This window comes from Henckelia pumila, chromosome 3 (assembly GCF_033568475.1).
Source record: "Henckelia pumila isolate YLH828 chromosome 3, ASM3356847v2, whole genome shotgun sequence".
Lineage (NCBI taxonomy): Eukaryota > Viridiplantae > Streptophyta > Magnoliopsida > Lamiales > Gesneriaceae > Henckelia > Henckelia pumila.
In genome coordinates, this window is record NC_133122.1 from 196,755,695 (window position 1) to 196,899,873 (window position 144,179).

At 35.5% G+C, this 144,179-nt stretch overlaps 7 protein-coding genes, 1 long non-coding RNA gene and 2 pseudogenes across 11 annotated transcripts; 5 read left to right on the plus strand and 5 right to left on the minus strand.

The window, feature by feature from the left end:
• The first annotated feature begins 47,860 nt into the window (after positions 1–47,860).
• On the plus strand, positions 47,861–54,160 carry LOC140893086 (S-linalool synthase-like; annotated as a pseudogene).
• Positions 54,161–58,065: 3,905 nt separating this feature from the next.
• LOC140886653 (serine carboxypeptidase-like 31) lies at positions 58,066–61,602 on the minus strand. Its single transcript, XM_073293358.1, has 10 exons — positions 60,552–61,602; positions 60,022–60,129; positions 59,843–59,938; positions 59,664–59,756; positions 59,504–59,589; positions 59,165–59,434; positions 58,947–59,077; positions 58,760–58,855; positions 58,579–58,684; positions 58,066–58,375 (listed from the first exon to the last, which is right to left on the minus strand). Exons 1-10 carry the CDS (start codon positions 60,832–60,834, stop codon positions 58,229–58,231), a joined length of 1,416 nt encoding a protein of 471 aa, XP_073149459.1. The 5' UTR covers positions 60,835–61,602; the 3' UTR covers positions 58,066–58,228.
• A 2,804-nt stretch (positions 61,603–64,406) lies between these two features.
• On the minus strand, positions 64,407–73,633 carry LOC140886652 (helicase-like transcription factor CHR28). 3 transcript variants are annotated; one of them, XM_073293356.1, is made up of 13 exons: positions 73,446–73,633; positions 73,196–73,358; positions 73,025–73,064; positions 72,442–72,747; positions 71,021–72,201; positions 69,944–70,015; positions 69,070–69,147; positions 68,095–68,971; positions 66,790–66,920; positions 66,458–66,679; positions 65,333–65,935; positions 65,043–65,252; positions 64,407–64,872 (listed from the first exon to the last, which is right to left on the minus strand). In XM_073293356.1, exons 2-13 carry the CDS (start codon positions 73,334–73,336, stop codon positions 64,768–64,770), a joined length of 3,966 nt encoding a protein of 1,321 aa, XP_073149457.1. In that variant the 5' UTR covers positions 73,337–73,358; positions 73,446–73,633; the 3' UTR covers positions 64,407–64,767. The 3 variants fall into 3 exon arrangements, with proteins under 3 accessions (XP_073149457.1, XP_073149456.1, XP_073149458.1); XM_073293355.1 differs by having other exon boundaries at positions 73,196–73,633; XM_073293357.1 differs by lacking the exon at positions 72,442–72,747 and having other exon boundaries at positions 73,196–73,633.
• Positions 73,634–79,110: 5,477 nt separating this feature from the next.
• LOC140890567 (uncharacterized) lies at positions 79,111–83,825 on the plus strand. Of its 2 annotated transcripts, none has more exons than XM_073298443.1 (11): positions 79,111–79,392; positions 79,836–80,033; positions 80,141–80,225; positions 80,332–80,407; positions 80,785–80,961; positions 81,056–81,158; positions 81,591–81,700; positions 81,868–81,957; positions 82,058–82,138; positions 82,244–83,089; positions 83,307–83,530. In XM_073298443.1, exons 1-11 carry the CDS (start codon positions 79,176–79,178, stop codon positions 83,319–83,321), a joined length of 1,998 nt encoding a protein of 665 aa, XP_073154544.1. In that variant the 5' UTR covers positions 79,111–79,175; the 3' UTR covers positions 83,322–83,530. The 2 variants fall into 2 exon arrangements, with proteins under 2 accessions (XP_073154544.1, XP_073154542.1); XM_073298441.1 differs by lacking the exon at positions 83,307–83,530 and adding an exon at positions 83,539–83,825 and having other exon boundaries at positions 79,112–79,392.
• Positions 83,826–93,994: 10,169 nt separating this feature from the next.
• On the minus strand, positions 93,995–94,642 carry LOC140886841 (uncharacterized). Its single transcript, XR_012151709.1, has 3 exons — positions 94,606–94,642; positions 94,293–94,517; positions 93,995–94,039 (listed from the first exon to the last, which is right to left on the minus strand). It is a non-coding gene; the product is annotated as an uncharacterized lncRNA (long non-coding RNA).
• Positions 94,643–95,617: 975 nt separating this feature from the next.
• On the minus strand, positions 95,618–98,398 carry LOC140893233 (putative glutamine amidotransferase GAT1_2.1; annotated as a pseudogene).
• Positions 98,399–98,856: 458 nt separating this feature from the next.
• LOC140890306 (uncharacterized) lies at positions 98,857–102,380 on the plus strand. Its single transcript, XM_073298067.1, has 7 exons — positions 98,857–98,929; positions 99,404–99,765; positions 99,850–99,982; positions 100,052–100,125; positions 100,318–100,824; positions 100,999–102,159; positions 102,249–102,380. The coding sequence occupies exons 1-7, from the start codon at positions 98,857–98,859 to the stop codon at positions 102,378–102,380; spliced, it is 2,442 nt and encodes an 813-aa protein (XP_073154168.1).
• Positions 102,381–102,549: 169 nt separating this feature from the next.
• Positions 102,550–103,026, plus strand: LOC140890307 (uncharacterized). Its single transcript, XM_073298069.1, has one exon. The coding sequence runs from the start codon at positions 102,550–102,552 to the stop codon at positions 103,024–103,026; it is 477 nt and encodes a 158-aa protein (XP_073154170.1).
• A 32,333-nt stretch (positions 103,027–135,359) lies between these two features.
• Positions 135,360–138,060, plus strand: LOC140893253 (uncharacterized). Its single transcript, XM_073302321.1, has 2 exons — positions 135,360–135,977; positions 137,608–138,060. Exons 1-2 carry the CDS (start codon positions 135,678–135,680, stop codon positions 137,764–137,766), a joined length of 459 nt encoding a protein of 152 aa, XP_073158422.1. The 5' UTR covers positions 135,360–135,677; the 3' UTR covers positions 137,767–138,060.
• A 1,600-nt stretch (positions 138,061–139,660) lies between these two features.
• Positions 139,661–140,515, minus strand: LOC140890308 (uncharacterized). Its single transcript, XM_073298070.1, has one exon. It carries the CDS (start codon positions 140,513–140,515, stop codon positions 139,661–139,663), a length of 855 nt encoding a protein of 284 aa, XP_073154171.1.
• Positions 140,516–144,179: the final 3,664 nt, after the last annotated feature.

Genomic DNA, 144,179 nt, shown 5'->3' on the forward strand with positions numbered 1-144,179 from the left:
ACTAGATGCAAAAATTGATACTATGCAAGCCTGCCTTGGCACTCAACTCACTGAGATCATCCTTCGACTCAACCAAGGTGATGCCAAAAAGGGGGAAGAAGAGCAACGAAGAGCAGCAGAGGCAAGAAGACATGAAGAAGAATCCAGAAGAAAGGAAGAAGCCGACAGAAGAAGAAAAGAAGGCGATAGGTCAGGAGGAGCCAGTTGGTTCAAAAGATGAATAACTTGTCTCTTCTTTACTTATCATAACTGTATCTCATTCTGTTTTTCTTCGGTAGGTGTAATAAGAATGCTTATTGTAATTAATGAAATTCATTCTCTCAATGAAGATCATTTTAATGCTTTCATATTGTTTTTGGAGCACTTAAGTTTTGTCATCACCAAAAAGGGAGAAATTGTTGAATCCGACATTTTGGTGATAACAAACAACAACTCATTGTATAGGAATGTGCTGCCAATCTTTTGTATTTCAGGAATCTACTACAACTCCTACCGCAACCATCTAAACCCTTCAAGTTATCTACCGGAAGCTTGTCAACTGCCTTTGTCTCTCGACCGGTTGCAGTCACAAGCCTATCGACTGGTTATTCAAACCAGCAGAGGATAAAATCTATCTACCGGTAGAATGCCAACTGCTTATCAAGATATCTCAAGACAAGTACTTGTGACAAGACGTTCATTGCAAAATCTTTTATCAAAAGCAGAACCGGCGTATCAGAAGATCTGTTGACTCTTGCATCGAGACAACAGGTTGCACTAAAATGGCAAAAACGCAGAATGGCTACAGATAAAGCATTCGACTGTTTATACCAGTTTTGGACCCTGGAAGTTGTCTGCATTTAAAGAAGTGTACGATCTTCATGCAGAATCATCAATGCATTTATGAAGCATTAAATGCGCATTCAATGCAGCATCAGAACGTTCAAAATAAAGACGTTGATGATTGACCTATATAAAGGGAAGATTGCTCAAGAAGTGAGAAGAAGACAAGCAACACGAAAAATCTCAATCAACTCAATCACTTGAATACTATAAGAATTCCTCATCTAATATACTAAAGCAATACTTGAGCACACTTACAAGATCATTCACTTGCTGCTCAAATAAACCCTCGCCTACAGTTTACATATCTGATCTTCAAAGATCATCCTAGGGTTTCCAAGCCTCTCGACCGCTCTACAGTTTGAGAAGCTCAACCGGACTGTACTCATTATTGAAGAGACTTGAAGCTACTCTGAAAGCTTCCACCAGTCTGATAAGAACTGAGAATCTTATCTGTGTAAATCTAGGAGTTTCGGATTAGGCAGTGGATAAGTCCTAAGTCTGAAGTGGGTGTATTGCAAGACGTTGTAATAACCAAAGTCTTCTAGTGAATTCCTTCCTGAGTGGAAGAAGGGGAGACGTAGAAGGATTAAGCCTTCGAACTTCCATAAATCGTGCCTTAGTCTTTACTGTTATTTATCTTACATATTGCTCATACATCGTGTTATAAACTTTGCATCACTAAAACCTCTGAACTATTTCCGCACTATTTAAGTTGTTCAAACCGTTTTAGAAGTTGAGAAAACAGATTAAGTGAACTAAACTTCACTTGATCATTTTGAAAAGAAAGAAGAAAAGTTTCAGAGTGTATTCACCCCCCCTCTACCCTCTGAACCGATCCCAACAATATATCGCTTGCAACATCATCGTTTTTTGAATATTTGTTGCTTATATCTATATATTAAACCAATCATCCTATTAAAAATAAATATTAAATTTTACTTGATAAAAAAAGACTATTTAAATTTTTTACAATCTTATTTTTATGTATATTTAAAATTTCTAAATTAAATAGCATATCACTAATAATATTATTATTTTTTAAAATATTTTTGTACTGTTATATATATATATTAAACTCTTGTATTTATTTTTTGGCTTGTAAAATTTGATCTACAAATTTTGTTGTATTATGCAAAACAACCAAAGATAAAAGCAAAAATTAAATAGTATTTTTATATATATTTTAAAATTTTAGATCAAATATTTTATCTTTTATAATATCATCTTATTTTTTGAATATTCAATATTATCTCTATCTATAATTTTAAATTAAATAATATATTATTTGTATTTTTTAATTTTATTATATCTTTATTATTTTTGGAAATGTTTGGGCGAGAAAAATTGTTTTATTTCTAGTTATGAGACTTTTTGTTTATATATATATATATATATATATATATATATATATATATATATATAGATTTTTATCTGCATTTTAAAAATTTTAGATTTAATAAATCTATTATGCATAATATCATTTTTTTAAATATGTGACACATATATGTATATATGCAAAACAATCACCCTATTAACCAAAAAACTAAAATTTTGTATCATGAGAATATTATTTTAATTTTTGTTTAAATTCAACCCATATTTTTGTATATATTTTAAATAAAAATTAATTTTGCATCATAAAAAAGTTATTTTAAATTTTTATAAATTAAATCGTATTTTTAGATGTGTTTTAAAATATTTAGATAAAAATTTATATCACTTACTCATAATATAATCTTTTTTTTTGAATCAATCTTTATCTGTGAATTTAAATTCAATATTATCTTTATTTGTATTTTTTATGCATTTACTATTTTTAGAATGAAACTTTAGGCGGGAAAAGTTTTTTTTTCTTATTTTAGCATACTTTCTTGTTTTTATATATATATAGATATAGATATAGATATAGATTACGCGAGTCGATTAGATCGATCCCACTTTTCATAAAAATCAACATCGTTCAGAATTTTGTTTTCAGTAATATAAGTAATAATAATAATGTTAAAAAATACTTTTAAAAACTTTAAAAAAAATCTTTAAAAAATGTGTCGTGCGATGCACATGATGTTATTTTATACAATTAATGATAAAAAAAATAGTAAGATTAAACATTTGAACGAACATAGATAGAACATAAAAATAAATCAAAAAAATTTATGTATACATCAACATCTTAAAATATGGTTTTATCGTGTGAGATCTAGTAGATCTTAACAACATACTAACTTTGTTTCAACGATCAATGCTAGTCTGAAGGGCATAGTTCACGAATAACATTAAGCAAATGTGTCATTTGGTTTGCAATTGATTGGTGACTGTTTTATTGAAGTAGTTGATCATGTTAAATAATATTTTTTGCACATAAATATATTTATGCATTAAGTTTATTCAAACCAATATTGGAAATGCTCTGTCAGTTTTGTTAAATTTTAAAATTTTTAATTGTGTGCAAAAAAATCTAGGGATGCGATATCGAACCAAAATATCGACTTTTCGAGATACCGTACCAAAATTTTTAAGATATATAAATATTTTTTTGATATATCAAATTTTTTTCGTTATCTCTACGGTATTAGTATGGATTTTTTTCATACCAAAATTTTAGAATTTCGATATCTGTACCGATATGAATTTTTTTATACAAATATTTTTATACGATATACCGAAACTCCACCCCTAGGAAAATCATGATTGTTTTTTTTAAAAAAAAAATTAGAGGTGGAATTTTCAATTTTTTGGAAAGAAAATATTGTATGTGCATATAAATATATGAATGTATTAAATGTGATTTTTTTTCGAATCTTAAAATATGATTTTAATTTTTTAAAAAAAGAAATCAATTATCGTATACGGAATGCTGAAATCTTGGTTAAGATGTATACATATATGATAAATTAACAACATTGTGTAATCTATATATACATGTATATTTAATATTTATCGGGTATTTTAAATGTTTTATTAATATTATGATATATATTTTATATATAAATATATTTATTCATATATGGTAAATATGAAACATTCTGTATTTTTTAGTATTGTTTTTTCACATTAGAACCATTATCTAATTCATATATCCATGTATATTTAACATTTATCTGGTATTTTAAATGTTTATTGATATTATGATACATATGTTTATAAATATATTCACACATACATGGTAAATTAGCAATATTATGTAATATATATTTTAAAAGTGCACTTTAATTGTAATTATAAGTGTTTTCAAATTGAAATATTATATATTTATTATAAATGTGGTATTGTAATTGTTTGTAAATATTTTTCGTATTTAAAATGAATATATATGTATATAAATAAATGTAAATATTACAAATTTTTAATTTTGTACATGAATATTGTGATTAGATGAAGAATTGTTGATGTTTTAGAAAGCAAATATTACGGGATGATATTTATGTATATTAATTTATGCAAATATTAAGAAATTACATTTATATTTAATAATAACATTTATAGATCTTAAAGGTGTATGTATATAAATTATATTACCGAATTCTGTGTGTGTATATATATATATATATATATATATATATATTTCTATGTATAAATTTATATTAAATATTTTTCGAATCTAATGTTGGATTTTTTAAAAAATTTAATTGATGAATTTTATATATTTTGGAAAGCAAATATTATGAATGAAATGTTGAAATAATGAAATATTTTAAATATTTCTGTGTAATTTAAATGAATATATATGTATATAAATATATGTAAATATTATAAAATTTTTAATTACATGAATAATACGATTCAATTTAGAAATATAATAGTTTGTAAATATTTTTCCGTAATCCAAATATGCCAAATATGAAGAATTATAATTTGAAAAGATATAATTTTTTAAAACAATTTATTTTCCGATTTTCACAAAATTTTTGTTTAGAAACCAAGTTTTGGCGGGATTTTACTAAAAATGACAAAAATAAAATTAAATAAATATTAGAAAGAAAATTCTGAAATCAAAGAATAATGAAAATAATCATGTGTAATTATACATGTATATATATATGTATATAAATAGTTGCAAATATTATGGAATTTTTAATTACATGAATATTGCAATTTAATTATGAAATTTTTTGTCAAAATTTTGCCAAAATGACAAAAATTCTACTTATATTTATGTATGTTTAATTATATGAATATTTTGATTTAATTTCGTAATCAAGATATGAAATGCTTTATATTTTTGTTAAACCTAAGTTATTCTATATTTTTCTTAATTTTTAGATTTTGTTGTATTTAAGAATGACCGAGAAGTTAGTAGTGATTTTTTATAGTTTTAATTAAGGTAATGATTTTGTATGCTTCTAATTCGCAATTATAGATAGTGATTTTTTATAGTTTTAATTATAGTTATGATTTTGTATAGTTTTTTTATACAAAATTAAAAATTAAAATATTATGCAATTTTTCATTACGTAATATTTTGATTAAGCCTGAAATTTAAATTTTTGAAAATCCTCCATAATCAAAATATGCTTAATATAAAATAATTGATTTAATATAATTTTAAAAAGTATGATTTTTTAAAACTATTTTTTCCCATTTTTGTTCTGAAAATTTTTATTTCCGAATCTTATGTTGGATTTTATTTTAAATATTTATTTTTTATTTTTAAATTTTTTTTAAAAGCAAATATTATAAAAAAGAATGCTGAAATTAGGGAATAATGTAAATAATTTTGTGTAATTTTAATTGGATATATATATATATATATATATATATATATATATATGCAAATATTATGGAATGTTTAGTTATATTAATATTGTGATTTAATTTAGTAATTAAAATCTGAAATTTTTTCTATTTTTACGGGTTTAGAAATAATTAGTGATTTTTTTTATAGTTTTTATTTTATTTACAAATTATATATATAGACAAAGATTACGTAAATATACATAAATATTGTTTGGAAAAAAAATATTGTAAATATATGTATATGTATATGTATATAAAAGATGCAAAGATTATGGAAGTTTTAATTTATATATATGTATATATAAATATGCAAAGATTATGCAATTTTTAATTAAGTTAATATTGCAATTTAAGTATGGAATTTTTTATTTCCGTTTTTGGCAATATAGTTTTGGCGGGAATTTGCTAAAAATGACAAAAACTCAGTTATTATATATATATATAGATATAGAAGATAATTGGGATCAAACAAAATTGGAAATATTATTTATTTTGGTTATTTTATTGTTTTTAATTTCCGGCCGAAAGATTTAGTTATTTTGTACATTTTTTTTCATAATTTACTTTTAACATTTAAAATGAATCAAATTATTTATATATATATATATATATATATATATAATGAATCAAATTTGAACCTAATAAATATGGTAAATATGCAAAGGAATAAATTTTTTTTGTTAATAATGCTCTATTTCAATCTGTGCTCAATCTTTCATATTATTAATTATAATATTGTATTCTATTTAAGAAAATTCAATCTCCGAAATTGAAAGACTTTTTAAATGTTAAAATTAAATTAGGTAATTATTTCATTTCGTATATTAAATCTTCTATTGTAATTCATTTTAAAAATTCAACGACAAAAATTTTAAATATTTTATATATTAAAGCATTTATTTGATAAATACAGATTCATAAAATTAATAAATTTGTATAGAGTGATTAAGAAAATTTTTAAATGATAATTTATTTATTATTATACTTGTATTTATTTATCCACTTTTTAATGTGCAAATTTTTTAGCAAATAAAAATATTTTAAACTATGTAAATTTGAGTCAATTATATCTGTGAAATATTTTTATCTATTATATATATATATATATATATATATGTATGGTATGAAAAAATTTGAAATATGTTTCTTTGCATTTAAAATATAAATAGAAATAAGTAGTGTTTTTTTCCTTTTTTAGCTAAAAATTTTTGGCGGGATTTTACTATGTTTGGCAAAAACTCAGTTATTATATATACTAGTATTTCACCCGTGCGATGCACGGAAATTTGTGTTTGAAAATTTATAAAATTATTGATTTGATATAATGAATATATTTAAATTTTAAATATTATTGTAAAAATTGTTATATCAAAAATGTTTGTCTCATTTGAGATAATTCTTAAATGGAGATATCAATCTTGTGTGGATAGATTGACTTCTTTATCATAATTGTATGGAACTCTTACTTAAATATAATACAAAAAAATATCTATAAAAATATATATATTATTTTTTTTATCAACATTATCAAAAATTAATAGTTTTCAAAAAATTCAATTTTTTTTGTCATTGTCGATGAATAAATTTGACTAAAAATATTTATTATTTTTAGAATATGTTAAATAAATATATATCAAGGTTATAATATTGAAGATATATATAACAACGATTTATGAAATGTCAGTACACCTATGGGTGAGCAAAATTTCGGTTACACCGAATTAACCGACCGAACCGAATGAATTTAGAAATTTGGTTCGGTTAATTCAGAAATTCGGTTTTTATGTTAGAAAATTTTGGTTAAAACGGTTCGTTTTTCGGTTATCTTAAAAAAAAAAATTGGTCAATTCGGTTAACCGAATTATAAATAATTAAATTTTGAATTTTTTATTAGGCCTTATATATAATTTATAATATATTTTTAATGTGTTTATATTTAATATTTTACTTAGTTTTTCTTATTTTAATTTTTTAATCTTAATATATTTTCATAATGATAAAAATATCATATTTAAATTATTAATTTAATAAAAATTTTAATTATTTAATTTTTTCTTTAAAAAATAGGTTAATTCGATCGGTTAAATTAGTTTTAGCATAAATTCGATTTGGTTAACCAAAACGCAATTCGGTTAATTCGGTTCAGTTTTTGACCGAATTAACCGAATGCTCACCCCTAAGTAAACCAAATATTTACAACGATACTCTTTAAAAATTTAGAAAAACGTAACATTATATTAAAACAATTATATTTATTTAATATAATAAATAGTAATGACTAAATATAAAAAAGCAATACAGAAACACAAAATTATGATCGAAATTAAATAAAATAATATAATTAACATAGATATTTAATTATAGTTTATATTTTTAGTAAGTCGAGCCATAATATCGGTTATGTTTGCAAAAAATAATATTATCATACATATATATGAACACACAAAAATTTAGTGAAATTAAACAAAAATGATAACATTCGAACAAATTTTAAATTTTGAGCTGAAAATTGATATATCATCATTTATAGATTTATAAAAATTTTACATAATCGCCCCACCTTTAATCATCTTAGCCATGAGAATATCATGTCCCTGAGGCATCACCAGAACAAAACAAATTTTTTGCGAATATAAACATGCTTGAAATCTTTAAAAGATATCGTTCACAAATTGATAACACAGAAAAACATATCATATTTCAAATAATAGCCACACGAAACGTTATCGGGCAATCGACGAAAGAAACGTGCCTAAGAAATTTCATCTTGCGGTTCTCAAAACCAGGCACATCTCACATTGGATTGTCTTCTTTCCCACTTCCATACGCCCTGTAATGAAACACACATTAACAACAATAAAGACTAAATAATTAACATCAAGAAAATAAAATGACTTTGAAGGACTCACTTGTAGCACATGGGTCGAGGGCATCGGTCATCTTTGCACTTGTATATTTTTGCATTGGCATATCCATGCTTGATGATAATATTACATACGTTTCAATTTTTTTTAAAGTGAAGGCAGAAATCATTTTAAATTTCAAAAACTTTGATTTATGAATGAACACATCAACTAAAGAGATTCTCACAACATCTATACTCTCACAAATTAAAGGAATGACTTTTATACCTGGACACCAGAGATATATTTCACAACTGTTGACTTCACGTGAGCCACATGAAAATCGTGTCTGAAACAGTAAAATAAAAATATGGGATAAGTAAATAGGCTAATAGAAAAATGTAACGTATTACAATCATACTGTGTGCATAGAGATGTTCAAAGTACAATACACAAGCTAACCTATGTTTATTGTAGCCTGACATGAAATAACCTCAGGCGAGAGAGGATGGAGCTTCGTCACATCCAGCTAGCATAAATCCTGCTCCATCAATCTGTTCTTAGACATTTTTTCAAGCATTGATTGTTCAACAAATGGCAAGATGAAAAATTTGTGCAGAGATCTAGGGAAGGAAACGCTAAGAAAGCTCATAGTTGCGGTTTATTTCAACATACCTTAAGGGTATTACCATAATAGAAGATCTAACAACCCATGATTTATCATGTCAACCCTATAATATTAAGAGTAATGCTACATGTATAACAAATTTTGTACAACAAATCTTACAACACAATTCAAAAATTAAATATATCAAAATCTCACTTTACATTGAATGCAAAATCTCGCGATAAAATAAAAAATAAAATTTCATGATATAATTGTTGTACATATCGTTGTACACGATATTTATTGTACTTTTAGCATTATATTAACCCATAGTAAAGAAATTCCGCCAACAACATGAAGAAAGAACTACATTATTCAAGAACCCATCAACAAATTTCAATACAATTACATAACCCGTTTACGTGCGCACACAAAAATCTCTATGCCGAAAAAAGATTTTTGTATAGATGTAACCAATCTATGGATATATTTATGTATAGTTACGTACGCTAATATGGCAAAGATTTTATAAGATTTTGTATATATATCTTAAACCCTCCAAATCTTTACAGTTTACATACTAAAATAAATATATATTTGAACTCGTGCCTTTGCCTTTAGTTGATCTGTCGTCTGTTAGTTCGAAAGTTATGCAACAATGTTGAACCTTATTTATACATCGGTACCGTTTGAAGTTAAGTATGAGATAAATAATGTAAAGATAAGTAATATATTGTAATAAAAATTAAATAAAAAATGATAGTTAATATAATATTTGATTTGATTGATAGATTATACTATGTTTGATTTGATTGATTAAATTTTATATAAAAATAGTAAATTACCATTTTAACCTTTTAATAATAAATAAAATATGAATATTATTATTTATAAAGGGTAATGTAGTAATTTAAATTTAATGATTTGATTGATGTAGAATAAATAATTAATAATTTGATTGATATAAGATATATAATTAATGAATGGATATATAATATGACAAAAAAAATGTGAGATGAGATAAGATAAGTTATACATAGATTAATAATATGTCAAAACAAATGGTACCTTCTTAAAATCAATATTGGAAATGTTTTGTGTGTTTGTTAAGTTTTAGAATTAGAATTTTTAATTGTGCAGGAAAATCACCATTGTTTTTTGAATAGTGGTGAAATTTTCAATTTTTTGGAAAGCACGTATTATAAAATGATATATACGTATATAAATTTTTTGGAAAGCAAATCATGGATGAAATGCTAAAATCATGGAGTTGTCTATAAATGTTCCGGTCTAAATTTAAATGGTTATATAATATCCTTAAATATCGTGCTAAATATTCTAATCTTAGTAATCCAAATATGATACATATTGTATATAAATGTAGTCATACATATATGGTAAATTAGCAATATTCTGTAATATATATATAGAGGTGTCAAAACGGGCTGGCGGGGCGGGGCGGGGCGGCCCACAACCTGTCACAACCCACCATTAGGCGGGGCGGGGCGGGCCAGCCCACCTTTAAGGCGGGTTGGGAAAACCCCAACCCAACCCAACCCACCTATTTTAAGTGGCGGGCGGGCCAACCCGGCGGACTTACGTGTAATTTGGCGGGTTTTGGCGGGCCAACCCGCAACCCATCCCAACCCATCATTAGGCATGGCGGTGCGGGCCGGCCCACCTTTAAGGCGGGTTGGAAAATTACCAACCCAACCCACCTATTTTTTATGGCGGGGCGGGCCAACCCGACGGGCCTAGCCCATTTTGACACCTCTATATATATATATACATGTATATTTAACATTTATCGGGTATTTTTGTTGGGATCGGTTCAGAGGGTAGAGGGGGGGTGAATACACTCTGAAACTTATTTTCTTTCTTTTCAAAATGATCAAGTGAAGTTTAGTTCACTTAATCTGTTTTCTCAACTTCTAAAACGGTTTGAACAACTTAAATAGTGCGAAAATAGTTCAGAGGTTTTAGTGATGCAAAGGCAAGTTATAACACGATGTATGAGCAATATATAAGATAAATATGCAGTAAAGACTAAGGCACGATTTATGGAAGTTCGAAGGCTTAATCCTTCTACGTCTCCCCTTCTTCCACTTAGGAAGGAATTCACTAGAAGACTTTGGTTATTACAACGTCTTGCAATACACCCACTTCAGACTTAGGACTTATCCAATGCCTAATCCGAAACTCCTAGATTTACACAGATAAGATTCTCAGTTCTTATCAAACTGGTGGAAGCTTTCAGAGTAGCTTCAATTCTCTTCAATAATGAATACAGTCCGGTTGAGCTTCTCAAACTGCAGAGCGGTCGAGAGGCTTGAAAACCCTAGGATGATCCTTGAAGATCAGATATGTAAACTGTAGGCGAGGGTTTATTTGAGCAGCAAGTGAATGATCTTGTAAGTGTGCTCAAGTATTGCCTCAGTATATCAGATGAGGACTTCTGATAGTATTCAAGTAATTGAGTTGATTGAGATTTTTCGTGTTGCTTGTCTTCTTGTCACTTCTTGAGCAATCTTTCCTTTATATAGGTCAATCATCAACGTCTTTATTTTGAACGTTCTGATGCTGCATTGAATGCACATTTAATGCTTCATAAATGCATTGATGATTCTGCATGAAGATCGTACACTTCTTTAAATGCAGACAACTTCCAGGGTCCAAAACTGGTATAAACGGTCGAATGCTTTATCTGTAGCCATTCTGCGTTTTTGCCATTTTAGTGCAACATGTTGTCTCGATGCAAGAGTCATTAGATCTTCTGATACGCCGGTTTATCTCTCGATGCAAGAGTCAACAGATCTTCTGATACGTCGGTTCTGCTTTTGATAAAAGATTTTGCAATGAACATCTTGTCTCAAGTATTTGTCTTGAGATATCTTGATAAGCAGTTGGCATTCTACCGGTAGATAGATTTATCCTCTGCTGGTTTGAATAACCAGTCGATAGGCTTGTGACTGCAACCGGTCGAGAGACAAAGGCGGTTGACAAGCTTCCGGTAGATAACTTGAAGGGTTTAGACGGTTGCGGTAGGAGTTGTAGTAGATTCCTGAAATACAAAAGATTGGCAGCACATTCCTATACAATGAGTTGTTGTTTGTTATCACCAAAATGTCGGATTCAACAATTTCCCCCTTTTTGGTGATGACAAAACTTAAGTGCTCCGAAAACAATATGAAAGCATTAAAATGAACTTCATTGAGAGAATGAATTTCATTAATTACAATAAGCATTCTTATTACACCTACTGAAGAAAAAACAAAATGAGATACAGCTGCGATAAGTAAAGAAGAGACAAGTTGTTCATCTTTTGAACCAACTGGCTCCTCCTGACCTATCGCTTTCTCTTCTTCTTCTGTCGGCTTCTTCTTTTCTTCTGGATTCTTCTTCACGTCTTCTTGCCTCTGCTGCTCTTCGTTGCTCTTCTTCCCCCTTTTTGGCATCACCTTGGTTGAGTCGAAGGATGATCTCAGTGAGTTGAGTGCCAAGGCAGGCTTGCATAGTATCAATTTTTGCATCTAGTTGAGCAATTAGAGTAGCTTGCATAGTGTCCATCCGATCATTCAACTGCCTATGAAGGCGGTTTTCGGATCTGACAACTTGTTCGGAGATGGTAGAGAGCGTTTGGATTTGAGTGCGATGATGGGCAGTGATCTCTTTGGACAGATGAGCAAGGTCTCTAGACACGGTCTCAAAATGCCGAATCATCGTCGTGCGTGAATTGTCAACCCATGAGGATGTGTTTGTGATTTCTTGTGAAAAGGATCGAACTGTTTGCAGGAGTTCATGAAGCCTATTCATCAATGTGTGATCCAGAGCTGCTGCCATGGCTTCAATATATGAGTCATCAGTCTGAAGCATTTGACTCTGTGTGTCATTCCTTGGTGAAGCCGGGCCAGACTCAAGATGATGTGGTACTGGTGATCTGGCTGGTGAGCTAGCTGATGTACCTTCCAATAGTGGTACAGTTGGAGATGTAGGGGTCTCGACTGCAGCCAAGATGGTTGGTGGAGTAGCAGGATCAGCACTCGGTTCATCCATTAGGAGATCTTCCACAAACTTTTCAGTAGATGGAGACGGTTGAAGTGCTGGGTCAGCATCAGTCACTGGCTGTTCTGGAGGTGCAAGTGATTCAATAGTGCTTGATATCTCTGTTGGTGGCACTACTGCTTCACTGCTGCAAGAAGCCTCTGTCACAGAGGTGACAGGAATTTCTTGTTCAATCACTTCTAAAAAATCTTGTAGACGACTGGGAGAGGTGTGAGCGGTCGCCGCTTGAGATGAGTGAGCAGTCACAGCTGCTTCCGGTTGAATTACTGCTTGGACTGCGGTTGAGGCGGGGTCGACCGATGAAGATGCTGCCACACTCGATCTTAGAGTGGATGATTGAAACAGGTCAGCAGTGATGAGACCGGTCAGAATCCCATCTGAAAGAGTAATAGCAGAGACGTCTTCTTCACCCTGATCTTGGGTAAGAAAAGTCTTCATCATCACCTGTGCTTCCAGTCCATAAGCCTGTATACAAGCTGCTGAAGCTGTCGTCTGTACGTTGTTAAGAGCTTGGAAGTGCTGAAGTAGTTGAGTGATTTGACGTAGACTATTCTGTAGTCCAGTCAAAATCACAAAGTCATCGGTGGCGGTAGGACTCTTGGATTTGAAGTTATTGACACGCTCAGTAATCAACAGAGATAACAGGCTTCCTCGAAGCTTCAAGTCGATGAGCTGTCTTCTTCCCAGAGCCTCCACGATGTCTTCAGTGTCAGCAAAAAGAAGCATCTTCTGCTCAATAACGTTCAGAGCTTTCCACTTAGGAAATATTTGAGCAAGCGTCAGGTGAGTACGGGAATGATGCCATCTGTCAAAGCGCTGTAGGTGACGCTTGACAGTGCGGAGAACGTGAGAGATGATCAAGTTGAGCTCTACAGTAGCTGCTGGTTGAGCCTTAAGTGAGTAGATCATCACACCTTTCCCTTTGTCCTTGGGATCAGCGAGAGTGACCTTTGGAGTTGATGAGGTACCTTCCATGATTATCACACCCTTGGTAGGACGTGGAGCAGTAGTAGCAGTAGTAGTAGTAGTCTCGAACATTGGCAGAATTGGTGTTGGAACGGTAGAAGCAAGTCCAGAAAGGGACTTTAACTTCTTGTGCTGCCTCTTCTTCTCGCCTGCAGGCGTGGATGGCACAGCTGCTTTGGAGACAGAAGGAGATGACTTGCTGAAGGCTTGAATCAGTGGAACGTTCTCACGTGATTCTTCTTCAGAGTCAGACTCTATGTGAGTTGACGCTTGGCAGATTTCTTGGTATGGGCTAGTTTGGCCGCTACCGGGACTGTTGAAAGCGGTTGAGTGACAGCAACAACACTTGCGGTTGAAGGCAGAGTGTCGACCGCAACCTCTTTCTTGTTCAGAAACTTGAAGATTGTAGACTTGTTGAGCCATTTGGTAGGATGCAGAGGCTCAGTCTTGGAGAAGTCTACTCCAAGGACGCTCAAGGTGTGGCAAATTTGCAGAGCAAATCCCTCGGATTGCCCTTTGCCCCTGATCATTTCACATAAAGTAGTGAACAATATGTCTGACCAGTTGATGTTGATTTTGGAGGCAATACAAGCCATGTATTGGAATTTCTCCATCGTCACCTTGTCGTACGATCCAGCCTTGGCAAGAAGATTCTTGGCCACGATGTTGGTCAATAGCCTGAATGGAGCTTTAAGAGATGTCTTCTGAGCCGGCAGTTTGATCGGAGCATCAGTGGTTGAGAATTCCTTCAACCAGTATGAACAGTTACCATCGGGAAGATCCGCGCATTTTGTCAAACCCCTGGAGGGCAGATCAAATGTGTTGGCGAAGAACTTTTGATTGAAGGAGTAGGACTCTGTCCGGATCAAGCATTTGACAGTCCCATGCTCGATTTGAGCGGTTGCAAAGAACTCCTTCAAGACAGGCAGATCGCAGATGGCGCTGCTTCCCAAAAACTTCTTCAGTCCAGAGGCTTCAAGCATGGTGAAGACCTCAGTGATTCCTGCATTGTTTGCCTCAATAACAGAATCAAAGTTGATTGCAAGGCAAGTCTTCTGGATCGACATGATAGCTGTAGATAAGAACTCGAGCAGAGAGTAAGCAAAAGCTTGATAGTAATACGATAGAACTTTTAATGCAATATGAAAGCTTTAAGAATCGGTGAAAGGTTGATATACGAGTGTAAAGAAGTATATATAGGAACCTATGGGCCATAGGGTGACGTCATGAAAAGTATTTTTGAAATTCAAAAAATTTTGAAGAGTATAATCACCGCGCCCAATTAATGTCATTTGGTTCAAAGCACAAAGCTGCTAGTACGAAGCCTGTCAGAGACTACCTAAAGGCGGATGATATGCCAACATTTATGGCGATGTAACAGCTAAGCTATTAACGTCATACTGGCAATCATTCCCCCTAAAAACATGCATACTAACTTAGATCTACTAAGCCAAGAATATTTCGAAAATATGAAAACTTAGCGTCCGGTAAAGGCTTGGTGAATATGTCTGCTGCTTGCTGATCGGTAGAGATGTATTCCAGCCTGATTTCCTTCTTTAAGACATGATCTCGGATAAAGTGATGCCTGACATCAATGTGCTTTGTCCTAGAGTGCATCACTGGATTGTGAGTGATGGCTATTGCACTTGTATTGTCACAGTAGATTGGAGCTTCACTCGACCGGATTTCATAATCATTAAGCTACTGTTGAATCCAGAGTATTTGAGCACAACAGCTGCCAGCAGCAAGGTATTCTGCTTCGGCGGTCGAGGTAGCAATTGATGTCTGCTTCTTACTTGACCACGAAATTAGTCTATCTCCAAGGAATTGACATGTGCCACTTGTACTTTTGCGATCAATTCTACAACCTGCATAATCTGCATCTGAATAGCCAATAAGATTAAGATTTGAATCTTTGGGATACCAAAGACCCACATTAGTAGTTCCTTTAATATATTTAATTATTCGTTTGGCGGCAATGAAATGAGATTGCTTAGGTGCTGCTTGAAATCTAGCACATAAACAGACTGAATACATGATATCCGGTCGACTGGCAGTCAAATAAAGCAATGAGCCAATAAGGCCTCGATACATTGTTACCTCGACCGGGATTCCCCCTTCATCTTTATCAAGCTTGATTGATGTACTCATGGGGGTAGATACAGTTGAGCACTGTTCCATTCCAAACTTCTTTACCAATTCCTTGGCATATTTGGATTGATTGATAAATATTCCAGTTTCAAGTTGCTTCACTTGCAATCCAAGAAAGAAGTTTAGCTCGCCCATCATGCTCATTTCAAATTTCTCCTGCATCATCTTAGAGAACTTTGAGCACAACTTGGGGTTAGTTGACCCAAATATAATGTCATCAACATAAATTTGTACTAGTAACACATGATCACCTTTTACAAATTTAAACAAGGTCTTATCGACCGTTCCAATTTGGAAATCATGTTCCAGTAAAAATTTTAGTAATGTATCATACCATGCACGCGGTGCTTGTTTTAATCCATAGAGGGCTTTGTCAAGTTTATAGATATATTGAGGATGAGTAGGATTGACAAAACCTGGTGGTTTTTCAACGTACACCTCTTCTTGAAGTAGACCATTGAGGAATGCAGACTTGACATCCATTTGATAAACTTTAAAGTCCTTGAAAGCTGCATAGGCAAGAAAGATGCGGATTGCTTCTAGTCTTGCAACTGGCGCGAAGGATTCCTCAAAGTCTATGCCTTCTTCTTGTCTGAATCCTTGGGCAACAAGTCGAGCTTTGTTACGCACAACAGTGCCATGTTCATCGAGCTTGTTACGAAACACCCATCTAGTTCCAATCACATTTTGATTTTCCGGTCGAGGAACTAGATGCCAAACATTGTTGCGGGTGAATTGATTCAACTCTTCTTGCATAGCTTCAATCCAGCTGGCATCTGATAGAGCTTTATCTATCTTCTTGGGCTCTACCTGAGATATGAAAGCTGCATGCAAGAATTCATTAATCATTTGACCACGTGTTTTTCGAGGAGCAGAAGGGTCACCTATGACCAACCCAGGTGGATGATCTTTGTTCCACCTAAAATAATTCCCTAAAGGGTTGTCATCAATTGGTTGACGAACGTCCTCGTTTACTGGATCATTATTGGCAGGAGGATCGTTATCAACCGGTGGATCCTCTTCTGGCCTTGTTTGATCACACACGGTAGAGGGAACTGGATCATCCTTCTTTGGAGGATATGGATCACTGTCACTTTCTTCCTGTAGATTTGTGTTTTCCAGTATATGACTCAGATCATTTATGCTCCCTTGAGTTTGTTCTGTACAAAGAGTAGATTCATCAAAAACAACATGAATGGTTTCCTCGACCGTTAGTGATCTTTGATTGAACACTCGATAAGCTCTGCTAACGGCTGAGTAACCAATAAACGTTCCTTCGTCTGCTTTGGCATCGAAGGCTGTCAAATGATTTTTGCCATTGTTGTGGATAAAGCATTTGCACCCAAAAATTTTGAAGTAAGAAATATCAGGTTTTGTGCCATTCCAGATCTCATATGGAGTTTTGTTAAATAGTTTATTAATCATAGATCTGTTTTGAGTATAACAAGCTGTGTTAACTGCTTCTGCCCAAAGCCTTTGAGAAACATTTGAATCAGCAATCATAGTTCTGGCTGCTTCTTTTAAAGTACGGTTCCTTCTTTCAGCCACCCCATTTTGCTGTGGGGATCTAGCAGCTGACAGCTCATGCTTGATTCCCTGATCATCTAGATAAGTCATAAGAGTGGTGTTTAAAAACTCAGTCCCTCTATCACTCCTGATTCTATCTATCACAGTAGATTGTTCATTTTTCAAGCGTTTAAAAAGTTTAATCAGGTGAGGTGCAGTTTGATCTTTTGAGGAGAGAAAGATGACCCAGGTAAATCGAGAAAAGTCATCTAAAACAACAAGAGCATATCTCATTCCCCCTATGCTTCTTACTTGTATAGGACCAAATAGGTCCATGTGAAGTAAATCTAAACATTTGGAAGAAGACATATACCCTTTATTTTTAAAGGTTGCTCTCACCTGCTTTCCTAGTTGACAAGCAGGACAAACTTTGTCTTTTATAAAATCTCCTTCGGGCAGACCAGAAACCAAATCATTCTTCCTCAAGTTAGAAATGGACTTAAAATTTAGATGATTTAATCGCTTATGCCACAACCAATGTTTATCATGATGAGCAGTAAGACAAGTAGGTGAAGAAATATGTGAGCAAGACCAGTTTACCTTGTAGGTGTTTAGGTCTCTTACACCGGTCATAAGAGTCTCACCTTTGTCATTTTTGATGATGCAAGTGTGTTTGTGAAACTCGACCGAATGATCATTGTCACATAGTTGACTAATACTTATCAAATTATAGCACAGTTTGTCAACAAGCAACACATCTTTAATAATGATGTTACCATGGATAATCTTACCCTTACCCACGGTTTTACCTTTGGAGTTGTCTCCAAAGCTGATCTTTGGTCCTTTGCACAACACCACTTCTGTTAGAAGTTCTGGATTCCCTGTCATGTGCCGTGAGCAACCACTATCTAAGTACTAGGTAGTGTCCTTGATAGAAGTGGTCTTCTCGCCCGTTTGGACTTTTAGTACCTGCAAAAAGTGAAGAACTTTTGGTACCCATATCTAGTAGGGTCCAGGTCGGATTAGCCCTTTCGGGACCCACACCTGAAACACCCTTACAGGTTTGCCCGTGTGTGTGTCCAGAAATCTGTGCGGTCGATAAGCAGTAAATGTGTGTGCTTGTGAGGTTGCTGTGTGCTGCTTGCCTTTTTGATCTTTATCAGTTAGCCTGTACCTCTTTTGAACTGGCCTGCAATTAAAGTACTGGTAAGGCTTCTCCTTTGACCATCTTTTCTTAGAGTAGTTAGACTCATTCCATGGCCTTTTGAAATTAGATTGGTTTCCCTTTCTTCTTTCATTAGGTTTTGGTTTGACCCAAGTTCCTCTTTGATTGGAGATCTGGGGATCCACATATCCCAGCCCTCTATGCTTAGAGCTTCGTTCGTTAGATACTTTCTGATTTTTGTCAAAGCTGCACTCATCATGTTCATATATCGTGCTGGACCTGACAAATCTTATTTTGTTAAGATTGCCTTTGTCCAGTCTTGACTGAATACAAGATTCCATAGACTGTTCATTTGTTCCAAACCCTAGACCGGTTTTTTCATGTGCCGGTCTTTGGATTTCTTGAATCTTGTCAATGGTTACAGAAGATTTATTTCAAGCCTTAATTATTTCAAGTAGTTTTTTGTTCTCAGTCAAGGTTGCTTGGAACACTCTTTTCAAGGTGTCATTCTCAGTAGCCAGCAGACTTAGCTTGACCTTAAGACCATCAAGCTCTTTTCGCTGCATGCAGCTTGATTCGCTTGACTTATCTTTTAGGTCAGCTCTTTCTGCCTTTACCTCCTCGAATTCCTTGGATAATGCTTTGTATTCATTAGCCATTTCGTGTAAAGCAGTAACTAGATCACTGTGAGTAAATTCAGGTGAACCAAAGTCAAATACCTCCTCAGCTTCTTCTTCGATGTCAGCCATGAGGCATTCCACCTTTTCATCTTCGCTGTCATCTGAAGAGCTTCCGGTATCGGGGTTGTCAGAGTCAGATTCAGCCCACTTGCTTTTGCTTTCTTCTGCTACTAGAACCCTTTGGTCTCTACCTTTTCTAAACGTCCTCTTGTCCTCCTTGCCCCTTCTTCTTTCGAAGACTTGCTTCTGATCATTGATCTTAGGCTTGGTGCAATCTGCAATGAAATGGCCTGGCTTGCCACAGTTAAAACAAGTAGGACCATCATCTGTATGGTCCGATTTATGATAATTTTTAAATTTAGAATTGTTTTTATGCATAAATCTACCAAATTTCTTGACAAAGAGTGTCATGACTTCGTTGCTGATTTGCTCAGCTGATCTCTTTGGAGCTTCTTCGACCGGTGGACGCATCACCGTTGAGGTTAAGGCCTTGGTTGATTGAGAGTTAGATGGTTCATCCTCTGTCCTCATGTTGAGCTCGAACTCGTAGGCTTTGAGATCTGCAAAGAGATCATGCAGTTCAAATCTCCTTCACACAGCTGAGTGAGCTTCTCCCAAATCTCCTTTGCTGTGGAGCATGACTTGATTTTGCTGAACATGTTCTTGTCCAGTGTTTTGTATAGGATGTCCCGGGCCACATTGTCAAGATTGGCCTTCTTTTTGTCCTCAGTAGTCCACTCAGCTCTTGGTTTCTCAATCATTTGTCCTGCACCATCGGTTAGAGCTGGGTTGACCTTCATGATTTTGATGGGACCGTCTGTTATGACATATAGCATGTCATCGTCCTGTGCTGCAAGATGTGCCTGCATGCGAATTTTCCAGTCATCATAATCTTCTTTAGAAAACATAGGAATTTTGTTGAAAGAAGTCATGATTTTAAAACTTTAGATCAGCAGTTGAGAAAGGAACCCGCTCTGATACCACTTGTTGGGATCGGTTCAGAGGGTAGAGGGGGGGTGAATACACTCTGAAACTTTTCTTCTTCCTTTTCAAAATGATCAAGTGAAGTTTAGTTCACTTAATCTGTTTTCTCAACTTCTAAAACGGTTTGAACAACTTAAATAGTGCGGAAATAGTTCAGAGGTTTTAGTGATGCAAAAGTTTATAACACAATGTATGAGCAATATGTAAGATAAATAGCAGTAAAGACTGAGGCACGATTTATGGAAGTTCGAAGGCTTAATCCTTCTACGTCTCCCCTTCTTCCACTTAGGAAGGAATTCACTAGAAGACTTTGGTTATTACAACGTCTTGCAATACACCCACTTCAGACTTAAGACTTATCCAATGCCTAATCCGAAACTCCTAGATTTACACAGATAAGATTCTCAGTTCTTATCAGACTGGTGGAAGCTTTCAGAGTAGCTTCAAGTCTCTTCAATAATGAGTACAGTCCGGTTGAGCTTCTCAAACTGCAGAGCGGTCGAGAGGCTTGGAAACCCTAGGATGATCCTTGAAGATCAGATATGTAAACTGTAGGCGAGGGTTTATTTGAGCAGCAAGTGAATGATCTTGTAAGTGTGCTCAAGTATTGCTTCAGTATATCAGATGAGGACTTCTGATAGTATTCAAGTGATTGAGTTGATTGAGATTTTTCGAGTTGCTTATCTTCTCTTCACTTCTTGAGCAATCTTCCCTTTATATAGGTCAATCATCAGCGTCTTTATTTTGAACGTTCTGATGCTGCATTGAATGCACATTTAATGCTTCATAAATGCATTGATGATTCTGCATGAAGATCGTACACTTCTTTAAATGCAGACAACTTCTAGGGTCCAAAACTGGTATAAACGGTCGAATGCTTTATCTGTAGCCATTCTGCATTTTTGCCATTTTAGTGCAACATGTTTTCTCGATGCAAGAGTCAACAGATCTTCTGATATGCCGGTTCTGCTTTTAATAAAAGATCTTGCAAAGAACGTCTTGTCTCAAGTATTTGTCTTGAGATATCTTGATAAGCAGTTGACTTTCTTCCGGTAGAGAAATTTATCCTCTGCTGGTTTGAATAACCAGTCGATAGGCTTGTGACTGCAACCGATCGAGAGACAAAGGCGGTTGACAAGCTTTCGGTAGATAACTTGAAGGGTTTAGACGGTTGCGGTAGGAGTTGTAGTAGATTCCTGAAATACAAAAGATTGACAGCACATTCCTATACAATGAGTTGTTGTTTGTTATCATCAAAATGTCGGATTCAACAGTATTTATATTCTATTAAAATTCCAATATTTCTGCTTTTACTAATTTTTTTGATATTTATTTAATTATTTTTATCTTCAACCTCACTTAGACTTTTTTTTCTTCAAAACTTCAAGGAACACGCATTCATGCAACTATAAAAGATAATATCATATCTTCAACCTCACTTAGACTTTTTTTTTCTCTAATCCATATTTCGATTGTTTGTTTAAATGTTTATTCTTAATATTATTTTTCATCATTAACTATATGAAATAATATCACGTGCATCGCATAACATATTTTTGTTTAAAGATTTTTGGTCGTTTTTAAAAATATTTTTTTAACATTAATCTTATTACTCACTGTAAAATTAAATTTGTTAAAATTTTAATTTTAAAGTCAATATTTTAATTTAATCCAATTTAATTATATTATACACAAAATATAGTATGTGCATCGCACGGGTGAAATACTAGTATATATATTATTATAGTAATATCAGGTCAGATCCATTATTGTGTTTTATTAGAAATTCTATGCTGCTCTTGGGGTTACTGTCCTAAGGACAGATCAACGGTCCAAATTGATCTGCAAATCATTTGGGAGCAGTTGATTTGAGAAGATGGACAACTAATAACTTCTCATGTTGGTAAGTTAGATCCTACCTATACAGACACTGTCTTCACATACATCTAATGGTTCACATTTATCAATAAATGTGGGGTCCATTATTTTTTAGTGTACCCCGTATATATTGATAAATGAGGACTCTTAGATATATCATGGGATAATGTCTATAACGGTAGGTTGAAATGAACCATGTTTTAGATGTGAAAAAGCCAACAAAAATGTAATAAGCTTCTGGTCAACTTGGTTGACCCGAGATTATCCAAAAAATTTTAAATATAAATTGAGAATGGTTGCCTACATTATTTTATATTGTGTATTTGAAAAAAAAAAAAAAAAGTTTGTTGTCTATTGATATAATATATTTTTATAATTTAATATTTGTTTTTAAAATTTTTGAATTTTTAAATAATTTTTATTTTTTGTAGTAAATATACTTTAAATTTTTTATAATGAGATTTTCAAATTTAAATTATATATACTATGTGTTTAAATTAAAATATTACAATTATTATTGTGTGTCTCATTTGACTTTTCATTTAATTATTTTGTTAAAAAAATGACATTATAAAATAAAATATATATGTTTAATTCGGGGTTGATTGAGAAATTTTTTAGTCGTATCTTACATCAATGCGATTTGAACTTATCGAACCCACTCAAACTGACATCCATAGATATTGCTTAGATGACAAATCAAAATTGTCAAAAAAAATTACTAAAATTGCAAAATATCAAAGGTAGTGGACTAGTATTAAAATTTAAGGTAACTACTTTGAAGGACCACATCACAATTAAGACAATTTAATTAGATTACCTATTTTACAATTTCCAAAAATAAATGGGAAATTACGATTTTTATCTTGTAATTTTTTTCTATTCTAGTCTCTAAAGGCAACACATATTTATTGCATATGTAATGGAATTTTGTTACAAAATTATGCGTTGTGCATATAATATACACTACAAGAAAAAAGGCTAAAGACAACGGTGAAAAACCGTTGTCATAGGCCTTTTAAAACTGTTGTTAAAGAACGTGTTGTTAAAGGGGGTGCTTAAAGAACGTGTAGCTTATAACTCAAAATTTACATTTTATTCACTTTAATATACATATGTATAATAATAATAATAATAATAATAATAATAATAATAATAATAATCATAATCATAATCATAATATGTATATATATATATATAATTGATATATATTGACTTGACATATTGACATAGTTTTAAAAATTTATTAACACGAATGTATATATATATAGAAATATAAATATAAGTTATTGATACTCGATTAACAATTCCAATAAATATTTCAAAATTAAAATCATGAATTACAAAACATATATGGTTTTACATGCAAAAAGTATACAAATGCCAATAAAAGTCATGAAAAAAGTTTACAAATGTCAATAAAAGTCTGTGAGATTATATAAAAGTATGCAGAAATCTATCAACTCCACAAAAGTCTGTCATTTTTAAAAAGTCACTAAATCTTTGCAACGAATACACAAGTGTAAACCTTAATTACTTAAAACTATACGGTTCACTTGACAAAAATTTTGGCTTTACTTAATATTTTATAATAATCACAAAAAAAAATTAGTGTGTGTATAAATATATATATATATATATATATATTGGTTTTGTTTGGTATTTTTTAAAATAATTTTTAATGGGTTGTTCCCCATTTTTTTTAATATATAATACATTGGCTTCTCAAATAAAATACGGTAATTTATTTTAAGTGGCGATCAAACTCTCTATTTTATGGGATATTTTGATTCATTTTTTTTCTTCGACTCTTCCGAGTGGCCGACCAACACAGTGACACACAACATACAATTAAGATTTAAGGTCGTTGTGCCTTTAAAAAAATATTTAAGGGCATTTCGTAATTGATTTCAGGTTTTTTGTGTATTTTTTTCTTCATATCGTGTATTTTAAATCATTTTTTTCTCAAAAAAAATAGGTTTTGGTTTCTTGAGAGCATATATTTCTTAATACTTCTCTTTATTTTTTTTTGTTTTAAATTTTTGTTTCATTTAATGATGGGACAACACATTTGATATCAATGTTAGAAATGCTAAACTTTATTGTAAAAAATGAAATTAGCATTGTTAATTTTTGCGTCTTTGATTATTTTTGTTTGACTATTTCTATTTGTTGAATAATTGGTCGAAAATATTTGTGGATAACAATGTATTTTTACTATATTCATGAATAATGATGTAATTTAATTGATAAAGATAGAGTAGATAGTGTTAAATAAACTAGCAGAAAATTAAATGCAATGAATCTCGTTTTATCTACTAAGTTTTATCCAAAAAACTTTGAAGAACATGAAATGCTGCAATTAAAAATCCAATTTGAGCATTTTGATCATGTTCGACAACTTCCTTATATCATAACTCACTCGAAACTTATTTAATTGTTTAGATCTTGAGAGAGGTTTGAGCTTAGTCCCTCTCTCTTGTCTTTATTTTTTATTTCTAATATCTCTCTTTTTAAAAAAAAAATAAAAAATCTATCCGTCTGTGTTTACGCTTTCAGTTGCTTCTTCGTTGCCACCCCCCCCCCCCCCCCCTCTTGCGTGATCCAGTCGACATTTTTCAAGAGTGCTCCTAGGAAAGGTAGATAAGGCTAAGACTTCTTTAAAAACCTCTCTCCTAGACAGAGCAACGTTCTCAAGAAAGATCAGTAGCAAGTCAAGACATTTTAAATCGGTTTGTGAAGAACTTCCTAAGATCACGTTTTAATGTCACGTTAATTATTATTCAACTTTCTGTTATTCACAATGTGAATCTTTATAAGACAAAATCTTATGAAATACTTTTATTATTCACATCTTAACATGCATAAATTATTCATATAAATTATAAATAAAATAATAATTTAATATGAACATAGTGTGATGACCAACTATTTTCCAATATAATTGCATTTAAAAATTTCAAGAATAAAAATGCAAGGCATAATATTAAATTTGCATGTAATCAAAGAAATAAATATCCATAATATTTGACATATAACATGAAAAATTAACTTTTAAACACGTAATGGAAAATGTCATAACTACAAGAGTGAGAGCTAATTCTCAAATTATTTAACTTTTTAATTTGAAAGAGATTTTCAAAATAAAACTCCTATCCAGCGTACGCCCCCAGCACACAAAACCTACAGATTTTCCAATAATATATACTAGCAACTGTGGCATACGCGATGCGTGTACACAAAATATAAAAGATGGACGATTTTTTTAATAAAAAATATGATTATATAATGTTGAAACATGCTCTGGTTAACAGTAGGTCGATCTCTATATTGAAACATGCTCTGGTTAACAGTAGGTCGATCGATAATATTACTGATTTCAACTGCATCTGAAAAAAATGATATTTTGTTCATTCGGAAGATGAAAGCTCAAACGCTCAACGGGTGGATCTCTATATTGAATATCAAATCCAAAAATTCTCCATGCAGCCACACATGGAGAAATATATCCGATAGAATGATGTCGTCACACGATCGTGGCCTTTATTTATATAATTGAACAAATATTTGATAGCCCGAGATTGGTTGCACCATTCAACATTCATATGAGCTCCATATCTAATCAACAAATAACGATTATGGGAACAACAAATTCATTGTCTAGCGCCCAATGCCAGTCTGAAAGATTAATATCACGAATAACTCGAAACAATGATGTCATTTTGTATGTATTGAACGACGACTGATTGGTGATTCTCGGTGATTTGAAGAAGAATTTAAAGTCTGCACTTGATGCTAAATATATGTTTATTTATACAATAATAATTAAGATCTAAACATAATTGGAAATGTATACTATTTTTTTTATTATTTTTGATTTTTTTTGTTTTAATTGCAGGTTGAAATATAAATAGTTATTTTGTTCCTTTTATTAATTATGGAGATTACATAAATAAATATATTTATATTGTAGATAAATATTTGTAAATATTTATATGGTTTATACATGTTTATAAACCTATAAATATAAATTTTTGAATATCTAGAATACAATATTTTGTTATAAATATGGTTAATAATAATTCAAACGAAATTTTTGAAACTCTGTCTATGTCTAATTTCAGTAAATAATATTTTATTTTTTTTTTTGAAATCTTTAATGTTATTTATGTATAGATTATCGCAAATTAAATATTTGATGCTTTATATATGGAATTATTATGTAAAATCGTTTTAATATATTTTTTTAAAATTTGAATCTTCATAAATATAGTAAATATTACAAACTAAAAATGAATTGAACGGTGATTATGTAATCTAATTGATAAATATATGTAATCTAATTAAACTTTTCACAATTTAGATGTTAATTTTGTATTTATTTATCATTATATAATAATAATTAGGATCTAATCAGAATTGAAAACGCATTCTATTATTGTTATTATTTTTTATTTTATTCTTTTATTTAGGTTAAAATGATATTAGTTATTTTGTTCCGCTTTTTTATTATGAAGATTGCATAAATAAATCTATTTTTGTTATGGATAAATATATGTAAATATTATTACCATTTATATTATATATATAGATTATCTTTTATTTTATCATAACAAATTGTATGTTTAGAGCTTTATATATGCAATGATTATGGAATGTTTTTTTCATATCTTTTTTTAAAATTTCAACCTTAATAAATATGGTAAATATTACAAACTAAAAATGAATTGAACTGTGATTATGTATGTTATTTGATAATTCTGCATGAAAATTTGAAGAAGTTTAATTCAGCATGGAAATAATTCTATTTTTGTTATTATTTTTTATTTTCTTATTTTATTGACCCGTTGAAATATCATTAATTATTTTTTCCCTTTTTTATTATGAAAATTATTTTGTAGCTCTTTGTATGCTATGATTATGAAAAATCGTTTTAATATATATTTTTTAAAAATTGGCGCCTTCAAAAATCTGATAATTATTGGAAACTAAAAAATTTTCTGTTAATAATGTTCAATTTTCATCTGTGTTCAAACTTACATATTTTTAAATTTAATCTTTATATTTTAATAAAGAAAAATAAACCTCGAAAATTAAAAAATTTTAAATGTTAAATAAATTAAGTGATTTTTTCATTTATGGTACATTTTATATGTAAAATTTGAAGAAGTTTAATTCAGCATGGAAATAATTCTATTTTTGTTATTATTTTTTATTTTCTTATTTTATTGACCCGTTGAAATATCATTAATTATTTTGTTCCTTTTTTATTATGAAAATTATTTTGTAGCTCTTTGTATTCTATGATTATGAAAAATCATTTTAATATATTTTTTTAAAAATTGGCGCCTTCAAAAATCTGATAATTATTGGAAACTAAAAAATTTTATGTTAATAATGTTCAATTTTCATCTGTGTTCAAACTTCCATATTTTTAAATATAATCTTTGTATTTTAATAAAAAAAAAATCAACCTCGGAAATTAAAGATTTTTTAAATGTTAAACAAATTAAGTGATTTTTTCATTTATGGTACATTTTATATGTAATAATAATTATTATTAAATATTCTAATTTTATTGTATTGTTAAAGCAATATCTTAATTATTACAAATTTTATATATTAAAGCATTTATTTAATAAGTAATGATTCCTAAAATTATTGAATTTGTGTAGAGTAATTAACCAAATTTAAAATAATAATTTATTTATTATTATATTTTTTGTATTTATTTATCTACATTTCAAAGTGAAAATTTCTAGCAAAATAAAACGTTATAAGATATGTAATTTTCGTGAATTATGAGTTATGTTCCTGAATTATATATTTGTATATATATATATATATATATATATATATATATATATATATATATATATATATAATAAGATATATATAATGTATGAAAAGAATGGAAAATTTTGTTGTATATAGAACATAAATAGAAATAAGTTTTATTTGTTTTCCTTTTTTAGCTAATTTGTTTTGGCGGGATTTTACTATTTTTGGCAAAAACTCAATTATTATATATACTAGTATTTCACCCGTGCGATGCACGGACTATATATTATGTATAATATGGTTAAATTGGATAATATAAAAATTTTGAATGTGAAATTAAAATGTAAAAAAATTAATTCTACAATAAGTAATAAGACAAATGTTAAAAAAATACTTTTAAAAACAAAAAAAAAAAACTCTTTAACAACGCGATATTATTTTGTATAATTAATGGTAAAAAATAGTATGATTGAACATTTAAACGAACATATATAGAACATAAAAATAAATCACAAAAAAATTATGTATACCTCAACATCTTATCGTTTGAGATCTTGTTTGTTTTGATATAGAGGTAGAACTTAACAACGTACTAACCGTAGTTTCAGCGCTCAATGCTAGTTTGGAGGGTTTAGTTCACTAATAACATTAAACAAATATGTCATTAATTTGATTTGCAATTGATTGGTGACTTTTTTTTTTTTATTTAAGTTGATCATGTTAAATAATATTTTTTGCACGTAAACTATATTTATACATTAAGTTTATTCAAACCAATGTTGGAAATGCTCAGTCAGTTTTGTTAAATTTTAAAATTTTAAATGTGTGCAGGAAAATCAATATTGTTTTTTTGAATTTTAGAGGTGGAATTTTCAATTTGTTGGAAAGAAAATATTATATATGTGATTTTTTTTTTTGAATCTTAAAATATGTTTTTAAATTTTTTTGAAAATCAGTGATCATAGACGAAATGCTGAAATCTTGGTTAAGATTTACACATACATGGTAAATCAACAACATTGTATAATCTATATATACATGTATATTTAATATTAATTAGATATTTTAAATGTTTTATTGATATTATGATATATATATATATATATATATTGTATATAAATATATTTATATTATGTATTTTTTAGGATTGTTTTTTTTACATTAGACTCATTATCTAATCTATATATCCATGTATATTTAACATTTATCAGGTATTTTAAATTTTTATTGATATTATGATGCATATGTGTATAAATATATTCACAAATATATGATAAATTGGCAATATTATGTATATATATTTTTAAAGTGCACTTTAATTCTAATTATAAGTGTGTTCAAATTGAAAATATTATATATTTCTCATACATGTTGAATTGGAATTGTTTATAAATATTTTTTGTAATTTAAAATGAATATATATGTATATAAATATATTTCAATACTACATAATTTTTAATTTTGTATAGAAATATTGCGATTAGACAATGAATTGTTGATGCTTTAGAAAAAAAATATCACGAAATTATAAATATGTATATAAATTTATGCAAATATTACCGAATTACATTTATATTTAATAATAATATTTCTAGATCATAAAGGTGTATGCATATAAATTATATTACGGAATTGTGTATATATCTATATATATGTATATGTATAAATTTATATTAAACATTTTTTTAATCTTAGATTGGATTTTAAAAAAAATCTTAATTGATGTTTTAAATATTTTGGAAAGCAAATATTATGAATGGAATGTTGAAATCCTGAAATATTATAAATATTCATGTGTAATTTTAAATGAATATATATATTTATATAAATAGATGCAAATTTTTATTATTTTTAATTACATGAATATTGCGATTAAATTTAGAAATGAAATTGTTTGTAAATAATCCTCCGTAATCCAAATATGTCAAATATGAAGTAATTGAATTAATAATTTGAAAAAAATATAATTTTTTATAACAATTTATTTTTTCGGTTTTGTTCACAAAATTTTTGTTTTTAGAAACAAAGTTTTTTGGCAAAATTTTACTGAAAAATGACCAAAAAAATTGTTTATATATATAATATAGATGTCTTTTCATGATTTGAAAAGTAAATAAATATTAAAAAGGGAATGATAAAATCAAAGAATAATTGAAGTAATCATGTGTAATTTTACATGTATATATATGTATATAAATAGATGTAAATATTATGAAATTTTTAATTACATGAATATTATGATTTAATTATGAATTTTTTTTATTTCTGTTTTTAGCACCACATTTTTTTACAGGATTTTTCCAAAAATGACAAAAAAAAATCCATATATATATATATATATATATATATATATATATATATATATATATATATATATATATATATATATGTTTGTGTGTGTTTGTGTTTAATTATATGAATATTGTGATTTAATTCCCTAATCAAGATATGAATAAATGCTTTATATTATTGTTAAAACTATAAGTTATTCTATATTTTTCTTAATTTTTAGATTTAGTTGTATTTAAGAAGGGCCGAGAAGTTAGTAGTGATTTTGTATAGTTTTAATTAAAGTACTGATTTTGCATGCTTTTAATTTGCAGTTATAGATAGTGATTTTGTATAGTTTTAATTACGGTTGTGATTTCGTATAGTTTTTTTATACAAAATTAAGAATTCAAATATTATGCAATTTTTAATTACGTAATATTGTGATTAAGTTTGGAATTTAAATTATTTGAAAATCATCCATAATCAAAATATGTCAAATATAAAATAATTAATTTAATAATTTGAAAAAGTATGATTTTTTAAAATTATTTTTTCCCTTTTTCTTCAGAAAATTTTCATTTACGAATCTTAGGTTGAATTTTTTTAAAATGTTTATTTATGATTTTTAAAATTTTTTAAAGGCGATATTATCAAAAGAATGCTAAAATTAGAAAATTTAGTTATTTTGTACATTTTTTTATCCTAATTTCCTTTTAACATTTAAAATGAATCAAATTATTTATATATATATATATATAATTAATCAAACTTGAACCTAATAAATATGGTAAAATTGCAAAGGAATAAAAATTCTTACTAATATATATTTAGTTTAAGCATTATATATATATATATATATATATATATATATATATATAATGAATCAAATTTGAACCTAATAAATATGGTAAATATTGCAAAGGAGTAAAAATTTTCTGTTAATAATGTTCTATTTTCAATATTCGTGTTCAGTCTTTCATATTATTAATTATAATATTGCATTCTATTTAAGAAAATTCAATCTCCAAAATTGAAAGAATTTTTAAATTTTAAAATAAAATTAGGTAATTATTTCATTTCGTATATTAAATATTCTATTGTAATTTATTTTAAAAATTCAACGACAAAAATTTTAACAATTTTATATATTAAAGCATTTATTTGATAAATACAAATTCATAAAATTAATAAATCTGTATAGAATGATTAAGAAAATTTTAAAATGATAATTTATTTATTATTTTTACTTTTAGTATTTATTTATCTACTTTTTAATGTGTAATTTTTTAGCAAATAAAAATATTATAAACTATGTAAATTTTAGTCAATTATATCTGTGAAATATCTTTATCTATTATATATATGTATATATATGGTATGAAAAGATTTGAATGTGTTTCTTTGCATTTAAAATATAAATAGAAATAAGTAGTGTTTTCTTCCTTTTTTAGCTAAAAATTTTTGGCGGGATTTTACTATATTTGGCAAAAACTCAGTTATTATATATATTTAGATATAGATATATATATATTTGATATACTTGGATCCTCGATATATATATATATATATATATATATGTATATATAGCATTTGTATATATACAATTACTTATATTACCTTCATAGTATTATATTTTTTTGGTAATTTTTACAATAACAAGATCTTGTAATATTATTTAAAAATAGATTATAATGTTTGAAAAATGTGAACTTAACATTATCTTGTAAAAGAATTCTGTTGTTTTTTAAATATGCTAATATTTTTTTGTCTTATTGCGTGACATTGTTTTAAAGTATATAATCTAAAATTGACTTATATTGTTAAAAAAAAATTAATTCAACATTATCTCGTAAATGGATTTTGCTGTTTTTAAATATTCAGTAATATTTTTTGGGTTTTAATACGTAACATTTTTTTTATATGTGCATCTAAAAAGATATTGTATTTTTCTGTTTTTTAATTATGTTATATATTTTTCAGTCTTATTGGTGTAACATTTTTTTAAATATGTGGTTAGATATATTATCTAAAAAAAATATATACCATTTATAAAATTTAAATTTAACATTATCTTTGCGTAATATTATTAAATATGTCGTTGAATATATAATCTAAAAAATGAGTATACAATTTAAATTTAGTATTATATCGTGAAAAGGATTTTGTTGTTTTTAAAATATGATGTTATATACATCCCATAATTTATAATATTTTATTAAGATAGTTGCACAGAAATCGAAGACACTGTTGAATCCGACATTTTGGTGATAACAAACAACAACTCATTGTATAGGATTGTGCTGCCAATCTTTTGTATTTCAGGAATCTACTACAACTCCTACCGCAACCATCTAAACCCTTCAAGTTATCTACCGGAAGCTTGTCAACCGCCTTTATCTCTCGACCGGTTGCAGTCACAAGCTTATCGACTGGTTATTCAAACCAGCAGAGAATAAATCTATCTATCGGTAGAATGCCAACTGCTTATCAAGATATCTCAAGACAAGTACTTGTGACAAGACGTTCATTGCAAAATCTTTTATCAAAAGCAGAACCGGCGTATCAGAAGATCTGTTGACTCTTGCATCGAGACAACAGGTTGCACTAAAATGGCAAAAACGCAGAATGACTACAGATAAAGCATTCGACCGTTTATACCAGTTTTGGACCCTGGAAGTTGTCTGCATTTAAAGAAGTGTACGATCTTCATGCAGAATCATCAATGCATTTATGAAGCATTAAATGCGCATTCAATACAGCATCAGAACGTTCAAAATAAAGACGTTGATGATTGACCTATATAAAGGAAAGATTGCTCAAGAAGTGAAAAGAAGACAAGCAACACGAAAAATCTCAATCAACTCAATCACTTGAATACTATCAGAAGTCCTCATCTGATATACTGAAGCAATACTTGAACACACTTACAAGATCATTCACTTGCTGCTCAAATAAACCCTCGCCTACAGTTTACATATCTGATCTTCAAGGATCATCCTAGGGTTTCCAAGCCTCTCGACCGCTCTACAGTTTGAGAAGCTCAATCGGACTGTGCTCATTATTGAAGAGACTTGAAGCTACTCTGAAAGCTTCCACCAGTCTGATAAGAACTGAGAATCTTATCTGTGTAAATCTAGGAGTTTCGGATTAGGCAGTGGATAAGTCCTAAGTCTGAAGTGGGTGTATTGCAAGACGTTTTAATAATCAAAGTCTTCTAGTGAATTCCTTTCTGAGTGGAAGAAGGGGAGACGTAGAAGGATTAAGCCTTCGAACTTCCATAAATCGTGCCTTAGTCTTTACTGTTATTTATCTTACATATTGCTCATACATCGTGTTATAAACTTTGCATCACTAAAACCTCTGAACTATTTTCGCACTATTTAAGTTGTTCAAACCGTTTTAGAAGTTGAGAAAACAGATTAAGTGAACTAAAATTCACTTGATCATTTTGAAAAGAAAGAAGAAAAGTTTCAGAGTGTATTCACCCCCCCTCTACCCTCTGAACCGATCCCAACAAGTGGTATCAAAGCGGGTTCCTTTCTCAACTGCTGATCTAAAGTTTTAAAATCATGACTTCTTTCAACAAAATCCCTATGTTCTCTAAAGAAGATTATGATGACTGAAAAATTCGCATGCAGGCACATCTTGCAGCACAGGACGATGACATGCTATATGTCATAACATACGGTCCTATCAAAATCATGAAGGTCAACCCAGCTCTAACCGATGGTGCAGGACAAATGATTGAGAAACCAAGAGCTGAGTGGACTACTGAGGACAAAAAGAAGGCCAATCTTGACAATGTGGCCCGGGACATCCTATACAAAACACTGGACAAGAACATGTTCAGCAAAATCAAGTCATGCTCCACAGCAATGGAGATTTGGGAGAAGCTCACTCAGCTGTGTGAAGGAAATGACCAGACCAAGGAAAACAAGCTCACCATGGCCATTCAAAAATATGACAATGCCAAAATGAAGCCAGGAGAAACCATGGCTGAATTTGATGAACGGTTCAGTAGTATCATTTGTGATCTTATTGCTTTAGGAAAAATTTATACTAATCGTGAAATTGCTGTGAAGGTTATGAGAGTCTTGCCCAAAGAATGGGAGATCAAGACAGTGGCCATGAGGGAGTCAAAAGACTTAAGCAAGGTTGAACTGCATGATCTCTTTGCAGATCTCAAAGCCTACGAGTTCGAGCTCAACATGAGGACAGAAGATGAACCATCTACCTCTCAACCAACCAAGGCCCTAACCTCAACGGTGATGCGTCCATCGGTCGAGGAAGCTCCAAAGAGATCAGCTGAGCAAATCAGCAACGAAGCCATGACACTCTTTGTCAAGAAATTTGGTAGATTTATGCGTAAAAACAATTCTAAATTTAAAAATTATCATAAATCGGACCATACAGACGATGGTCCTACTTGTTTTAACTGTGGCAAGCCAGGCCACTTCATTGCAGATTGCACCAAGCCTAAGAGTAATGATCAGAAGCAATTCTTCGAAAGAAGAAGGGGCAAGGAGGACAAGAGGACGTTTAGAAAAGGAAGAGACCAAAGGGTTCTAGTAGCAGACGAAAGCAAAAGCAAGTGGGCTGAGTCTGACTCTGACAACCCCAATACCGGAAGCTCTTCAGATGACAGCGATGATGAAAAGGTGGAATGCCTTATGGCTGACATCGAAGAAGAAGCTGAGGAGGTATTTGACTTTGGTTCACCTGAATTTACTCACAGTGATCTAGTTACTGCCTTACACGAAATGGCTAATGAATACAAAGCATTATCCAAGGAATTCGAGGAGGTAAAGGCAGAAAGAGCTGACCTAAAAGATAAGTCAAGCGAATCAAGCTGCATGCAGCGAAAAGAGCTTGATGGTCTTAAGGTCAAGCTAAGTCTGCTGGCTACTGAGAATGACACCTTGAAAAGAGTGTTCCAAGCAACCTTGACTGAGAACAAAAAACTACTTGAAACAATTAAGGCTTGGAATAAATCTTCTGTAATCATTGACAAGATTCAAGAAATCCAAAGACCGGTACATGACAAAACCGGTCTAGGGTTTGGAACAAATGAACAGTCTATGGAATCTTGTATTCAGTCAAGCCTGGACAAAGGCAATCTTAACAAAATAAGATTTGTCAGGTCCAGCACGATATATGAACATGAAAAGTGCAGCTTTGACAAAAATCAGAAAGTATCTAACGAACTAAGCTCTAAGCATAGAGGGCTGGGATATGTGGATCCCCAGATCTCTAATCAAAGAGGAACTTGGATCAAACCAAAACCTAATGAAAGAAGAAAGGGAAACCAATCTAATTTCAAAAGACCATGGAATGAGTCTAACTACTCTAAGAGAAGATGGTCAAAGGAGAAGCCTTACCAGTACTTTAATTGCAGGCCAGTTCAAAAGAGGTACAGGCTAACTGATAAAGATAAAAAAGGCAAGCAGCACACAACAACCTCACAAGCACACACATTTACTGCTTATCGACCGCATAGATTTCTGGACACACACACGGGCAAACCTGTAAGGGTGTTCCAGGTGTGGGTCCCAAAAGGGCTAATCCGACCTGGACCCTACTAGATATGGGTACCAAAAATTCTTCACTTTTTGCAGGTACTAAAAGTCCAAACGAGCGAGAAGACCACTTCTATCAAGGACACTACCTGGTACTTAGATAGTGGTTGCTCACGACACATGACAGGAAATCCAGAACTTCTAACAGAAGTTGTGCTGTGCAAAGGACCAAAGATTAGCTTTGGAGACAACTCCAAAGGTAAAACTGTGGGTAAGGGTAAGATTATCCATGGTAACATCATTATTAAAGATGTATTGCTTGTTGACAAACTGTGCTATAATTTGATAAGTATTAGTCAACTATGTGACAATGATCATTCGGTCGAGTTTCACAAACACACTTGCATCATCAAAAATGACAAAGGTGAGACTCTTATGACCGGTGTAAGAGACCTAAACACCTACAAGGTAAACTGGTCTTGCTCACATACCTCTTCACCTACTTGTCTTACTGCTCATCATGATAAACATTGGTTGTGGCATAAGCGGTTAAATCATCTAAATTTTAAGTCCATCTCTAACTTGAGGAAGCATGATTTGGTTTCTGGTCTGCCTGAAGGAGATTTTATAAAGGACAAAGTCTGTCCTGCTTGTCAATTAGGAAAGCAGGTGAGAGCAACTTTTAAAAATAAAGGGTGTATGTCTTCTTCCAAATGCTTAGATTTACTTCACATGGACCTATTTGGTCCTATACCAGTAAGAAGCATAGGGGGAATGAGATATGCTCTTGTTGTTATAGATGACTTTTCTCGATTTACTTGGGTCATCTTTCTCTCTTCAAAAGATCAAACTGCACCTCACCTGATTAAGCTTTTTAAACGCTTGAAAAATGAACAATCTACTATGATAGATAGAATCAGGAGTGATAGAGGGACTGAATTTTTAAACACCACTCTTATGACTTATCTAGATGATCAGGGAATCAAGCATGAGTTGTCAGCTGCTAGATCCCCACAGCAAAATGGGGTGGCTGAAAGAAGGAACCGTACTTTAAAAGAAGCAGCCAGAACTATGATTGCTGATTCAAATGTTTCTCAAAGGCTTTGGGCAGAAGCAGTTAACACAGCTTGCTACACTCAAAACAGATCTATGATTAATAAACGATTTAACAAAACTCCATATGAGATCTGAAATGGCACAAAACCTGATATTTCATACTTCAAAATTTTTGGGTGCAAATGCTTTATCCACAACAATGGCAAAAATCACTTGACAGCCTTCGATGCCAAAGCAGACGAAGGAACTTTTATTGGTTACTCAGCCGTTAGCAGAGCTTATCGAGTGTTCAATCAAAGATCACTAACGGTCGAGGAAACCATTCATGTTTTTTTTTGATGAATCTACTCTTTGTACAGAACAAACTCAAGGGAGCATAAATGATCTGAGTCATAGACTGGAAAACACAAATCTACAGGAAGAGAGTGACAGTGATCCATATCCTCCAAAGAAAGATGATCCAGTTCCCTCTACTGTGTGTGATCAAACAAGGCCAGAAGAGGATCCACCGGTTGATAACGATCCTCCTGCCAATGATGATCCAGTAAACGAGGACGTTCGTCAACCAATTGATGACAACCCTTTAGGAAATTATTTTAGGTGGAACAAAGATCATCCACCTGGGTTGGTCATAGGTGACCCTTCTGCTCCTCGAAAAACACGTGGTCAAATGATTAATGAATTCTTGCATGCAGCTTTCATATCTCAGGTAGAGCCCAAGAAGATAGATGAAGCTCTATCAGATGCCAGCTGGATTGAAGCTATGCAAAAAGAGTTGAATCAATTCACCCGCAACAATATTTGGCATCTAGTTCCTCGACCGGAAAATCAAAATGTGATTGGAACTAGATGGGTGTTTCGTAACAAGCTCGATGAACATGGCACTGTTGTGCGTAACAAAGCTCGACTTGTTGCACAAGGATTCAGACAAGAAGAAGGCATAGACTTTGAGGAATCCTTCGCTCCAGTTGCAAGACTAGAAGCAATCCGCATTTTTCTTGCCTATGCAGCTTTCAAAGACTTTAAAGTTTATCAAATGGATGTCAAGTCTGCATTCCTCAATGGTCTACTTCAAGAAGAGGTGTACGTTGAACAACCACCAGGTTTTGTCAATCCTACTCATCCTCAATATATCTATAAACTTGACAAAGCCCTCTATGGATTAAAACAAGCACCGCGTGCATGGTATGATACATTACTAAAATTTTTACTGGAACATGATTTCCAAATTGGAACGGTCGATAAGACCTTGTTTAAATTTGTAAAAGGTGATCATGTGTTACTAGTACAAATTTATGTTGATGACATTATATTTGGGTCAACTAACCCCAAGTTGTGCTCAAAGTTCTCTAAGATGATGCAGGAGAAATTTGAAATGAGCATGATGGGCGAGCTAAATTTCTTTCTTGGATTGCAAGTGAAGCAACTTGAAACTGGAATATTTATCAATCAATCTAAGTATGCCAAGGAATTGGTAAAGAAGTTTGGAATGGAACAGTGCTCAACTGTATCTACCCCCATGAGTACATCAATCAAGCTTGATAAAGATGAAGGGGGAATCCCGGTCGAGGTAACAATGTATCGAGGCCTTATTGGCTCATTGCTTTATTTGACTGCCAGTCGACCGGATATCATGTATTCAGTTTGTCTATGTGCTAGATTTCAAGCAGCACCTAAGCAATCTCATTTCATTGCCGCCAAACGAATAATTAAATATATTAAAAGAACTACTAATGTGGGTCTTTGGTATCCCAAAGATTCAAATCTTAATCTTATTGGCTATTCAGATGCAGATTATGCAGGTTGTAGAATTGATCGCAAAAGTACAAGTGGCACATGTCAATTCCTTGGAGATAGACTAATTTCGTGGTCAAGTAAGAAGCAGACATCAATTGCTACCTCGACCGTCGAAGCAGAATACCTTGCTGCTGGCAGCTGTTGTGCTCAAATACTCTGGATTCAACAGCAGCTTAATGATTATGGAATCCGGTCGAGTGAAGCTCCAATCTACTATGACAATACAAGTGCCATAGCCATCACTCACAATCCAGTGATGCACTCTAGGACAAAGCACATTGATGTCAGGCATCACTTTATCCGAGATCATGTCTTAAAGAAGGAAATCAGGCTGGAATACATCTCTACCGATCAGCAAGCAGCAGACATATTCACCAAGCCTTTACCGGACGCTAAGTTTTCATATTTTCGAAATATTCTTGGCTTAATAGATCTAAGTTAGTATGCATGCTTTTAGGGGGAATGATTGCTAGTATGACGTTAATAGCTTAACTGTTACATTGTCATAAATGTTGGCATATCATCCGCCTTTAGCTAGTCTCTGACAGGCTCCGTACTAGCCGCTTTGTGCTTTGAACCAAACGACATTGATTGGGCGCGGTGATTATACTCTTCAAAACTTTTTGAATTTCAAAAATACTTTTCATGACATCACCATACGGCCCATAGATTCCTATATATACTTCTTTACACTTGTATATCAACCTTTCACCGTTGCTAAAGCTCTCATATTGCATTAAAAGTTCTATCGTATTACTATCAAGCTCTTACTTACTCTCTCCTCGAGTTCTTATCTACAGCTATCATGTCGATCCAGAAGACTTGCCTTGCAATCAACTTTGATTCCGTTATTGAGGCAAACAATGCAGGAATCACTGAGGTCTTCACCATGCTTGAAGCCTCTGGACTGAAGAAGTTTTTGGGCAGCAGCGCCATCTGCGATTTGCCTGTCTTGAAGGAGTTCTTTGCAACCGCTCAAATCGAGCATGGAACTGTCAAATGCTTGATCCGGACAGAGTCCTACTCCTTCAATCAAAAGTTCTTCGCCAGCACATTTGATCTGCCCTCCAGGGGTTTGACAAAATGCGCGGATCTTCCCGATGGTAACTGCTCATACTGGTTGAAGGAATTCTCAACCACTGATGCTCCGATCAAACTGTCGGCTCAAAAGACATCTCTTAAAGCTCCATTCAGGCTATTGACCAACATCGTGGCCAAGAATCTTCTGGCCAAGGCTGGATCGTACGACAAGGTGACGATGGAGAAATTCCAATACATGGCTTGTATCGCCTCCAAAATCAACATCAACTGGTCAGACATACTGTTCAATACTTTATGTGAAATGATCAGGGGAAAAGGGCAATCCGAGGGATTTGCTCTGCAAATTTGCCACATCTTGAGCGTCCTTGGAGTAGACTTCTCCAAGACTGAGCCTCTGCATCCCACCAAATGGCTCAACAAGTCTACAATCTTCAAGTTTCTAAACAAGAAAGAGGTTGCGATCGACACTCTGCCTTCAACCGCAAGTGTCGTTGCTGTCACTCAACCGCTTTCAACAGCTCCAATAGCGGCCAAACCAGCCCATACCAAGAAATCTGCCAAGCGACAGCTTATCATAGAGTCTGACTCTGAAGAAGAATCATGTGAGAACGTTCCACTGATTCAAGCCTTCAGCAAGTCATCTCCTTCTGTCTCCAAAGCAGCTGTGCCATCCACGCCTGCAGGCGAGAAGAAGAGGCAGCACAAGAAGTTAAAGTCCCTTTCTGGACTTGCTCCTACCGTTCCAACACCGATTCTGCCAACGGTCGAGACTAATACCGCTACTGCTACTACTGTTTCACGTCCTACCAAGGGTGTGATAATCAGGGAAGGTGCCTCATCAACTCCAAAGGTCACTCCCGCTGATCCCAAGGACAAAGGGAAAGGTGTGATGATCTACTCATCTAAGGCTCAACCAGCAGCTACTGTAGAGCTCAACTTGATCATCTCTCATGTTCTCCGCACTGTCAAGCGTCACCTACAGCGCTTTGACAGATGACATCATTCCCGTACTCACTTGACTCTTGCTCAAATATTTCCTAAGTGGAAAGCTCTGAACGTTATTGAGCAGAAGATGCTTCTTTTTGCTGACACTGAAGACATCGTGGAGGCTCTGGGAAGAAGACAGCTCATCGACTTGAAGCTTCGAGGAAGCCTGTTATCTCTGCTGATTAATGAGCGTGTCAAGAACTTCAAATCCAAGAGTCCTACCGCCGCCGATGACTTTGTGATTTTGACTGGACTACAGAATAGTCTACGTCAAATCACTCAACTACTTCAGCACTTCCAAGCTCTTAACAACGTAAAGACGACAGCTTCAGCCGCCTGTTTACAGGCTTATGGACTGGAAGCACAGGTGATGATGAAGACTTTTCTTACTCAAGATCAGGGTGAAGAAGACGTCTCTGCTATTCCTCTTTCGGATGGGATTCTGACCGGTCTCATCACTGCTGACCTGTTTCAGTCATCCGCTCTAGGATCGATTGTGGGAGCATCTTCATCGGTCGACCCCGCCTCAACCGCAGTCCAAGCAGTAATTCAACCGAAAGCAGCTGTGACTGCTCACTCATCTCCAGCGGCGACCGCTCACACCTCTCCTAGTCGTCCACAAGCTTCTTTCGAAGTGCTTGAACAAGAAATTCATGTCACCTCTGTGACAGAGGCTCCTTGCAGCAGTGAAGCAGTAGTGCCCCCAACAGAGATACCAAGCACTATTGTATCACTTGCATCTCCAGAACAGCCAGTGACTGATGCTGACCCAGCACTTCAACCGTCTCCATCTACTGAAAAGTTTGTGGAAGATCTCATAATGGATGAACCGAGTGCTGATCCTGATACTCCACCAACCATCTTGGCTGCAGTCGAGACCCCTACGTCTCCAACTGTACCACTATTGGAAGGTCCATCAGCTAGCTCACCAGCCAGATCCCCAGCATCACATCTTCTTGAGTCTGGCCCGGTTTCACCAAGGAATGACACATAGAGTCAAATACTTCAGACTGATGACTCATTAATTGAAGCCATGGCCGCAGCTCTGGATCACACCTTGATAAATAGGCTTCATGAGCTCATGCAAACAGTTCGATCCTTTTCACAAGACATCACAAACTCATCCTTATCGGTTGACAATTCACGCCAGACGATGATTCGGCATTTTGAGACCGTGTCTCGAGACCTTGCTCATCTATCCAAAGAGATCACTGCCCATCATCGCACTCAAATCAACACGCTCTCTACCGTCTCCGAACAAGTTGTCAGATCCGAAAACCACCTTCATAGGCAGTTGAATGATCGGATGGACACTATGCAAGCTACTCTACTTGCTCAACTAGATGCAAAAATTGATACTATGCAAGCCTGCCTTGGCACTCAACTCACTGAGATCATCCTTCGACTCAATCAAGGTGATGCCAAAAAGGGGGAAGAAGAGCAACGAAGAGCAGCAGAGGCAAGAAGACGTGAAGAAGAATCCAGAAGAAAGGAAGAAGCCGACAGAAGAAGAAAATAAGGCGATAGGTCAGGAGGAGCCAGTTGGTTCAAAAGATGAACAACTTGTCTCTTCTTTACTTATCGTAACTGAATCTCATTTTGTTTTTCTTCGGTAGGTGTAATAAGAATGCTTATTGTAATTAATGAAATTCATTCTCTCAATGAAGATCATTTTAATGCTTTCATATTATTTTTGGAGCACTTAAGTTTTGTCATCACCAAAAAGGGGGAAATTGTTGAATCCGACATTTTGGTGATAACAAACAACAACTCATTGTATAGGATTGTGCTGCCAATCTTTTGTATTTCAGGAATCTACTACAACTCCTACCGCAACCATCTAAACCCTTCAAGTTATCTACCGGAAGCTTGTCAACCGCCTTTATCTCTCGACCGGTTGCAGTCACAAGCTTATCGACTGGTTATTCAAACCATCAGAGGATAAATCTATCTACCGGTAGAATGCCAACTGCTTATCAAGATATCTCAAGACAAGTACTTGTGACAAGACGTTCATTGCAAAATCTTTTATCAAAAGCAGAACCGGCGTATCAGAAGATCTGTTGACTCTTGCATCGAGACAACAGGTTGCACTAAAATGGCAAAAACGCAGAATGGCTACAGATAAAGCATTCGACCGTTTATACCAGTTTTGGACCCTGGAAGTTGTCTGCATTTAAAGAAGTGTACGATCTTCATGCAGAATCATCAATGCATTTATGAAGCATTAAATGCGCATTCAATACAGCATCAGAACGTTCAAAATAAAGACGTTGATGATTGACCTATATAAAGGAAAGATTGCTCAAGAAGTGAAAAGAAGACAAGCAACACGAAAAATCTCAATCAACTCAATCACTTGAATACTATCAGAAGTCCTCATCTGATATACTGAAGCAATACTTGAGCACACTTACAAGATCATTCACTTGCTGCTCAAATAAACCCTCGCCTACAGTTTACATATCTGATCTTCAAGGATCATCCTAGGGTTTCCAAGCCTCTCGACCGCTCTACAGTTTGAGAAGCTCAACCGGACTGTGCTCATTATTGAAGAGACTTGAAGCTACTCTGAAAGCTTCCACCAGTCTGATAAGAACTGAGAATCTTATCTGTGTAAATCTAGGAGTTTCGGATTAGGCAATGGATAAGTCCTAAGTCTGAAGTGGGTGTATTGCAAGACGTTGTAATAACCAAAGTCTTCTAGTGAATTCCTTCCTGAGTGGAAGAAGGGGAGACGTAGAAGGATTAAGCCTTCGAACTTCCATAAATCGTGTCTTAGTCTTTACTGTTATTTATCTTACATATTGCTCATACATCGTGTTATAAACTTTGCATCACTAAAACCTCTGAACTATTTCCGCACTATTTAAGTTGTTCAAACCGTTTTAGAAGTTGAGAAAATAGATTAATTGAACTAAACTTCACTTGATCATTTTGAAAAGAAAGAAGAAAAGTTTCAGAGTGTATTCACCCCCCCTCTACCCTCTGAACCGATCCCAACAGGTTGTCACTCAGTAAATGGAAGAAAATTATCCCAGTTTTTAAAATCATTTTAACAGTGATCTCATGTACAGAAATATATCAAAACAGAACAGAGCGAAACAGAATTTCGGTAATCAGAAATAACAGTAATCATTTTTTGAACTAAATTGTATTATGAATTCCTGGCTAACTGATACCAGTCTCTTATATATTAATCTCTAAAGGGTGAGGCTAGTAACTAGTAATCAGAATATATATTCCCACCACTAATTTACAATATTTAGTGCATCAGAAATCAGTAATCAAAGTTCCACTTTTCAGAAATCAAGATTTGAACACAATATCATGTTGGAATCAATTTTAAAACATATAAACAGATATTCGATACTTTAAAATGCCCACTTACAGTTATTGCTAAAGAATTTCAGCTGTTCTTGAAAGGTTGCTCTTACTCAACTGTATACTCACTGGTCTACTTCAACTAAACTCTTATATTCAACTGAATTTATTGCTCGAATTATACAGTGTTTTTGCTTAGAATGTTGTGTAACAAATCTCGGAAATCTGAGCGCTATTTATAGGTACAAATCTGACTGTTACACTTCATATACTGCCCTTAATTGACATAATTATCATTTATCTGAGTTAATGTGTCAGTTACAAATCTTGTTTCAGTCTAACTAGCTACTAGACTGATCTTGGTCAACTGCTCTACCTCATTTCAGTTTACTCAAATCAGTCTACCCCAAATCAGTTTACTTTAGTTCTACCAATTGAAATTTTGGGTTCTCCACACAAATATATATATTAGAAATTACGAAAATGTGAATATAGTATCATGTTTGATTACTTTGTGATATTTTTCAATTTCATATAAATTTTTACGAGACAGTCTCGCATGTCAATTTTGTGAGACGACTATCTCATATTTGACACGACCAACGAAATATTACTTTTTACACAAAAAATACTATAGATGGGTCTTTTTAAGAGGATATCTTATTCGATATAATCCAAGAAAAAGTGATATTTTTCAAGACAAAAGTATTCCTTCTTTTTCATGGCAAATATGGTTCAGATCGATTCATATTACGGATATAGATTCATGAGATTGTCTGAAAAAAGTCTTACCCTATTTTTTATGTCAAAAATATTATTTTTCATTATAGATGTGAGTCGGATCAATTTGCCTCATAAATCCGTGTGATCGTCACATAAAATACCTACTTTTAAAATTTTGATTACTTTATATCGAATCTTTTCGGACTATCAACCAAACAAATTAATATTAGGGCAAATGTTTTCCTTATTATTACACAAGTCTAGGTGTGGAAAAATACCGAAATATTCGGTGTATCGAGTTTATCATACTAAAAAATACTGAATTTACCTAAATTTTTGGCATACCAATATAGCGAATATTTCAGTACGATACGGTAATGATACCGAACTTTTCATTACGGTAACGATACGAAATTTTCAAATTTCGGTATATACCAAAATAAATAAACAATATATATAAATTAATATATATTGTAGGACCAAGCGTTTATCGCTTTAAGAAAAGCTATATATTTTGATAATATGGTGCAACTTATATATTTTAAACAACACAGCAGCCCAAGTGACATAGTTCGATTTCTCAACCAGTAGGGACTATTATTGCAGTCCAACAATCTCCCTCCCAATAATTGCACTTCTTGCAATCAAAACCCATGACCTTGGCTCTGATACCAATTGTAGGACCAAGCGCTTGTCAGTTTATCTAAAGCTATAGCTGGTGGTAATGGTGCAACTCAAATTTTTTAAACCGCACAACAGTCCAATCGCCATAGTTTGATCCCTCAACCAGCAAGAACAATTATTGCACTACAATATATATATATATTTAAATAATAAAGCTGTAATCATTTATCAATATATTTTTGGGTTTAAAACGGTATATACCGATACTGTTCTTTCTATATATAGCAAAATTTCGCTATAATAAGTTTGTTAGTTATACGTACCAAAATTTTGTTATGCTGAGACTCAGTATATTAAAAATTTCGATACAATATCGATATGTTGGTCGTTTTGTATCCTAGTGCTTGACTTGTCAGCAAGTCAAAGCAGAGTATCGACGACCAATAAAACGTCCTCAAGTCTTGGTACATCTTCGTACTCTCGGGATGGACGAAGTACGGAGATGTGTGCACCTCTGTCATAATGTCTGCTCTCAACTGATCGAAACTCGACACCCACATCCTATCTATCATAATTTTCAATACAATGTCGTACTATATATGTACTACCCCTAATTAAAATGTGTATAAGTGACTTCAATATTGAAATCAAACCATGAGGTGTGGATGAATAGTGAAGTTGAAATTGATAACATTAAGTAGTTTAATTGATTGTTGATTTTTACATATTTAATGTCAGAACTTCATCAAAATTATATAAGATAGAGCTACTAAAAAGTAAGGTAAATGATATCAAAATTATATATACTGATTAATTATATTCAATATCAGTAGACCCAGCACAACTGTTATAGAGCCCACCATGCAGAAATTGAAGACAATTATTAATTAATAATTTCACGGGCCACGTTTATTTTGGACAAGTCATGGGCGACCTTTTTTTTTGCTTTGGACAAATCATGGGACACGTTTTAGAAAAAGCCACGATATATCGCTATAAATTATAAAAACTCACTATCAAACAAATTAAACTAAAAATAAAATATTTTATTCATAAAACTATTTTTTTCCATTAAAATATATTAATATAAAGTTATAATTTATAAAATCATTTTATGTGCGTGTTTAACTGTCAAAAAGTATATAAATAAAGGCATTAAAACATTTGTTTTTTACCTTAAAAAAACATTTGTTTTTTAACATTTTCTTTCGAGTAAAAATTAATAAAAATAATTAGCAATCTGGTCTTCTATTTTTGCCCGTCAAATTGGATCTTATTGTAACAATTAGTTTCTTTTAAGCTCTTAATCCTTTTTTCATGGTCGTGCTACGATATACGTATAAAATTATCGAATTTTAGAAATTTTTCACCCAATTGTTTCATGTTAAGTCTCGATAACTAATATGGTTTAACTCTTAATTTTAACTAGTGTAAGGGGAGCACTCCTTGTGTGTGTGTTATAGCATTCCTTGTGTGTGTGATATAACACGTAGAAAAATATGTTAGTTTTATTTGTTTTTTAAAAACTAATATCTTTTAAAAGAATTTATTCGATTTTTCTTGTGATAATTAAATTTAAAATATAATAATTTTTAATTAACAACAATTTTTTTCTGGATTAATTTTAATCAAGCAACTAAGATGTGCTCCCTCTTTAAGTGTTCATACCAAGGTAAGCTATAGAGGTGATCTCTCTATAATATATTCGTTCAGTCAATTTATATTTGTTTTCAATATGAAGCATTTTTTGTCAGTGGAGTGCAGGACTTGTCAAAGTCAAAGAGTAAATATTGGACGATGAGTCCAAAATCGATGATATATATGAACTATTTATTTTAATGTAGGCTAAATAAAGAAAGTGATTTATTGAAAAATTAAACTAATTAAAATAAACTAAATGATTCTAATATAATGACACCATTAAATTATGGGGAAATTTTTTTTGTCTTTTAACTTGTTTATTTTTTGGTTTTGGTTTATTAAATTTTTAAATTTTTGTTTTGCTACACTAAATTTTCGTTTACGTGTATTTTGGTCCAACTGCTGATGTGACACCGAAAAATGTTGACGTGTCTAGATTTCACGTCAGCCATTGGACCAAAATCACTTAAAATTAAAATTTAATGTATCAAAACAAAAATTTAAAAAAATTAATGGACCAAAACTAAAAAAATTTACAACTTAATGAACTAAAAAAAACATTTTCCCATTAAATTATAGGACCAAATTTGTAATTTTTTTCCCTTAAAAACCCTATAAATATCGATAATGTTGAGGCAATTCTATGCATATATACGTCGTACAGCAATAGCTATCATAATTATAATATTCTGAATATGGACCCCTCTCTATCTTTAATCCAGTGTCTAGTTTCTGTGGTTCGAAGAGAATTATTCTCGGACTTGAACATCGGCGTTCACACATTTGTCTCCCCATCTGCCTACGACACAGCTTGGTTAGCCATGATTCCTGCCCAAAATCATGAATGTCGTCCTATGTTCGAGAGTTGCCTGAATTGGGTGCTTGATAATCAAAATAAACAAGGGTTTTGGGGGATCAAAAGCGGCGATTTTCCCACCATTGATGCTCTCCCCGCAACTCTTGTTTGCATGGCTGCTCTTAAAAAGTGGAATCAAGGTCATGATAAAATAGAGAAAGGTATGAAAAACGTATAACAATTCTGTTCTAAATTAATTTAATGATCTCTTATTAGTTTCCTCTTACGAATCATTCGACAATGACAAGGATGAAAACTCAATGCACTACTGACTTGATTCAATTAGAAATTAGAAGCAAGAAAAATATTTGGAATAGCTAGTAAAGTTACGTTCCATGTTTTTTTTAAATAAAATATATATAATTATATATATCAGATGTTATCATGAGCTAGTTTGAAAACTTATGGCATGCAATTGTATATACGATGTTATATCATGTGACGTTGTTTTGTATATACTAACTTAAATATTAGTGATCAACTTATTTGGATGTTTTTGTCTTAGTCTTATATATGCATAAACTGAGAATTACTGAAAATTATGTTTCATGGTATAATTGAGTGATGCATAAAATCATATTCGCAAGATATTTTTTGCATGCATGGAAACATTTTTTGAAAGATTTATTAATAAAAACGCACGCAGCAAATGTTAACAGATATATGTTGATTTTTTGGATTATAGGGTTGGCATTTATTCAGTCCAAGACGGCTGAAGACATTCTTCTCTACCGGAATAAGCTTCCACGTTGGTTTATCATGGTTTTCCCCAGCAAACTGAGAGGAGGAGTCATTGCTGATATTTTCACCAAGCGTCATCAAATACTACTTGATATGTAAGACCTTCATGTCATACACATATATATTCCCTAGCTAACTTTTAAAAGGAATAATTAATTAATATGATGAAATATACATATATTGTTCAGAAATTTTTTAAACAAAATAGAAGTACTAATTGATCTCAATTTCATGAAATTGCAGCGAAATGAGAAAATTACAACCAGCTGAATTTTACTATCCACCTTTGTTGTCATACGCGGAGACCTTGCTAACGCCTCATGGTGATTTCGATGAACAAGAATTGATCATAAACCAATTACTCAACTCCGACGACGGATCGCTCTTCCGGTCACCCTCTGCTACTGCTTACGCATTTATGGCCACAAATAACGTCGATTGCATCAAATATCTACAGTCCCTCGTTCAAAAATTTCCCGGCGGAGGAGGTTTAATTAATTTTAATATATATATATATATTAAAATCATTCATATAGTACTCATCAAGCTAATAAGAAACTGAATGATTGTGAATATTGTAGTGCCAGGAAAGTATCCGATAGATGAAGAATTCATTAAGCTTTGCGTGGTTGATCATATACAAAGACTGGGGCTAGATCAGTATTTCAGCGAAGAAATAGACCAAATACTTGATCGAGTTTACAGGTTTATACTTATACAAACGTCGATTTTGGAACATGCTTTTATTTGATTTAATTATTTTGAGTTGTTCAGAGATCAAAACGAGTGCAACTCCAATGGAAATGAATCGACAACTAATATGATGCCGATGAAATTATTCAAAGACGCATTGGCTTTTAGGCTACTGCGAATACAAGGACATGATGTAACTCCTGGTAAATTATTTATGAACTTGCATGAGTCCAGTTCAAGGCATAATATTGAGAATACTCGTTGAATGAGCCATTCAAGAGAACTCAATATAAGGATTGGATTGATTTTTAATCAAATAGTAAATATAAAAATCTAACTTTTGCATGGTGACAAAAATATCAAGGGAAAACCGCAATTTTGGTTCATTTTGTTTGTCATTTTTCGATTTCGGTTCTCATGTTTTCATATTTCGGTTTAGTCCTGCATTTTTCGATTTTTGATAATTTCAGTTTTTTTTATTCAAAAATGCGTACGTGACACTATACACGTCATCTCCACATCAGCACTGAATTGGTGTCATATCAGCGCCACATCAGAAAAAATTGCCAAAAAAATAAAGATAACGGACTAAAACTAAAATCTGAAAATATAGAGGATCAAAATCGCAAATGGACTAAAAAAGAAATTTCCAAATATTAATTGTTTGATTTTATGTTTGCAGATAGATTTTGTTGGTTTCTAAATGATACAAAATGCATGGCTTATATGCAAGAAAACTGTGAGCAATTTATCGGTGCAATGTATAGTGTATACAAAGCCACAGATATATCATTTCCAGGAGAAATCGAATTGGAAGAGGCACGAGAATTTGCTCTAAAAATGCTGCAGAATTCTTACTTGGTCGGAAATATTGAAGACAATGATTTTGTTATTTCCCAAGGACTTCAAAATGTGGTAATATTTTTATATACAAAATATATATCCGCATGCAAAGACTATAAGTTCAATTCTTTTATATTTAAATAATTTTTTAATAGAGATTATAATTAAATTAAAAAGTTCAGGAATTTTTTTATAATTTTTTAAATAATTTATTATAATAATTAGTTACACTATTATATTTTCATTAATTTTAAGTAGTGATATAAATCATTGATTCAGTGGTGAGAATCAAATCATATTAATAAAAAAATAAAATAAATATAATATTTTTGGTATTATACCACACATGCAATGTGTGTGTGTTCGTGCTGGTATACAGATAAAAAATGAAGAAATATTTTAGTGTTTTTAAAAGTTCTCGAAAGTGCAAGAGATATGAAAGTTATTAATAATTTATAAATTTACAAATCTAGATTTGAATAATATTTTTTGAAGGAATATTGTAAAGTTAGTTCTGTGTATTGTCTCTTTGTAGTTTAATTTTTGATTTTTTTTTTCTTTCAAATTTTCAGTTATTTTTGTCCGTTATATTTTTTTCTGAATTATACCATGGAACCAAAATCATCAACGGGATTACGTACTTGACACTTGTCAGTTGATTATTTGATAATCGACAGATAAGACATGAAATGGTTGTCCCATGGACCGCTCGTCTGGATCATCTTAATCATAGGAAGTGGATAGAAGAAATTAATAATATGAGTCCTTTGTGGCTAAGCAAAGCCTCATTTTACAGGTATGTATTTATCTATATCTATATCTAGACATTGTTTGGTTTGATATATTATTAATCTATGTATAATTTATCTCATACAATCTCGTTTTATTTTCGTCATATTATTTATTTATTTATTAATTATTAATTTTACATCAATTAAATGAAATAAACTATAATCAATCTATCAAATCAAATAATATATATATTAACTATTATTTCTTATTTATTTTTAATTAGATGATATTATTTATTTATGTATTACTCATCTTATCACTCAAACCAAACGGTGTCATATATGTATGTAATGTCATGTCTCGAGTACAAGATGAGGTAGGAACACGCGCATGTGATTCTAACCTTACCTGGCTTTCTTATAAGTTAAAAATTAGGGAAAATTATTTTTTTGGTGTTGTATGTTTGTCACTTTACGATTTCGATCCTCTATATTTTCAGATTTAAGTTAAATTTAGCCTGCTATCTTTTTCTTTTCTTTTCTTTTTTTTTTTTTCAATTGTAGTCTTTTTTAGATCACGTAAGCATTTTTGAAAAAAAAAATGACTAAAATGACCAAAAATCAGAAAATACGAAATAAAAATGAAATATAAAAACATAAAAGATCGAAATCGCAAAGTGACAAAGAACCAAAATTACAGTTTTTCCTTAAAAATAATTTTGCATCAATATTTCTTATTTGAGTAGTTTTTCTGTGTATCGAAATAGAAATTTGTCTAAGGTAATATTACCAAAAATATCGACAAAATTCACTAACTACTCCATGCATCAAATTACAGTGAAAAATAATATTATTAATAATGAATTTATGCTCAGTATCGCCTGCGCGCGGTATGTACTACTATTATTAATCATGCATCTATATATGAGTAAAGTAGCTTATATTACATGTATATATATATATATATATAAACTGACACACATAAAATTATTGATAAATTTGATCAGTTTATCCTGCCTTGACAACAAGAAGTTAGCTCAACTTGCTGTGGAGAATTACGAGTACAGGCAATTGAAATATAGGCAAGAGTTGGAAGAAATGCAAAGGTGCAGATTCAGCCAATTATAACATAACTTTTTTTAAAAAAAAAATAAAGGGAAAACTGCAAATTTGATCATGTAAGTTTGTCACTTTACAATTTTGGTCTTTTATGTTTTTATATTTCAGTTTTAGTCCTGCATGTTCCGATATTTGGCAAATTCGGTCATTTTTATTCGAAAATGCTTACGTGTCAGTTGGCACTGTACACGTCAGCTCCACATCAGCACTAAATTGGTGTCATGTCAGCGCCACGTCAAAAAAAGACTAAAATTGTCAAAAAAAATAAAGATAGCGGACTAAAAATAAAATCTGAAAATATACGGGACTGAAATCGCAAAGTGACAAATATACAGCACCAAAAAAGCAATTTTTTCAAAAAATAAATAACTTATAGAGTGTGTGCGTGTGATGATGATGTTGATGGAACAGGTGGTCGGAGAAATAGGGGCTGAGTAAGATGGGATTTGGAAGAGATAAGACAGTGTATACATACTATGCAATTGCAGCATGCTCTTGTCATCCTTTCAATTCTATTATGAGAATGGTTATGGCGAAGGCTGCTACTATTGTCACCGTCGCCGACGACTTCTACGACATGGAAGGATCCGCAAGCGACTTACGCCTCTTGACAACATCTATTCAAAGGTATATTATATTGATCCATTGCTATAGCTAGATCCACAAAATCGAATGTATATATATATATTAATTCATTTACTAGCTAGCTCCTCCGAATTAAAAACGTCGTACAATATCGTGTTGTGCACTGCAGAGGATCCGAATATATATATATGCTTAATTAATATTTCACTTAAAAAATATTCGCAGGTGGGAGGGCGAGGGTTTAACTGGCCATAGTAAGACCATATTTGATACCCTTGATGATTTTGTCAATGAGTTTGCGATGACTTTTCCTCCACATGAAGGAAAAAAAATGGTGGCATATTTACGGAATATTGTAAGTGATATTGCATGTAATAATAAGTAGCTAGTAATGTAGCATTTTCACTTAATGTGCACTTAAGCAATATCCAATAATTTTTATTTATTTATTTACTTTTTTTTGCATGCATATTAATTGTAAAGTGGAGTGAAACTTTTAGATCATGGATGGTGGAAAAGACATGGAGCCTGACGGGGTATGTAGCATCAATGGACGAATATCTCGAAAATGGGTCGATATCGATTGCGGTTCACACCATTGCTCTTCCAGCCACATCCAGTTCCTTGATCAATCTAAGCCATTCAAATGGAACTCATCAAAAACTTGAATATCACAATATCACCAATTTGCTAATGGCCATTGCCCGTTTGCTCAATGACACTCAAAGCTATCAAGTAATGCATGCAAAACTCCTCGCCTTGTTAGTGTATATATATATATTAATTCATTTACTTTATATTAATTAGTTGATGCATGCAATACAGAAAGAAGAAGCGGAAGGGAAAATGAACTTTGTACATCTCCACATGAAACAAAATCCGAACCCGAATGCGAGTATGGAAGATTCCGTGGCACACGTGAAGAAGAATATTATCAAAACAAAAATGGAAGAATTCATGAGACACGTTTTCTTGGATGATACTATGCCGAAATCATGCAGACAACTTCATTTGTCAGGCCTCAAAGTGTTTCACATGTTTTTCAACTCCGCCAACCAATTCGATAGCGAAACCGCGCTGGTTGACGACATCAACAAAGCCATTTATCTTCCCATTCAATCCAAACCGATCTTGAAACGTCCTTTCCGGATTCCCAACGAAAATTCGAAAATTTCAGCAGTGGTGAAGAAGAATCCAGCTGCTGGGGTCACGGGTACTTTTATCAAACAGCCGGATGCAAGGAAAATGCCATTTTCTGTAGGCGTGTTGGGTACTAACGTGAAGTTTAATATGTCAATCATTTGATTACAAAGAATATTAATGTTGTTTTTGTCCTGTGGCGAAATTTTGGTTTGCAAAATTAATTTTGATGCTTATTCTCCGATCTTCTTCGTCCCCATTCGGAGACAAGCTAGCTACCGAGGGCTCGGGGAAAATTAAATTTTTTGTCATGTTGTTTGCATTTTCTCTATTTTGGGGTCATATTATCCATAAATTTGTATTTTCAGTTATATAATTTGTATTTTTTTTTAATTTGGTCATATTAACGTCAATTTTCATTTGTAATTATGTACTTGTATTTTATTTTATTTTATTTTTCATTTTTGGTTCTTTAACTTGTATGTTATTGATTCTTTTTATCGGAGTCTATTGTGTTTGAGGGTCATAAAAAGAATCGAAAATGAAATTAGTCAATACAAGTTAAATGACCAAAAAAAATTATTGAAGCTAGATGATTACAAATGAAAATTCATCGACCAAAAATGAAAAAGAAAAAAAAATGCAAGATATATATATATATATATACATAACTGAAAATACAAATTCATATATATGACCAAAAATGAAAAGCATGGCATATAACATAAACAAAAAATGTAATGCTCCACGCGAAAGCTATTATAAATTTATAATGAAAATTTTCCTTGATATTTTGCTATGGAATTTACTAACTACTGCTTGCTTAAGCAGACTATTAATTAGTTCAGTTGGCTAATCCTGCAATTTAGTAGAAGGCAAATTAATTAATTAACTCTGTCCATATTCATTTGGTAAAAAATATACGAGGGATAAATGGTTTTTCAGTTAGGATAATTAATATACAAGATACGATTATTTTGTGTTTGGTTGATTTTTTGTGTTTGGGATAAATCTTTGACCAAGCAACCTGTTCCCGAAAATACCCTTTACAAGACTCAGAAATTACGTGAGATGAACCCATACGTCCTCAAAGTTTAATCTTTGACACATTTCTTTGCTTATCTTCTACCATAAATCTTTCTGTGTTTCATCCTCCATGAATGAACTTGATCATATCATTTCTTTTTGGAATTCCTCATCTCCCGAATCTGCCTTATGTTCATGTGTACTTTCCCTTTATTACTCTCATTTGTGTTCATCACATTTTCGATGCTTTTCTGATCTTTCGCGATTTCTCGAATCAACTCATGTCTCATTTTCAGCTCTTCATCAGAAATCAGATCCAATTCACTCACGGTTTCACGCAAATTCTCTTTGACTTTGTTTCTTACAGATCGATCAAGATTTGGCTCCAAGAATCACATAGCTCTGCTTTTGGCTCCAAAATTCTGATTTCAATTACAGCAAACTCGTGCAAACATCTCGAATCTTACTCGTTTTCGAACCGATAATTCTATCGCCATAACTGGGAATATTCACATGAAGCGATCGGACCTCCTCAAAAAGCTTGAGAATCTCATTCGGCGTGTGATACAAGCAGCCATCACAGTCACAGTACTCCTCTTTCTTGGCCTTCAATCTGATCAAACCCAAAAAGGAAACGAAGGCGTTGTTGGGAAGAAAAATGGGGGTTGTAATTGTTAGGACAAAAGACAAAATAGTAATTGCATTTTTTTTTCCCCACGAACTGTAGCAAATGAGTTTCATAATACCTGCTTGACGTTGGGTTACGTTTTTCAACCTTTTCCCGTCCACATAAAATAATACCGGACCTATGGTTATCCTACTGTTGTGTAAAAATGAGTCAAGCAAAGGACTTGTTCGTAATCCGCCCATAATCATGTGTGCCAAACAGGCCCTACATAGTTAATTAATCACGCTTCTACCTCTCCCCAATTAAACTAGATTAACATGAGAAAATAAAATTAGAAAGCGTTTACTGTATTAATTCTAATAAATAGTATAATTAATATGTCGCTTGTTCATGTACTACTAAAACTGAAAAAAATGCTGCATAAAATTGAAAGAAAAAATAAGTTTTTTGGTCCATTAATTTGTCCATGTTTTGGTTTTGGTCCATTAACTTTTCCGATGTGGGTTTTGGTACACTAATTTTGCATTTTCAGTATCTTTTTTGTCCAACTGCATACGTGTCAATTTCTGATTGGTCCAAAATGATGACGTGGACCAATCAAAAGCTGACACGTATGTAGTTGGACCAAAAAACACTGAAAATGCAATGTTAGTGTATCAAAACCCTCATCAGAAAAGTTAATGGACCAAAACCCAAAGGAGGTAAAATTATTGAACCAAAAAACTTATTTTCCCAAATTGAAATTATAAAGAACTTAACTTACTTTTATGTATAATTCTAGCTCTGAAATCTGAAAATATAGAGCACTGACATCGCAAATTGAAACAAGGATAGCGGATTAAAACTAAAATCTGAAAATATAGAGCACTGACATCGCAAAGTGACAAATATACAGAGCCAAAAAAGCAATTTTTCCTAAATAAAATTTTAATTTTTTTAGTAGTTTGGTCCAATATTTATTTGACGATGTGTTAGCTTCACAAGATGATGGGTCAACATGAGTATTAAGCATTTTTCAAAGACACGTCATTATTTTTAGGTACCATGTGTATTTTCCGATTCACGTTGACAGTTGGATCAAAATAACTGAAAATTAAAAGTTAGTGTACCAAAACAAAACTCTGAGAACTTAGTGTACCCCGAAGTTGAACTAGTGTGTGAATAAAAAAAATTTATTTTTCTATATATTTTTTATTTTTAGAATTTTAAATTTTTTTTAAAATATTATTTTTCATATTTTTCATCATTATTTTAGATCAGATGAAGATGAAAAATATACCATGATTTTGAGTTTGAATTCGATAAAGAGATATTGTTGGAGAAAAGTTAAGATAAACAACAATAATTAGATATTAAGAATTTTTATTAAAAAAAACGCCCAAGTGTTCAAGCGCTATGTAGAAGTTTGATTCCCCGAAATAAGCGATTAAGTGTCTAAGCATGTAAAGAATGGTTACACATGATTAAAGAATTCTCGGATGAGATTATTAAGTAGAAAATCGGATTCAGGACGTTCGAAAATGGTCTTGAGGATTCCAAGTGTTCAAGCAGTTCGGAAGGTCCGAACTTAAGCTAGGTTTAGATCGGTGGTTCTGATCCCCTCGGAAGCAAGATTGGAGTTCGGTAGCTCCGGGCAGTTCGGAAGCTCCGATCCTGAGTTCGGAAGATTCGAACTTTATCCCAACAGGCAGGTATCTATTTCTAATTGGTGATTTGACAAGTTTGAGTTCGGAAGCTCCGAACCGTTAGTTCGGTAGGTCCGAACTCTGTCGGCAGCTGTGTCCAATCAAAAGATACGCGTTTAATGAAGGGAGTTCGGAAGAGCGATCGGAAGTTCCGAAGTGCGTTCGAAAGGTCCGAACTAGAGATCGAATGTTCCGATCGTGGTCTAAATAGGGTGACGAGGCCCTCACTTCCCTCTCTTCTCTCTCGACTTCTTGTGGGTTTTAGGCATTCTAATATGTCTCTTTTTAGGCACTACTGATTCCCTGCTCAAAGTCAGTATCGCCATCCGAATAAAACAATGGACAGAAAGAAGAGGGAAAGTGAACTTTGTACATCTCCACATGAAAAAATACCCGAACCGATCTCAAAACCCTCCTAAAGAAAGCCAAAAATTTCTGCAATCTTGAAGAATCCAGTTGAGTTCACAAGAACTTTTATCAGACAGCCGAATGCCAAGATTTTGAAAAGGTTTACATTAGCAAGTTAGGGAAAACTGCAAATTTGGTCTGTATGTTTGTTATTTTGCGATTTTGGTCCTTTATATTTTCATATTTCAATTTTAGTCCTACATGTTCCGATTTTTGGCAATTTCGATCATTTTTATTCGTAAATGCTTGGCACTGTACATGTCAGCTCCACATCAGCGCCACGTCGGAAAAAGGACTAAAATTGCCAAAAAAATAAAGATAGCGGACTAAAACTGAAATTTTAAAATATAAAGGCCTGAAATCGCAAAGTGACAAACATACATGACCAAAAAAATAATTTTTCCTAGCAAGTTATAGTAGCTGTGGGTTATTTCTTTAAAAAAAACACAAATAAATATAAATCTGTAACATTTATAGTTTGTTTATATATGTAATACAGTACAATTAGTATTTCATTGTCTATCAATATTCAATCATATAGAGTTTCACTGACATATAATTGTAACATCGTCTTCGGTATATTAATTCTTGGGTGAGCTTGAATTCCTTCATCTGTGGGAAGGCAGGGGTTCCCCATAAAGAAAAGATGAAAAGAAGGCAAGGGACTCGCTAGGTTTGAATATGGGCACTGCATGGCCTGCTCCTCTGAATGTTGCAAATGTTAGCCCATAATACTCTTGAATCCACCCTCCAACCTGCACCAACTTCGATTTATTTCATTCAAATCACTGCTAAATTACTTCCAAGATCGTGATAATCGACGCTGTTTAAGTTCAGCCATGCACCCGGTTGGGCACAGGACTAATCAAAATCTTTTCACAAAAAATGAAGCAGAGTTTGCTAACCAGGCCTGATGTGCATGCATGGATAACCAGGTTAAGAAAAAGTGGAGTTTGACCTGTTTCTGATGGTACCAAGGCCGCCACGGATTCTTGATCGGAAGCCCCAACGTGCTTAAACTGTACCTCGTCGATAGGACAGGGACTCTGCCATCAGTGTCTCCACTGCCATCAAAGGTCAATGTAAATTAAGGCATGTATAAAATCATGTGGCCATTTTTAAGTTCTAGCAGCATTCACCTGTACACCCATATTCGAAGTCCTGCGGCTATAAGCTTCTTATATATGGGGAGAACGGATCCTTTTGAATCCGACCAACTGTTAAAAACTGTCATACTGCATAAAATGGAGTATCAAGGGGCAAAAATCATATATCTATCAACATGAACTGCCTAATTCAAAGCAGAGAAGGTCGAGTTTGAGTTACTTGCAGATGCTCCAGTTCTTGAGTTTACTTCCTTCATAAACATGGAGTGCTCTCTGAACTTCAGGACTATTGTAGTACGATTTCGCGTAGTCATCCAAGCAAGGGTCATAACCACCCATCACCCTTGGCATCTAATCAGTAAAGGGTCAGTTTTTGTGTTGTAAAAACAAGGCACGAATTTAATCGTTCCACGGTTATTTTTTAGATGAACTTTTTACCATCTTCAGTGAGCTCCTGGCTGTGACCAGAGGTGAAGTATTACCAATGCAGACTGATGTGTAAAGGCTGTAGATATCTATGGCTCTATATTGGTTAAGCAATTCGTCCACGGCATCAGCACATTCTGTGTCATTCCACGGGTTATCACTGTAAAAATTGCAAGATTTCACTATCGTTTTGTGGGTTTCATCAGAGATAACAGCATGGCTCCAGGCATAATCCACCATGCCTTTCCAGTCCTCGGAGTCAAAAGTTTCGGGATTACCTAGCTATAATGATGGTAATAGTTACAAACAATCATTTGTTGCTTGCATAAGCTTGAGGGAGAAATAGCCTACCAGTATGCCTCTAAGATCTATGAATGAGGAGGGATCTATTTTATTGTTGTCATGAATAAGTTCGGCCAATTCGGGGATGTATTTCCCTAGTTAAACATGACAGCATATATTAGCACGCGAAACTGTACAAAGAACACTGGTGAAAGGGTGAAAAATATACCTGCATAGCTCTCTCCAGCAATGTAAAATATTTGGTTTCGATACGAGGGAAATTTGAGGAACCACTTGTGTAGGAAAGCATAAGCATCATTTGCTGGTAAAAAGGGTATTCATAGAAGTCACATGATTTTTTTAGTGAAACTCATGGTACAAGAATAGTGTAAATGCTGTATGAGTTACCTGTAAAGTCATCTCCAAGATTATCATAATCGCCACTTGTGTTAGAGTACGAGAACCCGACACCAACTGGAGATTCTAGGAACAATAAGTTGGCTTCTGTAGCATGAAAAAAGGATATCATATTTCAAATCACCTTCGTTTACTTTTACATGACCTCTGGTGTTAACTCAAAATCAAACCTGTGTTCCATGCGAAAGAGTTTAATTTTAAGCCATGTCCATCTGCGTCGACTAGGAAAGGTCCTATCTCTTGTGTTGCACCGTAGCCTACCGAAGAACATCCAGGGCCTAGAAGACAGGAAACAAAGCATCAAACAAATTAAGCTGGTAACATAAAAATGCATGGAGTTGAGTTGTTAAATGGAAAGTTATGTTTCCACTTCACTAAAAGGTGTAAAAAGTACTCAACCCTGTGTGACAGTGAAGCTTAGAAGAATAAAAGGATCAAAAGCCACCCAGAACTACTGCTAAAAAAGATGTAGAACTAAATATTTGTCGCGATTCTAAAAGCATCTAGAACAGGTAACCGTGCTATTCAAATCTTGTAAGCTATGCAGAACTCCAGATATTGTATTTTGAATGTCTTGATGCACATTACAGCAAGAGAAATAGTTGCCCCCATCAAATAAGAACAATCAACTGAAAGCAATAGTAACAATAACTTGACAGGATATTATGCATACACAACGTTTTATATTTATCGGTCTTACCTCCGTTGAGCCAGAGGACTAAAGGTTTTTCGTTAGAAAGGCTTGCGGCCTCATAAAACCAGTAGAAGAGAGCTCTTCCATTGGTTTCATTAACTGTGACATAACCGGCATAGTGTCGAAAATTCACACTCGGTTGCCCCGGAAGTGTCATGACACGATCCTCAGCGGCCTCAAGATTGGCTGTTTTTTCATTATACCAGTGCCAGTGTCTACAATATGCAAATGGTTCCAGAGAAACCATAAGCAGAAACAGGGAAAACACTTGTATTAGTACAAGATTCATTGAAATTCCGAATGAGATTTAGAGATGGAGACTGCTGCTTGTGAAAAATATGCAAACACCAACATCTCTATTTATACTTGTAGAAAACTAAATTTTGTCTGATTTTAAGATTTGGCTTTTGGTCATGAGGATGTGGAAAATTGGCGTTTATTTTGGTGGATGTTCGGCAACTGCGTGACATGTTGTAAAAGTTGAGAATATTATAAAGATAAGATTAACAAGCATGAATCAGAATGGAGCCTTTCATTTTCTATGTGGGTTGTTGGATCAAAACCACGTGGTAATATTTCTAAATTAAAGTAACATATTTTCAAGATTGTTATCAAATTGTATGGCATTTTGCGGATCTTATCCTCTTATAGAGCTATCATTATGCATAATCCGTCTTAGTAAACATGATCTTGCCATAATCTCTTGATATAATTTGTCATACACCCGGTGTCTCGGGTTACTAAGCACGCACTCCGAACGATAACTCTGACATTTTTTTAGGTAGTGTTTTCAAATACTTAAATAGTGTTTACAAACGCCTAAAAAAAAGTAATTCTGGGCTTTTCTTTAATGTTACGACTTGATTGTTGGGTCCATGGTCGCCAAGGAAACAGTAGGTCGCAACATTTGGTTACTTTCTAACGAATGAAATAAAGAAAGGTTTCATGCAATTGGGCCGTGACATCACCGTTCGAATCAAGGTGCTGACTTTGGTGTGACATAGATCTACCCACGCTGAGATTTGAGGATTTGGATCATCTGCTGTCCAAACATAACAGCACCCAGTGCTGTGCAATGAAACGACGTCGTTTCAGTGCGGTTTTTTTTTTTTTTTTTGAATTGATATGTTTGCGTGAACATCTGCGTGAACATCTCAATTCAAAACAAAACCGCACGGAGTGCTGTTATGTTTGGACATCAGAGGATCCAAATCCGAGCTTTGAATTAGAGGAATCATTTTTTTTCAGTATCTCCCACTTTACCATATTGACATGTGTATTTGCAAATTGCCCTTTTTTCCTCTCTTTCATCTCTCACTGTTCCAGAATTCAATGGTATAAAAATTGTAATTTTATTTTGTTCTGATAATTAGGGTTAAAAACTATTTTGTGTGTTTATCATCGATTGTGGTTTTCAAATAGAAACAATTATTTCGTCAAGTAAAATGATCGACGCTTTGAAAATTGTCATCTCCGCCTAGGGAACAGGAGTGTACGTATGTCTCAACACATGTGCATGAGGCTTAGAGCATATAAGCTGACTCGAACTTCTCTGACACACGAGTCAGAGATATCGAAAAAGACACGTGAAATATGAAACAAAAATATATATATATATATATAAAAATAAAATCCTTAGAATGCTACTTGTTTCACCACTCGACTCCTTGTAAATATGCATGAATCTCATGATAAAATCGATTATTGATGCGAGTGAATGTTTTTTCCTATCATTAGATTAGATTTTCCTCTATTTCTGGTTCTTTTTTTATTTATACCCTAGAGACTGGAGATTACCGTATATGAGTAGTGCGATCCGTCTATTAATTCCTTAATTTTGCAGGATATGTTCTTTTGTTAACAAGACATCTCATGCTCGAAAAAACCACCCGCACCCGGATTCGGTTTTGTTTACGCCGTGGGTTTGATCTCTTAATTTCCAACCGGTGAGGAGTGTTGAGTGAGGAATAATTGGTACCAACTCCTCTAGCTAGCTCTTGCATGAGAGAACATGTCAATGACATTAAGTAGCCCAGCATCAACGAGTACATATTCCACTATGGTAATGGCTACTAAGAAGTTGACCTACTCTTTTGGAATCAATGGAAGAAAAGAAAAGATTTGTAGCAAACCTAATGTGTTGCAAGTACACAGTACACACTTGTCAGATTTCTTAAATTTTTAACTTGTAGTAATCAAAATTCAAAAATACATTTTTATATAAATATGATTTTGGTTTTGTATTTTCGTCTTTCCAAGTCTCACTCGTAGCTCCACCACTGGGTACAGTATCTGTCCGTATAGGAATAATGACAAAAAGGTGTGATGACTTATGGCGTGTAAGAGGCAACTAGTTTGTGAGACATGACATGGAATCCAACTTTATTATAGTTGAAAAATGAGAAGGAAATCATGTACAAGATACAGATAAATCCAAAGATAAAAAAGAGTGGCCATTTGCTCAGAAAACTATGCAGAACCAGAAATCTGACCGTGACTAATACCAAGTTAATCCTACTAGGATCAAATTAGCATTCCACATCATATGATCATAGTGGCCTTGCATAGTTACATATATGCATGCACAAACAAGGTACTGGATAACATGCGACTGTTCAACGTCATGAAATAAATTCATCACCGGGAGATCCGAGATGAAAGCAAACATAGGACCTCGCCCCCAAGATTTCTAGATAAGAAGCATAGCTCGCTCACTCTCTCCGAGTGAAATCTAAAAAACTCGTTGGGAGAAAAGGACAAAATCAACACTGTCTCACCGTCTCAGATAAGCTTGTTCATTGATCAACTCTAGAACAACAGCTCTTCTCACACTCAACTAATTCGTAGCCCTAAGCCAGATATCTATGTTTTCCGCAACGGCCAAAGCACGTGGGAGTGAGATCAGCTAGAGTTATCAACTAATCAACAAAAAATATTTCATACATGAAGGTGCAATAAATATACATAGGGCATATGCGATAGCTAATTATCATGGAAATAAAACAAACCTAAAAGAAAAATAATTCAATCACTCCTTTTTGTTAGAAACACAATATCGTAAATTATGTGCAACATAATAATTAAATAATCAATCATCAATACCCAAAATTGCAAGAAAAAACTATACCTGCTCCACCATCCTATCCGAAACCAGGAAACCTTAGAAATTATTGTTCATATTTACCTTCCTCGATGTGCTACAGGATTCTCTGGGTTTGATTGACAGCCCTAAGCTATCAATTCATTGTTCCGGTCTGAAGATACCACCCCTTCAGGACCATCTCTTTCATTGAAAAATTCTAATCAACCTCCCACCAATGGTGGATAGAACTAAGATATCTATTCCCACTCAGTAAAAGCATATTGAAACCATGTGAATAAACCCTTTTGGGCTACCTTTTTGTCACCTTTTTTTAGAATCGTCACATTTTAAAACGCATACTTTTGTCACCTTTTTTTTAGAATCGTCACATTTTAAATCGCATATTTGATTGATAAGAAACCTACATTACAGATCAACGATATTATTTGATGTGGTACCACCACACAAATAAATGATAGTACCAAAAAGCTCAAAGCCACTCCATATGTTGAGATCAATATATTCATTTACTTTTGACAATACACCACGGATTTATCTTGATGCAGTGTCTATACAAAATAGTATTTAAAGAAAAATAATCACCTTGTTACCAGTAAAAATTCAAAGCTCATGGAAAGAAGGCAGCAAACTGAGCCTATATGCATTATAGACTGCACAAGAAATTGAATTACGCGTTTTTTGTACCTACATTTTGCTGCTGCTGTGTTACAGAAGTCAAAAGACAAAATCTCCAAATAAAAAGAAATCTTAGGCCAATGAAAAAAATAAATACGGCTATATTTCAAACCAGCCAAGCTGCAAGAAATTATCTTCGTCGAGATAAGAACCGATTGGTGAGGGTCAGAACATATACAATATAATCAAAAGAATTTCTGGTGTTACCTCAAGGTTTCTATCTTTCGCAATGTTGAGTCTCTAATGCTATACAGAACGTGAGAAGAAAGAATAACTTTATCCAAAAATGGATTGGGTGAATCTTCATGGAGAACCATGATGCTGTATGCTAAAGCTTTACCAATTTCTGTTAATCCTAATTCCTAAAGATCTGATTTGTAAAAGAATCTGGTGCCACTGATAAGAGTATAAAAAGAATACCACTGACATCCTGTAAACAATTAATTAAACCCGAAAGAGATACTCCAAATCTTCCACGGTGAGCCGTGTTTGTCTGCCACCGGTCTCATCCTCTCCAAATGCTGACGCGACCATTTCTCTCTTCCTTTGCTGAACAAGGAGAAACATAATGAAACCAAAGAAAAACAAATTATGTTGAATACACGCTTTGAATTTAATTCCTAAAACTTTAAATGACTTTCTTTACTTGCGTTTTACCCATTCTGGTTGGGGAGGAAGAGCACATGGGATTGAAATAAATTTAGTAGAAGCAAAGGTACCTGTAGGGCCAAAATGCGATCTTCTACTGTATCCTTAACAGTCAGCCGAAAAACTGACACGGGACGCGTCTGCCCAATACGGTGGGCTCTGTCGATAGCCTGATCTTCAGTTGTTGGGTTCCACCAAAGATCAAGGAGGAGAACATGACATGCTGCCACCATGTTTAATCCAAGGCTTGCAGCTTTCAGAGACATGATCATAACAGAAACCTGGTAGAAAGCTTCAGTACTTAATTCTTTAAACGAGAAGTGTTTACTCATTTTTAACAAACGCTAGAGGTCAGACAAACCTCTGGAAGAGAATTAAAATCTTTCACAGCTCTGTCTCTGGCAACAACTGGCATTGTTCCATCAAGCCTACGATACTGAATGGAAGACTTTTTTAAACAAGCTTCGAGCAAATCCAGCATCCTAGTCCACTGGGAGAACACAATTGCTTTCTCTCCTACAAACTTCACCAAGTTTGAATTTCTATTCATGTCTGAATTTGGGTGATCTTCTCCTGAATCACGAGCATGTAACTTTTCTGAGCAACCACCTTGTTCCAAAGGATCCGAGGAACGCATTCTTAAAGGACACTCATAGGGTTTAGACAAAGATGACAATAGCTCAAGGGCAGCCTTGATTTTGGAAGAATCCTCTGGACGACTCAGAGCACAAGGCTCATTAACCTCAGCAAGTAGAGAATCAGAGCACTTGGGGGTATTTTCCATACCGAGCTGATCAGAAAGTGAAATGCGCAGCGAGGTTATTGAAAATATATTGGATAAGGATAGGTGGGTTTTGCAATTCTTGGAGACACACTGGCTTTCGTCACCTATTATATGCTGGCATATGCACTGATTGCAATAAACATGTCCACAGACAGTTACAACAGCATCATCAGGTGGGTCCTAAAACATAAAAACAGTTAAATAGCTTGTAACAAATGTTATCCCATGATTCTGTGGAATAATATTGACAAATTTACAGTAGCGGAGCAGCTGGAGTTAAAATTGAAGCATTGAAATTGATGATGCTTTGATTCTGTAAATAGTGCAAACACGATGTTAAAAGGAGTGTATTTCTGTGTTCCCCACAATGTGTGCCCTTTTCATTTAATACATCCGGGTATCCTTGGTCATTAATGCTTAACGCACAGCATTGACAAGGAAATTACCAATCAGGTATATATTAGTGATTCTACAGAAACTAATGCCCCATTTGAATCATCTATGGGTGCACAAATATGTGCTCACAACTGGTGATGAGGACAAACAAAAATCTTCAATTATAGAACATACCCACCAACACGAGAAATCGAAGCCAATTAAAATACAATCAACATAATACACAAAGAAAATAACATTAATTAATGATGGAAAACAATAAATAAGTGTGGGCAATCATGAGATTGCCCATAAATAACTACTTACATTGCAAATCCCACATATAGCTAAAGATGCTTCCAAACAATTCAGAAGGAAAATCTGTTTCTCCCGCGGAAGTTTCTTAGCCACCTCAATGGAAGAATTCATTTTTGACTTAGAATTGAACCCCTTAACGAGAAGAGGGTGATCACAAGCTTGTCGAAGCCGCAGAAGCATCAACAGTATGTTCACATAATTTTGTCTCACAGTTCCTGCTGCTGCATATTCCTGCCAAGATATGTACATATATATATACATAAAGGGAGAATTAAAACCCTGAGACCACAAGAGCAATGGAAGATTATTATGACATCAAGCTTGAACAAAGGAAAGCATACAGCAAACTGAGCACGAGACTCCGCCTCAAGCCTGCAGTAAAAATCCCGCTCTTCCTGCGAAAAATCAACTTTTTTCATCTCTATAGTTTTGGGTGGGAGGTTGATGATTGGCTCCCCATCAATAAGAGTACCTACATCACCAGACCACCATGATATCATTAAATCTCCTGAATTCTTTTAGTTTATGATGCTGTGGTAGCCAAGGGCAAAAAAATTGATAAAACATTGAAATCTGAACAAAGTGAACATGCTTCAAATTTATGATTGAACAAAGCAATGTATCGATAGGTATACATGCTAGTTATGTCCATATCCCCAGGTCACAAAACAGGCCTAACAGCTTCACAAACATAGATAGGTATTGGATAGGCCACCATGGTCCAGTTAATATTCCCCTAAGTTTGAGATAGATATACAAAATCACAACCTCGAAAAGTTTGCACCGGGATTAAATCCAAGTTTCAACACCACAGCTATTTTGAGATATCCCAAAAGGCCAATAAGCAAGAGAAACCTCGTAACACACTTAAAGTGGCATATCACCCGACTATCATGCTGGAAACGTTTACAACAGGGTTAATATCACATCAAAGTAGTAGTTGTTCAATAATTGGCTAGCAAGCTACACAAAAGGCAATGACATCTGTATAACTACAGGTGGTGATTAAAAACTAAAGTTTGAGCAATAGCAGTTAACTAACTTCCAATTTATAATTTATTAAGAAATTTATCGAGCATAAAATAACATAATCATTTTGATCCATAGTCAATATGACTTATGAGTTAATTCATGCTGTGCATTTACAGAATCCAGGATTCAAAAAACAGGCCTAACAGGTTTACAAGCCAGCTATGAGCACTGACAAGGTAAGCATGGTCATGTTGGTGTCCAGCTGAAGACTGAGTAGATATACAATCACAGGCTTCAAAACACTTGCTCCTGGATTCTTTTATGTTCAAACTTCAATACAACAGATATTCAATGACGCACTTAAAGGCCAATAAGTCCATGGATAATCTCCTGTCAAGTGTGTCTTGAAAAATCAGGTGGCATAAATGGGAAACCACACTTGCTTCTAACATTTATACGAGGTACATAGCATCAAAGTAGCTGTTGTTCACTAATTGACAATGACAGCACAACATAAGCAGTTACAGCCCCAGGAAAAAGAAGCAGAAAAGAACCATGACCAAGCCATGGACAAAAGGATCTCAAAAACACAACGAACATTCATAAAGCAGGTGATTGATAAAACCAAAACAAAAATTTGGGTAAGAGCAAACAAGAGGATATATATTTCTTACCTTTTGTTCGACGTAACATAATAGTTTTCAGCACAGCTTGTAATTTTTTGTAGCCATCCTTTGGATTCCTATGAATGGGTGTCTTTAGTTGCTCGCAGAAGGTCTTAAAAACAGCATATGGATCATGCCTGAGAAATCTAAAATAGCTATATAGATCGTCAACCGCGTTCTGAATTGGAGTCCCAGATAAGCACCATCTCCGTTTCGCACGAAGGCCCCAACAAGCCCTAGCTACCTGAGTTCTGTGGTTCTTAATACTCTGCGCCTCGTCCAGCACAACCCTAAACCATCCAACCTTGGCAAGCGGGCCAGATATAGTTTCATATAATTCTTCGTCGATTCCTCTATTACTCTTCTTACTTTTCGAGGGTTTTTTATCAGACATGGTTTCAAGTAGTTTCCTTTTTTTACCAGATGAAAATCCTTTGAATGGGGCACCTGTCTGATCATCATTTTCATTAACAATAGGCTGCTTCGGCACCTCCATGCTCACAATAGCATAGGTTGTCAAAACAACATCATACTTAGCCACCTCAAGAGGATCCTTAGTGCGGTTACTTCCATGATACACTAGAACAGATAGATCGGCTTCAGTTGTGACTCTATTGTGCAATTCATCAGACCACTGCCGGAGTACACTTGTTGGACATACAATAAGGGTGCCAGCAGCAGGCCTGCCCTTAGATTGCAAATGTGTCTGGGCTCTATTGATATGGCTTCCATAAACCTGAGGAGACTTGGTACTTTCTTTATCATCATCATCATCCAAATTTAAAGTCTCTGCCTCACTTTGTTCTTCGATAGTTTTAGGTGCTTTAGAAGATGAAGACCTTTCTTTTAGAATCAGTGCAATCGTTGATATAGTCTTCCCAAGTCCCTGCCAGAAGTGTTGGATATCGGAAACATATGAGAATTGTTTCAGGGAAATTATCAGTAAATATACCCTCAAAAAGTCGAGGAAACCCCCTATGTCACCTGATCATCTGCAAGAATTCCACCAGAACAGCATGCACTTTTTGTCTCCTTGTTAACCATCCAGGATAAAGCAATTCTCTGTTCACAAACTCGGTCAATATTAATTGGGAGATGCACCAGAAAAATAAAGCTCCACGCACTCCACTCACTCTCATTTTTGGGACAAAATGCAGTGATACTAATCAAAGGTAATGATGGAACTCTTCAAGTATCTAGTGTTACTTATGAAAACTATTTCAGATGTCATACTTGGTAAATATTTCAAATGGTTGTAAATGCCAATTGAACTTTTGACCATAGTCCAAGAGATCGATAAAACAAATCTGTGCAGGAAATCTGGAGTTGTAAGGATAGCAAAAACCCAGCAGTGTCGTTATAAGGTTTTAATCATTCAATTCAAAACAGTGAGTACATGCAAATTACCTAAAAATAAATAATGAATATAGAGAAGAAACAGAATTGTACATGAAAAAGGGTCCTACTATATTTCAAGAATAAAATGGTGACCTTATTTCTATCTTTTATACATCCCATTAAAAAAAACACCAAAAACCTAAATAATCAGTGGAAAAGACAAATGCTTGCTTCTCAAAGAAAAAATAATGATGAAGAAGACTCGATTGAAGAGATTTGGGATGAGATCAAATTGAGAGTAGCAGTTTGGTTACATAATTTAACAGAATTCCAATCTTTTGCGATTTCAGATTTGTATAGGGTTTGGAATTTGGTTTTGAATTAGCTCAATCGTCGAACTATTCACCTAGAGGAATTTGTGGACCTCTAGTCCACATATGTATTTAACTCTTTTAACTTATTAATGATTAATGATAATATTTATGTTTCTGATCAAAAGAAAAAAGAAAAAATAATGTACCTGGTGTTTCAGTAGAGACACGGCCAAAACACCGTCGGGTGGAGTGGTTTCTAACTTTGCCTGTGAAAGATCCTGACAATCACGCAAAACTTCTTGTAAAACAGTTATCCATCAATGAACAAGAAAACTTTTAGAAATTTATCACAGCAACAACAATTCTTCAAAGTAATAATGACACCATAAATTGATATTAATATATTAGCTCTCCAAGCAATGAGTGTTCTTAATGATCTAAATGATAACATTGTCCAACCATTCATTCGCCTTCACCAGAAATGAGAAAACATGACAAAAGAATATCATACCGAATCAAACACTGTAAGTTTAATTAAATTCAGAGAGGAAACATGTAGCAAAGCAATCAAATCGTCGATTACATTTTCCGACTATTTGTATCACAAAATCTAAACTACGCTAACATGGCTCACATGGAATGCTAAAACAAGCAAGAAATGAAACCTGTGATATAGAGATTTGTGTCTACAGATAGCAAAGCGGTTATTTCATGTTTTAACAATGCAAAAACATATTAAGCATGCAAGTGATCTAAGCACAACATCACAAGATTAATTCAAGAGTTGATGACAAAATATAATAATCATGGCATCAACTGCAAGCAATTTTAACATATTCATGTTGCGAGAAGCAATTTTTAACATCAACATTCAAGTATCAACAAGCAATCTCTAACATCAGTATCTAAATTTCAAATAAGGGGATAAACGAACATGGCATATATGAATTAGACATAAACTGCTATCAGACCAACGCTAAACACAATGTTTCTCAAACAAAATATTGTTGAGCATTTGTGATTTCATTAATCTTAGAAGATCCCTAAATTCCATTTTGCAACAAAAATGAGAAGAAAATAGACAAAATAAAGCGAACAGGAGCTTATCTGAACACTGGAAGCTTCAAAAAGCCAAGGATATTGAACTACTAAAAAGTTAACACCAGTTCCAACAATTTCAGAAAAATATCAAGTGTTTTGAAGCAGCAAGATTATGCAGTAACAGTGCATAAATATGCTAACCGCCTAGAGAGAAATGAAAACAGATGATTTTTAAAACTCACCTGCAGAGCAACATGAAAAATAACTCGTTCAGCATTTGGTTTCAGCCTTGAATGTGCATTTACGATCTGGCTAATGGGGCTCCTTGATGTCAAAGATTGTGAAGATACAACCACATTAGCATTCATGGTAGCAGGATTTGGTCGTGCTGGAGCACTCATATCTTCAATAATATACAAATCGCAGTCATCGTCACCATTGTTCGGCTCATGCAAGTTATTCTGCACTCTTTGGTCAGGTGGTTTAGGAGGATAAGAATCACTGCATTTGGCTACATTATTTTCCACCTTTAGGCAATTGAATTCTCTCTTAATAGAACGGTTTTGCAGTGCGCCACGTTGTTCTGACATCTGCAGAACTTGTAGCCATTCATGAGAAACATTAGTAGAGTTGTTTATGCGAGTTTCACTTAAAGAGCCACATGTAAGGGGTTTACTCTTTGATCTGACAAGTACGTCTTTTTTTTCATCATCTGCCGATGAAACATGGTTCTCAAAAGAAAAGGAGGACAAAGAGTTCGATGAAGGCTTCTTCAAAAATTCAGTGGCAGACAGCTCACTCGCACTGCCATAATATTTCTTACTGAAAATATCATTTACTTCAGAAGCTCTAGACAACAAGTCTCTAGTAGTAACTGATCCAATATGTTTTTCGAACTTAACGGGATGATGTATTTTCCTTCGTACATTTGACAAAATATTGGGAGAATGCTGTTTCAACTCATTCTCTAACACAAGATTCTCACCAAATTCATTCAATGGAATTCCCCTATGTAAAGAAACCGAGCTAACACTTCCACAATTTGCATGGTGCTGCCCAAGCTCACCTCCAACATTATCCATGAAGGAAGTCAAGCTAATGAGTTCTTCCATGGTGTTATCTCCTCCATCGATCTTGTGCACCGTCCGACCTTCGTCATTTGCTATTGTAGTGCTTTCAGAAATGTACGGAAGATGTTGGCTTGTTGAAGAAAAATATGATGGATTACCTGGACTCAAAAAGCACAATTCACCATTTTCAGATAAAATATCTGGAACATCCACTCCAGTAACTTCACAAGAACTAGAGTCAGTGTGAGATGTGTCATATGAAGACATCTCCCTATCGATAGTGGATAAATCTTGCGTTTGCACAAAAGAAACCCCAAGATTACTTTCTTCCATTAATTTCTTGTCGTATAAATCTGCAAACCAAACAATAATTATCAAGCGCAACAAACAAGAGTTAAGTCATAGATTGTGACAAAAACACTAAAATCAAGTCCCGTGATCAAGATTTATTTACAAACAGCCGTCATATCAAGCACCCAAAGAGATCATGGTTCAGTGGGCAGAAATCAATGGATCTAAAATATAACATGATCAGCATATGAGAAGTAAATATCCCACTGTAGCAGGGTTTCTCTAGTAGGAATTCTTCTCACCATCGTTTTGGAAATAAGATGCAGCAAACTGAGAACCACCATCAGAATAAGTATAGAAAAGGTCATTTCCCTGACGAGGTTTACGATCATTGATGCTTCTGGAGCACATATTCTCTGCAGAACTAGGCTGTGGTGAAGGTCCGACCCCTTCATTGTTTGGAACAATAGAAGTCCAACCAGATTCCGATAAACCACCTAAACTTGCATTCCTATTATCTGAAGAATAGTTAGAATGGGATAGGCTACCAACTTGGGGAAACTCAGCTCTCATTAAACTGGTGGTGGTGGCTATTGAATTCTGTGATCCTATAAACAAACAGAAAAAAAAAAAAAAAAAAAAAAAAACCTGATCGCTTTAGGTGGAAAAAAGGTGGAAATGTTGACAAAAATCACTAATTTCTTGCACTGTGTTAAGACAGTAATAATAGCGTAAATCAACTTAAGTGAATAGAATGAAATCAGTACACACGAATCATTATCAGACAAGAAGTCGTGGTAACTTGAGAATAGTACACAGAACAAGAAAATCAAACAAAACAACGATTACCAACAAAAAAACACAAACCCAAATCTCCTGACTTACCTTGATTAGAGTCGTTGAAAGAAAAGTCTTGCAACCCACCCTGAAAATCGAAAGAAAATTAAACTAATTTACTGATGAAAAAAAACTAAAAACACAAAGAAGTATACCAACCACGTGATAATGATTTCACAAACCAAGAAAAAAATCAAAAAAAAGTTGAAAAAAAGCAACCTGCTCAGGATCAGGCGGTTCTCCTCCCATGACTTTCCAAAAAGAATCGAGATCGATGAGGACGTCATCACATCCATCTTCCGTTGCGAATAATCCATCCATTATCATCGAAGATCCCTCATCGGCCTTCGCCATCATCATCTCAATCAGTTCCCCCCTATACCTAATTTTCCACGAAACTCCCCTTTTACGCCGACACGGCAAATATATCAATCAATGACCAAAAAAAAATACGAATCCAAATACCAACCCAGAAATTCAGTTGAGTAACTTGAATTTTGCAGAGAATACGGAAGGGTAGGTTAAAAACTGGAATATGGGGGCGTAGGTTAAGGAAAGGTATTCTGGAATGGAATGGAGTTATAATTCTGACTATTCTCTGTGTTCTTGTTATTTAAAAAAGCACAGGGGTATGTGCTAAAGTAAGCCGCGTCGTCCGTTTTCCCATTCCCATTCCAATTCCAATTAAAAGTGTGAAAGAAAGGATTGGGAAAGCCACCCATGTTGTGTCGTGTCTATGAAGTAAATTACTTCTTTAACATGGAAACTCTTCGGTATTCACGTTTTGTACCAAATTAAATTTACTTTTTATTTAAAAAAAAAAAAAACTAAAAGCAAATAAATGCATTTCCTTTCCCTTTCTTGAGGAGCTTGTGGTAAAATAATAATATTAATAGTCTAATTGTTTAAATATGAAATTTCTGATATTTGGTTTGGGGTGGGATCGGATCTAAACGCGTTTCGTAACCTTTATATCCAATTTTTGTCTTGAAAATTATTAAGTGACTTGTTTTTCTCCCGATCTCATACTCGATAGATTTCGGGATCCCGAATGTTCGAGATCTCGTCAGATGAGGGAAGGATATCCCGAAATATTTCAGGTTTCGTTCAAAAATCAAAAAAATCTTGTTTTTATTTTAAAAAAAAACAAATACTAATTAGAAAATTATATTTATAAAGAAAAAAAACTATATACAAGTAAAAATATATAATATTAAAATATTACGGATAATTAAAATATTCGGATACAAATTACTATATTTTTTAAAATATATGGGCAAATTGCATATCTTATTCTACACAATGTTCTAATTAAATAATTATAAATATAAATTAATTAAATTATTAATTATGTTTTAACAAATGCACAAGAATAAAATGTCATTTTGTGGTTCTGTTATTCGATCATTCAAAAAATACATAATTATACGAATTAAGTTCACATTCGATTGCTATATAGGTTAAAGCCTAATAATATTTAGCTTAATCCATTAATAAAATTATTAATAAAATATATTATAATATTATTTCATAACAGGTCGGAAATCCCATCGAGAAGAAAATTGTATTCTCGATATGAATCAGGACAGGAAAAATCTCGAAACTTCGGGTGAGGAAAACATTAGGTCGGGATTTCAGAAAAAAATTTCAACCCTAATTTGGTTGGGTTTTCCCAGGCTTTTGTGAGGCGAAGTGAAGCTAAAGTGTTTGATGGGGTGTTATAAAAAGTTTGACAATGATTACAAACATGAAAGTGTAAGTTTTTTTCTATTTAGTGTGAATTCGTCAGGTCAACTCATATCGCCATTAAATTTTATTGACGGATTAAGGGCATCTCTAATGGTTCTCCATTTTGGAGAACATCTTCAAAATGGAGAACCAAGAAGGCTCCAACCCATCTCCAAAATAGAGATGCCTACGGTGATTCTCCGAATTTGGAGAATCGCTTAGATTTGGAGATAAATTTTGGAGAACGACATAATTACGAAAATGTCATTCTCCGTTCTCCAAAATGGAGAATCAAGAAGGCTCCAACTCGTCTCCAAAATAGAGATGGCTACAGTGATTCTCCAAATTTGGAGAATCACTTAGATTTGGAGATGAATTTTGGAGAACGGCATAATTACGAAAATATCATTTTCCAAAATTTCAAATTAACCCTTTTGTATAATTTTAAATTTTTTTGGTTCAATCATATATATAGTTGTTAATTTCAATCTTTTTATTTAATTTAATTCAATGTTTTTTTGGTATTTGTTAAATGTTTAATATTTTTTCTTATTTATTTATTTATTGTAATTAAATTATATTAAAGAAAAAAAATTATCTCGATTTATGCATGTATTTTATTGTTGTGTGCGGCTTATAATTTGATGTCAAAATAAATGTAGTGTTTTTTAAAATAATCGTGTAATCTTTAATTTAGTTCCTTTACATAATTAATATTTTTCTAATGTTAAATAATTTGGAATTAAAAAAAAAAAAGGGAAAGTTTACAAAAAAAATAGAGAATATACGTTGGAGAAGATTTTTGAAATAAAGAATTCAATACTCTATTTTGGATAACAGGGTACTCCAAAATAGAGAATGACATTGGAGATGCCCTAAGTTATGATTTTACTGGCTCGTTTGGCGGCGGGCATAAACGCACCAACCCAAACTAGTCACGGGACGGGACGGGCTGGGGTGGGCCGGCACGCTAGGTTTAAAAAAAAATAAAAATTTTCGTCCTTTAAAAAATTATATGGCATAAAAACACTTATTTTTATTTATTTATTTATTTTGAACATTTATGATTAGTGTTTGACGTGTTTTTAATATCTTACATTATTAGTTTTTATGGTTAAACATCTGTTTAGATTATTCATATTATTTGGATATTTGATTTTTATACAAAATATAATAGTTAAAATCAAAATTTTATATGATTTTTTTTGTTTGTGATATTTATTATTAGTTATTGTGTAACATTGTTAATACATTTTTCAATTCTAAATATTACTGTTGTTTTTTGTATTTTTTATTATTTTATTTTTAAAAAACTTTCCATTGATTGGCCCGCCTAACCCGCAACACGCGGCGTGGCGTGAGCGGTTGGAGTTTTAATGGCCCGATTGAGGAGAGCCTAAATGGGCCAACCCAAATGGGCCATGTGTTGGGACTGAAGATCGAAAAATCACTGGCTTGGTTGTGAAAAATCTATGCCGATCTATGAGGGTGGATCAATATTTCATGACTTGCGGAAATCTAATCAGTCGCTCTTTATGAAACCGACATGACAATTATTAACAAGACCATGGGGATTTATCACCGAAGGTTATCAAAAGTAGAATATCACATATCATCTAGGTTTTATTTGGACATGTACTTATAAAATATTTTTATAAAAGTTTTTTCTTAAAATTTTTTTATAAAATATTTTAAAAGTTTTTTTAAAAAATAAATATGTGTTTGGACAACTATTCTATAAAAACATTTTAATATTTCAAAAATGATGTTGTTCATCTTTGTCTTCCATAGTTCAATTCTAAAAACATCTAAAAACACATCACAAGGGTTCTTTAAAAACTATACTTTGCTAACACTTTTAAAAAACATTGTTTTTCAAAAATATTTTACAAAAAAATTATCCAAGCACATACTTTAAGTTTTTTTTCACTTATAAAATACTAAAAACCTTTTAAAAGTACATGTTCAAACGAACCTTAATTTTTATAGCTCGTTTGGATCACTATCCTTCGAATGTATGGAGGAGTTTATCATGGGGGCAATAGTTCCTTGTAAAAGGGGTTTGATGTTGAGTAATCATGGGCAGTCATTGACTAGATGTTTCAATTGAGATCAAACTATCAAGTGGATTAGGGTGAGTTATAATAAATTGGAGTGAGTTTATTTCGTTCATGTAAATTAATTAAAACTAGTAATTGGAGCACATCAGTTGCATATGCTTAATAAGTATCATTATGTATAAATCATTTTTATATTTTTATCATAAAATATTTTAAAAATTAACATTATATTTAGGTTTTAAACATAAAATAAATCACAATTTTAGATTTTTGTGATTTATATATATGATTTTAAAGTTAGTCTTCATTAGTTTCAACTTTCCATAAAAATATAGAGAGTAATGTTGGGATTATGAAAATGGCTATACCAAATGTGCTTAACTAATAGGATCTCTTGTTTTATTGACTATTTATCGACGCACACGCGTTGCGTATGTGTAATAATAAATAAATAAATCGATATTAATCTATTTATTTAATACGTGTACAGATAAGAAAAAATATAATTAAATTTGACATATGTTGTTATTATCATTGAAATTTATTTTTTTTGGTGAGATTTCAGACGTGATGAAACCGTTGTAAAAAATAATGTTGTAGCAGTTTTCTTTTATCTTTCAAAAAATTTCAAATATGTAAACTTTCCAAACAGTGCACAATGAATTTTCAATTGACAAAATTTGCAAAAGAAAATGACAAATTGAGAAACAAATTTTGGTCTGTCCAAATCAAACCAAAAATAGTTTTTCTAATACCCTCAACTATTATATTATAAAAAATAGTTTTTCTAATACCCTCAACTATTATATTATAAAAAAGTAAATATACAAACAAACTAAATTATTATTAAACAGATATTACAACCAACAACCAATTTAATCGTTGATACGATTGAACTTAGGGAAAAATCAAATTTTTAAAAAAATGATTGGGACATGCAATGCACCAAACAATCAATTATCACTGCATATTAAAATTTATGACATAAGAATGTTTCATATTCACATTGGAATACTGAGTATCAATTATTAAAATATTATTATAATTAATGAACAGATGATCTGTTTAAAAGCCCGATTATATAAATGATTGTTATAATATATTCTATATATAAAGTAAAAGCATTTTAGTGGTATCTTGCTATATTCACTCTTAAATTTTTTTTTTTAGAAAAAACCCACACAAAATCATAAAATCGAAAAAAAATCACATTAAAATCATATACTTAAAAAAAATCCATATTATATGCACAAATAACATAATATCTGTATATAACGTTACACACACAATACGTGTGTGCTACTACTAGTATTTATTATACAAGAGTTACTTAAATAAATAATTTTTTTATCCATGTGACTTAAATAAATTTAAGAACACATAAGTTATTAATTATCTACACTATATATAAAAAAAGAGCGCCTTATAAATGATCTCTTGGCATGTCCACTCTTAAATTTTTATTTTTATTTTTTCTAAAAAAAGACCCACAAAAAATTATTAAATCGCAAAAAAAAAAATCACATTAAAATCATATACTTCAAAAAAAATATATATTATATACACACATAATATAATATCTGTATATAACGTTACACACGCGATACGTGTGCGCTACAGTTAGTATTTATTATACCAGAATGATTTAAATAAATTTAAGAACACATAAGTTATTAATTAAGTGAACGACTGAATGTTTTTTTTTAATTTTATAAATTCTTGATTTAAAATTGTATACTTATTGCAATGGGAAATTGCAATTACAATTCAGAAGTTCGCAATACATGAGCATGAAAATTGAAATAAATCATATTCGTATCGGTAAATGATAATAACATATTTTAATTTTAAAATAAAATTTGTAGTTATTTTCCAAATTTATAATATAATATCTGATTAAAAACATAAATAAAATGTTAATATATTGAAATATAATATGTAATATTTAAACATAAAACTAACTCCATATATTTATATTTAATTTTTAAATATAACTAACTCCAAATTCAAAACATAAATCAAAATAAAAGTCAAACCGAATATACTACTAATTTCGAATATAAGGCACATAAGACAATATAAAGTGTAAAAAAAAAAAGATTTGTTTTTTTTTTCGCTTGAAAAATATTTCTTTTGTTTGATTAACTGAAAAACCGAATTTTCAGATAATCAAACCGAACCGACAACCAAATGTACGTAAAACCTAAAGCTGAATTTTTAATTTTGATTCAGTTCGAAAGGTTAACCAAACTGTAAATCCACCTATAAATTATAATACAAATCATATATAAGATTTAGAATATTATTATTCCTGTTAATAATTATTTAACTGTTAGATAATGCACTCCGCGGTAATCTTGTTTTTGTGGTGTGGGTGAAGCAGAAGCACGCCATTGATATTCCATCAATACATGGCGCGAGGCCTTCGCCTACCTTTCCACATTCCGGCAAAAACGACAGCGTTCAGGTTCCCTCCTCAAGCAGCCCCCCAATTATGTAGGGTTAATCGGTCTGGTGGCGTTCGAATTTTCTGCTGCCAGCAAGAGCACTCCATTGCGATGCCCTTTTACATGGACGGATTCGCTAAAAGAATGGAGATGGCTGGACTAAAGCCCCATCACCGTATTGGTTAGTCAACTTTATGTGCTTATTTTATCTTGTTTAATCTCCTTATGCTTTGTCTTCTGTGCGTCGCAGATGGGAGGGGAAATTATCTTGGCTGAATTCTGGGCTACTGTTCTTACATACTGTGATTTTCTAGTTGTATAAAGTTGAAGCTTTGTGTTGTTTTGTTATGTTATGCTGGAGGGTTTGTAAGCAACTAAGTAAGGCTATAGAACTTTTGTTTAGTTAATACGCTGTTTTCGTTTTCTTAAAATTGGTTGCTTTTGCTAGCTACTAACTTTCGTTTTGATATTTTTTGCGATGATATGGTTTTTAGTTAAAAAAAAAGTAAGGGAATTGAATTTCCATTTGTCTTTCTTCCCTTCTTTTGTTATAATCCTATACCATCTTAAATTAGGCTGTCATCTTGTCGGTGATGTAATCATAACTGATTATGTTTTCTTCAGCAATTGCCGTCTCTGGTGGCCCAGATAGCATGGCACTCTGTGTATTAGCTGCTGCTTGGAAAACTGAAACTAGTGATGCTGCTATCAACAAAAGAAGCAAGTTTATTGATGGGCTTTTGGCCATCGTCGTGGATCATGGATTGCGGACAGAAAGTACAGATGAAGCGAAACTAGTTTACAATAGGATTACCGATATGGGTACATATATTTGCTACTTTTGTTTCGGTGGTTTGGACGAAGTTTCATCTTGAATCTTTGATGGATTTCTCTGGATGTTGGATATATATAATGTAGGCGTTCTGTAGGAATCAAATGTGAAGTTGCTCGTTGTGAATGGTTGGATGGAAGGCCCAAGCCTGGTCACTTGCAAGAAGCAGCACGCAATAAGAGGTGATTTGTCTAAACTCTATTCCTTCACCCTTCCACACTACCTTCAAAGCGGAAAGAGTACCTGATAAATTTGTTATTTTCTACCTCTGAACATTGAAATATTCAGGTACAATATCTTACAAAATATATGCGTACAGCAGCAGATTGGTATATTGTTTGTTGCCCATCATGAAGATGACCAGGTTTTTAAAATGTTCAGTTTCCATCTCCTTTTCGTTCAGTTAATTTCGTGTGTTTTATTTTATTTTTCTGTTGATAAACTTAAATTGTAATGTTTTCCTGCTGTGTGGAGCTGTCGCGCCCGGTCTCATTGACTGATTACTGTTTCATGTCTACATAATTGTTAGGAGAATTTTCAACTGTCCAATACCCAGTTTACCTTTTCTTTTTTGTACTGATGCTTGGCTCACAAAGTTTGAATATGAGCTGGTAAATATGCATTGTAACAGACTTTTTTGTGAATAATTTCAATATCAGTTGGTAAGATTGAGTTCTGACATGAACTTTATAGTTATGACTTAGACACAGAATTGTGTTGCTAAGACAGACACAATTGCAGGCGGAGCTATTCATTCTCAGATTATCTCGGAATAGTGGTGTGCTTGGGCTTGCTGGAATGGCATTTACATCTCAAATTTTCCCAGTCTTTCCTGATTTTAGCGGTGAAGCATTGAAAGCTCGTGGTATTTTATTAGTTCGACCACTTTTGGAGTTCTCAAAAGAAGACATGTATAATGTTAGTCTTCAATGACTATCAGTGATGCTAGATATTTTCCTCTGCTTACTGGTTTCTTAAGAGCTAGGTACAGTTATATATGTTTGTATTTCAGATATGTCGAGGTGGTAATCAACAATGGGTGGAAGACCCAACAAATCGGAGTTTGTTGTATGCTCGAAATAGGATCAGAATGACTTTGAATGACTTGCCAGCACGTAAGTTGATATGTTGACAAGCGTGCTTGATTGAATGAACTGTAATGAGTACTAGTATTGAGGGGGTCTGATTCTTTTGAGTGACATATCCTAGAGTTTTCACTAAAAGGCTACAGAGTTGTTTACATGAACAAAGACATGCGCAAAATGCATGATGTTTCTCGAGGCTGAATCATTCTTATATGTTGATGGAACAGAATATTACTTGAATTGAATCCAGTGATTGAATTCAATCATTTTAAGTCATATAACATAAATGATATCATGAGTTGAATTCAGTTATTTGTTAACATATTAAATCTGAGAGTCATAACAGACGCTCCTGCATAATCTTAATATTTGTTAAAGCTTGCTTCACACCATTTTGCAATATTTCTGAATTCAGTATTAATAAATCGCCATATTTAGAAACTTCACTCTGATGTGCTGCAGCTATATTCAAGGGTGAGTTATTAGATGTCATATCAGCATGTCGGAAAACACGAATATATGTTGACAAACTTTGTCGACGGTTGATGGATCAGGCTGTGACCATAATGCCTGTATGTTTCCTTCGTTACTTGAGATGGAATTGGTTTTGACACTGATTTATTGCTTTAACCCTGAGGCATACTCATAGTCAATATGTTACAGTAATAATTAGTAACATCGCATATTTTCATGATTTGATTCTCCAACCCCTAACTCCGCTTGGAAATTTCTTTTCCAGCATGGATATGCTATTATTGATCTACAAACTCTTCATTCGACTGACGTAAAGGATTTATTCTTTGGAAAGTTTATTGCCTTGGTGGTGCAGGTAATGCTATTTTAAATTGTTATCTCATGTTAGTGTCCCCTTGAGCTAGTCTTGCATTGGCATTATTGGATTACTAAAGCGTGTCTTGATTGTTTTTCAGTTCATCTCGCAAAGACATAACCCAGTTCGGGGCAAAGCATTGAGATTGCTGTTGGACTACCTTCGTACTTTCCCATGCCAGGTTAATACAAAGAATTTAATTTTGTTGCGCAAGAGAGTTCAGAGCATATTGTATATAGCTTTTACTCTTTGCTTTGGCTATCTAATTGGTTACAATCTTTTTCAGGCTTGTCTAACTGTGGCTGGTTGTTACCTTTGTCCAGCTCCAGGATCCAAAGGAACTAAGGTCCTGGTATGCTGTTCTATTATGTCTCCTTTTCCTCTGGACTTGAAGTTGTTTCCAACACGCTCTTGTGAAGGACAAAATAGCTTTCCCTCTAGCCAAATAGAGCAGATTCTGAAAGAAGAATCATATTCAGATAAATTTATCCCAGATACACTGGTGGTTCCTTTTTTAGATGCAAACTCCTCTCATTCTGTTCTATTGGAAGCCAAACGGCTTGGCATTCTTAGTGATTCTGCCCATGAGATCATTGCTTCCTTGCAGAAGAAAGAAAGTGAAAATTTTAGATCCAAATCTGATATTATCTCCGACTGTGACTTGGATGATGTGGAATCTTCAGTTGCGACTCCAAGCCAGTCTCTTTCTCCTGGGCAAGTAGGGTATTACATGAATAGATTTATATTGAGTTGGAGAATTGACAATGTAATTCAGTCCGAGGTTTCATATTCAAATGAGGTTTTCTTCCAAGATGAGATGGACGTAGAACAATGTTTTGGCACTTCTTGCTTGATTGATTATGAGATGGTGGCTGATGTGCGTCACATGGTCGATGCTGATTGGATATATCTTTCTGAATTGTCCAAGCTGACGTATGTTGGGGATACCGAACCACAAAATCAATCACCTTCAAACTCTTACAAGCAAATGGCAGGGAAAACAAATTTGTGTCTGAATTTTGCTAAATTATCAGCACGAAGAGCTCTTGAGTCCTTAAAGTCTATACCTGTTGCTGTAAGAAGAGCTCTTCCTGTCCTAGTCAGTCCTCAAGGAGTATTACTAAGCATTCCGGTATGTCACTTGTCCTTTCTACTTGCTAACTTTGTTTGATGTGTGGACTTTATGCTGGTGTCTGAAGTGAGTTAAATGGTGATCGGATGCATTCCGGACCCACCATTCTTGCTTATTTACATCATTTAATGATTTTCAGCTACTTGACAGCCAAAGAGCATGTCGAACTGAATGTTTCAATTTGTCATGTACTTTACTTGCTCTTTTTCTTGCATAGGCATGTTATATTTAAGGCAGCTATATATGTTACCTGTCTTTCTTTCTCTCCGGTGGTGAAATGATCTGTTTTCTTGGGCTTATGAGATGTTCAAGTTCGTAAAGGATATTTACGGGCGACCATCATCATATCTCATTGGGTTCACCCCTGATTGGTCTAATCTTCCATTGAACTTCTCGTGGTTAACATGGTTTTACAGAGGACTTAAAAACTTTTCAACTGTCTTTTCCAGAGCGTTGGCTTCGCACGCTGTCCCTGTATGAAGGTAGCTGCTGTATACTATCCCAGGGTACCCTTGGGTGGCGGGCATAGCTCGTTTTTGTAAAGTTTGAATGAAGTGAAAAAATAAATTTGAGCATTAATTGACGTTTTCACACTTGCTAATTCGGTTTCTTTTTCCTATTTTTTTAATAGAAAGCTAATCAGAGAATGGCATTCCATCGAAAGCCAATGTTTTAGAACTCAATGGCATGCTTTGATTACTCAATCTTTTATAAGGTGAAAAAGAGATTTAGAAGATCTGGGTAAATTTGATTATAATATATGTGATAATCTCTTCATATATATAAAGAATCTCCCCACACCATCTTTTGATTTGCCAAAATTGCCTTTATGTGTTATAGATGTTATACTTTTGTTTTCTTTTGTTTTTTTTAATTTCGATATTTCAAATTAGAAATTAGTCTCTAAATATTTTTTACAACTATGATATTTTTCTTATTCAAATTAATTACAAAAATATTATAGAAGCATGCAACGCGTGCATGCATCAATACACTAGTTATTAATAAAATATGTTTTTTAGTAGAGTATAGGGTTTATACTTTATTATCATAAGACTAGGTTTCATGTTTTTGGCTCATGGGCACTTGAAAAGTGAGTTTCTGTTTTTCTTTCTTTGTTTTTTGTTTTCGAGATTGTTAAAGTTTTGTTTGGACGTATATTTTATAAAAATATTTTTAGTATTTTATAAGTGCAAAAAATTTAAAATATGTGCTTAGAAAATTTTTTGTAAAATGTTTTAGAAAAATATATTTTAAAAATTGTTCTTTAAGTATAGTTTTTAAAAAAACATTCTGAGAGGTTTTTAAATCTTTTTAGAATGTAACTATAGAAGGCAAAGGTAACATTATTTTTGAAATGTTCAAATGTTTTTATAAAATAGTTGTTCAAATACATATTTATTCTTAAAATAAATTTTAAAATATTTTATAAAAAGTTTTTAACACACTTTTATAAAAATGTTTTATAAGTACATGTCCAAATTAACCGTAAGTTTCATATTTAATCTACAAATATTCATTATCAAATTGACATGGGACAAGGATTTTACCTTTATTATGTATCACTTTATTATTATAAAAATCTCTTAAGATTAGTTCATTGAAGGTTTAGTATAAAAGGGTTATTTTGACTTAAGTGTTTCATAATCACTAAGATGAAAAATGTTTTGTGTAACAAATATTTAATGCAAAGTCGTAGGTCCTACTTATCTTTTGAGCGGGAATTATTGAGATGAAAGAAACGGGGATACTTGTCCAAAATAAGGAGGATTAAATCTATCCAAACTATGATTATGTCGTGTTTGTTTCTTTGAATGATTTCTTGGCATCCTTATTACTCACATAATGATGCTGCTTCCAAGTTGAGAATAAAATCCTACCCTAACTATACCTAGCCCACTAATATATTTTTTTGTTTCATGAAATCTTGATAATTGTCTCTATTGGAAGGACAATCGAATTACACTGTTTATGTTGTTGTGCAATTAGTAATTCGATCATAATCATCAGCTATAAATTTTATCGAATGTAAATTTGTTAAGATACAATACTGTTAACACTATATATGACAACGATTTGCCATATACATGGATGTTGGATTATTTAATCAATCTAGATATTAGGTTGTATTAGTGATATACATTCTAATTTTAATTTACTAATATAGTGTTTTGGGAGAGTTTTTAGAAAACACTTCTCAACTTCTCATTAACAAAATTTCATAAAATTGCAAAATTTTGTTAATAAAAAGCTGAGAAGTGCTTCCTAGAAACTTTCTCAAACACTACCTAAATATTTCGATGTTCTTTCTAAGTAAGTTTGTGACTAGATAATTTTGGATTTTCGGATAATTTCATCAACCACTGAAAAATCATAAAAATCTATTTTCTATTTGGCCATAACAATGAAACTTATTCTGATCCAAATATATAGATTGATTTGTTTTTTCACGTAGATTACGAGGAGCATTGCAAAAACAAAATTTGCAAATAAACTATTTATATTTATTTCATACATTCAAAAATGATTATACACGTTTCAAGATTTAGTTAATAACAATATAATATTATACTACAAGAAAAAATTGTTATTAAATATATAAATTATTATATGTAGAATATAATATTATACTACAGGAAAAAATGATATTAAATATATAAATTATTATATATTTGGGACAACGAGAAAAAAAAAAGATATATAATTAAGACACGAGTAAATCTAGTTTTACATGAACCCGAATTAGTTCCCAAACTGTAACAGTAGCGCAGCCAGAGTGACACCCTTTACTTGGCACGTGAAGCCCTCGCAGATTATGAGCCCAACTATAAAGTGGAATCAAAATTCATACTATTTTTTTTTTCAAATAGCTAAAAAATGATCACAATTATCAAGGAAATTTTTGAAACCCAATCATGTGTGATTAAGTCAAAAGGTTGGCGGCATAATTAATTTCATAGATTAAAAAAAGTTATATTTTTAAAGTTGGAAATGACTTGGTAATATTAATAATGATTACATTTGAGACGGACTTGTACCTCAATTGGTCTCACTTTTCTGCCAATTAGCGTAGATTTGAGTTTGAGTCATCCTCCTCCTCTTGTATAAAAAAAAAAAATTTACATTTTGGTCTTCATTTCATTATTACATATGAAATAGTTAAATTTTGCATTAACAGTAAAACAAATTTTTTTTGACGTTTTTTATTCCCTAAAATTAAATTAATATATATATATATATATATATATATATATATATATATATATATATATATATATACCAAACATATATTTATTCACAAAAAAGTAGTTATCGAAAGAGTATCTCGAATTTTTTTACTATTTTTTTGTGATGTTGGAACATACAATCGTTATCATGTTCATTGAATAAATCATCGATTAACACAATAACAAATCTTGTAGAAAAACTATTGTTTCATTATTACTATTAGGTATATATGCATCATCGTAAGTTTGTTATATAAAAAATTTAAAATAAAATTAAACTTTTTAAAAAAATTTCTTTATTTAATAATAATAAATAAATTCTAAAGAGGCCTACTCACCACTTGGTATGTTAACTAAAGTTGGAGAAAACATGAGCTACAAATTAAACACCTCATCCCACCTTATCCCCTCGTTTGCATCCAAGATTTGCTTTTGAATCATCAACCTTCAATATATTTACAAAATTTCTTATTCTTACATAACTTATTTTTCATTAATTAATCCCAAAAAAAAAAAAAAAAACCCCCACAAAATGTCCAATCTACCCCTACATGACATCTCGGTAGGGACCCCTTATTCTTACATAACTTATTTTTCATTAATTAATCCCAAAAAAAAAAAAAAAACCCCCCACAAAATGTCCAATCTACCCCTACATGACATCTCGGTAGAAGTGGGGTCCCCGCATTGGCTTTTTCAACGTGTAGACTCACGCCCACACAAACTCACGTGCGAGGCTGCACGCGCACCACCGCATACTTTTTTGACTCGTGGGGCCGTTGACTATGGAGGATGGACGGTTGGATGGGGAATTGAATCTGTGGAGTGATCCAGGCCGTCGATTTGGGGACAGAGGGGGAGCAAAAGAATGCAACATTTGTTGGTGGGAATCCTGAGAAAGCCGACAATTAGAGAGTTGATGTGTCGGCTTACGATATTAAATAATTCAGTGCTCTATTAAATGCACACTCCCATTTTTTTATATATATATACAAAATATTTTTTTTATATAAATTGGATGGAAACATTTTATTTTATCTATATCAATTTCTTACGTCTCATTTTTGTGAGTCATGGACACTTGGATTAAAAAATAATAGTTTTAACGTAACATTCTCACGAGACATTTTGTGAGAAAAAAATGTTGTTCCATAATATATATTTTAATATTTGTGAATGAGTGTTAAAAGACTATATATTAAAAAAATTGGGGAAAAATTAGTCGAAATTATCTAGTCTATTTTTATGCGGTATGAGGATGATGGTTTGTTAAACTCGTGTTTAAGCAGCATTTGAGTTTCCTTCATGAATCATGATGCATGCATGATTAGATCGTTGTATTATTATTGGAAATTTTTTTGTTATGATAATGGAGGTCGTAGTTGTTATTCTTTGATATTGTACATTGACTGAATTTAGGCATCGAACTCATGATCACCAATCAAATTTTATCCTATTCTAGCAAATCGAACTATCGTTTTATACATTTGATCTATATATGATTAGATATTTTGTGAGATAGTCTCATAAATATTTATCCGTGAGACGGAGACGGACTGTTCATATTTACAATAAAAAATTATATTTTTTCATTAATGATCCAATAAGATGTTTTACCTCATTAAATTTACCCGTAAAATCATCGTACAAAAGTTTTTGTGATGTTCTAAGTTTCTAACATCCTCTTTATCCCGTGATCAAAGAACCAACAAAGAGACTCCATCTATTAATAAGGCGACCCGGTGTGAGGCCCTGCCACATGGCAAATACTGGGGGTTTTAATATCTCGACATGTGATAATTTTCGTACAAGAATTGAGTGCAAGCTATAACATTGAATGAATGCCAAATTCTGTCGCCAAAAAATTGTGGCCATAAAATCACGCGGCATTCGTAGTGTACTTCAACAACTTCACAAAACTTTCCATTGATTATTATTTTGACAAAAGAAAATGCAAGACGTGATCAGAATTTTCAAATGATGAAGTCTCAAATCATGCTTCATATTTGTCTTCATTCAAAGTCACATTTATTATTTTTTTTAAAGAAAAAATAAAATCATATATTTTTTTAGGATAAAAATAAAATCATATATATTTTTAATTTTGTACACATGTACACATAATTTTATTATATAATTATATAAAAAAATCCACCTCAATAAAATCTGTTACTGGAAGCTATGATATTAGAGTGACAAAGGAACAATAGTCACGTGCGATGGGTACTTGGATAGACGAGTCTTGGACGGGCTTGTCTTAAATATTGTGCTAATGGATCATGACCACTTTATTAATCATTGGAACGGTGGAATTGATTGTATGTATGTATGTATGTATGTACGAACGTACGTATGTATATATGGATGGAAGGATGGATGATTAGACCTGTATTATGTGATACATGTAATATATAACTTTTGGTAAAACGACAACCATTTATTAGGATCAAACGTTTATCATTAGGTTAAAAGCTATAGCTGTTAACCAAAAACAATTTTATTTTATTATATTTGTTGTAGCGCAGATGGTTGGATTGTCGAGCCAATGAGTTCAGAGAGATGCGTGTCTCTGTCTCATATCCCTTCGAGATTAGTTTTATTATCTTTTTCCTACCGTCGGCTCAATCTCTCTTAAGATCCGATGTCCCTTTTTTTTTTTACTTCACTTAGCCAACCAGATCGAACAGCGCAACGACATCAAATTGACGCATTAAGGCTTTTCAGGAGGTCAGTACTCATCCTAATACTAATCTCACACATGCATGCTCAATTAATCCAACAAAAATATTAGGGACCTATTAGCTGAAAACGATGAAAATTAATATTATGCTGAAATGTTTTGATAATTTTTTACCAATGAAAAACGATATGTATGTATGTATGTAAAAACGGGGAAAAAAAAAAAGAAAGAGGAAAAAGAACATTTTGAAAAGATTAAATAATTCACTTTCTTGGTTTTGACAAATGTCAATGAGGTTCGTTCCAGGAAAAAAACAAGCTACTGGACCCAAATTAATTTTGGTCCATAAGTTTGTAGTCATTTCTTCGAGTTGTGAATGCTCACATTTAATTTCTTTATTATTAGTGTGATCTTAAATTCTGGTTAAAAGGATATACATGTCATAAAAATAAGGATCGAAACATCCAAATTTTCGATATTTTAATCCATCGACCATATCTAAAGTAGCACCTTCAATAACCTTGATGATGAATTTCGCACAACAAAATCACGCAGACTATAAGATTTTTGTGACGTATCCCGTCTCGATTAAATTATCGACTTCTGATTTACAAAAGAATTTTGTTAATCTAATTAAAGTGGCTTGGACTCATTTTTTTTAGTGTAATTTATTTGGTTATTATAATTTGTATGTTATTGTGTTAATCCAAAAATTTACTCGATGCACACTGAAAAATAACAACCACATATTTTTTCGTTGTTGAAATAAAAAATAATTAACAGCATAGGCGGGGCTCAAGCTTAGCTTTTTGGTCCAACTAGGTCCACATATGCTTTGTTGAAGTGAGAAAAAAAAATGTACTTTTACTTTAGTCAGATTCATATGCATAATAAATATATGATGTGCTCGTGTCCCCATCATGTTGGCTTCCTGGTTGTATGAAAAATCCAAGGTGGCTAAATGCTTAAAATTTAAAAACAAAATACAATTGAATCCAACACAAGAAGATAGATTTAAAACTACCATAAAAAAAGATAGATTTAATAGTGACAGATACGAAAATGTAGCTAGATTTTAACTAGAAAACCCCTACTTCCCCTTCCACAAGTGCCATTATTTATAGCAGGAATGCATCGAAAATCAAATTTAATCATACTCAAGAACGTTTATATCCGTTTGCTGTTTTAGTAACTTATAAACCGTAACTTTTATTTTGCAATCAATTTCTAATCAAATCCATCTACCTCAAATAAATTCATTTCATCTGTGCACACACATAAACTTATAAGTTAGAATCCTTGTATATGTATATATTATTTATATATAGAATTTTGATACCATGAACATTCATTGTAAGCATTTATATGAGTACAATTGAGTTGATGTCTATCTATTAGATGTACAAGATCAGACATCTCCGATGCACATCACATTGGAATAATGGATGCTCACTCTAAAACCATATTGTTGAAATTGAATTGATATATAAAATGAAAATGAAAAGGAAAAAGGGGAATGAGAGTAGTTAAGAGATTAAATGGGCTGGGCCCGGGCAACCAAAGGAAAGATAAAAAGCAAAAAGGGAGCTGGCAGGTCCCACGTGTTTAGGAAATAATGGGCCTAGGCCTAGCCCTTGTCTTAAAATAGGTATTATGTAAATAGTATAGTACGGTGTACTAGCGTACATATATGCTACACGATCGCCTATTCTCCGCAGTGTAATTCACACACCCCCACCAAGTGGATTTTGTTCCTTATTTATTTCTTTATAATTATAATATTATGTATGTATGTATGATACCCGGGGGAGAAAATCACATCAGCTCATAGATGATCCTAAGATAAAAGATCGATTCTTAACTAGCCAGAACCGTCTGGGGTCAGCTTGGGAGCTCGGCCAAGCTCTATCGCCGTAATGCCCAGCTCGGGTCGAGAGCTCGGGAGCTCGGCCAACCTCTCTCATCATAATGCCCAGCTCGGGTCGGGAGCCTAGCTCAATTCGGGTCGGGAGCTCGGGAGCTCGGCCAAGCTCTCTCATCATAATGCCCAGCTCGGGTCGGGAGCCTAGCTCAGCTCGGGAGTTCAGCTCGGGAGCTCGGGAGTTCAGCTCGGTCCCGATGTCAGTAGGGGGTTAGCTTAGTAAAGGGGTTGAACAACCTTGGGAGAGTGGCAATATAGAGTCTTATGGATGGTAGTTCAGCTCAGATCAATTATTATTACTTCCTTTGTCAGACAAGATTCGGGCGAGATCTCAGCCTAGATATTCGGGATCGTGATCCTGGGATTCTCGGGTTCTTGATAAGGAAGGAAGGCGTTAAATAAGGAGCTCTTTCCTATAAATACCAGGTTCACTTTCATTATTTGCATCCTAATTTTCACTCGTGTACACACACCACTCTCTATATTTTGCTATCCTAGCATCTGACTTGAGCGTCGGAGGGGATACGCCGGAACACCTTCCGGCCCCCCTTTAACCCTCTTGTTCGTGGTTTCAGGTCAGCAACAGGTCATCATTTATTGGAGGAGTTTTGTTAGCGCGGCTAATTAGCTCATCCAAGAAGATCACTTTATTGAGGTATATCAATTGGCGCCGTCTGTGGGAAATTTAAGCTAAGGCATAGATATGGCGGGAAGAGGAAGAGGGAGGGGAGGAGGAAATGTGACGGATATGACTGTAGATCAGCTCAGCCAGTTCATCACTCAAACGGTGCAAACAGCCATGGGTCAGAATCCACCACCTCCTCCCCCTCCACCTGGAGGTCAGCCAAACCAAATGGGTGCGATGTGGGAAGAGATCAGGAGATTGGGTCGGCAAGTTGGAGGTCGGCCTGGGCCGACACAGAGGGAAAACCCTTTTGCTCGGGCTATTTTAGATGAAGAACTCCCTGCGAATTTTAAGCAACCCACCTTAGGGGAGTATGATGGGAGCTCAGATCCAGAGGAACATTTGGGAAGGTTTGAAAATGCAGCCCTGTTGCACAGATATACGGATGCAATTAAATGCCGGGTCTTCCTCACCACTCTGGTGAGATCAGCTCAGCAATGTTACAACCTTTTATAGCCTGGTAGCATTCGAAGTTTCAATGACTTCAGCTCAGCCTTTTTACACCAATTTGTGAGTAGCAAAAAATATTTGAAGACCTCTCTTAGTTTGTTTAATCTGAAGCAATCTGAGGTGAAACCATTGAGGGAGTATGTTCAGCGCTTCAATACAGCAGCTTTGGAAGTACCTGCGGCCACTGCTGATACCTTGGTAAACTCTTTCACTCAAGGGTTGAGGGGAGGAGAGTTTTTCAAATCTTTGGTCAAGAAGCCTCCTTTGACTTATGATGAGGTCCTTAGTCGAGTTGAGAAGTATGTGAATTTTGAGGATGCACAGAGGCAAAGAAAACATGAAGGAACGTTTGGGAGTAAGCCAAGTACCAAGATAGGAGCAAAGGTAGAAGGGAAGGCAGAAGTTGGAAGAAAAAGGGTTTCGGAAGAGATGAACAGGGCTAAGGGACCCTACCCTTACGTACCACTCTCGGTAAGCCTAGAGAAGGCAATGCAAGTCTGTGAGGATAGGCGAGCGCTTGTGAGGCCTCGAAATGCCGAGGAAGGCTCGCGGTTACCGCCATCCGACAAGTTTTGCGACTTTCATCAAGAGTATGGGCATATCACTAATGACTGCCAGAGGCTAGGCGAGGAGGTGCAGAGAATTATTTCTGAAGATGCTCGAATCAGGGCTGAGCTGACTCGGAGGGCAAATCCTCCTCGCCAAGGCCGAGCTCCTCAAAGGAGGGATCAGGGAAATGAAGTAAGGGAAAACCAACATGATCATCAAAGAAGAGCTCCACGAAATGGTCAGGAAGATAGGGTTGAGCAAATTGCAAATCACCCTCATAGGGGCATGATCAATATGATTTCAAGAGGCACTCACTACAAGAAAAAAGGCTAAAGACAACGGTTTTTCACCGTTGTCGTAGGCTTTTAAAATTGTTGTTGAAGGCTGTCTTGTTAAATGTCACGCTCAAAGACAACGGTTAAAAACCGTTGTCTTTGAAGGAAAAGACAACGGTTTTACAACGGTGAAAAACCGTTGTCTTTTCCTTCAAAGACAACGGTTTTTAACCGTTGTCTTTGAGCGTGACATTTAACAACACATCCTTTAACAACAGTTTTAAAAGGCCTATGACAACGGTGAAAAACCGTTGTCTTTTTTCAAATAAAAAACAAAAAAAATAAAAATTTTAATATACAATTTTCTAGTATTATAAATTATTCAGAATAAAATACAAAATGTGAAAATAAAATTTAATACAAGATTTCGCACCATTCGAAAATAATATCTACAACATTCTAAATAAATTTCATAAGAAATCGACAAAATAACAACAATAGCTAATATAATGAAGATAGAGCTAGCAGGAGCCCAATGGATTCTGTCAGGTGCTGCGAATGCTCCAATTTGATAGTCCACATGATAACAACTTCATAAGAGACAACTCGTATGTTTTGAATTGACCCAAGAACTATATGTTAAATCAAATGAAAAAATATCATGAATCGTTCATAGAACACATGAATAAAATAATCTAAGGAATGTCTAGTAATTGAAGAAACGAATACCTTCAACTCAAGGTGAGCAGAATCTGGAAGGATAACGGGTCTGATCGAGAGAGAATGTGGGCATATTGGTGTACAAAGCATGCACAGAACATTTGGACGTACCTGCATGAAGGGATAACCACAATATTTTTCCTGTGAATTCTTAGAGGAACTTCATACTTGAGAGCTTTTACTTTCTTTCACCAAAATTTAAGAATCCAAATCAATAGTCTCAAATTTTAGTTTAAGCTTGAAGTGCAGCAAGTTGGCGGATCAAGCTTTTATTGTAACTTAATTATCCATCCACGTTAATTTACTATGATTTTCAAGCGGCCACACATGAATCTCTCAATCATTGCATCACACCCGTGGAAACTTACCATAGAACCTCCAGTAGATGTGGAATAAGTTGTACTTCCAGTAGGGGTGGCCACTATAACTCCATCTCCTTGTACCTGTCCAGGAAATGATAAATGTTTGCCAGGCTGAAAAGTACCTTCTAAGAATCAATGTCTTACAATCGGTTGATGTTTTTTTATTAAATAAATAAATAGTATATGTAGCAATGATACCGCTTAATGACCTAATTCGCAACTTTATGTTTGGAATCAGTCAATCACACCAGTTCAACCTTGGCAGAAAGCTACCATAAATTAACAGTGAGCAGGACCAAAAACCTTAGGAAATAGGAAATATTAATCACTCTACCTTAGTTACGTGGTGGTCGTGTTCGTAACACTCGATTTTTGAGAGGTATGGATTAGACCCACGATCAACCACAATTTCATTGAGGACATCAAATACCTTTCCAAGCACTGCTTTCCCATTTCGAAATATTTCACAGTGGAGCCGCAATCTAAGAGTTATATAAACCCCATCAACTGTGTTGTTCCCATGGATAACTTGTCTCAAATCATTCTTAAAATCATCAAACTGTGGATACAAATTACAAAAACAGTCAAGAAAAGGTTGTGCAAGTAGCTTTGCACCATATAATCATAGGTGGAGGAAAGGGGCATACAGTATGGGAAGTTAGAAACCCGAGGAATCCAAGATTAAATGAAACAACTGGAGGAATAAATCTGCAATATACTCACGTCAAAAACTCGCCGGAAAAGTGAAACGATCAGCAAAATCTGGGCTTGGATCAGAATAGTTCAAAGCTTCAAATCCAACCTATAAACAACCAAAAAAGCACACAAAGTAACTTACCTAAGTACGCTTCCAGTCATAATCCACAGTTCTGTAACATGCAGGAATAAATATCCAAATTCATGCAAAAGCATGAAACTATCATTAATATAACACGACAGGAAGAGCTCATGATATACAAGTTAATTAAACAAGTTCTTAGAAAACACAAGCACTAGTATGGGTGAAAACAACAGTGGTAAAAGAAGATTATCAAATCTACAGAATATATGAAAAAATTAATATCAAATCTAATGAAACAAAACAGCGGTAATGATTTGGTTTTGCCCTAACCCTTCCTAAGTCCTAAAAAATTGAACAATATGTCTTTCAGATTTGGTTTTGCCCCTGAATTTTATGTTGGAAGCATATATATCAACAGTAAAAAGGTGTTTTCTGCAATTGCAAGTTCAAAAATCTAATGTTAACCTCAATCAACACGTTGATATATGATTTCTTTGTCTCTAAGTAAAACTCTACCATAACCGTGAAGGAAAGTAAAGAATATTTTAAAATATATATATTTTTTATTTTTTAATAAATCTGTAAATATAAAACCTAAATTAATTAATTAGGTCAAAGTAGTTCAAAAGAAGTAGGAAAATTGTCCTCGAACCGCGCAACTAGTAGGTTAGTGAAACGACACAATTAATTAAAGAATTAATTCGGGGAACTAGCGCGACGAATCAAGTTTTAAAATAAAGAAAACAATGAATTGAAACCACGTTAGTCAGATAAATCACACTAGATGTTAACCTCAATCAACACGTGGATTGGACTAGTGCCCAATCATTTTCTTGATCTGTTTTCCTGTCTCAACATCCCATGCTCTTAAACTTTTATCTGGACTAGCAGATATTATCTGCAAACCATCAGTGGTCCATTGAACATCCAACACGGCATTTTTGTGACCTCTCAAGACCATGAAATTCTTGCAATCACCATGCACATTCCACAGAAAAATATCCCTGTCATGTGAACCAGATGCAATGATAGTCCCCACAGGGTTAAATTTCATTGTGTAAATTGCACTTTGATGGCCTGACAGTAACATGATAGGTGCCTCCAAGCTTGATGCACGTTGTTTGCCATTTGATCCAGGCACTGATGGCCCGAAGTTCTGAGTCACAGTCGATAATTCTGTTGGCTTTGGACCAATCACAGAGAGTGCAGTTTCCACTTGCATTTTGCTTCTGCTTTATTCTTAATACAATAAATGGATTACAATTTTGTTAGCAGCTTCAAATCCTCGTGAATATGCATAATGATTGATAACTTTCAAGAAATAAAACAAAATCGAACCATTTTAACCCTCTAAGATAAAATACAAACCAATTCAAGTACAATCCAAATCAAAAGACCTGACCAATAAGTATGCAAGGCAATGCAAGTCACATCTCAAGAAATGAAAATATTTTCTGGAAATGATACAAAGAACTTTCATTATTTTCAACATCTTTAGAAGACAGTTTCACCCCATTTTCAATCTGTCCTATACACATGAATATTACTTTAAATTGACTTTCATCACTACTAGAATATAATTATAATTATTATATTACTATCCTAATACAATCAGAAATAAAACCAAATCTCTTCCTATTGATTATTCACCAAAATAATAATAATAATAACAAATTAATAATACACTAGAGTGCTTCCTCCTGCCATTGAACACTCTGAGATGAACTCTTTTCCCTTGTCTCCGCCCAATCTGAGACTCACATGGATTTACACACTCAAATACAATAAAAACCTTAACATTCCCTTGGGCAAAGAGTCATTTTTTTTCTCATTACCTAATGTCAAATTGATGGATGAGGAATTGGGTACTGCATTTCTGTGATGAAACACTTGGAAGCAGAAAGACTGAAAGGTACTACAACGATTTTCTCAAGGGGTTGGCCTGGCAAGTAACCCAAAATGCTAGAGACGAGTTATTTTTATCATCTGTTGTATTTCTCAAGCTTAGTTGTTTGACATTACATAGACAAGATTTCCATCCCTGAAGCTGCTAATGAACATGAAGTAGTATACCATTGTACTAGCACAAAATGATTCAAAATGTGGGATATGTATAAATTATAATTGTAAAAATCAGATGATGGACTACCCTACGTTGATACCTCTAAAAACTCAGCACCAGCCTCAAGTTCGGATTCTTTAGATGAACTGGTCTTATGATCACCTTCATATATGTTTCTCGCAAGAGAAAAACTCCTGACTATAATCTTTCTCCTCTTCTCCATTTCTCCGTCCAGCTTCAGCGACTTTGGCACACTTGTCACGCTATTCAGCTTTTTCTGATAGGCAACAACTGCCTTGGTGAACTCCTGTAGAATTCCCAATACAGGATTAAGCTTGTCTATTATTTTCCATAATCGTTCGGATCAATATACATTAAAAAAAATCAACTGATCACCTTATAAGCAGAAGGGCATTCGGGGTAGTCGAACTCATCAGAATCGGGACGTCTCATTCTCTCGGGATGAAACTGAAGTCCCATTATGAATTTCCCCTCTTCTGGATTATACGCATCCAGATCATAAAATCCTTCAATCAAGCCATCCGGTGCCAATGCCATAGGAACAAATCTTTGAGCCAATCTCTTGACCCCTTGATGATGATAACTAGTGACCGAAATCTCCATTCTCCCATCTTTGTCCAAAGAATCGCGGAACCACTGTTGCAAAGGCGTGTTCTCTAAAATTGTAACCGGATGCCCGTGCCCATCATAATCATCATAATCCATATGCACAACTCTCTGCTTTTCAGGAACCTCTTTGGGCAATTCTTTATCAATGTCTTGATAAAGAGTACCCACAAGCCACATTCAGAACTTGTGAACCTCTGCAAATCCCCAAATAAGGAATGTTCCTTTCGAGGCAAAGTTTTGCAAGTCTCAATTCGATGGTGTCCTTTTCTTTATCAATGGCAGTGTCACTAACATGTATCTTACGAATTTATTCCAATTCTTCAGAGGACAAATTCAAGGTTTCGGCTTCGTAAAGAGATGGATCAATGTCCTCTCCTTCACAGAGGAGGACGCCATGAATCGGCTCGAAGCTTTCGAGCAACATATGCACGCCAGATACTCGTGGAACGATCACCGGTACGGCCCCATAACTTACTATGAGATCAAGGTGATATTCACCTGCATAATATTGTTGCAAAACAATTCCATTTTCATATTTATCACAGGAAAATTTATTGGTATAGTCATGTAAAATATGGGAGTAAATTAAGGTATGCATGCGTTACCTTTTCTTGGGGATTATTATTTTTTTTAAAGAACAAATCAACAGATGATAAAAAAGAAAAAGAAAGGGATTAAAATGTATAAATTTACAGGAAAAAATAAAAATAAAAACCCATTGATGAGAAAGGAAGGCTGAGAAATTAATGGATTCGTACCCACAAAATCCACAAACTTGTTCTTGCGCACGCTTCGTCTGGAGACAATAAGAACACGAGGCAATATTGTTGAGAGATCAGTGGCCATATTTATTCAAAACTAAAAACAACTCTATATCTATATCAATCAAATCACAAGATCAATAGATGAAATTAAAATCGTGGGTTATTCAAAAAAATTTCCCTGTATTCTTAAATAATTATCGCTATTTTTCTGGGCTTTTGATGAATGTCGAAGTCGATGCGCCGCATAGGAGAATTTATAATCCATGACGGCGGTAGCATTTTGGGTTACTTGCCAGACCAACCCCTTGAGAAAATCGTTGTAGTACCTTTCAGTCTTTCTGCTTCCAAGTGTTTTATAATCCGTAGGAGAGGGAAATGTAGAGTATAAACCCCACCACTCTTGGTCTGCAATACACTACTACTGAAATGGTAGGAGAGTCAGTCGTGAAGATTCGGTGTCAATAATCTACTATCTTCCATTTTTTTAATAGGTTTTGCACTAAAAAATATTGATGATTTCATTTGTTTCTCCTAGACAAATTTATATACCAGAAAAGCAGCTTGGTCGTGCAAGTACCGAGCTGAAGCCTTGCGATTCCAACCATAATCGAGATCTCCAAGCACTAAGCAACCTACTCCGGTGGACGTCGCACCTTCTCCGATGACGTACGACAGTGGCGAAGAAAAATCGAAGGGAGAAGAGATGGAATCGGGTTGGGCGATTTTGGGGATAGGTTTTCTTTCTTTTCTTTTTTGACGGTAGGTTTCGTTTTTTTTAATAATAATAATAATAATAATAATAATAATAATAATAATAATATATTATTATTATTATTATTATTATAAGGGGTAGGTGAATATGTATATGTATATGTATTAGAGGTATCAATAAAATAATTTAAAAAGTGTTATAAAAGACAACGGTTTTATGAAACTGTTGTCTTTTAACCTAAAAAAACGCTCATAGACATCAGTTGATAAAAACCGTTGTTATATATGTCCAAAATAAACGCTTATAGACAACAGTTTTAAAAAACCGTTGTCTTTTACCCCCAAAAGACAACGGTTTTAAAAAAACTGTTGTCTTTTTTATTGAGAAAACGCCCAAAGACAACGGTTTTAATTAAAACCGTTGTCATAGGGTAAACAACGGTTTTTACATAAAACCGTTGTCGTTTGAGTGTTGTTAATTAACATTTTTCTTGTAGTGACTACAGATGGAGATTCAGGAAGGGCTCGCAAAGCTCACGGGCGCAGATTAGAAAATTTTGAGGTAAATTCTCAGCTTAGCTGTCCTACTGATCCGAACATTAGTTTTGGAAGGGAAGATTTAAAGGATGTGGTGGTACCTCATAATGATCCCTTATTGGTCACCTTGACCATAGCCAATTATGATGTGGCTCGCATCTTTGTTGATACTGGTAGCTCAGTAAACATTATCTTCAAAGAAACCCTTGATCAAATGAAGTTGGATCCAATCACCACGGAGTTGTATGGGTTCACGGGTCATGCTTTGCAACCGTTGGGACAAATAGTGCTCCCATTATCTCTTGGAAATGGAGAGAAGAGAGTAACCAAAATGGCTTGCTTCACCGTGGTGGATGCACCATACTCTTTTAATGGAAGATAAGTGGGAGTTGTTCGGGGTGATCAGAAGGCAGATCGGTTGTGTTATGTGAATGAGGTGAAGATTGATGCAAAGAAGAAGAGGAGGGAAGTAGGAATGGTTTCAGTAGGTCGGACATCGAGGGTGTTTGGTCAGAAGGTACTTCTGATGTCTGAAGAAGGTAATGAGAAGGTGGAATTAAGCCCGGGAGCTTAGATTGTTAAATTAGCTGCTGATCTCGTCCCATCAGTGAAGCAAAGATTGGTTGACTGCTTGAAGAAGAACAAGGATGTTTTTGCTTGGTCTGTGTCAGAGCTCAAAGGGGTTAGTGCGGAAATTATGGTTCATCGACTCAACACTCTTGAGGGAGTGAGGCCGATAAAATAGAAAAAGATACACTTTGGACCGGAAAAGGATAAGGTTATTAAAAAAGAAGTGGATAAGCTCCTTGAGGCAGGACACATTAGGGAAGTGCAGTTCCCTACTTGGTTATCAAATGTGGTCTTGGTCCCTAAGAGTTCAGGCAAGTGGAGGATGTGTGTCGATTTCAGAGACTTGAACAAGGCATGCCCCAAAGATTGTTATCCACTGCCTCGAATCGATCAGTTGGTTGACTCTACGGCAGGTCATCAGTACTTATGCTTCATGGATGCATATCAGGGGTATCACCAAATTCCTTTGGCGGAGGAAGATCAGGACAAAGTAAGTTTCACTACCTCTCATGGAACTTTTTGTTACAGAGTGATGCCTTTTGGTTTGAAGAATGCAGGGGCCACTTATCAAAGGCTCATGGACAGAGTGTTCGCCTCCCAAATTGGCAGAAATGTGGAAGTTTATGTGGATGATATTCTGGTGAAGTCTCAGGATGATGTGGGATTGTTGGCCGACCTTGAGGAGACTTTCTCGACTTTAAGAGCTTATCAGGTGAAACTTAATCCGGAGAAGTGTGTATTTGGATTTAGGGGAGGTAAGTTTTTGGGGTACATGGTTACTGAGAGGGGCATAGAGGCCAATCCTGAGAAGGTGCAGGCTATCCGATCCATGTCTGCTCCTCGTAATCTGCAAAAAGTTCAGAGGTTTGCAGGACGGATAACACCCTTGTCTTGATTTATATCAAGATCTGCTCATAGAAGTCTACCTTTCTTCAAAGTGCTTCGTAAATCCAAGAAATTTGAATGAGATGATGAATGCGGGAAGGCATTTGATGACCTAAAAAGCTATTTAGCTGAACTCCCTGTGTTGGCTAAGGCAATTCCTGGTGAACCATTGTACCTCTATTTATCAGCTTTAGAAGAGGCAGTCAGCTTAGTACTTATTAGGCAGGAGGGAGTAGCTCAACACCCTATCTATTTCTTTTCACATGCCCTTAAGGGTGCAGAACTCCGGTATTCGGAGGTGGAAAATCTAGTGTTGGCCTTGGTTATGACAGCAAGGAAGCTCAGACCTTACTTTCTATCACATCCTATTGTGGTACTGACCAACAGCCCTATTGGGAGGATATTGACGCGAGTTGATAATTCGGGAAGATTGGTGAAATGGACTATGGAGCTCAGTGAGTATGACATCCAGTATGAACCAAGGTCAGCCATTAAGGCTCAGGCGTTGGCAGATTTCCTGGCCAAAACGAGACATGTGGAAGCAGAGGATTTGTGGAAAGTATATGTTGATGGCTCTTCTAATAATGAAGGATGTGGAGTGGGGGTGTTTTTGATCTCTCCTCGTGGAGATGAGATCAGATTGACAGTTAGGTTGGATTTTCGAGCTTCTAATAATGAGGCAGAGTATGAGGCTGTGTTAATCGGCCTCCGTGCAGCTAAGCAAGCAGGGGCAGCTCGGGTGCATCTCTACTCTGATTCACAGTTAGTAGCTCAGCAGGTTAATGGAACGTATGAAGTGAAAAATGAGAAGTTGAAAGAATACATGAGGGCGATAGAGGAAGCTCGGGGCCTCTTTGATGAGGTAATGTTTGAACAAATTCCGAGGGAGAGTAATGAAAAAGCAGATTATCTTGCCAAGATGGCTAGCTCACTTCATAACTGGAAGAACAGAGACGTAGTCGTGCAAGTGGAATTAGCACCTTCTACTGAGCTCACACCATTAGCTCAGGAAGAGAGTGACTGGAGAAGAGAGCTCTTGGAATACATGGAGAAGGGCGAGTTACTAAAGGATCCAAAGAAGGCATATCGGTTGAAGCAGAAGAGTCTCCGCTTTGTGATGGTGGAGGGAGTTCTTTATAAGAGGTCATTTTCTGGACCTCTTCTCAAGTGTTTAGGCCCTAAGGAAGCTCATTATATCTTGAAGAAGATACACGAGGGGTGTTGTGGCAATCACTTGGGGTCTTATTCTCTAGCCCGTAAGGTTCTCTTAGCGGGATATTTTTGGCCTACTATTTTGAAAGGTGTCATAGCTTTGGTGACTTCTTGTGACAGTTGTCAGTGACATAGCAGACTTCAGCATCAGCCAGCAGCGTTAATGAAAGGAATCGTGGCAGCGTGTCCTTTCGATCAGTGGGGAATGGATATTGTGGGTCCCTTCCCTCCGGTCCCAGCCCAGAAGAAATTCTTGTTGGTCGCTATTGATTACTTTTCTAAGTAGGTGGAGGCGGAGGCCCTGGCTTGAATTACTGAAGGGGAAGTGCTGAAATTTCTATGGAAGAATATAGTATGCAGATTTGAGGTACCTAGGAAGCTCATTTCTAATCATGGGAGACAATTTCAAGGAGCTCGGGTGCAAGCATGGTGTAAAAAGATGAAAATTCAACAGCACTTCACATCAGTCCATTATCCTCAAAGCAATGGTCAAGTGGAGGTGACTAACCGGTCTTTGGTGCAAAGCTTGAAGACGCGCTTGGGAAAAGCCCAAGGAAATTGGGTGGAAGAGCTTCCTAGTGTGTTATGGTTGTATCGTACTACGCCAAGAATTGGGACCGGAGAGACCCCATTTAGTCTGGTGTATGGAAATGAGGCAGTTCTACCGGCAGAGATTGGAGAAGAGTCAGCTCGAATCATTTTCTATGATGAGAAAAATGGAGAAAGGAGAATGGAAGACTTAGATTTTTTGGATGAAAAGAGAGAAGCTGCTCCCATCAAAATGGAGGCGTATAAGAGCAGGATAGCTCAATCCTATAATCGTCGGGTGCGAAGGAAGGGATTCCAGGTAGGAGATTTGGTACTCAGAAGAGTTCAAGATGCGGTTGTAGGGAAGCTCGACCCTAAATGGGATTGACTGTACAAGGTGGTGATTAGGCTCAGTTCGGATGCTTACTACTTAGAAGATTCAAAGGGAAAGATGCTGAAGAGACCATGGAGTGCTTACAATTTACGCAAATATTATTCTTAAATGTTGCAAGAACAATTTTTCTTTAAGTTGTAATTCATGCAAGTTGCATTTTACTTTTATCTATAAGCAGTTATTCTTTAAGAAATATTGATGAAAACACACCTTAGTCACGCCTCTTAGGCCCCTGACTTTGGTTGAGCTCATTGCCTTAGTCACGCCTCTTAGGCCCCTGATTTTGGTTCAGCTCATCGCCTTAGTCACGCCTCTTAGGCCCCTGACTTTGGTTCAGCTCATCACCTTAGTCACGCCTCTTAGGCCTCTGAATTTGGTTCAGCTCATCACCTTAGTCACGCCTCTTAGGCCCCTGACTTTGGTTCAGCTCATCACCTTAGTCACGCCTCTTAAGCCCCTGACTTTGATTCAACTCATCGCCTTAGTCACGCCTCTTAGGCCCCTGACTTTGGCTCAGCTCACTACCTTAGTCACGCCTCTTAGGCCCGACTTTGGTTCAGCTCCCTACCTTAGTCACGTCACCTCGACCCTGATTTTGGGCTCATCTCAGTTACAGTACTTTGTGTTGGAAAACTGTGTTCAGATCAATTAGAATTGATACCCGATGCAGCGGAAGTTTAAAAATTTATTTTATTAATATGGAACGATTCCATATCTGGGTATCAAAACTTTACGATTAAATTTGTGTAAGTAAAACAAATAATCACTATTAAATATTTTACCTTAAAATCTCGAAGCGAGATTATGGACACCAACAGAATTTAATCTGCTCTTGTTGTATATCCCCGGAACTGATGAACGAACGTTTCTTCAATCAGGTCCACGAATAGAAAACAAAACCCTCTGATTGACTGCACTAGAAATCAATCAGAAGTTTGCGTAGAGAATAAACAGATATGATCTGTTAATTCAGATTGTAATTTTTCACAAAAATCACAACCCGAATTTTCTCCAAAAGGGACAGAGAATTCGAAAATCCTCTTGAATAATATAGACTGAAATTTCGAAAATTGCTAGACTGAAAAGCTTGTAATTTTTTAACACTGTAGTCTTATTTATAGATAATTTCTAGACTAGATTAAGTTATAATTGCATTATGACTCTAACTCCTTAAAGCCCACAATCCATAACTTAAGCCCAACAAGCCAAGCCCGTTGTTCTAGAAATTAATATAAAATTTATCGTGACTCTGATTGATAAACTAATTTTACCAATGTGCACAAAAACCATTTCTGCATCTTTTAAAGTCAAGATAATTTTTCTGAATCCGAATTCAGTGATTTCCAAAAATGTCCATCCCTATGTCATTTTAGGAAATCCCACTCCCTTTTAATTAAGAAGTCCAACTTCTCTTTCATTAAATTTAACTCTTTAAATTTAACTATCTCTACGGGTTTTAGTAATCCATTACTTGTGTAACCCTCAATGGTTCAGGAATACAGCTAGCCGTGGGCTCACAACCCCTTGTGACTCGGAACAACAATTTCCGACTTACCCATCGAATCATGGTAAGAGCGCCTAGCAACATCGCCCCATGATTCCCTAGGTATTACTGATAGTGCCTGCAAGAACCAGTAGATTTTGGTTAGCATACAGTACGGTCCCTTCAACCAAATATCCCGATCGAATCAACAATCATTGGTGCATCGAGAGTCGTTCGAGATTCGATAAATATGCATAACATCTTGGAGATCTATTAGTGACATCGCATGTGTTACTAGGAACACCAAGTAACCTAAAACACATCATGTACTCTGGCCAGAGATTCGTCACACTAATATCTCCTCAGATCGCATAGGATATCCACACTCGTAAGTATGTGGTGAATCCTTGACAACAAAGCATCGACTCCTATATGTGTCATAACTGTACCCAATCCCGACACCTGATGACCCCAATAGAGTCGGTAAATGAGTCAAAGTACAGTACTAGCATATAGAGTCTCAATGATGTTTCAAGTAATAAGGACTAATGGTGTACAACCAAAACCGCGAACTTTATCCACTCGATAAGTGATAACCACTTGGACGAATAGGGTAGTTCGATCATTCATCATATGAATATCCATTTGCATGCTTTGAACATCTCTATGTTCCATACCAATGAAACGTGGTACTCGGCATCGCAAATGCTAGTCTCAATCTCGAGCGATCCTTATCCTTATTTGCGGACGGCTCAATTGACTAGGAACAGTTTAGAATATACAGTGACTATAAGATGTGTTTCATGATAGCCATTCCCATGTGCTACCACATCTTACATACACTATAGTATATTCAAGGTCTTTATCAAAACAACAATAGTATATCATAATATAACATTATGAAGAAAGATAAAGTCAATGCCATTATAAAGTGTAAATTATATTAAACAAAAGATTGTTTTACATAGAGTCATAAAAGCCCTTAGCCACAAGTTGGCTAACCGAGCACCCACTTTTTCAATCTCCCACTTGCCCTAAAGCCAACTAGTCATACTACGCAATTCCATTGCTTCGCGATGTTTGTCAAACAATGGTCCTGGCAAGGGCTTAGTAAGCGGATCAGCGATATTGTCTGTAGAGGCCATTCTCTCGACACTGATGTCTCCTCTTTCCACGATCTCCCGGATGATGTGGTATTTCCTCAGTATGTGTTTGGACTTCTGATGAGACCTTGGCTCCTTTGCCTGAGCAACGGCACCCGTGTTGTCACAGTACACCGGGACTGGACCAACAGCTTCAGGAATTACACCCAACTCTTGGATGAATTTCCTTATCCAAACCGCCTCTTTAGCAGCAGCTGATGCTGCAATGTATTCTGCCTCAGTGGTGGAATCCGCTGTGGTGTCCTGCTTGAAACTCTTCCAAGAGACAGCACCGCCATTGAGCACGAATACAAATCCAGAGGTTGATTTCGAGTCATCCACGTCACATTGGAAGCTAGAGTCGGTATAGCCTTCCAACTTCAATTCTCTCCCTCCATAAAACATGAACAAATTCTTAGTCCTTCGCAAGTACTTTAGAATATCCTTCACGGCTTTCCAATGCATTTGACCGGGATTGGCTTGGTATCTACTCGTGACGCTCAGAGCATAGGCCACATCCGGTCTGGTAGATATCATCCCATACATGATACTACCTATGGCTGACGCATATGGCACGTGTGTCATCTTCTCTATCTCTTCGTCAGTCTTGGGACACATAGACTTGGATAGAGAAACTCCATGACACATAGGTAGATGTCCTCTCTTGTACTCATCCATAGAAAACATTTTCAATATGGTGTCGATGTAGGTTGATTGAGTGAGTCCTATCATTCTTTTAGATCTATCTCTATAGATCTGAATTCCTAGAATATAGGATGCCTCACCTAAATCCTTCATCGAGAATCTACCTGATAACCATATCTTTGTTGACTGCAACATCCCTACATCATTCCCCATGATTAGGATGTCATCAACATAAAGTACTAAGAATGTTACCGCATTCTTAACTACTTTCTTGTACACGCATTGTAGTAGCCCGTAACCAAAATTAGTAATTAAGAAATTAATCATAATTACTTGGGTAGAGTTCGGAAGCTCCGATCAGGATCGGAAGCTCCGAACAGGATCGGAAGCTCCGATTGATATTACGTCAGGCATGACGTGTGGCAAGATCGGAAGCTCCGATCAGGACCGGAAGCTCCGATCACCCCTATCCGGAGTCAACAAGTGATATTTTGACACGTGGCAGATCAGGATCTTCGGAAGCTCCGATGGCAGGATCGAACGTTCCGATCGAGGTTCGGACGTTCCGATCAAGGATCGGAAGTTCCGATCGTTGTCTATAAATAGAAGGCCGAGACTTCACTTTCATTTGCCAATTCCGAGTTCTCCTTTCCATTCTAGTCCTTTTGGAGCTGTTCTAGTCTTCTTAGGCTTGGTCCGGAGGTCGGCGAGGCGTTCAGTAGTCGTAGCGGAGTTGTGCCCAAGTTCTGGAGGCATCGACATCAAAGGGCTAACAACGGACGAAGGTATAGCTTTTGCTTCCTATAAATATTTAGGAGTATGCAATAGCTTAGTTAAGGCTTTTAGAGCACTTTAATGATAGTAGTATCATTTGGCAGTGTAGAGCAGACTATAGGCGTGGACCTAGAGTTGGTAGAGCTTGCACTGTTTTGAGGTACGAAAGTACTGTTCGAGATATCCTGACTGAGTATGCATGTATTATGTGACTGCATGATTTATATGCCATGATATTATGCTGCATTCATTTGCATCTTGCTGTATCTCTTTCGAGATGTCTGTTAGTAGGGTTGTACCCTATCCTGTTAGTGGATGGACTTCCATCGATTTGGGTCCGGCGTATCCACGGTTATCTCGGTATGGGAGCCACCTCCTGAAGCGACGGCACAGCGTGCTGCATACCAGGGCCCGGTCTGTCTCTGTTATCTGATCCTTGACCTCGAGTCTATAGGGAGTTCACTTTGCATGCATGTATACTCATACTCTCGTACTGAGCGTTTTATGCTCACGTCTCGTACTCTGTATTTTCTGGACACCCTATTCCTGGGGGCAGGTTTGCGATTGGACGAGGAGGGTGGATCCAGGAGAGGCTAGTCAGTGGTTGGCCAGCTGGAGCTTCATCTAGGTTTTATTACTGTTGTATGGGTTTATACAGCTATTCGATTTGGTTGTATATTATTGGATAAATTACAGATTCCTTTTCTTGGGATTGTATATCGTTTACGGTTTCCGCAGTTTTATTCTGATATCTGTTTAATTAAAGTTAATTGCATGCATAAGTTCTGTTTAGTAGGTGATCCGGGTAAGGGTCACTACATTTATGGTATCAGAGCATGCAAAATAATTCTTGGGATTTAGTCTCATCTTGAGGTATTTTTGTAGATGTCAAATCGTGACGACCGGAGTTCTCATGGCAGTGTTGGTGGGCGTTGGGGTGATGCCGACCGGGAGCCTCGTCGAGAACGGCGTCATCGTCACCATGACGACGAGCGTTTCACTGTGCGCCGATTCTTAGCTATGGGTCCTAAGCCCTTAGTTGGAGATGAGTCTCCGGAGGATGCGGAGAACTGGTTAGACCGCATGGAGACGACTTTTCAGACTTTCCAATGCACCGAGGAGCAGAAGGTGGAGACCCTTGGCTATCTTCTGGATGGGCGTGCGCGCATGTGGTGGAGGTTTACTTCTGCACCTTTTGTTGCGGCGAGAGGAGTGGCCACCTGGGCCGAGTTCCGCACAGCTTTCCAAAAGCAATATTTTCCTCCTGCACTCCGTCAGTCGAAGGCGGACGAGCTACTGAGTCTGCGACAGGGAGCCATGTCTATCGATGAGTATCAGCAGAGGTTCTTTGATCTGCTATCCTATTGCCCCGAGATTGCTGATAGCTCAGAGATGAAGTATAATTTGTTCCTTCAGGGCCTTAACCCTGAGATCCATGACCGTGTGGCGGTTGGCGACGACATGTCCTACGAGGGTTTGGTGAGCCGTTGTCACCAGGCGGAGGACAGCATTCGGCGGAATAGGTCTTTCCCTCAGTCGAGGCCTGCTAGTTATTTGGGTCCCCGTGCCCAAACTTTCAAGAAGTCTGGATCTTCTTCTTCCTCTGGTTCTGGAGGTGTTGTCCGTTTCGGTAAGAAAGACAAGTGTGATCACTGTGGGAAGAACCATCCATCCGACAAGTGCCGCAGAGCTTCTGGAGCTTGTTTCCGTTGTGGAGAGACTGGTCATATCCGGAGAGATTGCCCATTATCTGGGGGAGGCGGTTCTGGATCTGGTTCAGGATCTGGTTCTCAGGACACCGTACAGCAGAGGTCGCAGGGACAGTCTGCTGGGAGTTCTCATTTGAGGCCACGAGCTTCTGGCCAGGTGTTTGCCCTGAGACATGATCAGGCTGTGGAGGAGAATGAGAAAGTCATCGCAGGTACATTTCTGCTTTATGGTATACCTGCTCTTGTACTTATTGACACTGGTGCATCTCATTCCTTCATTTCTGCACGTTTTGTTAAGAGGCATAAGTTACCATGCATTGCACTAGACGTAGTGATGTCTGTTTCTACTCCGACGGGCCAATCTGCTTTGGCTAAGCGTCTAGTGATGGGTTGCCCCTTAGAGTTTGAGGGTAACATTTTGATTGCGAATCTCATGGTCCTGGCGATGGACGACTTTGATTGCATTCTGGGAATAGATATGTTGACTACCTATCGAGCTTCAGTGGACTGCTATCAGAGATTAGTACGTTTTCATCCGGAGGGGAGTGAGAGCTGGTTTTTCTATGGTGAGGGAGCGCGACCCCCGATGCCTTTGGTATCATCTTTGAGAGCCTGTCGAGCTCTAGAGTCTGGCGGGGAAGGCTACCTTATCTATGCAGTTGATTTGTCCGCTGAGAGTATTGGGATAGAGAGCATTCCTGTTGTGGATGAATTTCCAGATGTATTTCCTGATGAGATTTCGGGTTTTCCTCCTGCTAGGGAAGTCGAGTTTGGCATAGAGTTGATGCCGGGTACTTCGCCTATTTCTAGAGCACCGTATCGTCTGGCTCCGTCAGAGATGCGTGAGTTGAAGAATCAGCTACAGGGTCTTTTGGACAAGGGGTACATTCGTCCTAGTGTATCTCCTTGGGGAGCTCCTGTTCTCTTCGTGAAGAAGAAGGATGGGTCGATGCGGCTGTGCATTGACTATCGTCAGCTGAATCGAGTCACTGTGAAGAACAAGTATCCGTTGCCTCGTATTGATGACTTGTTTGATCAGCTGCAGGGCACGTCAGTTTACTCCAAGATTGACTTGAGATCTGGGTATCATCAGTTGAGAGTCCGTGATCAGGACGTAGCCAAGACTGCATTCCGTACTCGCTATGGGCATTACGAGTTCCTAGTGATGCCATTTGGTTTGACTAATGCGCCGGCTATATTCATGGATTTGATGAACCGTGTCTTCAGGGAGTATTTGGACAAGTTTGTCGTGGTCTTTATTGACGACATCTTGGTGTATTCACGTAATATGGAAGAGCATGTTTCTCACTTGCGGTTGGTACTGCAGACTCTTCGAGATGAGCAGTTGTACGCTAAGCTGAGTAAGTGTGAGTTCTGGATGTATAGAATGGTCTTTCTTGGCCATATCATATCCAGGGAAGGGATTTCTGTTGATCCAAGCAATATTGAAGCGGTACTTAATTGGTCGCGTCCGACGACAGTTGCTGAGATCCGTAGTTTTCTGGGTCTAGCAGGGTATTATCGTCGCTTCATTCTGAACTTCTCTTAGTTAGCTCGACCATTGACGCAGCTTACCCGCAAGGGTGTGGATTTTGAGTGGTCCTCCGAGTGTGAGGAGAATTTCCGTGAGCTTCGACGGCGGTTGACTTCTGCGCCGGTGTTGGCATTACCGTCAGGATCTGGAGGGTATGTGGTATACACGGATGCTTCTCTTCAGGGGTTAGGTTGTGTCCTGACTCAGAATGGGCATGTGATCGCATACGCTTCTAGACAGCTGAAGCTTCACGAGGACAACTACCCAGTCCATGATTTGGAGTTAGCAGCCATTGTGTTCGCTTTGAAAATCTGGCGTCATTATCTGTATGGCGAGAAATTTGAGATCTTCACCGACCATAAGAGTCTCAAGTATTTGTTCACTCAGGCAGAGTTGAACATGAGGCAGAGACGTTGGATGGACTTGCTTAAGGACTATGATTGCGAGATTAAGTATCATCCGGGAGCTGCTAATCTCACCACTGATGCTTTGAGTCGCAAGGTGCGACTATCCGCACTTCAGACTTGTTCGATGTCTAGTGCGATCAGTGACTGTTGTACTTCAGGTTATACCTTCAAGCATAAGAAAGGTATGCAGAGTATCCAGATGTTTGTGATATTATCTGAGCCAGCCTTGTATTCGCGGATCCGAGATGCTCAGATGTCTGATTCGAAGACCCAGCGTTTAGCTCGTCTAGCTAACGAGGGTAGCTCGTCTGGATTTCATTATCAGTCAGATGGCTTTCTGTGTTTGTCTGGTAGGCTGGTGATTCCGCAGGATGAAGAGTTGCGAGAGGAGATTTTGTCTCAGGCACATCGCACTAAGTTGAGTATTCATCCTGGGAGCAACAAGATGTACAAGGATCTACGTACTCGTTTCTGGTGGAAGGGAATGAAACGCAGTGTTTATCAGTTTGTTTCGAGATGTTTGGTGTGTCAACAGGTCAAGGCAGAGCACCAACGACCTGGAGGATTGCTTCACAGTCTTCCTATTCCTGAATGAAAATGGGAGTTTATCACAATGGACTTTGTGACCCATTTGCCGGTATCCCCGAAGAACTGTGATGCTATCTGGGTTGTGGTGGACCGACTCACCAAGTCAGCGCATTTCATTGCCTATAGCCGAGAGTACTCTGTGGATCGCATGGCACGGATGTACATTCAGGAGATCGTTCGACTTCATGGAGTGTCTGTGAGCATTTTCAGCGATCGGGACCCCAGGTTTACTTCTAGATTCTGGGGGAGTGTTCAGCGTGTGATGGGTACTACTCTCAGTTTGAGTACAGCCTATCATCCGGAGACTGATGGTCAGTCAGAGCGCACTATCCGTACGTTAGAGGATATGCTTAGAGCGTGCGTCATGGATTTTGGTTCAGCCTGGCAGGATCATTTGCCGTTGATCGAGTTCGCTTACAACAACAGCTATCACACTAGTATTGGGATGACACCTTTTGAGGCGTTGTATGGGCGACGTTGTCGTACTCCACTCTTCTGGGAAGAAGTGGGGGAGAGACAGGCTGAGGGACCAGAGTTTATCCAACATGCGATAGATATTGTTGATCAAATCAAGAAACGGATTAAGACTGCACAGGATCGTCAGGCCAGCTATGCTAATATCAAGCGTAGGCCTTTGCAGTTCGAGGTCGGGGAGAAAGTGTTTCTGAGAGTGTCACCTTTCCGCAAGATTCTCAGATTTGGCCTTAAGGGCAAGTTGTCTCCCAGATTTATCGGTCCGTTTGAGATCTTGGAGAGCATTGGCGATTTGGCTTATCGACTAGCTTTGCCACCGCATTTATCCAGTATTCATGACGTGTTCCACGTATCTCTATTGCGACGGTATGTGGCGGATGAATCTCATATTCTGCAGCGGTCTGAGGTTCAGGTAGACAAGGATTTGACTTATGTTGAGAAACCTCTTCGTATCCTGGATTATAAGGATAAGGTTTTACGGAACAAAGTCATTCCTTTGGTTTTAGTTCAGTGGCAGCGCCGAGGCACCGAGGAAGCTACTTGGGAGCTTGAGGACAGGATGCGCAAAGACCATCCTGAGTTGTTTTGATTTCATTCTTTAAGTTGTATTCAGTTGCAAACTCTGTAAACGTTTGATTTGAATAAAGAATGTTTCTGATTTTTGTATTTGCATTCGGTACTTAAGATCTGATTTCGAGGACGAAATATCTTAAGTGGGGGAGAATGTAGTAGCCCGTAACCAAAATCAGTAATTAAGGAATTAATCATAATTACTTGGGTAGAGTTCGGAAGCTCCGAAGGCGAGTTCGGAAGCTCCGATCAGGATCGGAAGCTCCGAACAGGATCGGAAGCTCCGATTGATATTACGTCAGGCATGACGTGTGGCAAGATCGAAAGCTCCGATCAGGACCGGAAGCTCCGATCACCCCTATCCGGAGTCAACAAGTGATATTTTGACACGTGGCAGATCAGGATCTTCGGAAGCTCCGATGGCAGGATCGGACGTTCCGATCGAGGTTCGGACGTTCCGATCAAGGATCGGAAGTTCCGCTCGTTGTCTATAAATAGAAGGCCGAGACTTCACTTTCATTTGCCAATTCCGAGTTCTCCTTTCCATTCTAGTCCTTTTGGAGCTTTTCTAGTCTTCTTAGGCTTGGTCCGGAGGTCGGCGAGGTGTTCAGTAGTCGTAGCGGAGTTGTGCCCAAGTTCTGGAGGCATCGACATCAAAGGGCTAAAGACGGACGAAGGTATAGCTTTTGCTTCCTATAAATATTTAGGAGTATGCAATAGCTTAGTTAAGGCTTTTAGAGCACTTTAATGATAGTAGTATCATTTGGCAGTGTAGAGCAGACTTTAGGCGTGGACCTAGAATTGGTAGAGCTTGCACTGTTTTGAGGTACGAAAGTACTGTTCGAGATATCCTGACTGAGTATGCATGTATTATGTGACTGCATGATTTATATGCCATGATATTATGCTGCATTCATTTGCATCTTGCTGTATCTCTTTCGAGATGTCTGTTAGTAGGGTTGTACCCTATCCTGTTAGTGGATGGACTTCCATCGATTTGGATCCGGCGTATCCACGGTTATCTCGGTATGGGAGCCACCTCCTGAAGCGACGGCACAGCGTGCTACATACCAGGGCCCGGTCTGTCTCTGTTATCTGATCCTTGACCTCGAGTCTATAGGGAGTTCACTTTGCATGCATGTATACTCATACTCTCGTACTGAGCGTTTTATGCTCACGTCTCGTACTCTGTATTTTCTGGACACCCTATTCCTGGGGGCAGGTTTGCGATTGGACGAGGAGGGTGGATCCAGGAGAGGCTAGTCAGTGGTTGGCCAGCTGGAGCTTCGTCTAGGTTTTATTACTGTTGTATGGGTTTATACAGCTATTCGATTTGGTTGTATATTATTGGATAAATTACATATTCCTTTTCTTGGGATTTTATATCGTTTACGATTTCCGCAGTTTTATTCTGATATCTGTTTAATTAAAGTTAATTGCATGCATAAGTTCTGTTTAGTAGGTGATCCGGGTAAGGGTCACTACACGCATGGTTCCTCCGGGTTCTTGATAAAACCAAAATCTTTTATCGTTTCATCAAATTTCTGGTTCCAACCTCTTGATGCTTGTTTGAGACCATAGATTGATCTCTGAAGCTTGCATACCTTATGCTCGCTTCCCATGGATGTGTATCTCTCAGGCTGCATCATATAGATCTCTTCCTTAATGTTTCCATTAAGAAATGCAGTCTTTACATCCATTTGTCATATCTCATAGTCATACCATGCTGCTATGGCAATAAGGATTCTTATGGACTTGAACATTGCGACTGGTGAAAAAGTTTCATCATAGTCAACTCCTTGTCTTTGAGTATAACCTTTTGCCACCAATCGTGCCTTGTAGGTCAATACCTTTCCATCAGGCCCAAGCTTTCTCTTGTAGATCCATTTGCACCCAATTGGAACAATTCCATCGGGAGGATCTACTAAAGACCAAACTTGGTTAGAATGCATCGAGTCTATTTCCGATTGCATAGCTTCAAGCCATAAATTCGAATCTGCATCAAAAATTGCTTCCTTGAAGTTTCTTGGATCACATCCAATGTCGGGTTCACTTTGATCCCCTTCAAGAAGAAGACCATATCTAATATGAGGCCTAGAAGTCCTCTCGGATCTCCTAGTAATAGGCATGTCTTGTGATGATTCTTGAGGTGTAGGATCACTATTTTGTATCTCGGGTTCTTCTCGAATTTCTTCGAGTTCCATCATCTTGCCTTTCTTATCCAATAAGAACTCCTTCTCCAAGAAGGTGGCATTCCTTGAAACAAACACTTTTGTTTCAGCAGGATGATAGAAATAATATCCGATTGAATTCTTCGGATAACCTACAAAATAACATAAGGTGGATCGACTATCCAACTTATCTCCCACTGTCTGCTTCACGTAAGCAGGACATCCCCAAATCCTCAAGTACGAATACTTAGGAGCTTTGTCATTCCATAACTCGTATGGTGTTTTATTTACTGCTTTAGTGTGGATGTTGTTTAATAACAATACCGCCGTTTCAAGCGCGTAGCCCCAAAACGAAGGTGGGAGCTCAGTGAAGCTCATCATGGATCGAACCATGTCCAACAAAGTTCGATTGCGACGCTCCGAAACACCATTAAGCTGAGGTGTCATAGGAGGAGTCCACTGAGAGAGAATCCCATTCTCTTTTAGATAGTCCAAAAACTCGGTACTTAAGTATTCTCCACCTCGATCCGATCGAAGTGCCTTAATACTTTTACCTAGTTTGTTTTCTACTTCAGCCTTGAATTCTTTGAACCTTTCAAATGCTTCAGACTTATATTTCATTAAATATAAATACACATACCTAGAATGATCATCAGTAAAGGTAATGAAGTAGGTGTTGCCACATTTAGTACCAATCCTAAATGGACCGCAAACATCTGTATGGATCAAATCCAACAGATTTTGACTACGCTCAGGTTTTCTTTTGAAAGGAGATTTAGTCATTTTTCCCTTTAGGCAGGACTCACAAGTAGGTAGAGAGTTAATATCAGACATATCAAACATGCCCTCTTCCACTAGCTTGTTCATCCTCCTTGTGGAAATATGACCTAGCCTAGCATGCCAAAGGTTTGCCGGGTTTTGACTATCGTCCTTCCTTTTAACGTCTTTTAATTTTAAGCTATATAGATCATTTTCAAGTTGTCCATTTCCAATCAAACATTCATTCTTGTAAATATTGCAAATCCTATTCACAAAATTTCAAGAAAAACCATCTCTATCAAGCATAGAAATAGATATAATGTTTTTGACCAAATCCGGAACATATAAAACATCTCTCAAAAATAACTTAAAATTGTTCTGCAAAACTAAATAAATGTCTTCTATAGCTTTGGCTTCGACTCTAGAACCATTCCCAAGCCTTAGCTGGGTCTCACCCATCCTTAGCTTATTACTTCTTGTCATCATTTGCAACTCATTGTAAATGTGAGATCTATATCTGGTATCTAATACCCAAGAAGTATTATTAAGTAAAACATTTATTTCAATGTAAAACATACCTTTTGCAGTTACGTTTCCAATTACCGGGTTTCTTGCAGTAATGGCAAACTTGTTTAGACTTGTCGAATTTTGCATGTAACATTTGGCCTTGAGATCATGGTCCAACCATTTCTCTAGTTCGGCCAACCTTTCGGCAGTTACATCAGCCGAGGCTATTTTCAGAGAAGCCTTTTCTAACACTTAGAAAATCTTTTCCGAACTCAGGACAGTCTTAACTTATGGAACCATCCTGTATAAATTGCGCCAGAAAATTTGTTTTGTTCGAGAATTGAAACATGTGGATTACGAATTCATTGTAATGAAATACTGAGATGAAACAGACAATAATCGATGATTTGTTTAATAATTTACTAAGACATAAAATATGGCGAATTTTATTTTATGAATCACACTCCCACTATTTTGACGATTTCACCACCCTCTAGTGAAAACGAGAAACATTTTCTTTAGTAGGAACATGGAGTCCAATTGACAAACTATGGTCCCGAATAATATCAGCCAACCATAATTTTCAAAAGGTAGAGCCCAATTACTTCCAAAGTAACCCCCATGTTTTTACCTCATGTCCAATAAGGGCTAAATAATATGACGTCGTTTATTGTGACATGTCAAGATGACCCATCAATATTAAGTTGTGATGGACGGTCGCCATGTGGATCCCCAATAATATGAGCCAATCCCATGGGAGTTCCACCCAACTTACAACATGTGTCGATCCAATGTACAGCTTTCCGACGAACGGGCCCCCCCAATAATATGAGCCGGACCGTATCCGCGGGTAGCATCACATACATTGATCGTTGATGGAAGGTAGGAATATTTAAACAATATTTAAATTCTCTTTTTATTAATCTTGATATCAATTTTAAATCATATTTAAAATGAGGGATTTTTAATTTTGAAAATTTGTTTCATCATGCAATTTATGTATGCTTGCGGGATTCATACAATTTAGTATAAACATGCATACATCAATAATATCATATATTATTTAAGGATGATCGATCCCATTTACTAATCGACCCGTGGTTGCCAATCACGAGTCTAAGTCCAATCATAGGTGATATGCAAGTATGCAATGCAATACTATTACATTGAGCCTCCAATTTAAATTTTTCGGTCTTCATTGTCTGCTGGGCCCACCTTTTCTTCAAAACATTATCTACCACTAAGTCTAATAAATTTCCAATAAATTTCGATGACAAATATGGGATACATTTTGGGGTTGGGAACGGGCCATAAACCAGGCCCACTTTTATTACATATGACAATCATATTTGGGCTATAAACCAAGCCCAATAATAAACACCAACAACAATAAGACAAATGTAAATCACCTAACATACACTTAAAATATTGGTCATGGCAATCGATCATCCATTTATCCAATAATTAATTTAATAATTAAAATAATTGGATAAACATGCAATGACATCATAATTAAAAGATAAAATTATATTTTATCTTATCCATCCATAAGATCATATCTTATCATCAATTGTACCAAAATAATTAATTTTATAAAATCTAATTTAACGGATAAAATTTATAAATTTTCCAAAAATTCAAATTTATCCAAAAATCAATTTTAAAAATTTCGGACTCGAACAATTCGATCCGATGCCTCATGATCTAATCAAAAACAATTTTCGATCGGATCAAACACTAGAATTTCAAAATTTCAAAATTTTTTTAAAAAAATAAAATTTTAATTTTCCGGGCTGCCCGGGACAATCCCGGGCAGCCCGTCGCTGCCCATTGGGCAGCGCCGTGCGCTGCGCTACCCGTGTTTTGCCCGTCAAAATTTTGATTTTTAAAAATTTGTTTTGTTTCAAAAACCGAGGGTTAAAAATTTTGTACAATCGATTAATTTAATCGTTTGATCTGAGAAACCTGGCTCTCTGATACCACTGTTGGAAAACTGTGTTCAGATCAATTAGAATTGATACCCGGTGCAGCGAAAGTTTAAAAATTTATTTTATTAATATGGAACGATTCCATATCTGGGTATCAAAACTTTACGATTAAATTTGTGTAAGTAAAACAAATAATCACTATTAAATATTTTACCTTAAAATTTTGAAGCGAGATTATGGACACCAACAGAATTTAATCTGCTCTTGTTGTATATCCCCGGAACTGATGAACGAACGTTTCTTCAATCAGGTCCACGAATAGAAAACAAAACCCTCTGATTGACTGCACTAGAAATCAATCAGAAGTTTGCGTAGAGAATAAACAGATATGATATGTTAATTCAGATTGTAATTTTTCACAAAAATCACAACCCAAATTTTCTCCAAAAGGGACAGAGAATTCGAAAATCCTCTTGAATAATATAGACTGAAATTTCGAAAATTGCTAGACTGAAAAGCTTGTAATTTTCGAACACTGTAGTCTTATTTATATATAATTTCTAGACTAGATTAAGTTATAATTGCATTATGACTCTAACTCCTTAAAGCCCACAATCCATAACTTAAGCCCAACAAGCCAAGCCCGTTGTTCTAGAAATTAATATAAAATTCATCGTGACTCTGATTGATAAACTAATTTTACCAATGTGCACAGAAACCATTTCTGCATCTTTTAAAGTCAAGATAATTTTTTTGAATCCGAATTCAGTGATTTCCAAAAATGCCCATCCCTATGTCATTTTAGGAAATCCAACTCCCTTTTAATTAAGAAGTCCAACTTCTCTTTCATTAAATTTAACTCTTTAAATTTAACTATCTCTATGGGGTTTTAGTAATCCATTACTTGTGTAACCCTCAATGGTTCAGGAATACAGCTAGCCGTGGGCTCACAACCCCTTGTGACTCGGAACAACAATTTTCGACTTACCCATCGAATCATGGTAAGAGCGCCTAGCAACATCGCCCCATGATTCCCTAGGTATTACTGATAGTGCCTGCAAGAACCAGTAGATTTTGGTTAGCGTACAGTACGGTCCCTTCAACCAAATATCCCGATCGAATCAACAACCATTGGTGCATCGAGAGTCATTCGAGATTCGATAACTATGCATAACATCTTGGAGATCTATTAGTGACATCGCATGTGTTACTAGGAACACCAAGTAACCTAAAACACATCATGTACTCTGGCCAGAGATTCGTCACACTAATATCTCCTCAGATCGCATAGGATATCCACACTCGCAAGTATGTGGTGAATCCTTGACAATAAAGCATCGACTCCTATATGTGTCATAACTGTACCCAATCCCGACACCTGATGACCCCAATAGAGTCGGTAAATGAGTCAAAGTACAGTACTAGCATATAGAGTCTCAATGATATTTCAAGTAATAAGGACTAATGGTGTACAACCAAAACCGCGAACTTTATCCACTCGATAAGTGATAACCACTTGGACGAATAGGGTAGTTCGATCATTCATCATATGAATATCCATTTGCATGCTTTGAACATCTCTATGTTCCATACCAATGAAACGTGGTACTCGGCATCGCAAATGCTAGTCTCAATCTCGAGCGATCCTTATCCTTATTTGCGGACGGCTCAATTGACTAGGAACAGTTTAGAATATACAGTGACTATAAGATGTGTTTCATGATAGTCATCCCCATGTGCTACCACATCTTACATACACTATAGTATATTCAAGGTCTTTATCAAAACAACAATAGTATATCATAATATAACATTATGAAGAAAGATAAAGTCAATGTCATTATAAAAGTGTAAATTATATTAAACAAAAGATTGTTTTACATAGAGTCATAAAAACCCTTAGCCACAAGTTGGCTAACCGGGCACCCACTCTTTCACTTTGATTTCAGCTCTTAGCCCATTTTAGATACTCAAGTACAAATGGTGTTAGTAGGTTAATTAAACACGCACTTGGTAATTATGAGGGGTCACTTCACATTGCTCTCATTTAGATGAGCTGGGAGTTAAGGCAATTTGGTTTGGGAGCTCGGGAGCCCATTTAGGCGATCTGAGAACATATGTCAGGTCAGGTCGGAAGTTTGGCTACGGCAGCTCAGCTCGGCTCTGGGAGCTCAGCTCGGCTCCTGGAGCTCAGCTCAGTTCAACACCTCCGGGTGTTGGTTTATTTTTAAAGCAATACTTTGCTCCCCTTAGGGAGCTCGGCTCAGTTCAACACCTTCGGGTGTTGGTTTATTTTTAAATAAGTACTTTGCTCCCCTTAGGGAGCTCAGCTCAGTGCAACACCTCCGGGTGTTGGTTTATTTTTAAATCAGTGCTTTGCTCCCCTTAGGGAGCTCAACTCAGTTCAACACCTCCGGGTGTTGGTTTATTTTTAAATCAGTACTTTGCTCCCCTTAGGGAGCTCAGCTCAGTTCAACACCTCCGGGTGTTGGTTTATTTTTAAATAAGTACTTTGCTCCCCTTAGGGAGCTCAGCTCAGTGCAACACCTCCGGGTGTTGGTTTATTTTTAAATCAGTGCTTTGCTCCCCTTAGGGAGCTCAACTCAGTTCAACACCTCCGGGTGTTGGTTTATTTTTAAATCAGTACTTTGCTCCCCTTAGGGAGCTCAGCTCAGTTCAACACCTCCGGGTGTTGGTTTATTTTTAAATAAGTACTTTGCTCCCCTTAGGGAGCTCAGCTCAGTTCAACACCTCCGGGTGTTGGTTTATTTTTAAATCAGTACTTTGCTCCCCTTAGGGAGCTCAGCTCAGTTCAACACCTCCGGGTGTTGGTTTATATTTAAATAAGTACTTTGCTCCCCTTAGGGAGCTCAGCTCAGTTCAACACCTCCGGGTGTTGGTTTATTTTTAAATAAGTACTTTGCTCCCCTTAGGGAGCTCAGCTCAGTTAAACACCTCCGGGTGGTTTATTTTTAAATAAGTACTTTGCTCCCCGTAGGGAGCTCAGCTCAGTTCAACACCTCCGGGTGTTCGTTTATTTTTAAATAAGTACTTTGCTCCCCTTAAGGAGCTCAGCTCAGTTCAATGCCTCCGGGTGTTGGCTTATTTTTAAGTACGTACTTTGCTCCCCTTAGGGAACTAAGCTCAGTTCAATGCCTCCGGGTGTTAGTTTATTATTAGGTGATAATCTCACCTCTCTTTAGGGAGCTCAGCTCAACTCGACACCTTTGGGCGTTGGTTTATTTTTAAGTGATAGACTTATCTCCCCTCATGGAGCTCAGCTCAGCTCAACACCTTCGGGTAGTTTATTTTTAAGTATGTATCTTGCCTTCCTATGAGAGCTGGGCTCAGCTTGCCTTTGAGTGTTAGTATTATTTTTGGTGTTTATCATACCTCCCCTCATGGAGCTCAGTTCAGCTCAGCTCGCGTTTGAATATAAAGGAGATCAGTCTAACATACAATAGCGATAAGTAAATAATAAAGCAAAGGAACTTGCATAAGAAAGTAAAGAGTTCAGCGTTTACATCCACATAAACTAGAATTAACTATCATCCTCGCCCTCGCCCTCGCCCTCGCCCTCGCCCTCTCCCCACTCGGCCTCGGCCTCACCCTCCTTGGCTACCCCTATTGAGGTGAGAGAGAGATCAAACCCATCCAAATCCAGAAAATCCACAGGGACCCCTTCAGGGGGGTAGCCTGCTGCCCTGAACTGTTGGGTACAACCCTCAAACCCTTTGGATAGGTAGCCATAGGCTTGGATAACAACTTTATCCATGAACTCGTCCGACTTTAGGAAGCCTTCTTTGAAACCTTCAGCCCCCTTATCCAGCTCGGTTCGGGACAACTCTAACTCTTGGAGGGCTTGAGCAAGCTGATCCTGAGAACCTTTGAGCTCTCCCTGCAAAGCCTCCTTCTGCACCTCATAAACTCGGAGGTCATTTTGCAGCTTCAACCTCTCAGCCTGAGAGCCCATCCGCATTTCCTCCATTTGGGCTTGGAGATCGGCCACCTCCTTTTCATAACCAAGCTTTGCGTCCTCCGCTAACTGATTAAGCTCAACAAAATGAACTTCATAATTTCGGGTATCCTTGGAAAATTGCTTTCGAGTCATGGAAGCTCGGAGGGACAGCTCGGCGTTCAGGACGGCGGCCTAAGAAAGGAAAAGAGTAAGTAAATATAAATATAAGAGAGGAACATAAAATAGTGGCGAGGGGAAGGTTACCTCAGCTGAGGCAGTGTTAGAACGTTGCATCAGCTCAGTCCATCCAAGGTCCTTTACATAATCAGCGTCAGCCTGAGAGATCATATCCCGAAGGACTGACCCGGTAGTTGGAGTAGGCCCGACCCCCACGATACGCAGGTCATCATGGTACATCTCAAAGAAATTGGTCCTGCACCGGACCACAGGAGTCTGAGGTTTCTCCGCCCTGAACTGGCGGAGGGGTACCACTTCTGGAATAGAAGACCTCCCGGAGTCCAGCTCCACCATATCATGGTACGGGCTTGATGTTGCCCGCCTTTTCGAGCCTTTGGATTGGGTTGTAGAAGGCTCAGGTTTGCCAGTAGCTCGGGGTGAAGGGGCTTTAGATTTGGCCGAGCTCCCTTCAGTCTTACCACCCGACGGGGCAGCCGTTTTCTTCTTCTCCAGCATTCTCTTCATGGCGGCGTTCATAACTATTTTTTCTGCACAAGTCAAAGGGAAGGTCAGGACAGTAAGTGGTGAGAACACTAGTAAAGCAGAGCACGGGCGGGGGAAGGGCCATACCTAAGTTTCCTCGGACAGAAACATCTGCCGAGCTGAGCCCATGATGGCAGAGCAAGTCCTCTGCCAGAAGGGCAGAGATATCAAAGCACCTTCCCCCTATGGCCCTTAGGACTCCAGTAAACAGCTCCCCCTGACGGAAGCCCGGGGCAGGAACAGGCAGGAGAGGGAGGGTTTCCCTCCAGACTGAGCATATGTCCCAGGTATCAGTAGGGTGAACAAAGAAGGAGTTTTTCCAATTTTTGTTGGAACTGGGAGAGCCCTTAAAAAATTTGCAGTTAGGGCGGCAAGAGAAGTAAAAAGGGCCCTCCTCAGAACGTTTGGGGAGCAAAAAATTGCATATAGTAAAACAAGTTACTTCAAAACCTAAGGTTCTAAAAAAGACCACAAAGCTGCACAAGGTCCGGAAGGAGTTGGGGGTAAATTGTCCTAAGTGGAGCTCGTAGTAGCGACTGAGCTGTTGAAAGAGAGGGGGGAGAGGAAACCTAAGGCCAGCTTCTAGCTGATCTACATAAAAAGTATAATATCCCAGAGGGGGATTGTCAGCTTGGTCATCGAGGTCAGGAATGATAAATTCATAACCCTCGGGAGCATGAGATAGAGCCCTAATTTTTTCCTCATCCGAGGCATCTAGCTCAGATGAGTACAGGTCAAACCAGGGCACTGAGGGGGCCTCGGGGTTACTCACCAAATCATCATCCAGAGCGAAAGTTGAGGCGGGAGCAGGATCCTTGCCTGGGGACTCTCCTGCTGGGGTAATTGCAAGTGAATCATATCGATCCACCTCAGCAAATACCTCATCTGAGCTCTCATGATGAGGGCGGGATGAAGAATCCATTAAGAGGGTTTAAACTTACTTGGGGAGCTCGGAAATCAGGAAGAAATTTTAAGCAGCAAGACAACTCAGAAAAGGGAATGGAGGAGAGAAAATAAGAGAATAGGAATCAGAGAAGGGTAAAATAAAATTTTACAGCGAGACCTATTTATAGAAAGCTCGGATCAATTCAGGCCGTTGATTTTAGGACAGGTGGATGGCTCAGATTGAGTGGAATTTGGAAAGTTACCGTTACATAGTACTTGTTAGAATGACAGCTGGGCTTGGTGGGGCACCTCAGCTCGGCATTCATTTAGGGTCATCTCAGAATAAAAACGTATTTCGAGTCTTTGACCTCAATTTGACTTTTATGGGAGGGACTTGTGATACCCGGGGAAAGAAATCACCTCAGCTCATAGATAACCATAAGATAAAAGATCTATTCCTAACTAGCCACAACCGTCTGGGGTCAGCTCGGGAGCTCGGCCAAGCTCTATCGCCGTAATGCCCAGCTCGGGTCGAGAGCTCGGGAGCTCGGCCAAGCTCTCTCATCATAATGCCCAGCTTGGGTCGGGAGCCTAGCTCAGTTCGGGAGCCTAGCTCAGTTCGGGTCGGGAGCTCGGGAGCTCGGCCAAGCTCTCTCATCATAATGCCCAGCTCGGGTCGGGAGCCTAGCTCAGCTCGGGAGCTCGGGAGTTCAGCTCGGCCCCGATGTCAGTAGGGGGTTAGCTTAGTAAAAGGGTTGAACAACCTTGGGAGAGTGGCAATATAGAGTCTTATGGATGGTAGTTCAGCTCAGATCAATTATTATTACTTCCTTTGTCAGACAAGATTCGGGCGAGATCTCAGCCTAGATATTCGGGATCGTGATCCCGGGATTCTCGAGTTCTTGATAAGGAAGGAAGACGTTAAATACGAAGCTCTTTCCTATAAATACCAGGTTCGCTTTCATTATTTGCATCCTAATTTTCACTCGTGTATACACACCACTCTCTATATTTCGCTATCTTAGCATCTGACTTGAGCGTCGGAGGGGATACGCCGGAACACCTTCCGGCCCCCCTTTAACCCTCTTGTTTGTGGTTTCATGTCAGCAACGGGTCATCATTTATTAGAGGAGTTTTGTTAGCGCGGCTAATTAGCTCATCCAAGAAGATCACTTTATTGAGGTATATCAATGTATATATATACTGTTAGAACCTAATGGGGGGGGATTTAGGTTCTATTGGCAACTTTAGCAATTTAAAGTGATTATGCAAGTACGCAAGTGGAAGACTTAAGCAATCAAATAAATAAGTGCGGTAAATAAATACGTAATGTAAATAAAGCAGTAAAAGGGATAAGAGATGTTTATGGAAGTTCGACGATAAATCGTCTACGTCTCCCCTTCTTGGTTAAGTCGATTAACCAAGGATCCACTAGCACTTCGAACGTCTTGGCCTTGATGGCTCCAAGGATAGCCTTACAACTTGACACGATCACCGCGCCGATATAACTCAACACTCTTGGCCTTAAGGGCTCCAAGGATAGCCTCAACACAACACTTGGCTTCACACTCAAGTGCTTACAACGATAGCACAACACACTTGGCTTCACACTCAAGTGTTTACAACAATAGCACAACCAACTCACAAACTATTTTTTACAAACACTCTCAAATATATCACACAAACACTTTGATAGTGAGAAATTGCTTGCAAAGGAGAGAAGAGATGAGTTGGGATGTCTCTAAATGGTCTTGGCAAGCCTCTATTTATAGTTGGCAAAGATTTGAATTTGAATTTGTGTGCTTGGAGCGTTTATTGGGAAGCCAAGGAGTAGAGACAAAGTGTAGGCGCCGCTGCCTTCTTTTTCCATCACTGAGCAGATTTTGTGAAAAAATCATATCTTCTAATCTAACCGTTGGATTGATCTGAAATTTAAACTGAAGCTTTAAAACATCTGGATCTTCAATCTGAACGGTGGAGATTTGATTCTAACGAGTCAAACATTTCCAGTAAATCTCGGAAGTCGCAAAATCACGTTCTCGCTTTTTTTCTGAGCATTACTTTTCAAAAATTCGAATCTCACAATCCATCCGTTGGATTGGCCTGAAATTAACACACAATCTTTGTAACATCCTGATATTGATCGTGATTGGTGGAGATTGGATTTGGATGCCTCCATCGATTCCAGTAGTCTTCTGAATCCGATACTTCAGCAGTTAGCTCCTTGCAGAAATAGCTACTGTTCAACATATTTGCAAAAATCATAACTCCATATCCAGCCGTTGGATTGATTTGAAATTTGGATACAAACTTTAAAACATCATAGAAATCCATGTGATCGGTGGAGATCGGATTTTAATAACCGAAGCATTCCCAGTTATTTTCTGAAGTTGAGTCTTCATAGTTCATTCCTTGCAGAAGTAAGTACTGTGCAGCTTTGTTTAAAAAACTCATATCTCCATATCCAGCCGTTGGATTGCTATGAAATTTGGAGAGAAGCTTGAGAACATCCTGATCTTTATTTTCATTGTTGGAGATCTGATTTGGATGACCGGAAAGTGCCCGGTGAATTTTGCAAGTTTCTGCTTTATAATATTGGCTTGTCCTTGTCCATTTCTTTTACAACTTCAAAGTAACTTCCAAGAATTTGATTGTTAATATGATCTAATCTGCAAAGTCTCACTTTAAATGGTTAGTAACAATTAACCGAGTTTTGTAATCATCAAAACATAATAATATGAGATTTGTTAATGCATTAAAAACATTAATCTCATAACACGATATTTGTATGCGTTTAAGGCGTAACAATCTCCCCCTTTTTGATGATCACAAAACTTGGTTAAATAGGAGAAATAAATGTACAATATTAAATAAATAATTTAAATTTGCACAATATAATTGCATGAATAAAACTCCTTCTAAATTAAACAATTAGTTAAGAAGAGTTTGTTTATCAAATAACCAATTTTTTTTTATTCTCTATGCATTTAAGCAAACTAACTCTCCCCCTTAGTTAAAGTATTTAACCAAACTAATTCTCCCCCTTTTTGTGATAATCAAAAAGACTGGAAAAATAAATGCAAAACATGATAATTAAATATGATTTCTAAAAAGCAACACATAAATTTCACATAAAATGTGAGCTTTATAACTTTGAATAAATACAATTAATTTGTATTATCCAAAATTAAGTTGCTCAAATTTTATATTAAGCTCCCCCTTAATATGACATTAAATTTATTTATGTCCACAAGTGATTACAACTCAATCATGCCAAGTTCACCACGCAAACGAATAAAAGTATTTTCATCTAGTGGTTTTGTAAAAATATCGGCAATTTGATTTTTAGTGTCAACATATTGAAGTTCAACTTCATTTCGTTCGATGTGGTCACGAATAAAATGATGACGAATGTCAATATGTTTGGTGCGCGAATGTTGAATCGGATTCTTTGTAAGACATATGGCGCTAGTGTTGTCACAGAAAATAGGGATTTTTGAAAAAGAGACGCCATAGTCGAGCAATTGATGCTTCATCCAAAGAATTTGCGCACAACAACTACCGGCAGCCATATATTCGGCTTCGGTCGTTGATAACGCAACACAGTTTTGCTTTTTGGAAAACCAAGAAACCAAACAGTTTCCTAAAAAGAAACAGGTTCCACTAGTGCTTTTCCGGTCCACCTTATATCCACCAAAGTCGGCATCGCAATAAGCTTTTAAATCAAAGAAAGAATTTTTCGAATACCACAAGCCGAGATTTGGAGTATTTGAAAGATATTTGAAAATGCGTTTTAAGGCGAACAAATGTGATTCTTTTGGACATGATTGAAATCGTGCACACAAGCAAACACTAAACATAATGTCCGGTCTACTAGCAGTAGCATATAATAAGGAGCCAATCATACTACGAAAGGAAGATTGATCTACAGTTTTACCATTTTCATCCTTGTCGAGTCTGATTGATGTGCTCATCGGTGTGGATGATGCTTTTGTGTTCTCCATTCCAAACTTCTTTAGAATCTCCTTGATGTATTTGCTTTGGTTCACAAAGAACCCATCCTTGCACTGTTTGATTTGTAATCCGAGGAAATAGTTAAGTTCCCCCATCATACTCATCTCGAAGTGTTCCTGCATCAACTTAGAGAATTCTTGACAAAGAGTTTCATTAGTAGAACCAAAAATTATGTCATCAACATAAATTTGCACAATTAATAAATCATCTTTGTCATGTTTGGTAAACAAAGTAATATCAACAATTCCTCTAGTAAAGCCATTGGTAATAAGAAAAGAAGAGAGTTTTTCATACCAAGCTCGAGGAGCTTGTTTCAATCCATACAAAGCTTTGTTGAGTCTATATACGTGATCAGATAAAAAATTATCAACAAAGCCATCAGGTTGTTCAATATAGACCTCTTCTTTCAAATCACCATTCAAGAAAGCACTTTTAACATCCATCTGAAATAATTTAAAATTTCTAGAGCATGCAAAAGCAAGTAACATACGAATGGATTCAAGACGGGCAACAGGAGCATAAGTCTCATCATAATCAATGCCTTCTTCTTGACTATATCCTTTAGCTACGAGCCTAGCCTTGTTTCTAGTGATGGTGCCATGCTCATCAAGTTTATTTCTAAACACCCATTTAGTACCTATCACAGGTCTATCATGCGGCCTAGAAACAAGATCCCAAACATTATTGCGTTTAAATTCATTTAACTCATCTTGCATAGCAATAATCCAGGAATCATCAAGTAAAGCATCATCAACACATTTTGGCTCAACATGAGAAACAAAAGCAAGATGATTACAAATATTATTGAGAGAAGAGCGAGTAGATACTCCCTTTGATGAACTTCCAATTATCAGATCTTTATGATGATCTTTGTGATGTGTCCATTCCTTAGGAAGTGGTGTTTCCTCAACTGTAGCATCTATATCATTTAAGCTTGAGGAAACCATCTACTAGTGTCCTATTTTTCCTCTCAACGACCCCGTTTTGTTGAGGAGTCCTAGGACAAGAAAAATTGTGACCGATGCCTTTTTCTATACAAAAGTTTGAAAAATTCTCATTTTGAAATTCAGTTCCGTGGTCACTACGGATCTGTTTTATTGAAAGATTTTTCTCATTCTCAACTCGTTTAGCAAAAGTTTTAAAATACTCAAAGGCATCATTTTTGTGAGCTAAAAACAATGTCCACGTGTAACGTGAAAAATCATCTACAATGACAAACGCATAAAGCTTTCCTCCTAAACTAGCGTTCCTCGAGGGACCACATAGATCTAGGTGGAGAAGTTCAAGGGGCATAGAAGTGGATACAAAATTTTTGCTTTTAAAAGATTCCCTTGTATGTTTGCCAAATTGACACGCATCACAAACAGAATCAAGTTTCAAATCAAGTTTTGGCATACCAACGACTAAGTCAAGTTTTAAAAGTTTTTCGATGGTACTAGGACCAACATGACCCAATCGTCTATGCCAAAGAATGTTGTCATCAACATTCACGGATACAAGGCTTTTTATATTTGATAAAGATAAATTATTTAAAGAGACCTTGTAAACGTTCTCACTTCTATATCCTTTGAAATTTATGGATTTGTCACTAATAAATGATACAGTGCAGTGTTGGGGAGTGGATTTGACTTCATAACCTCTATCGCACAATTGACTTATGCTTAGTAGATTATGCTTAAGTCCTTTCACTAGGAGTACATCATCAATTAGACAAGAATTAGATATACCTATTGAGCCGATGCCTTCAATTACTCCTTTGCTGTTGTCTCCAAAGGTGACAGTCCCCTTCTCCTTTGGTTTGATTGATTGAAGAAGATCCTTGTTCCCCGTCATATGTCTAGAACATCCACTGTCTAGATACCATATGCTAGGGAGAGCATTTTTCTTGTTTCCCTGAAAATAATTGATTTTGGTACCCTTTAGTTCTTTTGGGTCCACAATGTTAGAAAAGAGAGATACAAAATAGACTTCTAAGAGTTCAGTCTCTCATAGCAACATCATCGCCACTTTCCAAGAGTGCTCCCAGTAGTAGGTAGGGCATATGGCCACTTTAAAAACCTATTTCCTTGGACAGAGCAACGTTCAACAGGGAGACCAGCCGCAAGTCAAGGCATTTTTAAGCCGGTCTATATTGAACTCCCTTAGATTTTGATCTCATAATGCCGACTAATGAGTTGTTAAGTACTCTTAGGCCTCCATTTCATATAGCTCTTTTGAACATATTGATATTTCAATGATCTGCATTTATGTCTAACATGACCAGATTTGCAACAATAAGAACAAGTAGGGGTTGATCTCATTTTAGCTTTAGCTATTAGACTAGCAAAGTCTATAGACTTTTTACCATAGCCTATTCCTCCCTTATCAAAGCTACATTTCTGCATGCTAAGTAGGTTGTTCAATTTATTGCTACTCACATTGAATTTATCGAAAGATTTTTCTAAGTGATCTAAGTCATTCTTAAGTCTAAGGTTATCATGCTCCTTAGTTTCTAATTCCTTTTTAAGATTTCTATTCTCTTTTCTAAGAACCTTAACCATATCAAACATATCTTTATAAGCATGTAAGAGTTCATCGTAAGTAGGTACCTCGTCATCGTCGTCAGAGACGATGTCATCACTTTTAGCCATTAAGCAGAAGTTTGCTTCCTCGTCGTCGTCGTCGCTATCACTCCAGGTAGCTAGTAGGGCTTTCTTCTTTCCTTTGTCCACTTTCTTCTTGAGTGGGCATTCATTGGCGTAGTGACCTTGTTGTTGACAGTTGTAGCAGGTCACTTCTTTCTCAGGTTTCTTGTCCTTTTTGAATTTGTTTCCTCGCATGAATTTCTTGAATTTTCTTGCGAAGAGAGCCATGTCATCATCGTCATCTTCTTCGACTTGTGTAGTCAAGGCTATCCCTTTGTGCTTGACATCTTCTTTCTTTGATTCTTTTCTTGTGGACACTTCTAACTCATGGGTTTTTAGGGTCCCATGTAGTTGATCAAGATCATAGGCGGCAGTGTCCCCTTTGTTGGATTCGATGATGGCGGTTCTCTTTGCATCCCATTCTTTTGGTAGGGCACGAAGAGCTCTCCTCCAAACTTGCTTGGTAGGATATTGTTCTCCCAATTGTGCTAACTCATTGATGATTTGAGTAAGCCTTCGGAACATGGTGTCAACATCTTCGTTGGATTTCATCTCAAATGTTTCGTATTTGAGTTGGAGTAAGTCGATCTTTGTTTCTTTCACTTGGTTGGTGCCTTCGTGACATATCTCTAGCTTGTCCCATATCTCTTTAGCAGATGAGCACATCGATATCCGGTTGTACTTGTTCATATCTAAGGAACAATGCAAGATATTCATAGCTTTAGCATTTTGCGAAATTAATTTCATGTCCTCTTTTGAAAAGTCATCCATTCCCTTAGGAATTTCAACCCCATCAACTATTTTCATAGGTGTATAGGGACCTTTCACCGTCACTTTCCATAGGTCATAGTCTACGGATTGGATATATAGGGACATACGATTTTTCCAATACCCATAGTTTATGCCATTAAAAAGAGGAGGACGATTAGTAGATTGCCCTTGAGCATAATCACTCGCTAGGTTTGCCATAAAAAGGATTTGAAAAGTATTTTCAAATGGCTTTGATACCACTTGTTAGAACCTAATGGGGGGGAATTTAGGTTCTATTGGCAACTTTAGCAATTTAAAGTGATTATGCAAGTACGCAAGTGGAAGACTTAAGCAATCAAATAAATAAGTGCGGTAAATAAATACGTAATGTAAATAAAGCAGTAAAAGGGATAAGAGATGTTTATGGAAGTTCGACGATAAATCGTCTACGTCTCCCCTTCTTGGTTAAGTCGATTAACCAAGGATCCACTAGCACTTCGAACGTCTTGGCCTTGATGGCTCCAAGGATAGCCTTACAACTTGACACGATCACCGCGCCGATACAACTCAACACTCTTGGCCTTAAGGGCTCCAAGGATAGCCTCAACACAACACTTGGTTTCACACTCAAGTGCTTACAACGATAGCACAACACACTTGGCTTCACACTCAAGTGTTTACAACAATAGCACAACCAACTCACAAACTATTTTTTACAAACACTCTCAAATATATCACACAAACACTTTGATAGTGAGAAATTGCTTGCAAAGGAGAGAAGAGATGAGTTGGGATGTCTCTAAATGGTCTTGGCAAGCCTCTATTTATAGTTGGCAAAGATTTGAATTTGAATTTGTGTGCTTGGAGCGTTTATTAGGAAGCCAAGGAGTAGAGACAAAGTGTAGGCGCCGCTGCCTTCTTTTTCCAGCACTGAGCAGCTTTTGTGGAAAAATCATATCTTCTAATCTAACCGTTGGATTGATCTGAAATTTAAACTGAAGCTTTAAAACATCTGGATCTTCAATCTGAACGGTGGAGATTTGATTCTAACGAGTCAAACATTTCCAGTAAATCTCAGAAGTCGCAAAATCACGTTCTCGCTTTTGTTCTGAGCATTACTTTTCAAAAATTCGAATCTCACAATCCATCCGTTGGATTGGCCTGAAATTAACACACAATCTTTGTAACATCCTGATACATATAATATGTTTTGATAAGTTTTTATGTTTCTTTGGATCTGTTTAATATATATATATATATACACACTATAAAATTAAAGTTAAAACCTCCAACAAAAATTATATATCATGATTAGACAATTATTTCAACTGCATAAGCATGCAAAGTATGGGGAAAAAAAACATTAGTATGTATAAAATATCAACATCTCATGTGAAAATTGAAATGTCCAAAAATATATTAACACACAAGATCATGATTACTTTTAAAACAATTTGTCTCTAAAACATCCATAAATGACTCGGTAGCTATGACACCATATGTATATATTAATTGGCATAGCATTTAGATCTAACCCTGATTGTCACGTGATTGAGAAAAACACTCTCCCCATTGTAATTCCAAGGACGACTTAAGGGAGTTAAGATCGCTTTTACTTGCCCCACGTTGACACATTTATTTTTTGCGGATGATAAACTCATATTTTTCCAGGCTTCTGTGGAAGATTGTAACAGTGTTAAGGAATTTTTGAGAACATATGAATTTGCTTCGGGTCAATTGATAGATTTTGAGAAGTCGGCTTTATCTGTCTCCCCTAATACAAGGTCTGATATGATTGAGTGTATTAAAAAAAACTCTTAATATTCCGGTGGTCCAGGGGCATGAGGTATATCTTGGTCTTCCAATTTTCTCACTCCGCGGTAAATGAACTATGAGACCCCTGTCCCACATGGGAAAAATGAAAGGTTTAAAATGAGTTTAAAATGGGCTACAATGAACTTCTATAGCAACTTGAGTTAATCATTTTTGTAAAGCGGAGACAAATACGAAGTAGTTGCTATAGGGGCCCATTGTGTAGTCGCTCAGGCACGGGTCTGGGCCCGGGGCGTGACAGAATGGTATCAGAGACGGTCCCCAGCCGGCAGACCCCTGGAAATAAGTGCGATGCTGGACAAAGTGCTACGTGCGTGGGAGTCACCTTTTGAACCTGCGGGGCAAAGTGCTACATGACGGGAGCCATCTCTTGAACCCATAGAAGTCACCTCTAGATTCCCAGTGCTGGTGGATCGAGAGTTTAGGTCACGACGAGGAAGTCGCATTCTGAGGGAGGGGTGATTGTGAGACCCCTGTCCGACATGGGAAAAATGAAAGGTTTAAAATGAGTTTAAATGGGCTACAATGGACTTCTATAGCAACTTGGGTTAATCATTTTCGTAAAGCGATGACGAATACAAAGTAGTTGCTATAGGGGCCATTGTGCAGTCACACAGGCACGGGCCTGGGCCCGGGGCATGACAGGAACTAAGTGAGTGTTTGGCTAAGCTTATAAGTTCTCCAAAATAACTTATAATTTGTTTTGGAGCTTATAAGTTCCACAAATTTGTTAGGTATAAAATTTTAATGAATTAGATGAGATTTGTGAAGGATCAGGATTTCAGGAATTTTTGTCATCTCTACTTATATGTGGCGGTCGATGATTTGGGGTAGAGACCTCTTGGTCTCTTGGAGGCTGGTCTTTGCTGGAGGATTGGAGATGGTAAATTCAGTTGATATTTTTCACTAGATGGATTCTTTCGTTTTGGGGAAACTCGGTCTTAGCACTGTTCATCTTCGTGAGGGAATAAAAGTCAATTCTTTGATGATTAAACACAAGTGGAATGCACCATTTATCCATATTGTTTGTCTACCTTATGTAGCAAATGATATTCTAAAGCTGTCTCAATCTAATATTGAGTAGAGTAATATCATATTCTGGAAATATGATTCAAAAGGACAATACTCTGTTAAAAGTGGATAGATATTTGGGATTGGTCTACATGATACACCTGAAAATCAGTCGAACTCATCCCTATTATAGCAATGGTGGCGGTCAGCATGGTCACTCTCAATCCCTCCTAAAATCTGTCTTTTCTTGTGGCGTGTATTCATAATATCATTCCCATGGGAATAAATCTTGGGAAACATCACGTTCCTGCCATGAATTGGTGCATTTTTTCATAACTTTGAAGATACTACTTGCCATTTTCTCTTTTCATGTCCTGGAATAAGTGAACTCCGGAAGAATAATGATATTTGGAGGAGGTTGAAACAAGAACAAAGTAATGATATACAAGAGATGTTCTGGTGGCTGCTGGACAACATAAACAGATCTGAATTTGAGGAGTTTGTCTGCCAAGCTTGGCTTGGTTAGTATAGGGTGCTCGGTGTCGGGTATTGCACATTAGTGAGCCACGAGAGGCCCTAGCTGTGTCCACCAATCTTGAAAATTATCTTCATGTGATGCAGGCTGTCGTAACTAGCGCAATCCCTTCTGCTTGTCCAGGACCGAGTTCATGGATACCTCCATCGTATGGTCAACTCCGTTTGGATGTAGAAGTCATCTTTCAGGAGGTGGAGAACCGATGTGGTGTAGGGGTGTGATTCGTAATGAAGACGGTCAGTTGTTGGCTGCATTTGGTCGTTCCTTCGCGAAACTAGAATCAGATGTTATGGGAGAATTATTCGCTATCAAAGAAGGACTTAGTGTCATCCTAGAAAAAGACTTTCAACAAGTTTATGTCTCTTTCGATTCACTTTTGACAGTGAAAGCAGTCACGAAACCTTTGAGCTATGTAGGTCTGTGTGCTTCAGAGATCAGATCGTTAATTTTCTTTCTAACATTATTTCTATTTTTCATGCCTGGAGGACGGGCAATGAAGTGGTCCACTCTTTGGCGAAATTTGTTTGTTCCTCTTTTTTATGGATGTCTGAGAGTTTTTCATCTTGGCTAGTCAATCTTACAACGAGAGACACTATCTTTTATCAATAAATGTTACAAGGTTTTGTCCAAAAAAAATAAATAAAAGAAGAACATATGTATATATATATATATATATATATATATATATATATATATATATATATATATGTGTGTGTATAATACTAACCACGATGGATTGAAGAATTTAATCTAAAGTTATAAGCCTACTTGGATTCATCAACAATTATAAGTTGTACAATTATATTAGAAGAAATACATTAGGTTCTAGAGTTTGTGTGTACCTGATCCAAGGTGGTTGTAATTAGTTGTCATTGGTTATTATTATTATTATTTGAGAAATAATATTATTTGAGAGTCCGCAGTCGTTGTATATTGATGCGCTCTAATTAAACTCGGATCAAAGCAATAACATACAAATCACGCTAGTTAGGTAAACAACATTGTGATAGAATGATCCAAAAAAATGTTGGTACGAGAAATTAATCAAATACTGAACATCGACCAAGTGATTGCTAATTCCACCAATTTGGATATATTGAGACATTTTTAAATTCATTTCGATGATATTATTGAATCATTTGTGACCAATGGTACTTTCGTTATGATTTTAAAATTAGATATAATAAAATTATGGCCAAGCCTAACAAAAAGTCAAAATTAAGAGTCATCTTAATTAAAGAGACGAAAATAGGAAAGTGAATCCAAAATCATCCACACACTCAAATACATAATAAAGCACGGGAAACAGAGCACAGCAGAGAAGTTCCTTTCAACTGTCGAAAACAGCCGAGGTCTTCTCTCAAACACTTTCTTCACACACTTATTTCTTCAATCCAAATCCCAAAAAAGGTCTCATATCTACCCATTAAAGGATCTTATGTCCGTAGAATTATTGCACCACATCTAGTTTTCATACAACTGTTCTTCATTTTGCTAGCAATGCCGTGAAGAAATCTCCTGGAAAAAGCATTTCCCTGTCTCTGAAAACATCAGAAGCCACCTTTTGTGTGCGTGTGGAGCTTAAATACTGCTGAAAGTTTGAATCTTGAGGTGGGTTTCTGCAATGGGTGGTAAGGAAGATGGGTGGGGAGGCTGGCCGCCGGCGCCGAGTGGTGCGCCGCCGTACGTGCAGAAAGATGATGATTGGACTCACTTTGACAACTCTGTAAACGCTGTTTCGTTTGGGTTTGTGGCCACTGCTATTCTCATTTCCATGTTTCTTGTCATGGCTATATTCGAGAAGTTTCTCAGGACTACGTCGCTTGGAGTGACGGCGGGCGGTGGCCGCCGGTTGCAGTCCGACATTGAGGCTCAGAATCGTGCTGGTGGCTTCAATGCGAAGCTTGGTTACCCATCTCCTAAAGTAAGCATTCTCTTGGATTTGTTATAATAATTTACGTGGGTTTTATTACATAAATATATGGTTTTCTTGACTTTTCGTCTCCTTTTTTCTTCTCTTTTGTTGCTCTTGTTTTTGCCCTTTATTGGTTGGTTCGCTCACTTCACTGTTTGGCACTTTGGATTAAAATTTTGGTTTTTTGATGATTACTTTTCTGACAAAAGGCCCAATCATTTCTTTTTTTGTTTTTCCCCATTTCTTTTGATTTTATCCAAATTCATACACATTCATCTACTTGCCCGAATTGTTCTGTCATCTTCGCCAGTTTCTTGATTTCGGTAGAAAATTGTAATAACGTTTCTTTATTTACATTAATGCTTCTGTGTCTAACAAGCAAGAGGAGGAAGAGTTACTTGAATGGATGAAGTCAAAATTATTATATTAGGGGACAAACATTTATAAATCTTTGTGAGAAAACAAAATTGTATGATGCTTGTCACTGGTTCTGAAGCATTCAATCTGAAATATAAATAGTTTAAATTCAGGGGATAATGTTTTTTTTCCCCCGGAAGTAAGAAATTATGCGGGAAATTGGGAATAAATAATAATATATTTGAATAAAAAGAGATTTGTGGATTAGGTTGTGTTGTTTTTTACACCATAAAGTCTTGAATTGTTTAAGAATAACAGCATGTGCATGTTCCTGGGATTTTGGCACGCTACTGTGTATAATTACTAATTTAAGAAATGGCCCATTCAAGAATTTGTTAGCTGGTTTCTTGGTCCCTACTCCCATTAATGAGAGACGAAGCTTTAGGCCTTAAAAGTATTCATTTCTTCTTCCTGTAGCTCTTCCCCACCCCCTTGTTGTGATGTATATATACACTCGGATTTTTATATTATTAGAGCTCGAGCTCGATTTTATCGAGTCGGCTTGAATATTGAAAAAAATGAGCTATTTTGAACTCGATTCAGTTTGAAGTCCTGTTCGGATGTTCCAACATGATGTTTGTCTTAGCAAAATTGGAAAACACTTTTTATTTATGTACATTGAAACGTATAATCTTGAGAGCGGACTAATTAAACAACTTGTTTGGGACAGTATGTCAACCTTGAAAACTAAAGTTTGTTTTCCTGTTAGTTTATTGTCTGCTTTCCCATCTTTAATAATGCACACAACAAGCTAGGTTCCTTGTATACTGTGAATTATGGCTGTATTCGATTGTTTAGTATTGTTTTGGATAATATAATATTGGTCCAATAATGTTGATTTTAAGACAATATTAGTTATCTGTGCTTGTACGACTTTTATAACTTCATATTTAAAAGTGTGGAGGAAAACAAGTCGAGTTAAAAATAGTTATAATATTCATATATATCAATTTTTTGCCTCATATTATATATTTGTATCATCTCAATCTCACGAATCAAGTGGTGTCTAAATAGCAAGAACGTGAATTCTTGATTGCAGCGGATGTAGTTTTTAGTGTCCCATGGGGGAGCCAAAATTCATTTCAGGAGAGTAAATCTAGAAACTTACATGAAGCAAAATGCTTAATATTGTGCTCAAGAAAAGGAAAGTGAACTTGAGAAGGAGATGGTTTTATTTTGCATTTTCTTGGACACTGACTCGTTTGAATTCATTTTTTCCCAGATGTCCCTCAACGCCAAAGAAGTATCGGTACTAATGCCTGGCGACACCGTCCCTAAATACATCGCCCATCCGGCCCCAATCCCTTGTCCCCCCGAACGGATCACATGGCCATCGCATCAACAACTAACCAACTCACACAATCGTCCCAACTCGGCCTAAAGTCATCAGCAATAGCCAGAAAGACTGCATGTTATACTAAACCATGAATCACTCTTGTGATATTGGGCTTGGAAATTTAGTCGATGAGATGCAAAAACGTGACGTCTTTTGGATCTTAGACATAGAGCATGCTGTGTATATATACATATATTTGCTCTGCTCTCCTGTATGTATGTTATTAGGCTACGAAAAAACATGCTCTGGTATATTATAAGGTGAGACGAGCGTTATTAGTGAGATGCATTGTTGTATTTTCTTGGATCCGTTGCCTTTGTCATAAAGTTACACGGTGAGATTGATATTTGAGTGAAGTGGAAAATAAATCTTTTCGGGGCATCATCGAGGCCTTTCTACAAAGTCTATGCTACCCTTGGAATAACGTTTTATGATCGATCCACGGTTTTGTAATTTGTTAGTGGAGGCCAACCACCGCTGGTGAAAAATTTCTAGAACTGCTGTGTGTAAATAAAGAAGGTTAGGACCACAGGTGAATGGAGTCCATGTACAAAAGGAGTCAAATCTTGGGAAATGTCAGCACGCTTTAAACTTGAGATTATTCCCACACTTAACTCTTGAAGAATCCAATGCCTCGAACGGACCAAAATTTGCTAACTTTTTGTGAGAATTTATTTTGCCTTGGGACTTTAATTTATGAGGCGTATTGGACCTAAACATTGAGTCCAACTAATAGGATCAATTTCAAGTTTCAACCCCAAGTAGAGAATTTCATAGAGCTTAGCCCCACCTCATTTTCAATTTTTTGGGCCCTGCTAACAAGTTTAGTTCCTAAAAATGTTGGGCAAATTTGGAGATCAACTTTGGTCAAACTATGGTACTCAGTCTCAGTGTACTCATTGTTTTAAAAAATTATTTGATCAAAGGTTATTTTACTGACTACCCTTTGTATCCATCACTATTAATGAAGGGAGAATGATAATATTGTATGTATTGTTAACTTTACATGATAATCATGTATCCAACGTGTTCAAGTCAATCTAAACTGAAATCTGGATACTATCTTTAACCCGACCCAGAAACTCATGAACCGAGCAAAGCCCTGGTCACATATCCAAGTTTTTTAGGATCTGGGATCCGGGTCAAGCATGGACATAACCATTTTTACATGTCAATATCAACAAGATCTTTTGATATTCCCCGTTTACCAACATAATTTGGGGCAAAGAATCCAATTAAGAGGGTGCAATCCGCAGACAGTGACATGAGAAAGACCCAGTTTAGTTTCAAAAGTCAGGCTAGAAAAACATTTTTTTAAATGCTTTTCAGTTAACAAGGTGTTTGGTTGACTAAAAAAGTGTTTAAATAAGCACTTTTAAATCAAATTAGAGTTTTTTTGAAAACCAAAAATTGTAACTTTTAAAAACATTTATTTTAAAATGATTCTACAAAATCCAAACGAGCTCGAAGAGTATGGTGCACCAAGCTAATCTTGTGAATAATTTACCTCAGCACAGCCCCAAAGTGCATTATTAAATTAAATTAAATTAAATATCATTTCATTAATTGCCGCCACATGCCCAAAAAAAAATTTCATCTCAAGATTTTTTTTCTAAATATAGTCCAAGCATTTTTTGTTTTTCTTTACAATTTTGCCAATTTATAGATTTTTCTTTTCATATTATAAAGGTTGAGTGTTATGACTCGATCCTCGAACTTGAGATCTCGATATCGACATATCGACAAGGTGCACTTACTAATAAAATATCACAAGGTTAAACATGAATATATTTCCCTCCAAACTCCAAACTTACCTTTTGACTTTTATACAAAAACACAACCTAATAAGGGAGAGGGAAGACTTTTTCCGGTCTACTTTGATAAGACCAAAATATCCCTTAACGTGTTAACAATTACATCAAAGAACCTACGTCAGCTCTTACAGAAAGATGAAACATTCCAAGGACACGAGTGGGTTTTCCAGTAGCTCATTGCTAGTCATTGGTGGCCACTGGTGGTCCCGATTGTCCTCCGTCTCTTCTTCGAGCTTTCGGACCTTCTCGCCCGACCCTGTACGGACCCGACTCGGAGATTTACCCGTTTTCCTCGCTGCTTGGATCCGACCCGGGCTAGGTTTGACTGACCCAGGGTCTGCACGCATCATCGGAGATCTCGATCTTCTCACCGGGATTTCGTCACCGCCGTCCTTCCTCCTCCCAGACCCGGTTCCAGGTCCAGGTCCGGTCCGGACACGGCCCGGCGACGGTTCCGACCTCCGGTACGGCGATTTACCGGCGGACCTATCTCTCTTACATTCTCCGGGAAACGGCTGGTTCCCGGCTCTCGCCGGTGACCTGTTCCGTCTCCCACTCACGACGTCGTTTTCGCGGCCGTAGTTGTCTTTCTTCTCCGCTACGGAAGTGGAAACACTGACGCTCTCGCTCACAGTGCTGCAGATCTCGGAGACCTCCTCGGAAGCTTCCTCGCCGCCGAAAACCACGTACGGCTTCTGGGGGACGACGCCGTTTCGGGGATTCCTCTCTTCTGGGCGAGGCTTGGAGGAGAGTCCTTGCATCAGCAATGGCGCAGCCTTGATGAATGGAGTTTGGGTTGGTCCATTTCCTTGGAATGCAGGCGACGGGCGTCTGGGTACGGTGGGGGTTTCCGATAGTACTTCTTTCACCGCCTCTTCTTCTTGGAGCGGATGGGTGGGAGGTGGAGATTTGCTGCAACGCTTCTTTTTGCTCTCAGATTTCGAAATTTCGGAAGCGCCTGTGCTTACACAGCAACCCATTGGAAGCAAGCTTTCAGTGATTCAAGCTTTCATGGTGCGGGCGGTGAAGGAGCTGCTGCTTTAATGGAGGTGGGAAAGGGGAATGTGAATGGAGTAAGGCAAAATTTGTTGATGTGTATTTATTGGGCTGTAGAAATTTTGACAAGATAAAAAAAAAAAAGGACACCGCAAGCATCTTTCCCAACACCATTGTTTAAAAAAAAAAAAGTACTCTAATTTTTATTTAACAAAAACACACGATAATTCAAATGAAAACATCTTTTATGAGAGGAATATGATAACTTATTAAAAAAAATTATATCAAAAATCTTAATTTTTATTATAAATATAGCAAGATTGGCCTTCTCGTTAACAAAACTTTTTTCTATTTAAATGATACTCACTGACAACATTAATATTTTAATAAAATGCATGGCTATTGTTTATTCATACGAAGGTAATAATACACATGATTGGCCACATTCATTTTTTTATATTGGATTATGTCTGATATTCTGCGTAGATTTTTTAAGCCAAACTAAAGTTTCATTAACATGACAATAAGTCAAAATGTACAACTTTAGGTATAAAAAAAATTCAAATTCCTTATGAAATTCAATATTACACTTCGACCGAATGCAAGAGCATGTGCAACTTGTTAGAAAATAATCCTTCGATGAAAATATGGATGTAAATGAATCGAACTGTTCGCGAGCTATTCGGAGCTCGGCTCGTGTAAAAGCTCGTTCGGGCTCGTTCGTTAAGCTTATTGAGCCGAGCCCGAGCTTAATTTTGAGCTCGAAAATTTTAACGAGCCGAGCCCGAGCGAGCTTAAGGATGTTCGGCTCATTAGCTCGCGAACATGTTCGTTAATAGGCTCGGAAGCTCGAGCTCGGCTCGTTTAGGTGGCTCGTTAGCTCGGGCTTGGGCTCAGCTCGTTTAATGGCTCGTTAGCTCGGCTCGTTTAATGGCTTGTTAGCTCGGCTCGTTTAGTGGCTCGTCAGATCGGGCTCGAGCTCGGCTCGTTTAGTGGCTTGCGAGCTCGGGTTTGGACTTGGGATTGGATCGTTTAGTGGCTCGTCAGCTTGAGCTCAGGTTCTGGATCGGGCTCGACTCATTTTTTTGGCTTGTGAAAATATATTAATTTATATAGTTTCTCGAACTCGACTGGTTTAGTTATTTATATGCTCTTTGAGTAAATTTAAATCTATAATATTTTAAAATTTAAATTAAATATTCCTAGAAAAAATTTGTTTTTTTTAAATAATAAAATTTTGATTTGTATTTGAAATTTATATCAAAGTATTGATATGATATAATAAATTTATTTGTTTTTAAAATATTATTGTAAAAATTATTAATATTGTTTTTACATATATATGCACACGAAACATTTGTTTGAAATTATAAAATTGTGATAACATCATATCAAATTTTCAATTTTAAAACAAAAATTAATATATTGTAATAAATAGAAAATTGCTGATAAGTGATAACATCTAATCAAATATAAAATAAAATTTTTATATTAGCATATATTTCATTTATATAAATGTTCACGATATGGAAACACAAAATTAACTGAAAAAAAAAATTAGTTATAATATTCGATCAAATTTTAAATTGTGAAACCAAATTCATAATTTCATTACAGATAGAATTTATGGATATTTTCACATATATATGGATACAAAAAAGTTAAGTGTAATTAAAAAATAATGATAACATTTAATCAAATTTAAAATTTTTATAGAAAAAATAGATACATTATTATGCATCTATATTGTTTGTGAATATTTTTGCACACAAAAACTAGTTAAAATAAAAAATAGTGACAATATTATATCAAATTTTGAACCAAAAAACATATATTTGATTATGTTTATTTCTTTTATTGGTAATTACGTTTTAGTAATAATTATATATATATATATATATATATATATATATATAAATTTGGTATCGTACGGACAACAATTTTAAGCACTTACATGGACAACAACTGATGTAACACTTTGTACATTCAATCAGTTATTATTACATGAGTTGTTAACCAACTAGGTGTCTATGATTGTCAAGTAAAAGTTTAAGGTAGAACACAAAATATCTTAAATTTTAATATTAAATAATATTTTTTTTTATTTTAGATTATAATTTTATAACATACTTCGGGTTATATTAACAAAATAATACAACCCTAATCAAATGGAAGGTATATAGGTTTATAATTTATATTGTATTTAGTAATTTTGTTTACAAAAATACATGCATGTATATAGCCATGAAAATACAAGAACAATTTTTTTCATTCATTTTATACATTTTTTTTAATGATATTATTATCTATGTGAAGAAAAAAATTAGGTATATATAATTGAGATGAAAAGATTATGATATAAATCATATCACACATTGGTATAATTAAATCATTATATATATGTAATTAAAAGAATTTGTGGAATAATAATATCATTTCATTGGTATAGGTAATAAAAATAAGCTTATCAATTATCAAACAAATTATAAAACCAAATTTTATTATGATTAAAACTTAAAAGTTAAAACTATGAATTCACTCTTGTTAAATAATATGATGTTTATATGTGATCATTAGAATTATTATGTAGAATGATGTTTTAAAACTATGTCATCATATAGGTGTCCATAAATTTGTGGTAGGCTGAAGTTTTTGTTAAAATATTTTCAAAACTTAATTTAATATTTTCAAAAATTTAGTTGCAGACAACGACTTAATACATCATTTGCGAATGAAATAACTCTTCAAAAACAACAACTTATTTTCAGAAATTGTTTTTCATAATTATAATAATTACCGATACGTTAGATACATACAAAATTATAAACGTGTCGTAATTTAAAATTACCGATAATTATAACAACTAATTAAAATTACCGATATTTATAACAACTAATTAAAATTACAAACGTATTTTAAAAAATGGTCGTCGCATTCAATTTTCTGCTTGCTTATATTACTCTGTGATATAACTTTATTTTTTATATTGCATGATGATTTTTAATTTTTATTAGAGATGATGTTGCGAAGAATGTTGGTTGCAGGATGTATTTAATTTTTATTGGAGATGCAGTTTGCACTTTTCTAATGGTTTTTCTAATTTGGGTTTTTTATGTACAATGTAATGATGTTATATTGTGTATCGTTGTAGTGGACTGTTGCATATGACATACATTTGATAATTAATTTTATAGTTTTTATTTATGTTTGTCATTTTTATTTTTTTAAGAAAAATTTAATTTTAGTTTATATAGAGATTTATATTTTGTATTTAAGCTTCACGAGCTCGAAAACAAGCTCGAGCCCGAGCCCAATCCCACTTAACGAGCCAAAATACGAGCTTGCTTAAAGAGCCAGTTAAACGAGCCAACGAGCTTGAAAACGAGCTCGTTTAACGAGCCAAACTCGAGCCATAATACGAGCTTACTTAACGAGCCAGGTTAAACGACCAACGAGCTTGAAAACGAGCTCGTTTAACGAGCCAAACTCGAGCCAGACTCGTTTCATATGATAAATGAGCCGAGCCCGAGCCCGAGCCCGAGCCCGAGCCCGAGCCCGAGCTTACAAATTCAATAAACGAGCCGAGCCGAGCTTTATTACAAAAGCTCGGCTGGAGCTCGAGCTGAGCCCGTGCCTCCACATATACCA

Coding starts and splice junctions, on each gene's coding strand:
- LOC140886653 (XM_073293358.1), bottom strand. CDS start 60,834: ATGAATCTTGTACTAATACAAGTGTTTTCCCTGTTTCTGCTTATGGTT. Junction 60,130..60,551: donor AGTCCTCTGGCTCAACGGAG/GTAAGACCGATA, acceptor CCTGTCTTCTAG/GCCCTGGATGTTCTTCGGTA. Junction 59,939..60,021: donor CTCTTTCGCATGGAACACAG/GTTTGATTTTGA, acceptor TTCATGCTACAG/AAGCCAACTTATTGTTCCTA.
- LOC140886652 (XM_073293356.1), bottom strand. CDS start 73,336: ATGATGATGGCGAAGGCCGATGAGGGATCTTCGATGATAATGGATGGA. Junction 73,065..73,195: donor AACCGCCTGATCCTGAGCAG/GTTGCTTTTTTT, acceptor TTCGATTTTCAG/GGTGGGTTGCAAGACTTTTC. Junction 66,921..68,094: donor TATGTTACGTCGAACAAAAG/GTAAGAAATATA, acceptor CTGGTGATGTAG/GTACTCTTATTGATGGGGAG.
- LOC140890567 (XM_073298441.1), top strand. CDS start 79,176: ATGGCGCGAGGCCTTCGCCTACCTTTCCACATTCCGGCAAAAACGACA. Junction 79,393..79,835: donor AAAGCCCCATCACCGTATTG/GTTAGTCAACTT, acceptor TGTTTTCTTCAG/CAATTGCCGTCTCTGGTGGC. Junction 80,226..80,331: donor GAAGCAGCACGCAATAAGAG/GTGATTTGTCTA, acceptor TGAAATATTCAG/GTACAATATCTTACAAAATA.
- LOC140890306 (XM_073298067.1), top strand. CDS start 98,857: ATGACGTACGACAGTGGCGAAGAAAAATCGAAGGGAGAAGAGATGGAA. Junction 98,930..99,403: donor TTGGGCGATTTTGGGGATAG/GTTTTCTTTCTT, acceptor TTTTTCTTGTAG/TGACTACAGATGGAGATTCA. Junction 102,160..102,248: donor CTTATTCTCTAGCCCGTAAG/GTTCTCTTAGCG, acceptor GTGACATAGCAG/ACTTCAGCATCAGCCAGCAG.
- LOC140890307 (XM_073298069.1), top strand. CDS start 102,550: ATGAAAATTCAACAGCACTTCACATCAGTCCATTATCCTCAAAGCAAT.
- LOC140893253 (XM_073302321.1), top strand. CDS start 135,678: ATGGGTGGTAAGGAAGATGGGTGGGGAGGCTGGCCGCCGGCGCCGAGT. Junction 135,978..137,607: donor TTGGTTACCCATCTCCTAAA/GTAAGCATTCTC, acceptor ATTTTTTCCCAG/ATGTCCCTCAACGCCAAAGA.
- LOC140890308 (XM_073298070.1), bottom strand. CDS start 140,515: ATGGGTTGCTGTGTAAGCACAGGCGCTTCCGAAATTTCGAAATCTGAG.